Here is a 121,716-nt window from a genome sequence, read left to right as displayed (position 1 = left end):
TTCTAGAGTGTTAAGACACAGATTTTTGATTTCACTTTACAGGATCTTTAAAGGTTGAAGAGCCAGGCTACCTGATTAGAAGCTTGCTACAGCTACAGGTGTGTAGATCTTGATTGCCTGTGATTATCTACAGCTGTGGCAGCTAACGAGCTGCAGCCGTGTCCTTGAAACTTAAACTTAAAGTTTTACTCTGGCAGATCTGTGATTTTACTCCAACTCTGGTTGTAGCTGGTAATAAATACACTAAAAATAGTACATTTTACTATTTTTGAGTAAATATTTCCTACCCTGGAAAAACTACCCCCAAATTTTCCTGTGTAGTGAGCTGGGAGTGCAGGGACAGAATTTGACTGCCAGTTGAGGAGATGTGAGATGATGTAGTTCAGGCCAGTCAATGGATTTAGATGAGGAGGAAAAATGCAAGCTGGGAGAAAAAATAAAGGTTGATGAAACCCCTTAACTCAGTTTCGCATAATCTGTTATTTCCTCTCATAACTCGTGAAAATGAGGGAGTAGGGGCAGGTAGAGCACCAAGCCATGCCAGGTGAGGTGTGGCAGCCCACCCTCACCCTGAGCTCTGCCTCCCTCACCCTACTGCTAAGCTCTTCTCCGTCTCTATCTCTCTTTTTCCAATCTTTCTCATTTTCTCTTTTGCACATTTTTTTGTTAACTGTGTAATGTGTGTTATCTTTCTGTAGCTGCAGTTAGGGAAGTAGTATCAGCATTGTCACTACCTGAAGCTAGCATGTACGGAGCATGGGTCCACTGAAGGTGGCATTCCTGTTTGAGCTGTGTGGGCCAACTGGTAAAGTAGGTGAGATAATGATGTCTCTGTGCCTAACCCTAACCCTGGGGCATAGATTGTAAGGAATTTTGCAAGGAGGTTCAACCACTGGATAAAGGAGTCCCATGCAAATATTGCATCCTCCAGGTATTATCTTTTTAAATTAGATATCAATCTAATGCTGAAACAATGTTTGTATGAACCTAGAGTACATTTGCTTTTAAAGAACAACATGAAATTCCTCTAACATCTACCAGATCCTGTTATAGAATTTTTCAGAATTGATTTTTTTCGTAGCAAATTTGTGTGGGTAGTTCTTTCTCTGTTTACCTCAGAGTAGATCAGCAAAAAAAAACCTTTGCAAGAGCCACAATTGAAGTGGCGAAAAGTGACAACAAAGGTTAAAGTGGCAATAACAATAAACTACAGGTGGTGAAAAGGAGCAAAACAGACACAAAATGGCAAAATCTGGGTGAAAAGTGGCCAAAGTTGGGAGAAACTGGCAAAAAAGGGTGAGATTTGACAAAAATGATCAAAAATCATCGTGTTGCAAAGAATGAGTGAAAAGTGACTAAAATATTCAAAAAGCCACTAAAAGGGAGCAAAATGGAGAAAAATTGCATTTAATGGCAAAAGGCAGCTCAAATGGGTGAAAATGACCAAAAAAGGGAAAAATAGTAAAAAGCATGATAAAAGTGGCAAAATGGGTAAAATGAGATAAAGGGGGCAAATAGGAATGGCAAAAATGGATTGAAAGTGGCAACAAAATTGCAAATAAGGGCAGCAGAAATATACAGAGAAAAAAAATAAAGGTTGACAATGAAGTTTGACAATAAAAGCCTACTGCATAAGTGTGTGAAACAAACTGATAATGTGCCTTACAATGGATAATTTCTGAGGACAATGTTTCCCTTTTTTAAGGTTTTCTGTGAGAATAATATTTCAAATGAAGACATAAATGAGTCACAAATCATCACAGAAGAGCCACACGCTGAGTAGAAGTTTCTAAAATGATGTTGTTTCGTCTTCCTGACACCAGGTGGCGCTGTTGTATAGTTTAAGTTAGCCTGCAGTCACTCATGGTTGTCACTGGACGAAAGGGGGAGTTGCCCGCGGATAAAGATGTAAAATTAAGCTGTTTTTAATTTTGATTTATTGTTATTTTAAAATTATATCTAAATATTGTAAAAACTTTCTATTTTTGGCGTTAATAACCGTTAAGGTGCGTTCAGGATCAACAGGTTGTTGGTTGGTGGGTGAACAGTGAAGTTGCTAGCTAAATAACCGTCTTTAACACACTTTTGCTGTTAAATTAATCACCGCTGAGCTAAAAGGTTTCGCAGCTTAATTCGACTCGTTATTGAAGTTTAATGAGAGAGTTTGACTCTGAAGTTTCCTCATTGGACGGAGCAGCTCGTTCCGCTGTACGTCCGACCGTTTATGCAAATGTGCTCGAGCCGAATATGGACACGGAGGAATGAAACATGGTGGAGGAGGCGAACATGGAGGACCGAGGACCGTGAGAGCTGCGCTGCTGTTTTTCTGACAGTTTTAAGAAGAAGGACCGTGGATGTACCTCCAGTGGGACGTTTTAAGCGGACAACCTCGGTGGAAAGTTTTGTTTTTGCGTCAACTTTGTTTGCGCCGACTTGTGCGTCGAGGTAGAGTTTGTTGTAATGCAGTGAGGAGCGACTTTTTCGGGGGGACAAAACGCAGGGCAGGGGGCTTCAGCCCTCTTACCATCCCGACGCTATGCCGTGGGTCAGCGGCGGAAAGCGGAGAGAGAGCTCGGAGCTGCCGCTGCCCGCGGGCTGGGAGGAAGCCCGGGATTACGATGGCAGAGTGTTCTTTATCGACCACAACACCCGGCAAACTTCATGGATTGACCCCAGAGATAGGTATGCCGAAGGCCCGGGAGCACCGGGAATACATCCATTCACATTTAAAGTCTCTTTAATTCAGTAACAACCCAGCACAGGAGGAGATGGAAGGAAAACACTTTTTGTTTTGTTTACAGGGGCCGGGGCAGTGAATTCCCCCTTCATTCCCTTTAATGTGACACAAAGCTGCGGCTTGGTTTCTAGTAAATACTGGGGGTGGGCAACGTATCACTTTTGGTGGTACATCGATAAATATTCAAACAAGATAGAGAATGAGACAATATCCTCTAAATCAGTGTAGTAATTGATTAAAAACTGCCAGGCTTAATGCTCAGTAAAATGACTGACAGCACAGCTTTTCCACCACAAAACAGTCAATCTGAGCTAAATAGGGAACTGTAATTACATTTATTTTGTTATGTTAGTAAAAATCTAATGTTTTTGGTATCTTCTTAATTCCACATAAGACCTTAACACCTTATATTGGATCATTAATTTCTAATTCTCAATAACTGCAGTCAGACTTTTGCACAGCGTCTGAATTGCACAAAAATGTTGGCAACAGTGGAAAAGTCTCACTCCTCCTTCCAGACACTTCTGAAAATGTTGCCAACATATTAATGCATTAAGGCAACTTTTCCTCTCTCTGCTTTTGTTGAAAATATGTCTGGAGATCATTAAAGTTTCTGTACTTTTTTGCACAAATATGTCGGCAATATTTGGATAAGGAGGAAAGAGAAGCCTCAGTCCTCACCAGTTCCACCCACTCTACCAAACGTTGTCAACATATTTGTGCAATTAAGCAAGGCTGTCTGTTTCCTTTGGTTAAAATATCACTGAAGATTGTACTTTTTGATTTCACAGATCATTAAAATAATGGAGAATTTCATCATTTTAAAATGTATCGTATTTTAAAGCACAGAAACTTTTGACAGCCTCAGTATGTGAATGCTTCCAGTGTTTCCAGTTATACAATTTAGACAGTGGAGACAGATGCAGTGGTTTCAGTATGGTTTGATTATTTGATACAGCCATTTACAGTATAGATATAGAGATGTATACGATGAATTGATTAAAATGAAGCTATAATTCTATGGTCCAAATCCCCCAGCCCTAGTGGACACTGATGGGTCGTACGTGATTCGGCAGCAGTTTTGTGGCCTCAACTCTTTTGGGAAGTTCCCATGCAAACATGGGATGTAACGCCCATCACGGTCCCCTACTGTGCAGCTGCTCACATTGAACCTTAAAAGATTATTAGTCTCTTAAAAGTCTGACTGGTCTGTGACATGGAGCAGCTCAACCTTCACTGCTTGTCTCCTGAAACAGCAGACTACATTGTTAGGCGAGTCACCTGAGTTTATATGAATCTGCCTCCACAAACCTGAATCATCAGACTCATCAGTAAGCTCATTTATGACTCCCACTGACCTGAAACATTCCTGCTTCAGCACAGTGAGCCATTGTTACCCAACTCCTCTTCCTGGCCATGCAGCTCTGCACTCTCTAAAGTTGTACTTCAGCTCTAAACTACCCTTCATCTGCATGTTTCAATTGATTTGAGAATGCAACTTAGCAAAGCGAGGGCTTAAAACTCCAACTCCCAGAAATCTTTGTGAAAAAATGTCAGGAATGCTAGTTGGGCCACTGGGAAAGCTGCAAGGATGTGCTTTTGTGGGGACTGGGATTTCAGCAGCCCAGAAACAGGCTCAATCAGGCATTCAAAGCAGACTTTGTGAGATTACTGGGAATTATAGCAAGTATTTTAACTCTGCTGCATTATGAGGGAAAAGTTCTGACAAAAACAACACTCGTCTCTTTCTGTGCAACGTTTTTTTTCAAAGCAGATTTCTTGCAGCTGATTTCGACAGTGGGAATGTAGTAGCTGCACGTAATCTAGATAAGAAAACCTGATTTCCTTGAAGAACCTCCCTCTCCGTTTGCAAGTTGATTGAGCATTGTTGTGTGCAGCTGATAGCAGTTTCAAAACGTCTCGTAATCGTCAGCGTTTGAGCTCTAGTGGATTTTTTTTTTTTTTTTTTTTTTGCCTTCGCATGACTAAAGAATGTTTTCTGCATTTGTTCTGGTGCTGCCCAGTGATTTATAGGTTATCTTGGCCCGAGGAATGTCTGCTGTCACCACCTGATACTGACTTTCCAATAAATCACATCACTTCACAGCCCTAAAGCGGACTTTCTGCTAACGTGCAACAGATACAAAAAGGTGTCAGCTATTCGGTTAGTGTCAGCCGCTCTTAAAAATGCTGTGCCATCCATCAGCTGCAGCACTGGGAAACATGGTGGAGCTGGAGGAGATGAATGCAGTTTTCCTGTTTGACAGCTGCTCTGTTTAGGTACGACTACAGTCAAAGGTTTAGATATCTGGTATCTACCACGGATCGTTAATACAAGCCTTCATTATCATGAGCGACAGACTCTAACTGTGCATGAGCCTGAGTCTTGGTGTGATTATGATCAGATTATTTAGACATGGAATCAGGAAAATGAACCAAATGCGGAGCGACAGTAAGATGAGAGATTCAGATACCAGAGTATGAAGAGGAAGCAGTCTGACCTCAATTATTCTAGAATCTAACATCCTCAGAGCAATGGTTAGCGTGTCCATAAGCATTTTCCCAGTTGATATTAGCTTGATTTGTCCCATTAGAAAAACATGTTGAGCACTATGTGCTTAACTGTAATTTGAGCATGATTTTTGCATTATTTCACGTTTAATAACTTCAAAGAAATAACTAGAGCTACAATGATTAATTGGGGTTTAAATGCTTAGTTGCTTTGTTTTAAAAGGTAATTTTTAGAGAATATATCCTAATTCAGCATGTTTTTTTTTCTGTTTTCTTTATTATTCCTGCTCAGTTTACTTGATTTTATTGAAATGATAGCTACAATGTTGAATCTTCTAGGGATGCACAGATGCATCAGTTTAACATTGGCATCTGATAGAGTGTTTCACATATTCATGTCGTGGGATACATTTCACATCCATCCAAGCAAGACCACATAGTCTGTTAGACCAAGCAGAAGCCTCCAGTCCTGAAAAATGAAGCCAATGCAGAAGTGCAAAAAATTGCAATACATCGAGTGTCCACTTGAGGCTGGCTGCAGAAGTCCTGTCTGAGCACCTGTTTCTGGTTTTACACCAGAAATAAACTGGTTTACAGCCTGGTTCAAAAAACCAAACGTGTCTCATTAGCTAATGTTTTCATGTGCTCTCACTGTACGGGGGATGAATTTTTTTGTACCACAATGGTTTAGACTATATTTAGGAAAAACCTCACTGCGCACTGATTGATGTGTCTTGTTTGATTGACAGACAGCTCAACAGGCAGAAGCTACGTTTCTGTCAACCAGAATGCTAGCTAGCTAGCTGACAGGAAGTCGCGCTTAGACGTCGGGCCGTTAGGTTGATCCAAAGTTTGGTTGAGACTGTGATTTCAATATGGAAGCCGCCGTGGATTGGCTTCAAGAGCTGTTTGAGTCTGCCTATGTGACAGCTGACGTCACACAGCCTTGTCCAATTCTTTCTACAGTCTGTGTGTTAGACAAAGTCTGTCTTATTCATCACAAGCCAATCAGATTAACAGAACATATGACATAGTAGGCATGTGACGCCTCCATCAGTAAACTAGAGAACGCTAGCTCAGCAGGCAGATGTCAGCCTTATTCACTTTCAGTGGAGCCCATTTATAAATCATCCATCCATTTTCTATACTGCTTATCCTGTTGAGGGTCATGGGGGGCTGGAGCCTATGTCATTGGGCTGGGCTGACACGTAGAGGCAGACAACCAAGCATGCTCACACACACCTGCGGCCAATCTAGAGTCTCCAATTAACCTATTCATTTTGTTGGTGGTGGCATAGAGCACCATGGTCTATGGGAAACCCTGGACACCAGTGTTTGACTTAAAAGTTTTATGTCTCATCGCAGAGTAAGCTTTAATCATGTTGGCACCTATAGGCAGCATCCTGTATTACCTTCACTTAGAGCCAGGCCTGCTGCACTGTAGAGACCATGTTGGATTCTACGAATGTCACTTCAAGCTTGACTTGAAGTTGGTAAACTTTTCAAACCAAAGGGTTACATCCTCACAGATTTTACATCTAGGTGTAGCATGAGTCCAGAGATGGGCCAGATCTAATCTAGTATCAATATCGGGTCTGCTATGAACATTACCAGTGTGTTTGTGCTATAGAGGCATTACTCTCTCTCTTTCATTAGCTGCAGCCTTTAACCTGCTACTATATGATGCCTTTGGATTGCTAAAACTAGGGTTGTCCCAGTCAGCATTTTTGGCCTCCGATCCCAATCTGATTTTTTAATATTGAATATCTGCTGATACTGAGTCCTGATCTGATACTCGTAATTACCTAGATTAGAGTTTCAACTGTTACTACTAGATATCTCAAACTTAATCCATTTAACTCAGTAAAGCCAATATTGTTGGAAAAAAACATAAATTCACATTTCTGCTCAGAATTGTGTTATAGCTCTGTTTCACTTTATCTGTCAAAAAATAAATGTACATATTCACTTAGTGCAGTGTTTAGTATTGAATCGGACAATCAAAATCCACTTAAAGTGGTCAGCTGAATGACCTGAGCAGTCAAAAAAGCGAACTCAGATAACCTCAGATCACTTAGAGGTGGTGTAGCAGAGTCAATAGTCACAATAACATATGAATTCAATAAATGAATTTTAAATATTATAATTCCACTTAGAAGTTAACTTGATTCTATTAGTCACAACAAAAACTGAACTTGAAAAATAAATTCAAAACAGCCTAACTCCACTTTAAAGTGGTGTAAACAGTTTAACTTGAATAGGATCAAAAACAGATGAATCATACAGATTCAAAACAACAATCCCTATTAAAATGTAGCAGCTTAATCTGAGACATAAACCAAAACATTAACACTGCAATAAAAGCCAAATATCAAATACAAGGCTGTCTTATTATTTCCGTGGAATTTCTAAAGTGCAACTGGAGCTGCTACATCACTTTTTCCCCCCTCACTTTTATTTCTCAGAGGTTCAGCAGTGACATGGGGCAAAGATCAGGGGCCTCATTTATAAAGCTTGCTTATGCAAAACATGGGGCTTGAAAGTGGCACGCTACTTTCCACGCAAAGGTTGTGATTTATAAAAATAAAGTGTGTGGGAGGATGTGCGCACCGGTACGTCCACTTTGATCCTTGCGCACAAACATTTTGGAGACGGGGAAACTTGCGGCACAGATGGTGAGGTGGTGAACTGAAGTCAGTTTCATCTTATACATTTAATGCCATCACATATCAGACTTATAGACCCACGTAATCATAAACACCCAAGTCTGCAGTATTATAGATGTGTTCCTTTAGTGAGCCATTACACCTACTCCTGTATGCACAATGTTCATATATCATACTTTCATCTTCAAATGATACAGAGTGGTGGATAGCACTCATTGATTAGTATTAATTGTGACAAGGTGTGTAACAATCAGTCTAATTGCTGAGTAAGCATATAAATAGTGCCATGACACTCGTGCGTAATGCTGCACAAAGGATGCGCTGGCACTGCTGGAAGATCACGCAAATGGTAGGATCAGGATGGAGAGAGGCTTCAGTGACCACGAAGATTTCCTGGCCCATGATGATGACTAGCCAATAAGCCGATTTAGATTCCCTAGAGCAGTGCTCTTGGATCTATGTGCTGAACTGGGCCCAGTATTAGACAGAACTACTGCGCTATCCCGGTGCATAGACAGGTGCTGACCACTCTGGGGTTTCTGGCAACCTTCTCCTACCAGTGGGAATTAGCCAACAGGTATGTGTTTGATATGATTAACAATATATGATTTTACATTTTCTGTCTAAAGCCCCTTTTGGGTCTGATATACAGTTAAATTCTGTCCTTAGGTCTGAGATATCACAGTCGTCCCTCAGCACAATAATGCCAGCTGTTTTGGATGGCATTATAAACATGACCAGTCGATACATCGGGTTTCCTTACACTGTGGGTGAACAGGCCAACATTAAAAGGCAATTTACAGCAAAGTCCGGTTTCCCAAATGTAATCGGTGCAATTGACTGCACTCACGTTGCTTGAAGGGCTCTGAGTGAAAATGAATTTGTCTTTGTGAACCGAAAAAAAATGTGCATACAATAAATGTACAGATTATTTGTACCCCAAATGTGGTTTTGACAAATTTAGTGGCACGACGGCGTGGGTCAACACATGACTCAATCATCCTGATGCACAGCAGTGTAGGGAAGAGACACTCACACTATTTACAGCGGTGATGACGTGCTGCCACTCGCTTGTTATTCTTTTGTTAGTGATGCCACTGTGACCAACAAAAAAAAAATCATTTTTCTGGCCTCCACCTCACCCACAAGCACCTCTATTTCGGTTTCCGTGAAATTCCTTTTCCTTATCGTCTCTGCCGTGATCGAGTGTAAAATGCCGTCGATCAGCAGGCTTATTTATATGCAAAAACATTCATGAGGTACTTAGCATTGACTATTCATGGTAAAATGTAGGTGTGTGTTGGGGGGGTTGTGATTTAAAAGGGAAAAGTGCTTGGAAGTGTGCGCACGCATGGTTTTATAAATCAGATTATTTTTGGTGCACGCCATTTTCAGCTTTTGGGCGCATGTACACTTTAGTATGGATCCTTCGCAATGTTTTATAAATGAGGCCCCAGAGCTCCAAATGTCTGTAGTGAAGCTAATGTCAGTGAAGCTGTGTTTCTCTAGTATGCTATCACATACTTTGTTGTACAGCTCTGGTAAAGCAGTGTCAGTAATGTAATGTCGAGACGGCAGGGCATGAATGATCGTCTTGGCTGATCGGATTAAATTGCCGATCAAATAAAAATGCTTAGAATCAGCTCCGATCCAATACATGTGATCGGGATCGGGACATCCCTGGTTAAAATAACAGATTGTATTTAACTGCATGTATTTTTGCACAAATTCAACATAATGCAGCACAAAGAGCAATCACAGGTTTCCTTTAATCCCACCAATCAACCCCCTGTTGTTTAGATTAGATTTATGTGATAGATCAGATCAGAATGGTTGGTACAGATGGTACAGATGGTACAGATGGTTAGGAGTATCAGATTGGTGCATCCTTGTTTGGTCATGCAGGGAAGACCAGAAAATACTATAATTTGGTGAGAAAAAACTCTTAACTATCTTGTCCAAGCAGACTTTCTGAGGATCTTTACAGATTAAAAAAAATAAATGCATCAACCACTGCCACTGCTTTTGTCAGTATAAATAAGTAAATGAATCATTTAAGGTGTAGAAAGTTTAAAAGACCAGAATAGTCTGTTTGTAGAAAAAAGGAAAGGTGATAGCTGTCCATCGGAGGGGTCAGTATTTATTTTGTGTCTGGGACTGACATGACAGATGGGAGGCTTCAAGGAACTGAGACGTGCTTTATTTGGCAGGGATCAAACATTCCCATATTTTAGTCATAATAACGTCTGTTTCTGGGGCGAAACTAAAGCCTCTGGAGCTCTTTTTTAAGGACAAGATAGAAGATGCTCAAGTTCAGTAAGGACTCAGCAATGCACTGAGTTTAAAGACATATCTGATATATTTTCAAACAAGATGATGACGATATGGTAAATATCAATAGTTAAGTATCAATAGTTGGCTGCCATGCACTGTATTAAAGAAATGGGGCCATAGTTCTGTGAAAAGGTTGTTCACAGTAAAATAGTAACATTCTTATGATTACAAGATCAGCAATTTTCAAGAACATTTATATAATAAGTAGAGCTGCACAATATTATCAGCATGAGATCAGTATCAGCAGTTATTGTCTTTTAAAGTTAAATATTGATATTGGAAAATGTTATGTCAATGTGATTATTAGTACAAATCAAATGAAAATGACATTTTTAATCATGCTCTACATTTAAACAGACTTTTGAAGGTCTAAACATGTTTAAAGTGTGTGAATTTTAGCTTGTGAATGATTCCTGGGGAAAAATGTGAATGTTTATCAGACTTCACCAACAGTTTTCAAAGTTTAAGCCCCCTCCTCCAATTTTATCCTAGATCTTTAAATTTTAAGTGCTGATGCAGTGTGGGGAATGTACTAAAAAGCTTCTTCAGTCCCTCCCTTATCTCCAACAGGAAACTTATTTTGAATAAATTGGTGTAAACTGGGTTATTTTTTTTTCCAAGGGTCATACTTCAACAAACTCCTCCTAGTGTCTGGGTTGCTGCAAGAACAGAACTCAATGATGAAAAAGTTAGCAAAATGTACAAAATAGGGCTGGGCAATTTATCGCAAATTAGATTAAATCACAATATGGCCTGCTGCAATTTACAAATCGCAGAAGTAGCAATATTTCTTTGACTTGAAATGCGTCAAAATACCAGTTTAATAAATCTTATTTTTTGCATTGGCAGAGAGTTTTTGCACATTATGCAAAAGTTCAAGTGTCAAATTTTTAAAAATGGTTTCCAAAAATCCTCCTTTTCGTGTTTTATGTATGTTTTTCTTAATCATAATGAGTGACATAATTAATGACATCAAATTTGCAAAATGAGCAAAATTTATTTGTTCATTTGATCTAAAATTGACGAAGCTCAGCATTAGTTCGTGAAAGTCATACCCCAGCTGTGATCAGCTGATAGCCAGCCTCACCTCCCCCACCCCTGCCGCCTCCTTCATAGCTTGAAGCTTGTTGCACCTTCATTGATTCATGCCATACGGACTAATAAATAATTTCATTGTTTTTAAAACACATTGTCACAAATGCATCTATCCATATGGGGGTTTCTAGCTATGCAATCCCTGGAAAGTCAAAGCACGCTGCTTGACTAACCCAGGGGGCGTCTTTAGAGCAGAACTTTCTCTGCAAAGAAAAACTGCATTTCCATTTTGCAATAAAATGGTTAAATGTATGATGAGAGTGTTCCTGATTGAATGAAGGTTATAATATGGAATGATTTATTGCTTGAATTTGTTGAAAAATACATAAAATGAAGAACCTAATGATAATCGCATATTAAATCACAATATTGGGGGGGAAAATCACAATTACATTATTTTTGCAATCGTTCAATAATCCAGTCTGACTCAAGTTTTCTTTGTAAAATGAAGAACCAACCATGCAAACATTCTCATGGTAATATTTGGTACAGGTCATAGCGCCTCCTTGTGGTAACAGGAAACATCATGTTTTATGCTAGAAACTACTGTTTTTAACAATTTATAATTTTTTTATGTCAAGTTAGTGCCATGTTGGTTCAACATGGTACAAAAATCAGTGAGTTTTGGATGGAGGCATGAGGATTACAGGAGGGCATAGATGTTGAAGAGTCATAACTCAGCTGAATTTCATCATATCTGATTTCATGTGCTCGATGAGAGTACCAACTAGTGGTGGGAGTATCGTTACTACAGTATCGATATATAAACTTAAGACAAAACATAAGGCAGTTTGTGTTGTGGTACATTATTTCTTTGTTGTAACAGTGCTTCTTGGTAATAAATCTTATACTGCTGGAAAGCCTGTTTACTGCCCTTTTAAATGGAGCCACATTTGTAAGGATCATGCATTTGTGGGATGAGCAGCAGAGCTAAGTATGTGGGTTGTGCCAAACAACTGATTCTGCCATTGACTCTTGTTTGGTGTTTGGTGGATTGGATGATTTAAGTTTGAAGAAACAAGATATATTGACAATTTAACTATTTATTTATTTCAACAAACAGGAGCCTCAGTGGCGTGTGGAAGAACCATACACAGCCACAACAGCCTGGCTCCTCCTTCTCATGCTGGTCACCAGCCTGGTCGCACACTGCTGTGGGATGGCATCCCATTCTTCAACCAGCATTTGTCACAAGTCAGCCAACGTGGTTGTGTTGGTCACTCTGGCACGAACAGCACGCCCAAGCCGATCCTACAAGTGTTCAATGGGGTTAAGGTCAGGACTGCTGCAGGTCATTCCATCCACTTTACTCCTAGATTCTGGAGGTAGTCTCTGATTAAACCCTGCTCTGTGGGGGCTAATGTTGTCATCTTGGAGGATAGAGTTCTTGCTGACAGGGTGAAAAAACAGTCTTCTTGGGGTGTTGTCTTGGGACGCCCACTTCACGGCCTGTCTCTGACATTCCCCGTTATATGGAACTTGGCCTTCAGTTTGGAGTTGGTACTAGGGCTCACTCCAAACAATGCTGCAACTTGGTTTTGCTGAATACCAGCTTGAAGTTGCCCAACCGACGGGCCCTATCCAGATCAGTCAAACGTGGCATGCTGATTCTTGAAGCAGACATCTACTGACCACTGTAGCAGGGCCCATGCTCACAGGTGCTGCACCTGGGGGTACCAGACGCTCAGAACGAGTCAATAGCAACAGCAAAATGAGCTGCTTGGCATTTGTTGAGAAGATTTGGCACATTTTTCATGGGCACAACCCACATACTCTGCTGCTCATCCCACAAATGCATGATCCTTACAAATGTGGCATCCTTTAAAAAGGTAATAAACAGGCCTTCCAACAGTATAAGATTTATTACCAAGAAGCACTGTTACAACAAAGAAATAATGTACCAAGCACGAATTGCCTTACTTTTGTTTATATATATATTTCTCTAACAAAGTATTGATGCCAAATGAGTACTATAAACTACGTCTCACCCCCGCTTCTCCACCGAGCACCGCCGAGCACCTCCCTGCCTCCCTGCCTCTCTCCTCTCAAGACTGTTTTGGGTTTACTGCTCATCCATGTCACACAGAAGGTGCAATATTTCCTTAACCTGAAATTTGTGACAAAATACCAGTTTAAAGCTTTTTTTGCAGCAGTGACGCTGTGCATTACATAAGCAATCAATCTAGTAGCATATATTTAGAATGGTGTACAAAAAAAATCATATTTTGTTTTTTTTCTGTCTGTCAGTTGTTGATATACAGGGGATTGCAGGATTTTCCTGCATTACAAGTGTCAGACTAGTTGCGAGAGTTCAATAAATAATGCACAATTGCTGCAATCTCGCGCCAGAATTCAGAGTTCATTTAACTATCTCAGACGTAAAATAAGCGGTACATCAGTTCATACACAACTTTAGAGAATAAATTTGTTGCCTGAGAGAACTCTCAGGAGGAGGCGAGGCTCTGGTTATGAAGTCAGACGGAACAAGCACAACACCAGGACTCAGAACTTTCATGCATTGGTGTAAACTACATGAATAACATAGGGCTATTTAGTTTATTTAGTAAAGGGACTAGGTATAGACCTGCTCTGTATGAAAGGTATCCATAAATGACTTCTGTTGATCTGGCACATTGTACAAAATACAACTAAATGAAAATTAACTCGACCTTCAAGGAGGGCGGGGCACCCCCCCCAATAGAATGGTCAGGGAAACACTGGAGTTGTAACGACACGCTACATTCACAGAGCGAGGGCGATCAGGTAGCGCCAAAATCTATTTATGGTGGGCTTAATGTATTTGTGGCGGTCCACCACAAATAAATGAATGTATGGGAAACACTGAAGTTTGTGCTATGATTATATTTTATTTTGTACCTGCTTGCACAAACATTTTAATTTGATTGAAGTTTCTCTTGAAATAAATTTCTGAATGACCTGCATACACCTTTTTATTTGCCTGAAATGTGTAACTTTTGAAAGTTTGTGAGTCTAATATTTTATTTCTTCAAAAGTATCAGTATCACTATCGATAAAATGACATCAAAAAGTATCGCATCGTATCGTATTGGATTAAAAAACACTGGTATCACCTCTCTCTAGTACCAACTGGAACAAACTGGCATTTTTATTTTTCTAAACATGCACGACCCCACCAAGTGGTGAGAGGAAATCACTGCCTCTGATTGTTTCCTGATCTACTCTGAATGATCAAAGCTAAGAGGTGCAACTTGCTCCAGTTAGAAAAGCAAAAGTTTCCATCTAACTCTGTCGCGATGGCAATTTTTGTTCGCCATGAAACAGGAAGTAGCTTTGTCATGAGCTTATGTACTTACAGACATCAGACATGAGATGACAGAATGTTGATATTTCTGTGTGTAATAGAACATCTCTGAAGCAGCTGTGCTACAAACATGACATGAACATCAGCCCACCGTGTGCAAAGGTGCAGGGTTCATTCACTGCTTCTGGCAGCCCTAGTTTAAACAGTGCTCTCTCTCTCTCTCTCTCTCTCTCTCTCTCTCTCTGCCTGAAGATCACAGAGTTCTTTACATTTGGAAACCATGAATCATTATAATAATGGAAATTTGATCATTTTTAGACATATAGTATTTAAGGTAGAGAAAATTTTACAACCTCAGTAAATGTAGTCATTGCCAATGCTTTTGTCCGTTTTGATGGTGCGTAGGAATTTGTCAGATTTTTGCTCATTGAAAATTAAAAATGGCCTGATATTGAGTGTCCAGGACTTCTGTTTTCTATTAAATGTTTTGTTTTTTACTAGAATGAAATCTGAGTTTATGTTTCTGCTGTTGTGACGTTTGTTTTGGCTTCAAAGAACAAAATATCAGTATAAAAATCCTCATTCAGTTGTAGATTTGTAGATCTGATATGTTTTAAAAGTTTTCCAGCTCTGATGCAGGAACTAAAGGCCTCTAGCCTGAAATAGAAAAGCAGCCCATCATACAGAGATGGCTATTTTATCTCATTGTAATTTAATGCTTCATTAAAATAGTTCCACAAACTTTCAGGCCAGCTCAGTTCAAAGAAATGTAACGGCGTGTTTGGACCCCTCCATACGTACGGTTTGCCTCACTTCTGGGTTTGAGTCAAATATTTGCCCTGCGTCTGCCGACCTCCAGGGAGGCGTTTCAGCTGTGGATTATCGCCTAATCACTGAAACACTGGAGCCATTGAGCTGAAACATAATTATCAATGATGATGGCGATGTGGTGTAACGGAGCAGCGCATCAGCCAGAGTTCACGTTTGCTCACTGCTAAATGAGGAGGAGGCGGAGATGTCTTGGTCAGGTGGCAGCTTGTTGTGAAAAATCCGACCAATGTGTGAAAAAGGTGTTCAGATACCTGACAGGGAATCTCTGAGCAAACAAAACTTCACTCTATCATGACTTTAAAGACAAGGAGGTAGGGCTGGTTCATAACCAGAATTTTAAACTTGGATTAGTTAAAATCAGACAACACTGCTCCACACCACAGCAATAAAGCAAGTAAAACATTCATTTCCTTTTTTCTGCTGCAGTCAAACTCACGCTGTCTGAACTACAGATAAACGTTGGCTTGAAACTCATCACGGCCCTTTAAAGTTCTAAAACTGATAAATCCATGCCGCCAAAATAAAGACTTTTGAAAAGTTTTAAAAATCTTCAATGCAAGACTACGAGGTCTTCAGTTCTGTAGTTTCTTCATTCTCTTTTTCTATTTATCTAGAGACATTGTTTGCTAGTTTTTCTGCTTTTGTTTTTTATATTCAGATTTAATCACACTTGAAAATTATCTGACCTGAATTCTTCCAAGAATTATAGATGAATTATTGAGATGAATAAAACTCTGAGATAAGGCTGATCAGCTGCTGACACATCAATGCTTTAAAATCAGAAATAAAGATTAGAAGAATCCTGATACTGCCGATTTTACCCTGTTTTTTCATTGATACCTTACTGGCTCTTAAGTTTTTTAGTTTAGATGGCCGTGCTAAAATATTACCCTCAGATATAAGGATAGCTACTTTTAGGCCACTTATTTAAAGAATAGGAACTTCCATTTAGCTGCCTTTTGGTATCTGTTTTTTTTCTTAGTTTAACCTCAAAATGATCCAAGAAAGTTCAGTTTACATACTCCAAAAAATACTACAGGCATTTCCTTTTGTTGCGTTGTTGTCCCACCATCTGTACAAAACACATACAAAACTGTGTCATAAATATAACTGGTTAGAAACTGAAGATGCAATAGATCTAAAAACTGTATGTAGAAGGTATGAAAAAGTCTTTAAAAGTATTAAATCAGTGTCAGATTTACTGTTTGCACCCTAAATGTAGCTACTGCTGAAGTGTGGCCTCCATACTTGATGGATTTATTCCTTTCCTCTGCAGTATCTGAATTGTTTTAGGATACTTGGCATCTAAAGACACCCTCCTTTTTCAATGTAAATGTATATGTATAAATACAATGTAAAATGTTCCTAAAAGGAGGAGCTTCATGTGAGAGTTTAACAGCCCACTGACAGACGTTAGTGCAGAAATAAAGTGGTACCTTATAATGGAGCTTAAACTTCACAATTAAAATAAATTCTCCTAATGAAAGAACAGGTTTGAGGGTGAGACAGTCCTGATGAAGTGCTTAGAATTACAAGTGGAACAAATATGTTCAGATCTGAAACTTGAGTCTGTAGAGCGTACTTCAGAGCTGACAGAATGACGATGAAATAAGGACAAACTTTTGAAGAGGAGGGTTCGTCGGTTTCCTCAGCACTCCACGCTGCAGGTTGCTGTTTTTTCTGTGATGTGTGAGGCCGATATACCAGCTGCAGCAGAAATGTTCATATCTGCCATCACTGACTTTGAACTAATAAAGCTAACGTCTGATCAGCAGCATCATGCTAATGATATCCTGCATCTCTTACTATGTGTGTTTTAGTGTAATTGCTCAAGCACCGCTGTCACAATAAAAAAATGTTTCACTTGTCTGCTACTGCTGTAGGCTAAACAGCCCGTTCACATCAGGATTTTGTGCCTACTTTAGGTCAGATTTGCTCCCCTGATGATCGGGACGGGTCAGGGAGGGGGTCCCTATTCAAACAGCTATCTGTCCAAATAATCCAGGAGCATGAGCTGTCAACCTCAAGGATTATTTTTCTGCTCCCAGTCAGGTCAGAGCCTGCCCAAACATGGAATTGTAAATATCATTTTTAATATTGAGATTCTTGGTTGTACCATCTCCTACAGAATGCCCACAACAACCAGAGGAGGCAAGCAGACTGGGCAAGTGGCAACCAGTTGTTAAGCTCACAGAGCTGAACAGAACTTTACCTCTCAACAATGATTTCATCCTTGATATTTTCAATGTTTTTGGATTTTTGCTGCAGCCATACTAACAATCTGACATGTTCTAATGTTTTAATAAATAGATAATTGTCTAGAGTTGTAAAAGCTAACGTTGTCCTCAGCATCCCTTTATTTACAGTTAATCAGGTGAACACAGTGCATAGAAAGTGGTGAGTCATATCTCTCAAAGTACCCACGTTTCCTGAAGGCAACATCATTGGGGTGAGAAGGCCTGAGCCTCTTTGCTATGCTGTCACTCATAGTTCCACACCCCTTTCAGTCGAGGCCACCCCCCCCACACCAGAACAGGGCATGGGGGGCCCTGTTTGAACCTGAGAAAATGAGATCTGAAAGTGAAAAAAAATCTGAAACCAAAAAAAAGAAGATTTGAATGTGAAACCAAAAGATTTGAATCTGAAAACATTAAACCTGGACTGAAAAGTAAAACCTCAAATATGAAAATATATTTAAGAATAAAAATTGAAAATAAATTATTTTATTTAAATAATTACAGAGCTGAATCAAAAGTATATTCAAACAGAAACAAAATTTTGCTTGCACTTATTTTTAGTTTCAGTTCAATGTTTTTTTTTTAATTCAGGATCAAACCATAAACTTTCAGTTTCAAATTTATACTTTATATATTTTTTCATATTAAACATTTTGGCATGGATTTATCTCCATAGAAGTAAAGCTATATTATATGTTCTAGTGATGCTGGTGAATGCTGTGTTCTGACATTTGGCCTGTATTTTCAATGGTGTCCACTTTTTATTTTTTTCACCACAATTTTTGTTTGTGAGTTTATCAAGGATAAAAAAAAGATTTTTTGAACCATCCCCTCACCTGGAGGGGACATTTAAAGGTGTAAAGCAGCTCCTGTTGAATCCTGACGGATAAACTCTGACCTCTTTGTCTCTCTCTCTCTCAGTCGCTGTTTTTAGGCAGTATTGTTCTATTTGAGTGGTATCTGTGTTTTATTAATCTGTAGTCCTCTTTAATGTGAAGAGTCCTCTTTAGAGTGAAGGGAGAAAGAGATGGATGGAGAGAAAGCACCAAAACCAGACTTAAACTGTGAAGTCTGCGGGTGCTCTGTAAAACTCTGGTGACATCTATAAAATCTTCTGTGGACTCAAACTGACCGCTGCAGCATGTGCATAGAAATGTGTGTAGTACTGCCCATGCGCTTCCTTCACTCTCCGTGGAAAACTTTAAAACTTTCTTGCTTCTACCTTTAATCACTGCCCTGCACCGTCGAGTCAGTATAATTCTGGAATTGCCTAACCTGACACACCACATGGATTTGTTTCACACATCCATCTGGAAAACCTTCAATACTAAGCGTTTAAGAAAGGGCAGAGCCTTTGAAAAGAACTCTGAGTGTGATTGGACGAATGTTCTGTCAGTCACATCTTTACGGGCCAATCAGAGCAACAAAACGCATGACGTAGCCGCAACCAAGGTGCGCGTGCGCAGCTATGAGGAATAACACAAACCATGGCGACTGTAGACATGTCAGTACACGACTTTTGTCGTTTTTGAAAAGAAAACAATTCACTGCTGATCTTTGTTCTTTTCACGAAGAAATGTCGTCAAGTTCTCATTAAACTGGCGCTTTAGCAGCATCCACGCTAACCCCTCCCATCATATTCACGCAGACCTCTTGTTGCTGCTTGCTTACATCACGACCCTGCTGCGTCTGAAAGTACTGCTCCTCATCGCTGATTGGTCCTGTTACTTTCTAACCGGGCCCAAACGGTTCAGATGAAAGACCCATCTGCTTTGCAATGTTAGGAACTGCCTCAATGCCACAGACAGTGCGTGCATTAAAGACGAGTACCTTCCAGCACTTAAACATCTCTGCATCATCTTCTCTCTCCTTTAAAACGTTCCTCATTTTTACTGCACATTATGTCATGACAGCTGTGAAAGCAGGTGCATTGTACCACATAAATAATAGCAGTGTACCACATACGAAGCCATACGACAGTGTGACGTCCACGTCTGAACCATTGGGATATATAGGTGTTGACTGATTTTATCGAAGGCAGAGGAATTTTTGTAATCGAGTGACTCGAATACATATATAGGAATCATATCAGTTCTAGTCCTTGTTGTTGGCTTCTTGCTGGATTGCTTCTTGAGAGGTTTTGGTGCTGCTCTGTTCAATGAAGGAAGTAAAAGTATGATGTTGACTGAACAAGGATGAGTTTTGCGCTCATTTAATCAGGTTACACTGCCACCTGTAGGAGGTCCCTGTACACTGCAAGGCTAAATAGACTGACATATCAAAACACAACATTTGATCGGTATTGGTATCAGCTGCAGAAATATGATCGGGCTTCCTTGTTGACAACCATATAAAGAGCAAAAATGTGTCAACTGAGCGTTTTCCAAACCGGCCTCATCCCGGCACACACTTGATAATAATTATGTCTTTAAGGAGGGCGGACACCTCGAGCAGCTCGGGGGCTCCTGCAGATAAGCTGAGCACTTCAGCTGGGCTTTTTTGTGGCTGTGGAATGAGCGTAATGTTAGGCATGCCTACACTAATGCCCAGGGGCTCTGCTTGCTCGCGGCCCCAGACAAAGCAGCAGAACAGAGGCAGTTCCCATGTGTTTGCCTCCTCCTCTCCATCCCGAGCCCTGTAGGCCTCCTTTATTAGCTCTGTTATGCAACAGCCATGGCCGGCCTGCTGCTCAGCAAAGGGAGGCCTTTATGCTTGGTCACAAAGCACACCAAATTCAATTATTCTGGAAAGGATGAGCTGTGTTTCCAGCACCGAAAGGTTATTCACATGCGCTGAACCCCGCTGTTATTTTGCTTCCCCCAGTGTTTTCATTATGATGGCTCTTTTTTGTCTTTTGTGGGGGGAGGATATGAACAAGCAGTTGCTTGATCCAGTGTCATTTTGCTTCGTGTGTTTTCTATGTTTCTTTTTCATTAACAGACAATGTGTTTGTCTCCTGCTTTTACTTTGCTCCTTGTTCACAAAGTTCAGACCTCAGTTGTTCCTGCTGGGAGTCTGACAGGCCCTGTAATACTTGACCTTTGCCTTATAATAATGATATCATAATACTGATGATGAGTACTAGGGCTGAACAGTTACAGAAAATATTGAAAAGCAAATGTTTCTGCAATATTGAATTATTTTTTACATCATTATTCTCTCCATGATTTTTTTCTTCCCATTTCTGCACAAAGATAATTTATTCTTTAGTCTGGAAAAATTTCTGCCAGACAACTCTGCTGCAAAGTATTAGATCTTGGACTCACATTTCATCTTAAGAGACATCACACCTTCTGTGATTTCCTCATTGCAGGTGGCCATATTGCTATTCCAGTAACACCTGAATTAATCATTCAGCCCTAATGAATACCACCACAGAGCAGGTACAAATTCCCCAGATGTATTTATTTATTTGCATTAGTTTTCCTGCCCTGCCGATTCTTCAGCTTCTTTCAGCCGTCGGCCTGTAGGTCGCCTGTGTTCTGTGTGTATATTGTGAAGAATGCTTCCTAAACAGGACATGCCAGTCTCAGTGGACCAACCTCAAGGTCCGGGCCACCATTGTGTTTTTTTCCTTCCCCCCATCTGCACAGTTCCCATTCAGAAAGTAAAAAATAATAATAATAATAATAATAATAATAAACCCAAGGACACTTTACAGGAACACATAGACATGGACAAACTATATGAGGGGTAGGATGAGTGTAACCAGAAATAACCCATTTAGAAAAACTAAACTATCATTTTATTCAGTAATACTGCAGATGTTTTAAACAGGAGGAAATCCAGTTGTAAATTTGGTTGCAGGGAGTGGATAAAAGGTGTTTAAGCGTTATCAGTGCTGGTTCATCGCTGAAGGCCTCACCTGTTCTTAAAACCACGTGCCATCCTCCTTCAAGCAGGATCTCTCTCTGCGAGGTTGTGGCATACTGAGTTTTGTTAGAGCTGAGTAATCTTTATTTATCTCAATATTGACCAAAATATTCTCTTCATGAAAGGGATCTTGTGGCCTAAAAGTTGTCTTTTTGCTGGTGAATATTTTTTTAACCTTCTGACAGAGTGAAGCTAGCCACTGTTTTCTATCCTGTCTGTGCAAACCTAAGCTATCTGTTTGCATGCTGTTGCTTTATATTCACCCTTCAGATGCAACAGCAATATCAGTCTTCTCATTTTAAGCTATGGTATAGTAGGCTAAAGCCTGATTCATACTTGCTTCCATGCCGTAGCACATACAAAGCCCATAACTTTATGCTGAGGCTTGAGAAATTCAGAAATCCTTCAGGGTTCGCTGTTCAAACCCTGTGATGGGTCGGGTGGCTATCACCTTGTAACTCGAGTCTGAGTTTTGTCGACAGGTATATTGTGTGGACTTTAAAGTGAGATCTAAGAATATTAGATGTGCATTTCCTTATCCGTGTCCCTCTCGGTGGCATTTTTTGCACTGATGTGCAAAGTAAGTTTTGCAAAAAGTAAAAAAATGTCTTCAGCCTCAGCTGATTCAATGGCCATACTCTCCATCTCCTGCGATGTCCTCTCTTTCTTACTTAATATCTGTCAGCTCTGATTCCAATGCAGTATGCTCTGTTACATTTGCCTTGGTTTCCCACGTATGTGGGGCGCGACCTCAGCACCAGGCCATCTATACCCAGAATGATCATTTTGAAATGGAACTTGATGGAGATTCTATGGCTTGGAGCGAGGCTCAAGTAGACAGTGGAGAACTGCATTAATATATACTTCAGCTTTAACTTCATCTTTTTACATCGAAGCTCACTGGTTGCTCTCTTTTTCTTTGGAATGAAGAGTGTTGAATTCTAATGAAGCTGAAGCTGGGCATACACTGCAATTTCAAGCTGACTCTGACAGTCGTGGCAGAATGTCGGTTTATACTGTGCAACTAACTCACCAATGATGCACAACCATCGCGTCTGATGTATGAGCTCACACTATAGGGTCTGATGGCCATGTACGGCTTAAGTACTCACACTGTATGAGTGAAGTGGGGACGAACTGTGACAAGAATCTGTAGTTTTCTTTGAAAAAGTCTCACACATTGAGGGTAAAGTCATATCCAGTTATCCCCTTGCTCTCTCTCTCTCACACACACACAAACAGCATGGCCGTCCATGTCAGCTGCAGGTCAGTGGGTATTTCCTTTATTTAAGCGGGTGTGAGGGGCTTTTAATTCCTGCTGTTGTCATGATGCTTTAAGATGCTGTCTGACAATTTTCAAAGAGAAAATACCACAAAATTGAGGAATGTTCTTGCTGTTCTGCTCTCACTGTGGGAGCGTCTGGAGTCATCCCACTAAGATTACAAACATGTCAGAAATCCATCTGACAAGTCTAAAGCAGCTTATTTGGCTGTAGTTGTGCTGTGGCCAGCCGTTGTATTCCACCTGTACACAAACGCGGACACGTGATCTGACTGAAAGCCTCACGACTTCCAAGTGAGGCATTCAGCTCAAAATCTGAGGCTCAATCGGATGAAATTTGCACACCAATGCCCCACTTTAGTCATCTTAAAGAAGACTTCCTTATGAAGAGAAGAGGTGGAGTCAGGAGTTGTACACATTTGACATGCTTTTTGACCAACTGGTGTCTCTGCTTGTATCTTTATTACTTAGATGCTGCTTGTGTCTTTAAGCAGTGCTATGTTAGGAAACTACACTTTTAGTGCAGCCCCGGAGGTTCACATTTGTCCCATTCAGCTCTGTCCCACTCACACCAATGCCAAGTCTTCCAATGTGTCAAGACTGCCTAAACGAGAGCAGAGACAGAGCTGTTAGTCTACTTATAGGAGAACTATTTCTATTAAGATTCAGCACATAATTGGTGGAGTGGGTGTCTCTGCGTCTGTCAGCTGCTTCAGACCTTCTTCTGAAATGCTGCACCAGAGAGGCTTCACATAAATGACATTCCTCCCAAAGTTGTTTTCTTTTTAACACACAAAGGAATTTGTGGAGTGGCCTTTTTTTTCCTCAGAGACTCTGTCTGTTAAAATGGACGCATGGAGGTTTTCTGTTATTGCCTCACAACTGTCGGCATCTTCACACTTGTTGCTTTTTTCGGGTAACATGCAGCACTCGCCATGCAGAGGTCAGGTCTTGATTCTTATTTGTAGACTTTAGCAGCAGCTGTGATGAAAAGTGTTCAGAATTTGGATAGGAATGCCACTAGATGACTCACCATGAAATATGGAGTATTATCCAAAAGAGTAAAATGATTTCAACAGTTTCTGGGTGATGATTTCCATTTCACTCAGCAAAGGCCACAGCAGGCCGTTTCTGTACAGCTCTGTTCTCTTTTAGAACCATTTTTTTTTAGCTTGGTAGGGGATTGGTGCTTCGGTTGTGGGACAAGCGTACAGTACGCTGCCGTCCTCTACTCGTCACTTAAACTGAGGAGTCTTTTCAGTCAGAGTAGCCCTCCAAGAGGTTTCCTTACCCAATAGTGAACCTCTTTAAATGCAGGGTTATGAGGTAGAAAGTAGCTATCAGAGCACATGAGCTATAAAGTTGGATCGAGTTTTCAGTCACATCCGGTTGCATGCAGTGGGGTGATGGTGGCACTTGCAGTCATTGCCCTGCATGTACACATATACTTCATACGGGCATATTGGTTGCATCAGTATAAAGGATGCAGGCAGGTGTATCCAACCTGATTAAAATGCACATTTAGGTTGTATTAACTAGTCTGAAGTAGAGAAATCCCTGCACAGTCTGAACTGAGAAGAGTTTGTCAAACATGTGATAACAGCTACCATAGATGAATGATGTCAAAGGGGTTGGCCAAGTGTGGCTAAAGTTAAAGGTGCAGTGTGTAATATTTAGCCTAGTAGCATTTAGCTGAACAAACTTGATAAAGTAAAGCAAAACATTTCTAAGACGGTCTATCTAAATAAGTGTTTAGTCATCTAAATTCAAAAATAGCTATTTTGAAAAAACAACTCAGAATAAACCTTTAATTCATACATAGGGAGGGTCCCCTCCATGGAAGCCGCCCTTCTTGGATTTTTACATGTTTCCATGGTAACATAGAGGAAAAAAGGAAAAACGAAGTTATTGTATTGTATTGTATTCACATTACAGATACACATTAAATTCAACTGGTTGCCACAGTTTCCAGCAGAGAAATTCAATCTAGAACCCACTTCTAGATGTTGATATTCAGTTTTACACACTGCACCTTTAACGGTGCTTTCACTGCCAGCCTTTGAGCTGATGTGTAGATAACCCGTAGCTTATTGTAGTTCCATGCAGCTTCAGTTGAGTCTAACCTAGACAATCCTGCATATTTTTCTTTGTTTTAGAGATCAATAACCTTGATTGTCTTTGAGATGCCACCAGAGCTATCCGCTTACTGTGCTTGTTTAAATCTGGGGAGTAGAGCAGTATGGCAGCAGCTGTTAACTGGAGCTATATGAGCTACTAGAGGGCAGAATTATTTTCTAAAATAAGATTTATTTTGGATCTTTTTTGCCTTTAATGATGGAGATAGGACAGTGGATGGAGCCAGAAACAAGGATGAGAGCAAGGAGATTGACATGGGGTTTAAGAACGACAGGCTAGAACCCGGGCCGCCCACGAACATGGGGTATAACCAAACCACTAAGCAGTCTTCTCCCCAGTTTTATTAATAATAGGTTTAAGTGACTAGAAATTATGGTGCCAGTTTAAAGGGGGGTGATTTTAATTAGCTGATTGCATACATCCATGGGTTTCCATGAATTTGTTGCAGGGTGGTGAAAATTCCAAATGCTTGAAATGCAATACAACAAGTAAATATTAGGGATGAACATTATTTTATTTCTGCCGATATCCAATAAGAGGATACTGACAAACTTATTTAGCCAATAGTGATACGAGGGAAGCGTCGTTAAAAAAACAAAATCTTTGGACCCATAAACTGTTGCCTCTTACTTTTTTAGATGAGCATTAGATGACAATGAAACAGACAAAATACAAATATGGATCATAAAGAAGGGTTGAAGCTCTATCACTTTACTTGGAAAACCAGGTCAGACGCCCCCCTGCTGTCTTGAGACTCATAGAATGGACTTTAACTAGCAGCGTTTTTCTGGCTTTTGAAAGATGCATGGTGGGGTAGATGCATGACATTCAGGGTCAGAACTGAAGAATTTTCATTCATATCTCAATAAAACAAAGATTAAAAGTCAAGACTTGACTCTCCATCAGATTGGATCTATTTTCTTGATCTGAAGGTCTTTAAAGATGATGTTAGTGACTGATATACATCCGTTTTTATGAAACAGATTGACCATAACATCATTCTGAGAGCAGAAAACCCTACCCTTACCCATCCACCCCGGCTGAGTGATAAAAAAACCTTTTGGTCCATTTCAGAGGGTTAAATGAATCTGTGATTCAGCAGGAAAATGCCCAGGATTCAAGTCACAGATCTGAGAAGAGAGTATGTTCAGAGACGATTGTAGTTTCAACAAAGCAAAAGATCTCCCCACACAGCAGCTACAGCTGCAAAGCAACTCAAAAAATAATTAAAAGAAACTGAGATATAGTAAAAATGGACACATCTGTTCTGATGCTTCTACCAGGACACCAAAGAGCTACAGCTACTTTACAGATTCACAACAGGTCAGAAGATTGGCATCAAGTCTTACAAACGGCAATACTTGTTTTGTAGTTTACAGACTTGAATGTCCTTGTGGGTGTTTGTACGTCAGGAGAAATAAGCATAAACTGAAGGCAAGATTGGCCGAACACAAACACACCATTAAAACAGCTCTACATTACAAAGAGGAGAGTCATGGAGACTGCAGCTCTGAAAATATCAGGCATTGAGCACAACTCTTAAAATGATTTTAAGAACGGTTGTGGTATTATCAAGTACTCGTATATGTACTCTGTACTGGTGAGTACCACAATGTAAGTACTGTACTTGGTCTGAAAAAATGATTGCAATGCATACAATGCAATATAGCACAAAGTTCTTTACGCACAACAGAAAATTAAAAGAAAAATACATTCATTCGCATCCCCCACTCCCCCGTCCCTCTCCTCCCCCACCACCAGCCCAAAGCTAGGATGATAACTAAGTTTTACTTAAAGCCAGACTAAAAAGTTAGGTCTTGAGTTTGCTTTGAAAACATTAACATTAGGTGCGTCCCTCAGGTCTTCAGGTAGGCTGTTCCACAGACGGGGGCCGTAGTAGTTAAACATATTTTAGTTCTGATTTTGGGGACTGTTCACTGAGAACTTCCTGAAGACCTGAGGGCTCTACTGGGCTCATAGGGTAAAAGCAAATCTGATAAATAAGAAGGAGCCAAGACCATTAAGAGCTTTAAAAACCAATAGAGGAACCTTAAAATCTAATCTAAAAGAGACGGGTAGCCAACACAGAGACCTAGAATAGGGGTTCTCAACCTTTTCAGCCAACAACCCCCAAAGAAAAGGTGCCAGAGACTGGGGACCCCCACTGTACTTGAAGGTGGCTGAACACAGCCATGAACATTCCAGAATAGTCATGTGCAGACGGAGGGGGGGGTAAAGGGGAGCGCTTTCTGGGGCCCAGGAAAAACTGGGGTCCAGCAAAATCATGGTCCATGGTAAAGTTAGGCTGTGGTATTTTATATTTAACCTGAATAATAATCAATCTTATCAGAGAAACACATTTTTAATTCATATGTGTAGTAAGTAGCCCTCCTAAAAATGTAAATTCTTTTGTTAAAAACAGAATTAAAATATATTAAAAATTAGCTTAAATGGGTAAATAATGGCAAAAAATGGGGGGAAAGGGGGTGAAATTAGATTTTAAAAGTAGCTAGAAATGGGTTAGAAATTCCAGAAATCAGATAAAGTGGCAAAAAAATTACCGAAAAATGTCAAAATGGGCTGAAGTGGCAAAAATGGGCTTTATAGGTGGTAAAAGGGAATTCAAAAGCGGCTAAAATTGTGTTAAAGTGGTAAAAAATAGGTGGAAATTTGGGGAAATTGGATGAAAATTAATATATACTGGCAAGAGGGTTAGCTGAGGCAAAAAGAGTCAGAAACTGGCAAAAATTGGCATATCAAACTGAGAAATGTGGCTTAAAAAGTGGTAAAAGGGGTTAATAGTGGTAATTATGTGTCAACAGAGCCAACAATAAAACAGCGAGGGTCAAGATTTTGTGTAGAAATCGTAAAAAACAGAAAGTGGTGGACAGGGTTTGAAAAATGGGTTTTTAGTTGCAAAAATGAGTTAAAATTGGCAAAATTGGTGGAAAAGGTGGTAAAAACGGGTTGAAACTAAAAGATGTTCTTAGTTTTATAAGGCATCTGGAGACCCCCTCTCAGTGTTTTGTGACCCCCAATTGGGTCCTAACCCCAACGTTGAGAACCCCTGACCGAGAAGACACTTAATCAGTGAAGATAAATAAAGACTTTAGCTGTTGTTTCTGTCTGCCAATAATGATATGGATCCTAAAATGTTGTGCATTCCTGGAGAATATCAAACAGTACTGATAAAGTCCTGGGCACCAGTGTTCGATAATCACTTGTTTCTAAAGATTAAATGATGCAGGCAAACTTCTGCACACTTTCCTCTTTGCACAAAACTCTGTAACACTCTGTAACAGTTCCAACGTGTGCCGACATCTTCTAGTTTGTTTGTTAGTGATTCTTCATTTTTGGATTTCTTTTAGCCATCTTCTTTTTCAGTCTTCTGTTTAGGTCAACTGTATTTTTTATCACACAAGTGTTCAGTTTATTTATGCTGTCACACCAACATCAGTGTCCAACATGAATCCCATGTGCAGCTGCAGAGGCTTGGTGACAACTTGTCTAAATTCACACATTTGGTGGAGCAGTGATCACCAGGATGAATTGAACATGAACTGAGGGAATAACAGTGTGTGCCTTTGAATATTTTTAGCTGCTGGGTCAAGCTGGAGGAACTCCAACTGGCCTCTTTGGCTCCATAATTGAATGTAAAAAAGAATATAAAGTTTTGTGTGTAGTTTACTGGCAGGCTCATCGTACGCTGTGCACAATAACTGCAGAGGAACAAGAGTTTAGAGAGCATACGATGTCCAGCAGCTCTGACTCCACGCTCACATGCAGAGGCCAGTTGCTGCCTACATGTGTGTTGCTGCTGCAGATAGAAATATCCTCCGGGACAACTCAGAATGGCACAGATTATTCCAGATTTAGCAAAAGTCTTAAACAACTAAATATATATTTTGTTGGGAAGTTGGGAGATGTGAGCAGGCGTTGCACCATTTTATTCCTCCACAGCTGAACATGCTTGTCATTCTGTCAGTCTCCCTTTTTTCTATTTTAGATATCTGTCTCATTTTCTGTTTCCTCTTTGATTGAAAGACGATCCTGAAGAATGTGGACGGTTTTAGAAGAAAACTTTGGTCCTTATTAATAAACTTCCTCTTTTACAGCTGGCAGAGCAGCTGGAGGAAAACATATCACTAAATTTATTCATGCAAAGACATGGAGAACACAAATAGTCTGAGTGCATGTCTCTACACCATTGTATCTTAGATCAAACAAGGATATTGGGAACCTTCCTCTGGGAATAAAGACTGAAAATGGTTTAATGGGGAATTTCGACCAGTGTAATCATGCAACCATTAATATTAACATTAAAATAAACCATGATTAGAACAAAAAGACCAGGAACCAAAGTAGATGCTTGACAGAACTATGTTCATGGAATAATCCCTCTTGTTGTTTCTACTGACTCCAACTTGTGTTTTTTCTGTATGGTGAGTCATAACAGACTGTTTTGTTTTTTTTTTTGCTTTATTCTGAGAATTTTTGCCTGTATTGAGGAAAAATGCGAACAAACTGCTGCGCCAGGGAAAGAATTTTAGTTTTTACAGTGACATCATATAGTGGATGTGACTCTCTGCCCCATATCGGGGCACAATTGCATTCACATCTGATCCTAACCATGCCAGTCCACCTGAATTGACCTATGGTTAAGTCCCACCCTCAAACGTGATGAGCCAATCACAGTGCGTATACCACTCCAATACACTCGGACATCGGCTGCCTGGACGTCCATTGAAATGAATGGGAGAAAGTCAGTTTTCGTCCGGTTTTATGAGTTTTTTTGTTTTTGTTTTTTTTTTAGATTTTAAGTTTAAAAATGGTTAAACGGTGTTCATGGGGTACATGTGACTCCAACACAAGGTATCCTGAGAGGCTGGGCAACGGAGTGTATTTTTTTTACCCTTTCCTGAGCCACATCTAAACTGAGAAAAGTGTCTTTTTTGGATATAAGTTTTGCAGTAGACCACAACATCAACTCAACGTGTATAAAATTAACAACATCTGTTCTAAGGTAAGCCAATATCGTATTTGAGGCAACATATTGTGACTTTGCTGGAAAGAAATATAAAGTTATCTTTAACATCTCTCACATTAGCTGAAGTTAGCCTAACGTTAACTCCTAGCTGCGTTGTTCGTTGTGTTTGTTTGGAGTTCGTTGGCATTTTTTATTCTAGTTTTTGTTCTTTGGTGATCGTACATCATTGTTAGCTGTTGTCCAAAGGGCTCTTGTTAAACTAGCGTTAACTTCAGGAGCTTAGCTTTGTTTACTTATCTGTAATAGCTGAGATAACAAAGGTTGGCAAATGTTATGCTGAATGATTCAATGTAAATACTGTAGCACCAAACTAACGGAGAGACACTCTGGGTAAAGATGGTAAAAAGGCCGTTATACTTTCTCATATTCTGAGCCAAAAACCTTAACTTCAGTGGCACTTTGATGCTGATCCTCTATCTTGTGGTCTGAGACTGTGATGGCAATAAGATGCGGTTTATCACGTTTGCACTGGGACCTGTAAATTTGGGCTTGTAACTGAAGCTTTTTATCGACCTTCTCAACAATAAAATGATTACTATATCCCTCCAGTGCGTAGTTTAGACCCTTTTGGTGACTTCTAGATGATATGTGATCTTTCTGTCTCCAAACGTCATCAATGGCCTCCAGTAAAATGTCTCCTACTGTGACAACTGCCATAGCGCCTGTCACTGAATGTTCATTGTTTGTCCGGGTGAGTGGAGGGGGCGTGGCTTCACCATAGGTCAATTGCGCCTGAGACAAAGGCTGAATCCCAATTCTTCCCTTAACCCTCAGCCTCAAAATGTGCGTTCCCATGAAGTGCGAGGGTTGTCCCAATTCCCCCGTGAGTTGAGGGGCGAGTTTGAGGGCTTTATCTCCCTCAATTTTGAGATGTTCCTGGAGCTCCCTTGGTATTGAGGGTTATCACTCAAAGAAAGATGGTGGCGAATGCGGGGAAGAAATCAGGCTACAAATATAAATTTCTTTGTTAATAAAGATCTAAAAATTACAAAAACCATTCTAATATCTTAGTTTAATGTTATTTTATGGATTATTTGCCTTTTTGTAGAGTGAAATGTACTTTTATTTTTACGATCGTAAGCCGGGAACTGTGCCGTCTTGGACAAGCTTAAGAATTACAACTAGGGTGGCCAAATTTGAATGCCTTGTCCGGCGTCTGGTGCAGCCTCAAGCCAGACGCTTTTTTGTCCTCCTTTTGGAGAACGTAACGCAGCTTATTGTCCATTGCTCTCTTTCTCTGCACATCAGCCAAGTGTTTGTATGTTAAATATAATCCCGGTAATGTATATACAGTGTTGACCAAACATAAACGTTACCTAGCCGTCACACATTACTTATATATTTTTAGAGATGCAGCCATCTGAATAAAGTTCACGTGGTGTCCGCTCGCTCTCCCCCTCTCTCTCTCCTTATACTTGCTGCACAGAAACGTTCATCACATCTGTCCTGTAAATTCACCCGTTATTCTGCAACCTCTCTTGTCAAACGTCACTTTCTATCATTGTTTAGTTTTAGTTTGTGAATTTATGATAAAACTCAGTGAAGTTCCAGCGCTGGTTCTGATCAGGAATTAATTGTCGTAGTCAAACTTCCTCTGGCAGATCAGCTGTTTTAAAATCAGATCGCTGGTGAAAATAAATGAAGACAAAGTATATTTTAAGGTGATGTAACAAAAGATGATAACTCTGAAGCAGAAACAGAGAGGAAGAGAAAGAAGCAAAACAGATGAGCTGCTGTGTGTGAGAGAAGGGGAGATGAGCAGGGGTGTGTGAGGGAGTGTAAGGGGGGCAAGATCAGCTGGTTTATATTAGTTTTATTTTGAGGAGAAGGCCCCAATAAAACAGATAGCTAAAAAAGTGGGCTTAATGTTATGATGACAATAATTAACCCATAGTGACCACTTTTTTTAGACTGATGGAAATTAGAAATATCTGTATCATTGTGAAAGAAACGTCATAACATCAGCGTCTTTTTACAGAGAGAGGCGGTGATGTCTGCAAGGTCCAGACATGGATCATCATTAGAAAATGTTTTAAACCGTAAAATCATTAATATACATGCATTTGGTTGGCCTACATTCACACTGCTGCAGCACGTAATCCTGCCTTTCCTCCTCTTCTCTCCGTCATTGTGAGCAGCAGGCAGGTGCCAGTGTGGAATTTTTCCAGAAAATACACCATTTCTCCCAGAAATTGTTGCATTTACAAATGTTTTTGGTATACATGTGTTTATTGCCTTTATGTGCATTGGAACAACACAAAAAATCCAAAGAAAAAAGACAAAATTGACACAATTTTACAAAAACTCAAAAAATGGGCCGGACAAATGATTGGCACCCTTTTAAAACTGTGGGTAAATCATTTTATTTCCAGCATGTGATGCTCATTTAAACTCACCTGTGGCAGTAACAGGTGCTGGCAATCTAGAAATCACACCTGAAGCCAGTTATAATGTCTAAAAGTTGACTCAACCTTTGTGTTGTGTGCCTGTGTGTGTCACACCAAGCATGGAGAAGAGAAAGAAGAGCCCAGAATTGTCTGAGGACTTAGGAAGCAAAATTGTGGAAAAATATGAACAATCTCAAGGTTTCAAGACCATCTCCAGAGATCTTGAGATTCCTTTGTCCACTGTGTGTAATATAATTGAGAAGTTTATAACCCATGGCACTGTGGCTAACCTCCCTGGACGTGGATGGAAGAGAAAAACTGACAAAAGAATGCAACGGAGGATAGTTGGAATGGTGGATAAACATCCTCAGTCAACTTCCACACAAATTCAGGCTGTCCTGCAGCCTCAAGGTGCAAAAGTGTCAGCTGGGACCATACGTGGTCATCTGAATGAGATGAAGCGCTATGGCAGGAGACCGAAGAGAACCCCACTGCTGACAAAGAGACATAAAAAAGCCAGACTGGAGTTTGCAAAAATGTACCTGAGTAAGTCTCAATCCTTCTGGGAGAACATTTTGAGGACAGATGAGACTAAGGTAGAGCTTTTTGGAAAAGCACATCATTCTACTGTTTACAGAAAACAGAATGAGGTCTACAAAGAAAAGAACACAGTACCTACAGTCAAACATGGTGGAGCCTCAAAGATGTTTTGGGCATGTTTTGCTGCCTCTGGCACTGGGTGCTTTGACTGTCTGCAAGGAATCATAAAATCTGGAGACTTTCAAAAAAATTTTGGGCCACAATGTAGGGCCTAGTGTCAGAAAGCTGAGTCTGGGTCAGAGGTCATGGGTGCTCCAGCAGGACAATGACCCCAAACATACCTCAGAAATCACCAAGAAATGGTTGGAGGCAAAGTTCTGGAGAGTTCTGAAGTGGCCAGCAATGAGTTCAGATCTAAATCCCATTGAACACCTATGAAGAGATTTTAAAACTGCTCTTGCAAGAAGGCACCCTTCAAATCTGAGAGACCTGGAGCAGTTTGCAAAAGAAGAGTGGTCCAAAATTCCAGTTGAGAGGTGTAAGAAGCTTGTTGATGGTTATAGGAAGCCATTGGTTTCAGGGTTTGAAACCAAATATTAAGTTGAGGGTGCTTATAACTTTGTCCAGCCCATTTTTTGAGTTTTGTGTAAAATAATGTCAATTTTTTTTCTTGTTTGTTTTGTGTTGTTCCAGTGCACATAAAGGAAATGAACATACCAAAAATATTTGTAATTGCAACAATTTCTGGGAGAAATGGTGTATTTTCTGGAAAAATTCCAGGGGGGCCAATACTTTCGTCTATGACTGTAGCTGTAGAAAAGCGGCTGTTTTATCAGAATTACGGCACATTGCTTAATTCAAACAAGAGCAAAGAGTCACACTGAAAGCTTTACATGGCAAAGGAGATGTTCTCGCTCTTCTCCTGACAGGCCTAGGTGTATGTTTTATCCACATCATAATCCAATGTTCATGGCAGCGTTTGCCTGGCAGTTTGTTGTGTGTCTACTTTCGGCTTGTTTTCCAGATAATGAATGTGACGGACAGAATGATCATCCAATCACCTCCCAATAATTTATTTTTAAAGTCCTGCCCTTCCCAAGCACTTTCTATCAGAGCTTTCTCAGATGAATGTCAAATATATCCACACAGCGGATATATGCAGCAGTCTATCTGGCGTGTCAGGTTAACCATGTTGGTTCTGTATTTTGTAATCATCCCTGAAACCAGTGCTTCTTGGCTGTGTACCTCTTGTTTTGAATTGAGGAAGAGTGAACCAGCATTTTGGTTTCATGGATGAATTTCTCATAAGGGAGAAAAGCGGTTAAAAGGGGCCTTCCTGGTTAATGCTGCAAGCAACTTGCTATCCTGGGATCATTTGCAGTGTGACCAAGGAAAAGACCTTTTATCAGGTCTTCAAGCCCCTGTTATATTTTACTTTTACTCACAGAGTTAGTTTGTTTTAAAAAGTGTGGATTAATAACATCTATGCATGTGTTTGGAATGTTATGTTCCGACCAGGGCTGTCAAGATTAATAGGGTTAATCGCGATAAATCAAGGTCCACCATTAGTGCACTAATTTTTCTTAATCTGGATTAATCTCATGTAGGGCTGAAAGATTTGCAAAAATAATCAAATTGTGTTTTTCCCCCCAATATTGCGATTGTGATTTAATATACGATTATTATTAGATTACTTATACATTTTTCAACAAATTCAAACAATCGATGTTATAACCTACATTCAGTCAGGAACACTTATCATACATTTTACCATTTCATTGCAAACTTGATATAGCCTACAGTTTTACATGGCAGAGAAGGTTCTGCTCTAAAGATGCTCCCTGGGTTAGTCAAGCAGCTGCTTTAACTTTCCAGGGAGCCCAGCTGAAAACCACCTTATAGATGGACACAGAAAGTAGGGGTGGGCGATATGGAAAAAGAAAAATCACAATTTTTTATGGCCAGATGATGATCTCGATTTTATCACAATTTTTTTCAATAAATTTCTAAGACAAATTTGCAAGTTAGTGACCAGAAAAATAACCTTTTCTCTGATTTTTCTCCTATTTCTTCTGAACCATCCTGTTGGCCAATGTATTATATGTATGTGTGGGGGTGTGTGTGTATGTAGAGGTGTTATCCCACAATATATTAAAGTTCCAAATAGGGGTGCATGGTATATGTGGTAGACGGTATAAATGATATGAATTTGACCTACGGTAGAGATTTGGACTCTACCGACTAATCGCGATAACGCTTGTTAATGACATCATTGTATCTGCCTCAGTGTGAGTTAGCAGGCAAAAACACGTGTTTTTTCCTCTCAAAGTCTGACGGCTGTACCGCAGCTAAGTCAGTGTGCCGTCTCTGTCAGTCTACCTGGGGCTGTAAACACAAGCTAAGTGTTGCTTTGGCTGGTCGCAGAGGCTAGCACTGCAGCACTCCCTCTTACAACAGCATAAACAACCGTTTAAAAGTCTATTTTGACTAATGACTTTCTTTTCTAAGTCCACAGTGAGTCAAAGATCCAGGCTGCGATGTTAAATGAGGAGAAAAGCTGCTGTAAACTAGCTGTATTCTCTGAATGGATGTTAGCCAAAGCTAAGCTAACTCAATGCTACACACAATACTTCCGTCAAGCATTTCAAAATAAAAGTCCGCGGCTGTTATTTTTCTGAAACGCTTTCATTGTGAGCGCCTTCACTAGGAAACATGTTCAAGTCATTAGCACCTTAACCCACCTCATCAGGTTAGACATTAAATGTGAAACTTAGAGTGCAGTTAGACAGAAGTAAACCTAGAGAGACTTAAAAAAAATAATAAAACATGTTTTCTGTGTTCCTATACTTGAAGATAAATTGAGTATGCCATCAAAGGCTTGTTTTAAGGGAAGAAGGGGGTTAATAACACTTGAATTTGGATTAAAAAGCATTATCTCAGATCAGTATCAGTATCAGATTTAGGCAAGAGAATAAATGCTTGGACTAAAAGTAAAGAGGATGTGAGGACTTTTTATGGACTAAAACTAGACTAAAATGTTTTGAGTTATCATGGACTAAACTTGACTAAAACTAAAAGAGGTAGAAATGACTAAAATGTGACTTAAACTAAAATGCATTTCATTTCAAGACTAAAACTAAGACTAAAATTAAAAATATCTGCCAAAATTAACACTGAACTGTAAGTATGTATGCAGAAAGATATTGAAATTAATTAGCTCACTTAATAAGCCGACCTATTCATGCTATGTTCAAGGACAGTAGGATAAAAGGATTGTGAGTGTAAGCTTTATAAAATGTCATGATGTGTTCACATTTAACATCAAGAAAACAAACTTTGAGTGTCTGGTGAGAACCTTAAAAACAGCTGTGTGGATGAGCAATTAATTTGCTTTTTCAGCAATAAGAAAAGATGGAACAGATCGAATCCTGACCTTTCAATCTCATAACTCTAAATCCACTCATCTTCTTCACTTCAGCTAGGAAGCATTGTTGTCGTTGTCCACCAAACAGTAAAGTATCAATAGTGTTATTGATATGATTCAGACTGATAAAGAGCTTTGGACTGAAAAGTGATTGTTTTTCTTTGGTAACTTTAATATTTTTCTGTTCTATCAAATGTAAAACTAGAAAAGCACTCAGAGAGTGCAGACCTCCCTCATTAGCACTATCTATGGAAGCATTGCCTGCCGGTGCCAACAGATGCACTGACAGTCTCACCCATGGTCTCACCGGACGTCTGAAAGTCATGGCAAAGGGTGAATATTCCTCTATTCCTCCCAACATTGTGTGTATTCTCTCTACAATTCGCTGTCTTTCTCTCTGTTACACTCCGACTCGTCTCCTCGACCTGGCGTGCATCTTTCAAACTCTATAAAACCAAAACTTTGAATGGAAACACACCCAAAAATGCTGCTGGGATTGAAGATACTCATGTCCGCCATCTCCTGGTGTAAAGTGGTAACAGCAGTAGAAAAGCACTCGGAGAGCGGAGACCTCTGCCATTAACCCTATCTCCCAATAGTAAAGAATCCTTTAAAAATTTCATGGATCCAGACGGTAATCCAGATCACTCCCAAAAACTAATCAGTTCTTCCTTGTGCAAATTCTGACATCTCCTAACAATTTCATCAAAATCCGTCCATAACTTTTTAAGCTATGTTGCTAAAAAACCAACAAACCCTGCCTATCACATGACCTCCTTGGTGGAGGTAATAATAGATAACTTATCATTTAAAGACCCTGTAAAAGTGAAATCCAAAGTTTCTGTCTTAACACTCTAGAAATGTTGGAATATGGCTGCTATAAACATGTGAAAACACTGAGATCTACATGTGACTGAATTCTGGGTTTAGACTGTTAGAAAGTTTTTCACCTCTTTCCTGGCTGGGTTTAATGTGGGTGGGGTCAATATGTGGACTCATGATGTCACCAGCCCACAGTGGGGAATGACTCTGCCCCTTCAACACTCCAATCTAAAATTACAGAACAGTTCATCTCAGTCCAGCCTGTTGTTAGCTGATGTCTCTGTCTTTATTGAAAGTTAACAGTCAGTTAAATGCTGTTTTTCTGTTCATTGTGAGGTAAATTTACCAAATCTATCAGCCACAGTGGTCTATGGATCATTGAAAGCATCAGAACAGAGATTTCAGCCAGAAAGTGAACATTGTCTCTTCTTCTTGTAGCATTATTTTAATCAGAGAGGATTGTATTTCTCCTGAGTGGGCGTGGCTTCAGCTCATTCAGCAGACACGCCCACACCATCCTGGAGCAGATTTTACTGCCTCATTTTTTTGATTTTGAAGCTTAATTTTATAAACTTAGAGATGTTTTATTTGACTGAAATTTGATGTAAGAGATCATGACACAGTGACCTATAATACAACAAACCTAATTACAGATTTATTTTCACTTTACAGCAGGGGTCTCAAACTCATTTAGGCTAATCAATATTAGTACAATCAACAACTGATACATAGGCTGCTGTAATGTTTATAAAGAGAAATTATCCAATATAAGATGCAGGTATCATTTAATGAGTGATGCATGTTTGCACACTAAAGGGTTAATTTGCTGCTTTAGAGGGAGAATTTATTTGCAAGTAATCTAAACAGGCCAGGAAAAAACATGTTGTCCTTGTAACATATGACAAGTTTAACAGATTTTACAGATTTTTAGAATCCACTGATGATGAATTTACAAGACTGCATTAATCATTAAATATACATTCAACATGGCAACAAAACCTGATCTGAGCCCTATTTCACCTGACCTGGGATCAATGCACAGAGTCCAGAGAGGAGAATGAGGGAGAGAAAGGAGGGAGGGAGAGAGAGAAAGATGGAGAATCATCATACTGCTGCGCTGTTTACAGAGCTGCAAACCGTCACCTGCTGAGTGAAAACTTGACTTTAAACACACGTATGAGCCCTACAGTTGTTCTTCTGCATGTCCACTCTATCTGAATCCCCCTGACATCCATGAACGCGTGATGAACTGGGGCATCTCTGTGCGTATTTTAGCACTGCACCAAGATCAATCATGCCAACCTGTCATGTCATAAAACAGCCTGTGTCCAGATTAGGATTAACTGTTCAATTATAAACTATCGTTATGAGAGGAATTTTTACCAGACCTTTGACAAGACCTTGCATTAAATATGCAACAGGATTTATAAATGATGGCCTGTTTAAACTTAAGTGATCAAGACCACAATTTCCCTTCTTGTTGACATAAAATTAAATTGTATGTAAATAAAATTAGTTGATATTAGTCTGGCATTACAGATTGTAATAATGAGGGATTAAATTAGTCGGGAGATTGAACAGTGTAGCTCACTAAAGCGAGATACAGCGTCTGTGTTTGTGGCTAAGGGACATTTTACACAGGGAAAACGTTTGTCATCCTGAGCACAGCTGTTTTAATTCCACTCAGGAGAAGTTTGGTTTACAAAGCAAAAACCTCTGGATGCCTTTTAAGACTTATTTAAACTCCTATCCATGTCTCTGACTCTTCCTGTCACATCTGTGATGTCTGCATCATTTAAAGAATGAGTTGAGGAACAGCAGCGGAGACTTTCAGACCAGCACCCTGGTACTGCTGGCGCTTAACTCGGATAGAACCCGAGCCCTGGACCAAGCAGAAATCATTGATGCCTTCGGCTTCAACCATAACAACCAGAAGATTGTTTTATTATGAAGACATCAAAAAAAGCAAGTTTTTTCAGCTGCAGTGTGTTCATTAAATGCATTTGGGGAATAAGGCGTCTATGTTAAATTCTTGTTCTTATCTCTTAATGCTTATTCATATTATGGATTTAATATGAATTGAGCCTTTTGTTGGCTTTAAAGTTGCAGTGTTGTTGGTTGGCAGCAGAAACTGGTGGACTTTTGTAACTGAGGCTGGAGTGTGGGTGTGTAAAAGGCCCGGGCCGCACTAACACAACATTTTGATGTCAAGTGGGGAGCCAAAAAATATCTTCCTGCGGCCGCAATTGGCATGCGGGCCGCGAGTTTGAGACCCATGCTTTACAGGGTCTTTAAGGTATGTTGTATCTAAATACTATCAAATTATCAAACACTTTGACAACCTTATTGACGAAGTATCTTTATTAATGAACATAAGTTAAAGTTTCATTTTTCCTTTTTTTTTCTTTTTTGATGAAATGATGAATCTGTACTTTTAAAAAAAATTTCAGCAGATTCTACCAAAGCAGTGATAAACGCTAATTACAATATTTTAATCATGACTATCAGGATATGACACATCTCTTGTTCTGACTATTCTGCTTACAGCTGTCAAATACTGACAGTACAAAGCACACACTTCTGCTTGTCCGCATTCAAAAATATCAACTCTAGATGTATTATCATTTACAACAAGAGCCGGAAATGTACAACACAGGGAATTCAGTTTTTACTGGATGGAGTGTGGGAATGCTGTGAAAGGCAGTGTAAGATCTTATTGGTCAGCATCAGGACTATTTTGTTGTTCTGTCAGGTCTAGGTGTCAGTCTAGACAGACGATGCAGGAAAGATGACATTTCAGTTTTGTTGAATCAGTGGCGTCTACTACAAGAGTGCTGCCATTGAAAGTTCAGATTCAGGCTCAGTGTTGGATGATGTGCCGCATTCTGATCTTCCTCAGGGACTTAAGAAGATCACAGAAGTCCTGAGGGTCCAATATTTAGAACTCACTTTCTGAGAAATTGAATGCAGTCGATTTGTTCATGGTTAAGATATTTGGATTTTATCTGACAGATTCTGTGAAGCATCAAGTCATGCTTTTATCTCTGCCAACACCTGCTGTAGAGTGTAAGTCTTCCTATATGAGCTCTACTATAATCCTAAAGGACTATAGCTGTGATGTTTCTCCCTGCGTATGAGTGCAGAGTAGTGGCAGAGCTTCGTTTAACTGTTAGGTAATGTTACTGACAGATTCACAGCAAACAGGAGTTTACACCGGGTCACTGTGTCAGGCTGACAGAGGAGTGACACACTTTCTCTCACTGATGGAAATGGTCATAAAAGTGTGTCGCTGTTAGCTTCACCATCCTGTTTCCAAACTCCAGTACCGTATAAGTCTGCTGTAAGTTTTATGATGTTCTCCCCTGAGTGTACTGTCATCAGATCGCTGCTCTCCGGCTCTGTGCTGCTGTGGTTACAGACTCACTCAAGACCGAGACATGACTTGGAAAAAGTGAGGCTGCTGCGCTGTCACAAGACTGTGTAACAAACCAAACATTCAGACGTTCAGATCCAGATCAGTGAGTAGACATGTTTCTCCCTCCGGCTCTGTCTCTCTGGGAGGTCAAAGAGCAGTTCAGGACTAAAGTCTTTCTGACGTCACATGACTTTTTATGAATTTTTATGAAACACAAGCTTTTATTTAAACATTTAGTTTTGGCAGCTATTTTTAATTTTAGTCTTAGTTTTAGTCTTTAAATGAAATGCATTTTAGTTTTAGTCACGTTTTAGTCATTTCTACCCTTTTAAGTTTTAGTCTAGTTTTAGTCGACAAAAACTCAAAACATTTTAGTTTAGTTTTAGTTCATAAAAAGTCCTCACATTTTGGTCTTTACTTTTAGTCCAAGTATTTATTCTCTTGCCTAAATCTGGAACCAAATCATGGTAGTGTGTTCTCTGCACTCTGCCAAACCTGGGGTCCCTGCTTTCTACAGCTGAGAGGCAGAATAGATACAGATGCGTTGTTTTTGGACAGATTTACCAACAGTGGAGAAATATCACAGATTTAGAATGTCCGACGAAAACTACATGACATTTGAGTCTAGTTTTAGTCATTTTGACGAAAACTTAACTTAGTTTTTGTCAGTTTTAGTCATCACAGATCTATTTTTGTTAGTCTTAGTCTAGTTTTTGTCATAGGAAAATAAGGCTGTCGACGAACATTTTTACTCAGAGTTCTCGTCGATGAAATGAAAACTGGCAGCTAGGGCTAAGTTTGTGGGTAAAGGGAAATCATGATTGTCTTTGCTTACTTGGTCTTGTAGAATAAAGCCAATGCATGACTGCTTGTGTGCATTTCATGTTTTGTTTGTTTTCTTTTTAAAAGATAAAAATTTTTGATGACTGATGCAAAAATCTAATTTAAAGAGAACAAATAGCGAAGCATGATGCTATGACTCCTAATGTAGGACATTTAAGTAAATTTGTCCAGGACAGGGTGTGACGGTGTCAAATTTTTAATACTTCATTCAAATGTTAGTGTTTTTACTGCCATCTGATTAAAGAATTGAGCTGCACCTAACAGTTCTTACTTTACTGATTTATCTATTGATTAATATATACGGTGAATAGCTTGCTATGTTGTTGGAATCTGTTTAAGGTGTTCCCAGACTTTAGAGGAGTAGGTCCTCTCCCTTCATCTTCTGCAGAGCCAAATCTCTGACAGGCCGCAGTCGTGGTGTTCTGACACGCAGCTCATAAATCAGCGTATTTATGTATCAGTGATGATGAATATGTTCATGCACTGCCCCAGCTCTTGCACAGATGCATTAGTTTAAAATTTACTGACGGCCAAAGCCCTGTCAATAAAGATGGGACATCTGCAGATCATGTGAGCATGGACAGGTATTGGTGGTCAGTGTTCCTCTGTTGTATCAGGTCTATTGATGCTGGCATGTAGTTCCCCCAACTGATGATTCAAAGACCAGTTTTACAGAGCAAAGGGGTCAACTGTAGGTCAAACTCTGATCTGTTTTCATAGTCAAAGATGAGGATCATTGAGGTTTCCCTCATTTACAATGATGTCGAGTTACAGGATAATAATAAAAATAATAATAAAAATTAAAACACTACTACTAGTAATAATACATTTAGATAGTAATAATAATAATAATAATAATAATAATAATAATAATAATAATGACTTAAGTACAGATTATTAGCAAAGTTAAGAAGATTTTACTCAGAAAAACAATCACGAACTGTGGCTAAATGATTTGAAATAATCGACTCAAATTGTCTCAGGGAAATGAGAGTGTCAATCAAGTGTGTGTTGTAAAAGATTCCACATGTTTGGAGCACAAAAGCTAAAAGTGAATTTTCCCAGTTCAGAGTAAACATGTGGAATTTGAAGCATAAGACGGTCAGTCGAGCGAGTTTGGTAAGGTCCAGATGACCAGTTTAGCATTGATGTTATGTAAGATGGTGTACATCCAATAAGGGATTTATAAATAAATAGATACAGGTGTTCATCACGCCTCTGTGCCAGAGAAAGCCAACTAACTTTGTTATACAGAACACAGTGATGAGTGTTATAAGGGTCTCCTGTTAGAAATCTAAGAGCAGAGTGATAAACTCAGTCCAGAGATTTAAGAGTGTAAGCAGCAGCATGTCTATAGACAATATTGCTGTAGTCTAGCACTGACATAGAGACCGCTTCAATAAGACTTTTCCTACAGTTAAAGTGGAAGTTGGACCTATCTCTGTACAAGAAACCCAGTTTCTGACAAAGTTTGCTAATAAGGACTCTAAGCGTCTACTGTAGGGATACTGGGAATGATTTTAGTCACAGTGTTCTTCACACACTTCACCAGAGGTGGAAAAAGTACACGTTTATTCTCAAGTAAAAGTACAGTTACTTGGGTTCAAATGTACTTTAAAGGAACCTGACATGATCAGACAAAACCAACTTATTGGAGAGATACACTATATTGCCAGAAGTATTTGCTCACCTACATATGAACTTAAGTGACATCCCATTCTTAATCCATAGGGTTTAATATGACGTCGGTCCACCCTTTGCAGCTATAACAGCTTCAACTCTTCTGGGAAGACTTTCCACAAGGTTCAGGAGTGTGTTTATGGGAATTTTTGACCATTCTCCCAGAAGCACATTTGTGAGGTCACACTGATGTTGGACGAGAAGGCCTGGCTCTCAGTCTCCGTTCTAATTCATCCCAAAGGTGTTCTATGGGGTTGAGGTCAGGACTCTGTGCAGGCCAGTCAAGTTGATCCACACCAAACTCTCTCATCCATGTCTTTATGGACCTTGCTTTGTGCACTGGTACACAGTCATGTTGGAACAGGAAGGGGTCTTCCCCAAACTGTTCCCACAAAGTTGGGAGCATGGAATTGTCCAAAACCTCTTGGTATGCTGAAGCATTCAGAGTTCCCTCCACTGGAACTAAGGGGCCAAGCCCAGCTCCTGAAAAACAAGCCCACACCATAATCCCCCCTCCACCAAACTTTACACTTGGCACAAGTACCGTTCTCCTGGCAACCGCCAAACACAGACTCGACCATCAGATTGCCAGATGGAGAAGCGTGATTCTTCATTTCAGAGAACGCGTCTCAACTGCTCTAGAGTCCAGTGGCGGCGTGCTTCACAACACTGCATCTAATGCTTTGCATTGCACTTGGTGATGTATGGCCTGGATGCAGCTGCTTGGCCATGGAAACCCGTTCAATGAAGCTCTCTACCACTGTTCTTGAGCTAATCTGAAGGCCACATGAAGTTTGGAGGTCTGTAGAGATTGACTCTGTAGAAAGGTGGTGACCTCTGCGCACCATGCGCCCAAGCATCCGCTGACCCCGCTCCGTCATTTTACATGGCCTACCACTTGGTGACTGAGTTGCTGTCGTTCCCAATGGCTTCCACTTTGTTATAATACCACTGACAGTTGACTGTGGAATATTTAGGAGCCAGGAAATTTCACCACTGGACTTGTTGCACAGGTGGCATCCTATCACAGTACCACGCTGGAATTCACTGAGCTCCTGAGAGCGAGCCATTCTTTCACAAATGTTTGTAGAAACAGTCTGCATGCCTAGGTGCTTGATTTTATACGCCTGTGGCCATGGAAGTGACTGGAACACCTGATTTACATTATTTGGATGGGTGAGTGAATACTTTTGGGATATACAGAGTATGAGTGTGCCTAAATAAAGAGTCCTCTCGAGACTTGTTTTTCATTAACAGTTCTGCCTTCACCTTTAGGGCATCTTTAACACAGACAGTGCCACCGCTGCTGGAAATGGACACACACGCTGAATGAATATGCACCCAGTACACAGCTAGTGTTCCATGTCATTGAGGAGATGTGCTGACTGTTTTTAAATATCCTGGAAAATAGTATTACTGTATTGCTGTCTGACTAAGCGCTGATACAGACTCAGATTTTTACAAACCAAAGTCCTTGCATTTGAACTATGGCATCGTTTTCTCAATTACAAATCTTTCATGTCCATCTTTAAATTGGAAGTAATATTTGCCAAGTAGAGACATAATGGGCTGAAAAAGTGTGTCAGAGAAGGGTATTAAGGCCCATTTTTGATGAGACTGGGTAACAGTAGGTGTGACTTCTGTGTCTGAGGGTCTGTGAGGACTTCCAGGTGAAGTTGGCCTCGGTTTTTGACATGTTGTGGCTTTTGTTTGTCTTGTCCCTTTTGTTTTTACTAAATTGCTTGGGAGTATTTTGGACTTAATTGTTGACTTCTTGCTGCTGTTGTGAGCATGGATGGGCGATGAAGAGCTCTGGTGAAGAGTCAAGTATTGGATTTGTTCACTGGATCCTGAACTGAGCTCCCAGAACAGATAACACAGGGTTAGAGGTGATCATTGCATTCTGAAGTCAAACTTCTGTGCACGTTTTACATTTCTGGTAAAAATAAAGACAGAGATCCTCATCAGGCCTATCTTGTGATAGAAACCTTATCTCTTACACCTAAAGTCCAGATTGGATTGATCAACACTACTTTTAACATACATGTTAAACTGTTTGTCTGATGTCTAGCTTGAAGAATTTCCCAAAAATGTGTAAAATGCAGAGGGAGTTTACTGAATTGAAGGTGTTATTGAAGGTCTCAGACAGGTCTGTGTGATAGATCGTCACCTAAAACTGCTTTCATGTCATGCAAATGTGCCAAAATCAACAGATCTCAGCAATAGACCACACTAAAGGTGCCTGGGGTTAAGTGAACAGCTGTGTATGCAGAAAATGTCTCTTTAAATGTTGCTGGTATGCAACACGACAAAGGCTTTATTGAGAGTTATGAGAAAGCTGGAGTACCTCTGAGTTTCCAGCTAATTTGAATCATCAGCATCTGTCTCCACGCTGGTGGCTTTCGGCCCAAAAACCAGGTCTTTGCTGGCAAAAAGGACTTTAATTCATATTGAGGGGAGTTTGTGTGCAAAGAGGAGAGCTGCTGCTGCATTTGTCTCCTGAGGAATGTGGGGCAGGATGCCTGGGCTACTCTCTCCAGGGCCGTCCCTTCATTGTGCGCATACCTCCGCAAGATCAGGCCTCGTGCACCGTCTGCATTGTGAGCATTCTGCGGTCGAAGGGGTCACTGCCACCGAACCCCCTTTTGTCTGCACCGAGTGAAGGTAATCAGACAGTTACTATATTAGCTGCTGTCACCAGAGTTCACAGTTTGCTGATGTGTGTAGATTAAAAGAGTCAGTCATATCATTAGCTCCATACACATTCCTCCATTAATCATTACAGTTGGCACTCATTTATTCTTGTCATTTGATCACTATATTAATGACATGTAGTTGTAGTACAACTTTTTATCTCTCATGTTAACAGAGCTTAGAAAAAATATTTACCCCCTTTGATTTTTTATGCTTTCATTGACTTTATAAAAAAAACATAATAGATAATAGATATATATAATAGATATATATATATATATAATAGACCAGGGTTAATCATAAATATTATAATAAAGACTATACCCTATTATTATAGGCCAGTGTTAATCATTAATATTATAATAAAGACTATACCCTATTATAATAGACCAGTGTTAATCATAAATATTATAATAGACTATATCCTATTATAATAGACCAGTCTTCATCATTAATATTATAATAAAGAATATACCCTATTATAATAGACCAGTGTTAATCATTAATATTATAATAAAGACTATACCCTATTTAATAGACCAGTGTTAATCATTAATATTATAATAAAGACTATACCCTATTATAATAGACCAGTGTTAATCATTAATATTATATTAGACTATATCCTATTATAATAGACCAGTGTTAATCATAAATATTATAATGGACTATATCCTATTATAATAGACCAGTGTTAATCATAAATATTATAATGGACTATATCCTATTATAATAGACCAGTGTTAATCATAAATATTATAATAAAGACTATACCCTATTATAATAGACCAGTGTTAATCATAAATATTATAATAAAGACTATACCCTATTATAATAGACCAGTGTTAATCATAAATATTATAATAAAGACTATACTCTATTATAATAGACCAGTGTTAATCATAAATATTATAATAAAGACTATACCCTATTATAATAGACCAGTGTTAATCATTAATATTATAATAAAGACTATACCCTATTATAATAGACCAGTGTTAATCATAAATATTATAATAGACTATACCCTATTATAATAGACCAGTGTTAATCATTAATATTATAATAAAGACTCTACCCTATTATAATAGACCAGTGTTAATCATTAATATTATAATAAAGACTATACCCTATTATAATAGACCAGTGTTAATCATTAATATTATAATAAAGACTATACCCTATTATAATAGACCAGTGTTAATCATTAATATTATAATAGACTATACCCTATTATAATAGACCAGTGTTAATCATTAATATTATAATAAAGACTCTACCCTATTATAATAGACCAGTGTTAATCATTAATATTATAATGAAGAATTTTCCCTGTTATAATAGACCAGTGTTAATCATAAATATTATAATAAAGACTCTACCCTATTATAATAGACCAGTGTTAATCATTAATATTATAATGAAGAATTTTCCCTGTTATAATAGACCAGTGTTAATCATTAATATTATAATGAAGAATTTTCCCTATTATAATAGACCAGTGTTAATCATTAATATTATAATAAAGACTCTACCCTATTATAATAGACCAGTGTTAATCATTAATATTATAATAAAGACTATACCCTATTATAATAGACCAGTGTTAATCATTAATATTATAATAAAGACTATACCCTATTATAATAGACCAGTGTTAATCATTAATATTATAATAAAGACTATACCCTAATATAATAGACCAGTGTTAATCATTAATATTATAATAAAGACTATACCCTATTTAATAGACTAGTGTTAATCATTAATATTATAATAAAGACTATACCCTATTATAATAGACCAGTGTTAATCATTAATATTATAATAAAGACTATACCCTATTATAATAGACCAGTGTTAATCATAAATATTATAATAGACTATACCCTATTATAATGGACCAGTGTTAATCATTAATATTATAATAAAGACTATACCCTATTATAATAGACCAGTGTTAATCATTAATATTATAATAAAGACTATACCCTATTATAATAGACCAGTGTTAATCATTAATATTATAATAGACTATATCCTATTATAATAGACCAGTGTTAATCATAAATATTATAATGGACTATATCCTATTATAATAGACCAGTGTTAATCATAAATATTATAATAGACTATACCCTATTATAATAGACCAGTGTTAATCATAAATATTATAATAGACTATACCCTATTATAATAGACCAGTGTTAATCATAAATATTATAATAGACTATATCCTATTATAATAGACCAGTGTTAATCATAAATATTATAATAAAGACTATACCCTATTATAATAGACCAGTGTTAATCATAAATATTATAATAGACTATACCCTATTATAATAGACCAGTGTTAATCATTAATATTATAATAGACTATATCCTATTATAATAGACCAGTGTTAATCATAAATATTATAATGGACTATATCCTATTATAATAGACCAGTGTTAATCATAAATAGTATAATAGACTATATCCTATTATAATAGACCAGTGTGAATCATAAATATTATAATGGACTATATCCTATTATAATAGACCAGTGTTAATCATAAATATTATAATAAAGACTATACCCTATTATAATAGACCAGTGTTAATCATTAATATTATAATAAAGAATATACCCTATTATAATAGACCAGTGTTAATCATTAATATTATAATAAAGACTATACCCTATTATAATAGACCAGTGTTAATCATTAATATTATAATAAAGACTATACCCTATTATAATAGACCAGTGTTAATCATTAATATTATAATAAAGAATATACCCTATTATAATAGACCAGTGTTAATCATTAATATTATAATAAAGACTATATCCTATTATAATAGACCAGTGTTAATCATTAATATTATAATAAAGACTATACCCTATTATAATAGACCAGTGTTAATCATTAATATTATAATAAAGACTATATCCTATTATAATAGACCAGTGTTAATCATAAATATTATAATGGACTATATCCTATTATAATAGACCAGTGTTAATCATAAATATTATAATGGACTATATCCTATTATAATAGACCAGTGTTAATCATAAATATTATAATGGACTATATCCTATTATAATAGACCAGTGTTAATCATAAATATTATAATGGACTATATCCTATTATAATAGACCAGTGTTAATCATAAATAGTATAATAGACTATATCCTATTATAATAGACCAGTGTTAATCATAAATAGTATAATAGACTATATCCTATTATAATAGACCAGTGTTAATCATTAATATTATAATAAAGACTATACCCTATTATAATAGACCAGTGTTAATCATTAATATTATAATAAAGACTATACCCTATTATAATAGACCAGTGTTAATCATTAATATTATAATAAAGACTATATCCTATTATAATAGACCAGTGTTAATCATAAATATTATAATGGACTATATCCTATTATAATAGACCAGTGTTAATCATTAATATTATAATAAAGACTATACCCTATTATAATAGACCAGTGTTAATCATTAATATTATAATGAATAATTTTCCCTGTTATAATAGACCAGTGTTAATCATTAATATTATAATAAAGAATTTTCCCTATTATAATAGACCAGTGTTAATCATTAATATTATAATAAAGAATTTTCCCTATTATAATAGACCAGTGTTAATCATTAATATTATAATAAAGAATTTTCCCTATTATAATAGACCAGTGTTAATCATTAATATTATAATAAAGAATTTTCCCTATTATAATAGACCAGTGTTAATCATTAATATTATAATAAAGAATTTTCCCTATTATAATAGACCAGTGTTAATCATTAATATTATAATAAAGAATTTTCCCTATTATAATAGACCAGTGTTAATCATTAATATTATAATGAAGAATTTTCCCTGTTATAATAGACCAGTGTTAATCATTAATATTATAATAAAGACTATACCCTATTATAATAGACCAGTGTTAATCATTAATATTATAATGAAGAATTTTCCCTGTTATAATAGACCAGTGTTAATCATTAATATTATAATAAAGAATTTTCCCTATTATAATAGACCAGTGTTAATCATTAATATTATAATAAAGAATTTTCCCTATTATAATAGACCAGTGTTAATCATTAATATTATAATAAAGAATTTTCCCTATTATAATAGACCAGTGTTAATCATTAATATTATAATAAAGACTATACCCTATTATAATAGACCAGTGTTAATCATTAATATTATAATAAAGACTATACCCTATTATAATAGACCAGTGTTAATCATTAATATTATAATAGACTATATTCTATTACAATAGACCAGTGTTAATCATTAATATTATAACAAAGACTATACCCTATTATAATAGACCAGTGTTAATCATTAATATTATAATAAAGACTATTCCCTATTAAAGTAGACCAGTGTTAATCATTAATATTATTATAAAGACTATACCCTATTATAATAGACCAGTGTTAATCATTAATATTATAATAAAGACTATACCCTATTATAATAGACCAGTGTTAATCATTAATATTATAATAAAGACTATACCCTATTATAATAGACCAGTGTTAACCATTAATATTATAATAGACTATACCCTCTTATAATAGACCAGTGTTTATCATTAATATTATAATAAACACTATACCTTATACTATACCTATACTATTTTGTGATATTCAAGTACTAAAGTCTTTTGAGATCGCGGATTTTTCATTTTTGTGAGCTGTAATCTGTCATCATCTAGATTAAAACAAAACAGTTTTGAACTATTTCACTTCATAATGTTGAATCTAAAACATGAAGAATTTTCACTTCTTGAATTAATTGACGGGAGAAGGAAATAAAGTTTTCATGATATTCATCCTGCAGCTGATGTTCACAGCTGTTCTTGGCAGGTATATTAGCTGTAAATATCTGCTGAAATTCAGATGTCTGCTGAAGAGATAATTACCTTTATCAGTTACTATCTGATGATACCAAAGTCACACCATTAATGTTCATCCTTAGAAAACATCCCAACTATTCTCAGTGTAACAGAAGTGACAGACGAAGAGTGTGAAACCATGGTTTAGCCTGACCTGGATGTCCCTTTTACTGTATTTATAGCCCAAGCACAATTTATTCTGAATAATTCTCGATAAGTTGGCTGTTATATTAAAGTTTAAACCACAAAATTGACCACGTGCGCTGATGTGTTCCTTCCTTGAGGACTACTAAACTGAGCACCCCTGTGTCCTTGTAAATCACACATGCTTGTAAATCACAGAACAGATGAAAGGATAAATCTGTTTTGTGGTGGCGTTGATATTCTCCTCAGGTCAAATTAGAACAGCAAACTGAATCATTTAAAACCCATGACAACACCTGAGGACAGAGTGAACACAAATTAACATGTGGCACAGAGATCATTTGGTCTCAATCTCTGGGGAGCCAAAATATATTTAGAGTAGAAGCTTGAGGAGTTTCCCATCACTGCCAAAACATTGCCAACATGTTTTTGCAACTTAGAAAGAAAGCAGAAGTTTGCTACAGATTTACTCCTCTACTGAGAAACTTCCTTATGAAACTGATGCAGTTTTTCAAAGTGCTGGCAATTTTAAACTCTCGTCATACATTTTAACATTTTATAGCAATATTGATCTCAGTTTTACGTAACGGAGAAGGCTCTGCTCACAAGACACTCCTTGGGTTAATCAAGCAGCAGGCTTTGCTAGAAACTTCTATATGGATAGATACATTAATGATTATGTGTACTGAATATAGTAAATTCCAAAGCTATTACTGCAAAGCAGCATAAATCTCACTAATGGTTCAACAAGCTTTATGGAGGAGGCTGGGGTGGAGGTGAAGCTTTATGCTATAAAGGAGGAGGCTGGGGTGGAGGAGGAGAAGCTTTATGCTATAAAGGAGGAGGCTGGAGGTGGAGGAGGTGAAGTTTTAAGCTATAAAGGAGGAGGCTGGGGTGGAGGTGAAGCTTTAAGCTATAAAGGAGGAGGCTGAGGGAGGAGGTGAAGCTTTATGCTATAAAGTAGGGCTGGGCGATATATCAAGTATACTTAATGTTTCCTGGCTTTTGTTACCCACAATGTATAAAATGACTATATCGCGAATATCCGAGTGTAAATTATGTGGAACTTTGTTTTTTGTTTCTTAGACTAATATTGAGGTGAATTATGAGGTATAACTGTTGCACTGAATGTCATTTCCTTCCAATGTTATTTCAGGATCACCAAACCGCTGACGTTTGCTGACTGTGTTGGAGATGAACTTCCTCTGGGGTGGGAAGAAGTTTATGACCAGCAAGTGGGAGTTTACTACATTGACCACATCAACAGTGAGTACATAACTTTGACCTTAGATCACCAAAATAAGTAAAAAAATAAAGATATATAACTGAGAATGATCTTGGACTCAGATTTTACTACAGAGACATATACACATGGACAAAATAGTTGGAACCCTTCCACCCTTTCAGTGGTCACTGCAAAAAACTGGAAACTGACTAAAGTAATAATGAATACAAACTTACAGAATTAACTAATAATACCAGACATTGTTTTTGAATTGTGCTTCAGCAGAATCATTCTAGAAAACAAACTAATGAAACTGGACTAAAATGATAGCACCCTTAACTTTATATTTTGTTGACAACCTATTAAAGGGGAATCGCTGCAATCAAGTGATTTCTGTAGCTCTCAATCAGGCTTCTGCACCTGTCCCAGGTATTTTGGCCCTCTTCTGGTGATCAAACTACTCCAACTGTCTCAGGTTTGAAGGGTTCCTTCTTCAGACTGTTTCAGCTCCTTCCACAGATGTTCACTGGGGTTTAGATCAGGACTAATAGAAGGCCACTTCAGAATAGTCCAGTGTTTGGTTCTTAGCCGTTCTTGGCTGTTTTTAGCTCTGTGTTTGGGCTCATTATGCTGTTGGTGGACCCATGACCTGAGACTGAGACCAAGCTTCCTGACACCGGGCAGCACATGTGGCTCCAGAATGCATTGATAGTTTTGAGATTTCATTGGACCCTGCACAGATTCAAGACCCCCTGTGCCAGATGCAGCAAAGCAGCCCCAGAACATAACAGAGCCTTCTCCATGTTCCACAGTAGCTACAGTCTGCTTTCCTTGGATGCTTCATCTCTGCGTCTGTGAACATCGAGCTGATGTGACTGTCCAAAAAGCTCCAGTATTGTCTCGTCCATCCAGAGGACATTCTCTCAGAATCTTTGTGGATTGTTAGTATGCATTTTGCCAAATTCCAGTCTGGCTTTTTTATGATTTGCTTTCAACAGTGGAGTCTACCTTGGTCGTCTTCCATTAAGTCGACTTTAGCTCAAACAGTGATGATGGTGCGTTCTGACTCTGATGGACTTTAACCTTGGAGTTGGCCTCTAATCTGTTTGGAAGTTGTTCTGGGCTCTTTGGTTCTCGTTCTTATTATCTGTCTCTTTGTCCAGGGAGGTTGGCTACAGTCCCGGGGACCTTAAACATCTGAATAGTCTGGTCAGCTGTAGTCACAGGAACATGGAGGTGCTTGGAGATGGTCTTAGCCTTTACCTTTAACATGCCGGTCTATCATTGTCTCTAATCTCCTGGGACAACTGTCTCCTTAGCTTTCTGTGCCCCACGTTCAGTGTGGTCCACACCATGATACCAAATTGCACAAGTAGGACTTTCAGCCTTTAACAGGCAGACTGACTGATTACAGGTTTGAAGACATCTGTGATGCTAATTACAGGACACACCTGAGTTTAAAATTTCCCTTTTGTCACATTATTTTACATCTTTTCTAGGGCTGCTGGTGTCTGATTTTCATTTGTTAATTTTCAGTCATTATTGCCTTTGTCATTTTCTAGTTATTTCAGTGACCATTGTTGGTTTTTCTTTCTTAGGTATCAGGTGCATGGCTTTCTAATTAGCACTTAAGATAACTTGATTTGTATCAGAGTTGTAAATTTTGAGGTGATAAACTTTGTTTGAAAGTTTTTGCTTCGTTTTTTCTTTCCTGTTTTAACGTTTTTTCACAGAGATGTAAAAAGTTCATGACTGTTGTAGTGGAGCAAAAGTACAGTTACTCTGGTTAAAATGTACTAAAGTCAAAGCTCTGGTCGATAAATCTACTCAAGTAAATAGTATTTGATTTAAAGTTTACTTTAAGTACTGAGTGTTAAGTAGCTACTGGGTGGCTGGAAAGTCAAATATGATCCTTCCTTACTGGTAAGAACAACATGATAATCGATCCCAAACCTGGTGGTTCAGGTAAAGTATAATACCCAGCACAATTGACCGTGTCAATTACATTCATATATATATATATGAATATATAATATATTTAAATGTAACACTTTAAAGTTGTCTATATTGGTCCACACTGTATATAATAAACAACACTTTTGACTTAAATATTTTACATTATGATAGGAGTTGCTGTAACTCTTGAAAATTTGTGGCAAGGTGTGTTTCCTGAGAAAGAACAAGGCGGAGAGTTATCCTCATGGTGAGGCAATGAATCCTGATGAAGAATGCTCTGTATGTCCTTTAGGAACACCTGTAGTCAGGTGGGAACTCCAACCCAGTAGATAACTTCCCTCATAGTGCAACAATAATTAAACCCCCAGATTTGAAATTGCCGTGGCGATACTTAGATCAGGGGACTCTTTACAGAGTTTTACTAACACTGGTGGATCAAGACTGTGAAATAACAGTAAAACCATTTCACTCAGAATGGAGTAAAAATCAACCCTGAAATGTTGAACCCTGGAGGTCAACACTCCAGTCTTTGCTGTGTCCAGCAGCTGTTTAGAGATGTGATGTGGAATTATTCTCTCCATGTGCTACTGTATTGTCAGCAAAGGTGGAAAAAGTATCAGAGTATAATACTCATGTAAAAGTACCCTTAGTCTGGTTAAAACTCACTTAAGTTGAAGTTAAAGTACCGATTTCAAAATGTTCACAAAGTACAGGTACCCCCAAAACGTCTCCATTACAGTCATTTGAGTGCATGTAATAAGTTAATGTGTCATGTAATAAGCTGTGAGACTGATGACTTGAGTAGATATAGCCTTTCCAGATTTATTTTCTAAATGTGTGAAAATGTTTTCTTGTACAATGCTTTCAAATCTGGGTACGCACTAAAGCCAGAGACGTGCTTGTTGTTTTCAGCTTGTATGTGTCCTGTGGTGTCATGAGCATAACTGTTAATAAACCTGCCTGCATGTTACTGAAGCATTGTAAACATCTGACAGTAGTTAAGTAAGATAAACTCAGACTGATGAGGGGGGTCAGAATCCTTCATCAGCGTTCCGTCTCGCCGACATTTTCCTCCATATACGGTAGTGATGTTCCTAGGTGTATAATTTCTCATTCCATAAAACGTGAAATATAATTGCATTGAGCTGCCTAGTATAAAATTAAGTGAATAGATTCTGTAAGCCAACTTCTGAACGCCGTAACTCTGCAGAGTAGGTTTACAGGATGTGGCTAAGGTTAGCAGTGCTAGCACCACCAGCATTCAGTCCTTTTTGTTAACGTCTACATTCCCAAGTGAAGTGAACCAGTTATGAATAAGTATAACCTGACACAGCCTTTGAAAAAACTTGATCCCCATTTTATAGTGCAAAATAGTGCTTAACAACACTGTCCCTTCCTAGTGAGGAGGATATAGGTGCTAAGACAGTTAGCGGAGGATTATTTTGGATTAAAGAGCAGTGTTTCACTCTGACTAGGGATGCACGATATTATAGACATGATATTAGTATCAGTATGTTGGCTTTAAAAGCTAATTTTTAGCGTGATATTGGCAGATTTGAAGATTTCTGCTGATATTTGCATCAGCTGTGAATATTGGCCTATACCGGCTGTAAATATCAGCCTGCAGTGGCTGTGGGTGTATGTGAATTTGTGGAGTTGTAGGTAGGATCACCAGCCCTACATTGACTGAAGACTTTAACCCTGTTCATCTTTATTTCCTATATTTAATCCTCAGGCATCACTTTAATTTACTACCCTTTAGAGTCATTAAGGACAAAAATGTCATTAGCGATGCCTGAGGGTTAAAATGTGTTCTTAGGGCTGAAGTTTGTTTCTTTGCTCATTCTTAAATGTCTGCATTGATATTTGTATTGGCTAGAATGAATTTATAATTTTTAGTATATCAGACAAATTTGTGCATCTCCCAATTTATTTAGTGACAGTATTAACTGGTAGCTTTCAGCTGAATGCACCCGTAGATGTCATCGTTAACAGCAGCTAATGAAAACAGAGGCCTTGTGAATGCCTTTCATGGTTTTCATCGTATCTTCCAAATACTCTCATCTGATCTGTTGTGAATGAATTTAAAAATTAATGCAGGCAGCTCTGGATGCACCCTGCTAAAAGTCACCAGTTCACACGGTAGCTCACTGGACCAAAACACTTTTTTTCAGGTATTTAAAAGTCATCCTCTAAGCCAAGTTTATCTGTTCCTGCTGGTTTGACAGGCATATTTTTCTCAGTGCATAATGATATAATGTACCAAACATCTGTGCGGCATCTCCCATCCGCTTTGTCTTCATTTCTGAGGATCTGTACAGCCAACATGAGGAACTAGTGCTGGGGACAAATGTAAGCCATCATGTATTTGGACACACCTAGCAGGTACAGCAAGTACTAGCTAGTATTCTCTGGACTAGGATGCACCTCACCAGAACAGGTCAGTGAAGGTGGCAGCTGTCATTGAAGGCGTTTTCAGATTAAATGCGAACTCAAGGTTTGTGTCAGCAGAGATGATGATAACACATAAAGAGCAATCTGCAAACTGTGCAGTTTAAAAACCAAAATAAAACCTGGCTTCTTCTGTCATTCAAACCCAACAACTGTTTATTGGGGCAAACATGATGGTGGCTAAAGCCATGACGCTTTTCTTAATCCTAAAATCAGTACCATCCACTCCCACATGCGGCAACAGTTCTGTCCAGTTCTGCCTCCATCGAGCACGGATTCTGACGGTCTATATTTGCTATCCAGAATAACAGACAGTGTGTTTATTAAAGGAATAGCAGTACTGATGTTCACTGATGCACACCTTGACAAAGTTAAGTTAAAGCTAAGAATAAATGAACAGTCACATCCTTGTCATGCATAACGGTGCATAAAAATGTGACTGCATGGAAAAGCAGCAGGGAGTCTCAGGATGATCTTTCTCCTTGATATGGCTTAGTAATTGCAGTGATTACATAATATTTATCGACCTTATTTATTCATCATTTGTCATCATTTATTTAAAGTCATGCAGAGGTGGAACTTTCCCCTGATTTCTGAAAAGTTCCTGCTTCATAAAAACCAGCACACTTCCATCAGCTCTCTCAGACAGGAGGCTGATCTTTACTCAGAGTAAAGTAACTGCATTTGAGCTCAGTATCTCTGCGCACCAGTGCATATTTGTGGTGATGGCCTACAACATAATAAGGGGACTGTGAAGAAGTGCCTTTTGACTTATTTATAAAGTTTTAGTGCACACACTTTATCGTGGAGCTTTGACAAAGCTTCACAGCGTTCAGCTGAGCGAAGACGCAATTTAAAATGTTAGGGTGTAACAAGTCTGCAAGAGCTTTCATGAATGTAGACAATAGAATTCAGCTAGTCTTTTAACTATTTGTAAGTCTAATTGATAATAATTAGGATTTTAATTTGCATGGTGAGTCATTAACAGGTGAAAGTGCACAAATATAAACAGACCGTTTGCATACAAACACATCCAGGCATAAATCAGCTCCTTCAACTGGGCTAGATGATCAAAATAAAGTAGGATCCCACTTCTAACTTACCTGAATTTTCACTTGACTTTATTTGTTTATCACTAAAATACTAAATTAGGGCTGAACGATTTGCAAAAATAATCTAATAGCAATTTTTTTTCCCCAATATCGCAATTGCGATTTAATATGCGATTATTTTTAGATCACTCAGGTTATGCATTTTTCAGTAAATCAATATTATTACCTACTTCCAGTCAGGAACACTTAGACATTTTGTCATTTCATTGCAAAATGGATATAGCCTACAGTTTAACGTGGCAGTGAAGGCTCTGCTCTAAAGATGCTACCTGGTTTAGTCAAGCAGCTGCTTTAACTTTCCAGGGACCACAACTAGAAACCTCCATATGGATGGACACATAAAGGACAATGTGTATTGAAAAAAAATGAAATAATTTCAGAATCATTTAATCCATAGAAGCATGAATCTGAAAATGAGGATGCAACCAGCTTTAAGCTATAAAGAAGGTGGCTGGGGTGGAGGAGGTGAAGCTAGTAAAGCTGCATAAAATGAATGAATTAAACTTCTGTTTTGACATATTTCAAGTTTAAAAAATATTACAACTTCTGCAATTTGTAAATTGCAGTAGGCCATGTTGCAGTTTAATCTAATTTGCGATTAATTGCCCAGCCCTATACTAAATCACTGAAGGATATTTGTTTGAGACTTGTCATTTTGACTCCATGTTGTGTCTTTGTGTCAGAAACCACCCAGATCGAGAACCCGCGGACTCAATGGCGGCAGGAGCAGGAGCGGATGCTAAAAGAGTACCTGGTTGTGGCCCAGGAGGCCCTCAAAGCCAAGAAGGAGATGTACATGATCAAGCAGCAGCGCCTGGAGCTGGCTCAGCAGGAAATGTTGCTCTTCCACGAGCTCTCAGAGGATAACCGCTCCATCACCAGCAGTAAGACACGCTGACATTCAGCTCACCTTTCAACCAATCAGATCAGCACTCTCTGAAGCAGGCAGGTGGAAGGGGAGGAGGTAAAACTGTCAGATAAAATGCAACTTTAAAAAAGTGTAAGATATTAAAGGTTTGCTGACTGTCTGGAAAAGGAAAGAAAATGAGAAACTGTTTCTCTCTTAAATTTATTGGAAACATTAAAAATATTGAAATTGTACAGCCTGTTACACAGCTGAAAGGCTAAAAGAAAGCCTGTCTGCAAATGTGAATGCTGTTGTACATGCTTTATAATCACTGATTGAGCTCCTGGTCAAACCTGGTACACAGTAAGTTTTTAGCTTGATTCCCCATGATGGTATTAAGGCTCTTATCTTGATGCGTGTGGAGAGTGATGCGACTAGCTCAAAGGCATTCAAATCCTAAAAATCTAACATGGTTGATATTTGAGGTCTGATCTCCTGTATTTTTGGGGAATCCTGTCAGCAAAGCAAACTCTTGGTGGGTTGTTGAGAAATGATATCCAACCTGGAATCAGGCTGACTAAAGAAGGTAACACGACATTATTACTTACCTCCATCTTACTCTTTAATATATATAGCCCATGGTCATTACTCTACATTAAAAACTCCACTTACCTCAACCTTAACATCAGCACCAAAGGTAATGTTAATAAAGCTGTGACCAACCTGAGGGACAAGGTATAAAGGGCTTTTTACTCAGTCAAATTAGAAATTCACGTTCAAATCTCACTTAAATGTTCGACTCAGTTGTAGCACCCATTGCTCTCTATGGTTGCGAGGTCTGGTGTTGGGAATGGGACAAACGTCAGACTGAGACTCTGCATGCAGAGTTCTGTAAATCTATCCTCTGTGATCAACAGAAGTCACCAAATAATGCATGCAGAGCAGATCTAGGGCAATATTCTTTACTCATTAAAATACAGAAGAGAGCGTTTAAATTTCAGACTCATCTAAAGGAAAGCGAGCCCGACATGCTGCATAACAAAGCCCTGACCTCCAGAGAGACTGCTGAGAGCGCCCCCCTCTGGTACAGAGACTCTGTTCACCTGCAGAGTCCTCAGACACAAACCAGATGAAACCAGAATATTCAGCAACAAAAGGAAAACTATTTCACTGGTTGGCAAAAAACAACCAAAAAAACAAAGTGGAATGCTATGTATCCATTAAAAGGGAATGTGCAGTTTCAGACTGTATAAGGCTGCAACAACGAATCAATAAAAATCGATAATTAAATGTGTTGGAAACAAATTTATGTATCGATTCGTTGTGTCACGCGATTATGGCGTTACTTGGTGTGGCACAGAGCTGTTTACGTCACACACAGACCGCTGATAAACTTTATTTTCGCTTAGTTTGGTACTTCTCTACTCTGATGATTAGCAGAAAAATTGAGTAGATACAGTGCTTAACAAATGTATTAGACCACCCTAACCCTAACCAAAGTAAGGTTTATGCCACAGCTGCCCTAAATTAACAGCATTGGTAATTACCAAAATCATTTTTGATGTTTCTGCAATGGTTAATACACCAATATGTAGAAGCTCTTTAACCCAAATGATATTTTTAATGCTAAAATAGAATTATTATTGTTATCCATGAATTTTTAAATTGACTGATTTACAAAAAACCTGAAATAATAGTAAAGCACATCATTATTTCTTGATTAATATGTCAAATTATAGTTATTTACTTGCATTCCTGAACAGAAAAATGAGTTTTAGTGGTTGAATGTTATGCTTGATTCATTTCGGACTTCTCAGAGAAGCCCAGTGAGCCGGCTCAAATTTGGGTGAATTCAGTTTGAAATTCCTCATTTCTGTTCAAAATGGTAAAACGTGGAGAGCTGACTGAAAATGAAAGAGTCCGCATTAAAGCACTTCATGATGCTGGATGGTCTTTGAGACAAATATGACAGATGGTCTACTACATTTGTTAAGCACTGTATATTGATCATCAACCGTGTCTCATGATGGGGACAAGACGCTAAGCGATCTAAAAATTAGGGCTGTAGTCCACCAAAGAAAAACTTGGTCGACCAAAATCGCACCCAGGCATCAATTAATCGATTGGTCGTTCAGGTAAAAAATTTCATTCATTATAAAAAGTTACCTCGTAGGGGACTAATTCAATCCATCCAGGCTCCTCACTGCACCTGCTTGGTACTCTAAATAATCCTAAAATGAACGTAACTAGTCTTTGGAAGCATTAATACATCTTTTCGGCTCATCATGTCTTACTATATAATTAATTGAGAGATGATCAGTGCGCACCTGCCATTGATCTCCGTGATCCCGGCGCAGTAACTCTTCAAACTCATACAGCCTACAAAATAACCTCAGATCCTCGTTTTTCATTCGTTTGTAATGGTAACTAATAACATGATCACTTGATCCAGCCCGTGCTGTGTCATTTACGAGCATAAAGCAGGCAGCATGCAACGTTTATTTACGGAGGTGAGAGGAAAAAAGTTCGCTCGTCTGGACTTAATGACCAGCTGACATCGCCTTTTATCACCTCTCCTTTCTGTGTGACTGTAAGAGAAGCTAAAGCTAACGTGAACACTTATACATTATACTACACAGCCTATTTGCTGACAGGTAAATTACACTGACCGCGGGAGTTGATGCACTGAGGGAGGGCAGAGCAGAGAGACTCAGCAGCGCCACTTCAATACAAACAGCCTGCAACTTTGTGTTGATGTGTTGTTTCTGAGCGTTAGTACTGTAAAATATCAGAAAATATCCCACTCTGGTAGCTTTGTGTGCTTCTCTACCTGTAATTCCAGGAGCTGCATTGCTCCTGTTCCCAGCAGCACGTCTCTCTCTCTCAGCTGCTCACAGGCTTTTGCCCCCAGCCCAGCGTCTAGGGGTGGGGGGGGGCGATTCGCCGACCAGGGTGATCTTGGTCGACCTAAAGCTTTCCGATCAATTAATCGACCAATCGACTTGAAGCTGTCAGCCCTACTAAAAATAGCAGGTGTTCATGTAATCCATGATATTTGCCTCACTTTGTTCTAAATGTCCACCTAAACTTCAACAGCAGAGAGGAAGGACAAGCGTGAGCTGCAGTCATAGGGCGAGAGGACTAGTTGTGTGCGTGTGGGGTGTGTGTGTGTGTGTGGGGGTGTGTGTGTGTGTGTGTGTGACAGAGAGGAGAGATAGTGTGTGTGTCCGTCTGTGAGTGCGGGTCAGTCTGACAACAAGCATCAATGAACTAACGTTAGCTTGTTGAATGAGTGAATGACAAATGCTTTTAAGTAATCATTATATTGATAACTTTAAGGAGCTGAGGCTTACCTGTGGCCTCCTTCATCCTCTGGGATGACATAACTACAAGAGGACGTAATAAAAAACAATACCCACTATAAGAGTCTTTTAAATAATATCCCCAGGCTGTTGTCATTAGTATGATCCTAAAGTATTTGATTTAACAGAACTAAAAAATAGTTTTCTTTTAATGTTAAGAATATATTAACTCTAATATGAATTTTATAGCTTTGAAATATCCATGTTCAATTTTTGATTAAGGGACCCCACCATCATCACTGAATTGAGAAAATAATCATCCGATGAATCGATGATTGAAATCAAGCCCTACTTAAGTACCCTGACTGATCCACAGCTGAGGGAATGTTTGACCAGGTATAGACTCGGTCAGCACAACCTGGCCATGGAGACAGGACGCCACAGACAAAGCTGGATCCTAAAGAGGACAGGCTATGCACCCGTGGAAACAGTGCTGCACTTTCAGGTTCCTCCCCCTTTTCACCAGCAAACAAAAACAATTCACCGGGATGAACGGCAAACAGAAGCTTCCATGTCTGCTGGCTGAAGATCAACACTAGACGAATGTTGCAGGAGATGTAATTCATTCCTGTGCTGCTTTTATCTCACTTCATTTTATTTAGTTAGTTATCTAAGTGTTAAACTGAACAGGTCATTCTAGCTATCAGAGGTAATTTTAGGTGGCTTTCACACTAGGGGCCCATTCCCAGATCCGAGTACACTTGAAGCCAAAGTCTGGTTCGTTTGGGTAGTGTGAATGCAAACGAACCACACCCGGGCACTGGGCCTGGGCCCACTTGGGGTGGTGGTCAAGGGCGCGATTCAAGTTGACTCTGGCACAGTTCGGATGAGATGTGAATGCAACTGTGCTCGGATACGGAACAGAGCGTTGAATCAGCTTTATGACATCATCGTAAAACTAAACTCCTTTAAAGAGCGCGGCAGTTTGTTCACATTTTTTCTCAATAAAGGGCGAAAATCATCAGAATCCAGTCAATAAATGGTCTGCTGTGACTCACCTTACAGATGAACACAAGTTGGAGTGAGTGAGAGGAGATGCAAAGGCAGTAAAAAGTCTCCTGTCATCTGTGCAGCGCGAGCCCATTTATCCTCTGAGCTGTAGTAAATGCACAGATAAAAAGAGCGAGGTTGCCGGTATCTGAAAAGTGATTTTAATCATCCGTGGGTGCAGGATGGATTTTTTGCCGGGTCAAAACAAAAACAATCTTCTTCTTCTTTCTCCTCCTTTGCGGGGTTATAAACCAGCTACGTGCATACCGCCACCTGCTGTTCCAGACTGAGTAAATACGCAAGTTCGCCCAGGCACGGTTGGATATTACTAGTGTGAAAGCAAGCCTGCGGGGGAAAGGGGGGGAATCACGCCGTGGCACCCCTAGATAAAACCAGATGGAACAATCTGGAGCCTAGAAATATGCGCCCCGTACTTGATGGGGTTTTTTCCCCATTGGACCAAATCATGACATCAAAAGTAGGGTATGAGCCAAACTGTTAGATCCCTATTTTTCCTTAACGTTATTTTTTAAGATTTTGAAAATATTTCGTGCGGGCCAGGCTTAAGACGGTGGATAATTTCTGTGTAAGAACCAAAAAAATGATCAGTATGCCACAGCATTGGCGTAGTGAACTCCCCTGAACTGCAAAAGATGTGAACGTTAGTGTCAGAAATGATGATACTGTTAGCTAGTGTAAATTTCATCAACTGACGACATGACTAAAAATGTTTGTCAACAGCCTTTTTTTCCATGACAAAAACTAGACTAAAACTAACAAAAATAGATCTGTGATGATTAAAACTGACAAAAAGTAAGTTACGTTTTCGTAAAGATGACTAAAACTAGACTAAAATGTAATGTAGTTTTTGTCGGACATTCAAAGTCCATTATATTTCTCTACCTGTGGTAAATCTGTCAAAATACAATATATCTTTATCTATTCTGTCTGTCTGGCTGTAGAAAGCAGGGACCTCAGGTTTGGCAGGGTGCAGAGAACACACTACCATGATTTGGTACCAGATTTAGGCAAGAGAATAAATGCTTGGACTACAAGTAAAGACTAAAATGTGAGGACTTTTTATGAACTAAAACTAGACTAAAACTAAAAAGGTTAGAAATGACTAAAATGGGACTAAAGCTAAAAGACATTTTGTCTAAAGACTAAAACTAAGACTAAAATTAAAAACAGCTGCCAAAATTAACACTGCTGTTAGCAAGCTGTGGAGTAGAGCAACTGTTGAGGTTGCGCAATCTCTGGCTGCTTTACCAGACTCTATTGTCAAGCTCTTATCTTAAAAATCTGGTTGATTCCTATCGTCTGCCTGAATCCATGTAAATGCAGCATCTCTCTCAGCTTGGACTGTGTGTTAGGATGTGTGTCATAATATCAGCCCTTTTTTAATAACTGATTGATAAAACGTATTAGTCTGCATGTGAAAGTATAATAAAAAGGATGAGAGAAGTGTGAATTTGACGGTTTTATGAGAACCAAAAAGTGTTGTGGGTGCTGATCTCAGATGTTTTATCCACCTCCACCCAGTTTACCCCCTGACCTCAGCCAGCTGTCACCAGAAACTGTCCAGGGGGCATCCACAAAGAGCAGAGGCCGGGGGACGACACCAGATCCCCCCTGAACTCTCTCAGAAGTATGAATTAACCTTAAAATCATCATGGACTGACTGCTAATCCCCCTGTTCTTTGTTTTTGTGTGTTCACAGCTCTCTCTGGCTCGTCTTCAAACGCGAAATATGACCCTGACCAAATTAAAGTGGAAATAGCTTGTAGAAGAGAGCGGGTAAGTCATTATTTGAGTAGAACAATGGGCTGCAGTGAGGGGCCCTCTTTGGGCAGAAAGAAGAGGGGGTAGGGTGTGGCTCCTACAGGATACTGTGGAGCTGGCCCAGGGCCTCCAGAGGATGAGGATGAGATCATCAAAGGGTCAGGCTGAGGCTAGGTCACTGACTCATGGGGACAAACTGGACATTTCTCTGAGATCAGTCACAGCGAGAGGGTGTTTCCTCCATCAGGGACGTTTTAAACCAAAAGATGAGTGGGACTTTTTTAATGCCCCTATAGATTAACAAAGATTATTTCTATTCAGAACTGAAATTTTAGAGCCAGAATTGTGTCAGATGTACTGATGGATAGGTTTGGTTGCTTAATTCTGTATGACACAGTATATTATTAATGTCCCTTATTATCTCTTATGTCCTGTTTCTGCCTGTTATTCAAAGACAACACCCAAATTAGCACAGATCATTTAAACTGATCAGTGAAGATTGTAGCTGAAGTTATTTATAGCCACCAGAAGTCACTCCTTTTCCCTCTTATTTCTGTAAATGTATTTGTGCCTTTTAAGGCTGGGTGATAAATAAATGGGATAAACATAAACCTGCAGACAACAACTGTTGGCTGGGTTCTTCCCCAGTCAAAGCTTTATGGGAGAGTGGCAAAGAGAAAGACACTGCTGAAGAAAACTCAGATTCAATATGGACTAGAGTTCCCCAAAAGGCATGTGGGAGACTCCAAGATCAAACACTGACATCACCACAAACACACCATCCTTACTGTGGAGCACAGTGGAGGCAGCATCATGCTGTGGGGATGCTTTTCAGCAGCCATCCCTGAGAGGCTTGTAATGGTAGAGGGTGAATGTGGGCGAATATAGGAAAATTCTGAGGGCAATCTTATTCAGTCTGACGGAGAACTGTGGCTAGGGAGAAGATGTATTTTCCAGTAAGACAATGAGCCAAAGCATTTAGAGAAAACTACACAGAAATGGTTTAACGACAACAAGGGAAGGTCCTGGAGTGGCCGAGTCAAAGCCCAGACCTCAATCCAAAAGAGAATTTGTGGTTGGACTTGAAAAGGACAGAACTTGACCAGATGAAAGACTGATTAAGACCACTGATTTAGTCAAAGGTGCATCTACTAAATACTAACTTTAAGGAGGAGAATATTTATGCAGTCACTTATTTTACCTTACATATTTTATTTAATTGATGGCTGATGTCTGAACTCTTCTCCCTCCTGTTATATTTAATCCCATATATTCCCCTGGACACACACACACACACACACACACACACCCACCTTAAACTTAAACTTACAACACAGCAGTATGGGGTTAGGTCTTGTTTGTTTCCACTCTCTTTATTCTTTGCACCAAGTTTTGTTGTATCTTTCTGCAAAGTTAATCTGTGTGATGTCCCTCACTTGAAATGTTTTGCATTATTAAAAAAAGATTTCTCCCCTTATCAGAAATCTTTTCATGGCATTAAAGCCTCAGCATGTGAACTAGTGTGCATGTGTGTCCCTGTACAAACACAGCATTGCATTCCTGTATGTGAATAGTCATGACTAAGCACTTCTGTCAGCCATTGGTGGTGAGTGAAGCCCATTGTACGCCATGGTAACTGGGGGGTTCGGCCTTGTGTGTCCACAGCTCTCCAGACTGAAGCAGGAGCTGGCCCAGGTGAAGCAGGAGCTGCAGTACAAGGAAATGGGAGTGGAGACCCTGCAGGAGTGAGTGTTCCTCTGCCTCAGTGTTCCAGGCCCACCCTTCCTCCCACAGCCAGCCCTCTCCTTCCTACAACAGACGCCTTTTCCCTTCTTTATTCCCGCTTGGCCTCCATCTGCAAACTTTTCTGTCTCTGCTAGCTCTCTCTTTCTGTCTTTCCTAAAATATTTTATGAAGTTAAGTAGCTTCTCATGTTTAAAATTCGCCTGTTCTCTCCCAGAATAACTTTATATATGGCCCAAAACACAATTTAAGATATACAATTTAACATTTCTTAAGCAGGAAGGACTGAGATCGTAAAAATTTAGGGGGAAACTGTAGAAAATGTAAGGATTATGTGAAGAGTACCACTTTCCCATAGTTTGTGGCTGAGGCACAGCTACCAGGAAATTTAGAAAGATTCTTTCATAACATCATTGACTGGTAGGGGAAAAAAATGCCCACTCAGGCCTTCATGCTCATCATCAGTCACATTATCATAAAGTCTGCTGAGTTTCTGGTTTTGATTGGTAGCCCTGATGTCAAGCCTGTTCAAGCCATGACCAGGAGCTATGTGTGTGTAAATGCTAGGGATGCACGATATTAGATTTATGCCAATATCCAATATTTAATTACATTTTTTCCACTGTAAAAAACACCAATTTCATCGATTTTTACCAGAAATGAAGGATGTATTTTTTTTCAAATACAGCCATACACTAATGAAAAACTTACAGTAATGTCTTTGGGTTACATGTGTATTACATGCTACATGTATTTTTAACAGTACAGCCAGAGTCATCTGCATCTTTGAGGGCAATAAGCAGCAGCAATAACCTGCTGACACTGAACTCCACAGTGCAAAAAAGAAATAGCTTATACATTTGATTGATTCTCCTTATTACTCAGCCAGTTTGCAGGATGGCTCCCTGACATTCTCCTGACAAAGTGCAGCTCTTTCAAGACACGTTAGATCATTTCTGTTGGCAAATTGTGTTTCTGAAGTCAGGTCAGACCCCTACTTATTTTGTTGGTGAGGGAAAGTGATATTGTTGAGCATGACATTGTTCCGGCTCTGTGTACAAGGCGTACTCTGGCTTCCTCCTACAGACCATAGACGTGCTTGTTAGGTTAACTGGTGACTCTAGATCAGTGGTTCTCAGATGGTGTGGTGAGGTACGCTGGTGTGCCTTGCTCTGGGTCTCTGGAAAACCGGAGAACAACTCACTGTCACACTGTCCTGGCAACCACACAACCACAGCAAATGACAATAACAGCCTGAATATTCCCAGATAAAAGTGTCCTATTTACACTTTGTTTCCCAGTAAAATACAACAGTGGAAAAAGACAACAACAGTAGCGCTGACATTATTCAGCAGCTGTGTCACTGACAGCACATCGTCCAGTGGACCAATTGAAGTATTTTAAAAGGCACCACTCAAACAAGAACGTCACTGTAAGGAGAAACAACAAAAAGTCTCACCAGCCAGTTATGAATTTCCCTTGATTTAAGATCTTTTTATTATAACAATGGTGCTCTGGTTTTGTAAATCAAATGAATTCTAATGGATTTTAACTGTGATTGTCTTTCAGTCATCATTTTTATAGTAACAGATCCACCCTTCACAGACTCTGAATTGTAATAGTGGAATAGATCCTGGATTGATGGATTGAGAAAATAGAAGATGTCAAGGGAGTTTTTGTGCTGAGTGCTAAAAAAAGCTTGACTGGGTCAGATTCATATTCAAATAAGCACTACCAAAAACAGGCCACAGTGGACATGGGCCTTCACTGTCAGATTTTTTTGTTACAGAGAATTTCTGTTGGGAAGCCACTGAAAGAGTGGGCGGTCACTGTTCAGCTTCATGGTGGCGATTTCTGGCTTTATATGTGTGACCTTCCTCCAGATGAAAATGTGAAAACTTAAGTTGCAGTAGCCTGTTTCCACCTGTAAAGGGCAGATGCTCTGCATATTTCTAACACAGTATATAGAGTTAAAATACTTTGCTCTCAAAGTGGACAGGAAATGGTTACCAGCAGTACTAAATACTCATATCAGTAAGTCTTCAGGTGAAAAGAGAAGTTGGGGGTTTATTTCCTCTTTAAAGATCCAGATGGAGATACTCCTGATCTCTTTTCGGCCTGTATTTGAGAGGCTTTCTCCCATTTTCCTTCAGTCTTTGCTGGTTTTTAAAGGCACTCACATAGCGCCTCTCGAGCTGGAAACATTTCCGAGCTGCTCCAAATTTCATGTTAGAATAAGAAGCTCCACCTCTCAGAGGAAAAGAGAGCGTTTGAGAAAAGGCAAATGGAGGGAGTTTTCTGATGGAAAAGGGGACTCCACCTCAGGAAGAGGATGCACCAGTGGAGTGCAGGGAGCCAAAGCTTAGCCTGGAGAGGAAGTTGGAGGGGAGGAGGAGGAGGGAGGGAGGGGGAGGTGTGGAGCTGAGAGCAGTTTAAAAAACACAGAGATATCTGGCAGCAAATTCCTCTGCACTTCCTGAGCCCTGGCAAAGAGTCGCTTATCTCTCAGATAATACACAACTCGAGTGACTCCCAGAATAAACAGAGAATACACAGCTTGCAGAAAACATAGCCATATCCTCCTCTTACCTTTGTGTATGCGTGCTCTTGTGTGTGTTTGTGTCTTTGTTTGTCCGTGTGTGTTTGTGTCCTATTGTTTCTCCGGGGTTTTGCCCAGGCCAGTCAGGAGAGACCCTACAGCCGTTGTTTTTCCAATCTCAGCTGCTGTCAGCAATATATCTAATTGTTCTCTTCACTGTGTCGCCTCAGATAAAACAAACAAACAGCTTCTGACGTACAGATGCTTTCGTCACTGTGACACTGGTTCAGGGGTTTATCAGGGTTTGACGCCATCTTTACTGCTCATCTGTGTTCCACTGAAGGCCGACTAAACACTGATGATTTTAGGCCAGATTTCTCGCCTGGTTAGTTAGCCTCTCCCCTGCCCTTGATCATGAGGTTGTGACCAGATTTGAGGCTTTTGTCCACATGAAGTGTGTGGTCTCAATAGGATTATTCTACCACACCAAACTGAGGTTGAGCCTCTCAAATCCTAACCATCAACCATATTTGATATTTATAAGTCTAGGTTGGGCTGCCTCTGATGGAGTGTCTGCAAAAGTCAGTAGCCAGTGAGAGCAGTCGGAGCTCACCAGCCAGAAATCGCACTTTGTTGCAATTTCGATGCTTCGGTACTTTTTTATGAAATGTGTTCAACAGTACAACAGTGCTACTTAACCCTGCTCAACCAAAGAGCCAAACCATTGAAAAATACCTTTGCAAGAGCCACAATCTAAGTGGTGAAAAGTGGCAAAAATGGGTTAAAATGGCACTAAGAATACATTAAAGGTGGCAAAATTGGTCAAAAAACGAAAAAATGGGCAAAAATAGGTGCAAAGTAGACATCGAGTGGCAAATTCTGCTAGAAAAGTGTTAAAAATGGGTAAGATGTGACAAATAATGAGTTGCACGTGGCAAACATGGTCAAAAAGTGGCAGAAACATGGCAAAAATGAGGGAAAAGTGACTAAAACAAGCAAAAAGCAGCAAAAAGGTGAGAAAATTGGCAAAGAGTGCCAAAACAAAAGGGGGGGGGGCAGTGGCATTTAATGGCAAAAGGCAGATTGAATTGGCGAAAAGTGACAAAAAAGGGGGAAATATTGGAAATAGCTAAAAGCGGGATAAAATGTAAAAACTGTTGAAAAAGGGCAAAATCAGGTAAAAGTGGCAAAAGTGGGCTTAAGGCAGTAAAAATTGATTAAAAGTGGCACAAAATTGAAAAAAGGGCAAAAAATTGCAGTAAGGGCAATGGAAATATACAGACAAAAAAATAAAGGGTGACAATTAAAGCCAACTGTATAAGTATGGGAAACAAACTGATTAATGTGACTTAACAATAGATAATTTCTAAGGTCAAAGTTTCCCTTTTTTAAGTTTTCTGGGGGAATAATATTTCAAATTTAGACATAGAAGAGCCACAAATCATCACAAAACAGCCACATGTCTTATCCGTTTCTTGTTGTCTTATCCGTTTCTTGTAAAGCGTCCTTGGGTTTCTTGAAAGGTGCTATATAAATTGAAGATATTATTATTATTATTATTATTATTATTATTATGTGGCTCAAGAGTCACACGCTGAGTATCACTGTGATACAATATCCATTATTTGTATGTCTTAGAGAACCAAAAATACCAACATTTTTAAGAAAAACACATGCATGCACCTCTAAACATCTCCTTTCTCCAGTGATATGGAGAGAGGGGATCTTTAGGGATGCATGATGTTGGATTTTTGCCAACATCCAGCATGCTGATATCGATACTGATATTTTAATGTAGTTCAGGCCTAAAACTTAAGTCCTGTGAATAAACTTAAAGTTTAACCGTCCTTTAAACGTGATTTTTTTTTTAAGATGTGTGTTTCGGATTTTTATGCCTTTATTTAGAGAAGAGAGTGGAGAGCGTCAGGTAGGGATGAGGGACAGAGGCTGCAGACTGGACTTGAAACCACACCACCTGCACTTAAAGCACCATTTAAAACTTAAAGACCCTGTAAAGTGAAATCCAAAGTTTGTCTTAACACTCTAGATATGTTGGAATCTGGTTGCTATAAACATGTGAAAACACTGAGATCTACATGTGACTGAATTCTTGATTTAGACTGTTAGAAAGTTTTTCACCTCTTTCCTGGCTGGTGAAATGTGGGCGGGGCCAATATGTACAGTGGGGAATGACTCCGCCCCTCTAACACTCCAATCTAAAATTACAGAGCAGTTCATCTCAGTCCAGTCTGTTGTTAGCTGATGTAACTGCCTATATTGAAAGTTAACGGTCAGTTCTTTTTTTTTTTTGTTCATTGTGAGGTAAATTGACCAAATCTATCAGCCACAGTGGTCTATGGATCATTAGCATCATAACAGAGATTTGAACCAGAAAACACATTTTGTCTCTTCTTCTAAGGTCAACTAAAGGTCAAGAGCAGGATAATGTCGTGAGAGCTTTCCTCCATTCAGGTTGTAGTATTTTTTTTTTAATTTGAGAGGATTGTATTTAACCTGAGTGGGTGTGGCTTAGCTCATTCAACAGACACGCCCACACCATCCTGAAGCAGATTCTACTGCCTCCTTTTTCATGATTTCAATCTCAATTTCATAAACTTAAAGATGTTATATTTGACTGAAATTTGACCTGGTGGTTCATAACACAGTGACATTTCATACAACAAACTTAAATACAGATTCATTTTCACTTTACAGGTTCTTTAAGGAATGATGGTGAACAAAAATAAAAGACTTCAGTCTGTACATCCCCGGCTCCAAACTCCACAAACTTAGCTGGAAATATGGCTGATACCGTCATGGACAAAAGTATTGGCACCCCTGGAATTTTTCCAGAAAATACATTCTTCTGCTGGCATTGGGACTGCTGTCGGCTATTGGTATGGCGTGTTTGGTTACATTAACTTGTGATACAAGTCGTACAAATCCATGCCATGATTAACGTCACAACCCTTACATGTTCACAGAATTCTAAATTATAACCCAATAATCTTGTACGCAGTGATTCTCTCTGTTTCTGTCTTGGATGAGGGAGATGGGCAAGTGTTTCATACTAACAATTTGGTTTCATATCAGATGGAGTCCCTACTTCACTTATTCCTGCCACACTGTGTGGACAATGTATCCACAAACAGTCTTGAATTTTGACAGTGTTATGCTGCCATATTTGATCTTTGAAGAAAAATTTGATTTCTGTTGTCAAATTTGGTAGATGTTCACTTTTAGTGAACCTTTCTTAGGTGCTGATTGAAAAAAGGCTAAATGAAGGAACTAAGGGTTTCCTGCAGATGATGTGGTCTTCAAACAGGAATCAATATGATTTGATTTAAACTTGTCTGGTATCAAAAAGCTTAGCTAATTCAACCCTACAAACATGGTAGCAAACAAAAACACAGCTGAGCCCTGAGCCAAGTGGAATATTGTAAAAGAAAAGCAGCTTGTGGATTAATGATAACACGGACACCTTTTAAGTTTCTGATCACTTTGTCATGTTTGATGGCACGTTTCTGTGACATCTGGTGACTGTGGACTCTCCACTGTGATGTTATTATGCAAGGGTGTTTGGTCTGTCAGTCTACTGTGTGCATTTAGAGCAATAGTTTTCAACATGGGGGTCAGGACCAAGGTTATAATAGTTTTGGATTTTCATTAGTTTTAATTTTTCATTAGTTTTGATTAGTTTGTACTGCTGTTTTTTTTTTTAGTTTAGTTTAGTTTTTATTTTGCAAAAATGCTTCTTTTTAGTTTAGTTTTTTATTAGTTTTAGTGTTAGTTTTAGTTTTTGTCTACAATATAGGATGCCTGTCAGGGTTGAGACCCAAAAGAGCTCTTTACTTTTCACTTTAATTATTCAGTTTTAATGTTTGTATGCAACTCAGTACCTAAAATTATCATTGTGTGAAGAAGTCTTCAATCAAATTAGGCGATTTTACTTTCTCCAGGCTTGGGTGTTCATGTCAGTAAGTATGCTAGTGACAAAGACTAAAACTAAGGAGATTTTGTTCCTAATTCTGTTTTGTTTTAGTTAATTTTGTAAACACACATGCAGTTTTAGTTAGTTTTCATTTTCTTTGTAAAGCGTAGTTTTTATTTAGTTGTCAGTTCACTGAAATTATTTTTACATTTCAGTTTTATTTAACTATAATAACCTTGGTCAGGACCCTCTTGGGGGTCATCAGACAGTGAGTGGGGGTTGCCAGATAATTTCCAAGAAAACAAAGAATATTTTTGAATTTTTGAAGTTGTATATTTTACCCATTCTAATAAGAAAATATGCATAAAATGAGTTTTATGTATACTAAAATCATTTTGATTTATGCTGAAATCAAAGCCATGTTTAAGAAATCCTTAAACTATGAGTCTGCACACAACTATTCCTGAATGTGCATGGCTGTGTTCTATGCTTTAACCATCTCCAGCTACAGTGGGGGTCCCCGGTCTCTGGCACCTTCATTTTGGCAGCTGTAGGCTGAAAAGTTTGAGAACTCCTGGTTTAGAAGATTATAATGTTAAAAATCTGTTCCTTATGTCTGTGGTCTCTCATATTATGAAAATCTGCCATGTTTAAAGATTGTTTCATGTATGAATAGTCTAATATTTAAACACTTCATGACTCAATCACAAGTTTTCAGGACAAAGTCTCTGAGCTTGTTGTAGAACTTCTTGAGCATATTTCCTTCTAGGGTGGAGGGTTCCTTAGAGCCAGGCACTGAGGGTGGGTACTGCCTTTTTTTAAGTGTATAAACTTTGCCCCCCCCCCTCCGTGAGGCAGGGGAAACAAAGTAGAGCTTGTTTTGGGAGGAAGAGGCAGGGTCGGGTGGATGAACAGTACCTGCTGTTGAAGGAGAGTGAAGGAAGCGGGCTGCGGTGAGAGCAGGGCGGGGGCCACGTGCCAACAAGGCTCAGTGATGGAGGAGGCAGCATGCCACTCTCCCCCAACTCCGAACCAGCAAACCCACCAACCCCCCCCCCCCCCCCCCATGCTTTAAAACCCTGAGGAATATAAGGGGGTTCATTTTAGCTCTGACTATTTTTTAAAAACTGCAGAGACAAATCACTTTCCTCATTTATTTCTCTTTTTTTACACAGAATGGTCTCATGTTCATGTAACGATTTCATAGAGCAAACATAGCTCAAAGCTCTTTACAACCAAATATCGAAACTCTTTAGAGTGTAAAAAGCTCTGTAGCAGAGACACCAAGAAGGCAGTCTTTAAAACAACACAATAAAGGTGATCCACGTTTTAAAAAGTGGAACCGACAACAGATAATAACACGCCATCATAGTATTGGTCTATTTCTGACCACAGGCTGAAAGTCACTCAGTTTGACCTCCTTCAGACGCTCACCTGATGATTACCTGTGACTAATTATTTCCTATGAAGCAAGCAGCCACAGGCTCTCTGTCTCAAAGACAACATCCCTTAGGGATGCACAATAACACATTTTTGCTGATATGTCAATATGCAAATTGATTTTAGCCAATATCGATACTGATACAATACTTAAATGTAGTTCAGACCTGAAGCTTCTGTCCTTAAAATACAAATGTCAGTCCTTAAGATGTACTTAAAAATGTAAGGAATGATGATGAATGGAGAAAAGACTTCAGCTGATCTAGGTCTACTAACTCATTTGTTCTAAAGGTTACATATTTTACCCCTTTAAGACAAGTTTATATTGGTCTCAGAAGTTTGTTAAAAAAACAAAAACAACTCCAGTATTGGATTTCTGCATGTCTATAAGCCCCTCTGTTTCAGCCCTTTTCAGAACGAGCTGTTTCTGTGCCTGTGGCTTTAAATGTTACTGAGCTGTCTGACTCCGCCCCTCTTAGGGAATGGATGTGCCTCTCTCAAGGATCAGGAGAGGAGAGCTTTCTTCCTTGCAGGGAGGGCCAACCGATCCTGGGGGCGGGGCTAACTCCCCACATGACATCATGAGGGGAAATCTGAGATCGGCTTGTTCCAGCACACATTTTTTGAAAGGTGGAGAAAGAGAGGGAGGGAATGGATTTTTCTCGTTCTTGGGGGGATTGTGAACAGGCCAGGGGCTCATATTTTTGTTAGAGAACCCTGAAAATGTGTAGTCTGCATTAGGGATGGGCGATATGGACTAAAAAATTTATCACGATGTTTTGCTGTATTTGTTGCGATGACGATATAAATCACGATAAAAAAATAGCACCATTCAACACAACCTTTTTGGCTAGGTAAAATATGTCAAATTGGCTGCTTAACTACGACAGCTACATATAAATATAGATATAGAAATATATCTATATTTATATAAATAGATATCTATTCATGTAGGGATATTTTAGTTAAAAAAAAAAAACTATGTTGCTTCTACATCGAAGAGATTCAAAGAGAAATTTAGTTGGAAATAGTAAAAAGAATGTTCCAACTTGGCACATTATTAAAAACTTGAGTGTTAGCATTAAGAATTGACCCTAAACTAGAAGTATTTACATCACCATTTTACCTCCATATGGCACATCCTGGATATGGTCTTTTTTGTCCAGTTTGCTTCTGTCTTTGTACTGTTTAAATCCAAAATACAGTCTGATATCCTCCTTTAAGTCTGGAGGTTCCTTAAGTGGAGCAGAGCTGCCAGGCCCCACCATGTTTGTTTTTACAGAAATAAGTCACTTACTGCAAGTCCAAGTTGAAACTCTTGTTGTTAAATTAATAAAAATAAAAATAAGTAAATTTGATACATTATTTTTAACTAAGTTTGATATATAATAACACTGGAGCTTATAATGTGGTAGTATTAGTAATAGTCACATTTTCAGATATAGTACATACAGTGTGGTGCTTTAATGTTTATCTGTCCCTCCATCATACAGTTCTGTCTGTCTGCTGTCTGTGAGGTGTCTAAAATAGACAATACAATATAATACAAGAACTTTATTTATCCCAGAAGGGAAATTCAATAGACAGACACCTATGCACCCAAAAGAACCCACAGCGCTGATAAAAATAAACATGCATCATGTTATCTATCATATTATGTACATTCTATGTTGTAAATGTTATATTATGCTAACCTTATAGAAAATCTACATGAGATGTGAGTGTATTACTCATACCTTTCTTAATATTAGACTAAGCACTCTGTTATTTCCTTGTATAATTGATGGGACTGTGCGTAATTTCCGCGGCTGTAAAACGGAGGAATAGGGGATCTTAAAATAAAGCACACTGTGCAAATTACCGTTGTCTGCTCCACGTCTGAGTTCCTCTAACCAAACCATTTCCAAGTAATGCCAAGAGGGTCTGGCTGTTCAGCAACAAACTCATCCTCTGTTTCACCTTCAGGGCCCGTATCCTCAGCGACCGTGCTGGCATTGCCACAGCCTCAGTTTCTAGCCCTTCTCATCAGCGTTTATTGTTGCAGGTTGCAATGTGGATTTCTGCTGTCCTTTGTACTGTCTGTAAAGCTGCTTTTTGATAGATCCGTATGCGTCATGTTTTCCTTTATTCAAGTGAATATCACAAAGATAACAGAAAGTGTAGCAGCTGTAGACTTTCACCCTTAAAAAGATGAGTCTGATTGGCTCCTCCTCTCCACCATTTCTGATGACACAGCTGGTATCATAAATCCCGTCCCTACTTGATTTTGATTGGCCAGTGAAGCAGTGGTCTCCCAAACACTGTCTAACAGGTAAAAAATGAGTTACAACTTTTTGTAATTATTCTCATACATATAGGCAATGTCAAAAAAATAGAATATGATGAAATTGTTCCTTTTTTCTGTGATTTAATTCACAAAGTCAATCCTCCACAATCTAGATTGAATCGAATCATTCTACGTTAATCTTAGACAAAATGAAATATTTCAATATATTTTTTGTTTTAATCTTTATGATTACAGCTCACAAAAAATCAAAAATTGTCAATTGAAATATTAGACTATCTCAAAACATCAGTCTAATAAATGATTTATAATGCTGAAATTTTTACCCTCTGTAAAATTTGGCTAAATTATGCACCAAGTATTTGGTTGTAGCTCCTTTTAGACAAATTCTTCCATCTCTGCTCGTGTCATGGAGGCGATCAGTCTGTTGCCCTGCTGGGGTGTTGAAGCCCAGGTTGCTCTGATAGCAGCCTTCAGCTGGTCTGGATTGTTGATTCTGGAGTCTCTCATCTTTCCCAGAGATTCTCTACTGGGTTCAGGTCAGACCAGTTTGCTGGTGATTTTGGCTTTACTGTGGGAAGGTGCCAAGTTCTGTTGGAAAAGGAAATCAGCAGACAGATGCATTAAAACAGGACTCTGAACCACTGAGCAGTCCAGTTCTTTTTCTCCTAGAGACAATTATGGCAGCCGTGGTTCAAGCCAGACACTAAGAACACCACACTTGTAGTTCATGTCCCAGACCAGTCTGTGTGGTGGCTCCTGATCCATTGACTCTAATCTCAGTCCTTGTGAAGCTCCCCTGAGTTCTTGAATCTGCTTTGTTTGACAGTCTTCTGAAGGCTGAGCTCATCCATGTTGGTTGGTCTCCTCGTCTTTCAACACTTTTCTCTTCCAGTCAACTGTCAATAATCATGCTTTGATACAACCTCTGAGAACAGCCTGGCCTTTCTGCAGTGACCTTCTGTGGCTTACCCTCCTCATGGAGGGTGTCAGTGATGGTATTCTGGACATTTGTCAGGTCTGCAGTCTTCCCCATGACTGTGGTTGTGTAGTTGACTTGCACATGATAGTCTATATTTTTAGCTGCGCCTATATATGTTTTTGTTTTTTTTTTTTTTCTTTTTTTTCAGATAGTGTTTCAGACTTTCCTTTGAATTTTTCAGAGAGGGAGACGTGGCATTGATGAGCGTGGCTGAGGGGACTGTTAGTGGGTCAACAAAAAACTCATACAACAAAGCTGCTTTTCTGCTGAGTGCAAGAAACGCTGGACTACACTGGCTTTGTAATGGAAGTTAGCACTGCAAATAAAAACCAGCGGCTTCAGATAGAGTACCTAAATGCAGGATCAAGCCTGGGCGAGTAGACTCTCCACAAAAAGGTTAACAATGATGTGTCTGCCTGCTCCAAAACTACAGTTCAAAACTACAGTAACACATAAGTGTATCACCTTTCAGATAAGGGTTAAATCCAAGTAAAATATGTGTGAAAGGCTAAAGGGAAGTATTTTAAAGTTAAGCAACACAGTCAGATAAGTGTGACAGTAATGCTAGGAAATGGATTTTTGCTTCATTGTAGCCATGAGTTGCATTCTGTATCTTATGTTTTTTAAACATGAGCTAGAGCTGAAAGTTCTGCATTTAAAGCCAATTAAATAAAAAATGAAAATAGAGGCATGAAGACAACAAGGACAGTGTTGTAATAGAAACAAGGGAAATAAGTCTCCATTAACAATCAAGGAACACATTAAAAAAGTCAGTGTAGATCAACAAGAACGCTTATTTTTACAGGCAAATCAACATATCGATAGCATTGAACGAATCCGGGTGAATGCAGGACCTCATCCAGGTACCTGATCTCTGTTTTTACCTAATGAGCATGTTTTTGTGCTGCAGGATTGACAGGAAGATGTCCTGCAGTCAGACTAACTACAAGCTGGACGAGGCTCAGGCCATCTTCAGCGAGCTGCGGAGCATCAAGAAGGCCATCAGCACTGGCGAGAAGGAGAGGCAGGACCTCATCCAGGTAGCTGATCTGTGTTTTTAGAGGGATTTCCTATCCATCCTGCTGGCTACAGCTGTGCTGGTTGTTGTTGGGGTATTCTCTGCTGACCTCTAGTGTCTGATAACCTCCACTGTACTGCTACTCGTCTTTGTCTTTTAAGGAAACACAGTTTCAGACGTCTGAATCATCAACCATGTCTGTAAATTTTGTAAGCAAAGCAGGAAATACAACAGAGTGTGAAGAATACACTGAAAAATAGACAATGATTCAAGCTTAAATGCCAGACCATGTTTGCAGAAGCATTTCCTGGCAGTGTCACATTCTTTTTATGATTGCATAATGAAGGGAAGTCAGTGGTTCTCAGCCTTGAGGTCAGGACCCCCTTGGGGGTCGCGAGACACTGAGAGGGGGTCATCAGATGCCTCAAAATAACTAAGAATATTATTTTTAAATTACACTGTTGCCACTTTACACCAATTTTACCTAAGCCCTTTTTCGTTTTTTTTTTTTGTTTTGTTTTAACACCAATTTTTTTTCACATTTTTGCCATTTAAAACCCGTTTTTGTCAATTTAAACCCTTTCCACCACTTTTTTCTGCCTGTTTTTGCCACTTCTAAACCAATTCTTGCCGCTTTCTCACATTTGTGCTTCTGTTGACCCATTATTGCCACTGTTAACCACTTTTTACAACGCTTTTTGCCAATTTTAACCACAGTTAACCCATTTTTGTCAGTTTATATCACTTTTTCCATCCCATTCCACCTAATTTCCACCAAGTTTTTGCTCTTTAAAGCCATTTCAGATGCTTTCTAATCCCCTTGACTACTTTTGTGCCTGTTTTGCATACTTTAACCCATTAATGTTTGTTAAAAATTCAATTTCGCCCCCTTTTCCACTGTTTTTTGCCATTATTAACCAATATTAGCAATGTTTAACCCATTTGATATATTTTTGAACAAAAGTTTTTATTTTTTTCATTTTTAAAAAGGCTATTTAGTACAGAAATGAATAATTAAAGATATTTGTTTCTTTTGTTAGAGTGGCCAAAGATAAAGTATGGTTTTAAACCATGGTTTTGTTGACCTCCATTGCCCCCAGTTTGGCTGGGTCCCAGAAATCTTCCCCTTTATCCCCTGTTTTGGACAGCCTTGTCTGCACATGACTATTCTTGATTGTGCATGGCTGTTCAACCACCTTCAGGTACAGTTGGGGTCCCCGGTCTCTGGCACCTGAAAAGCTGAAAAGGTTGAGAACCCCTGTTCTACATGAGCAGTTAGGGCTAAGTCACCAAAGAAGTCACCTCTGATAGTTGATTTTGACGTATGGCGGCCTTGTTTGTAGCTTTTTTATCTTTTCCTTCTATCTAAATAATGTTTGATTCTGCAGCTATAATTCACTCTCTCTGATCCTCAGAGTCTGGTCAAGCTGACGGTGAACTTCCAGAGCAGTTTGTCCATCAGCGACTCGTCCAGCGAGGCGGTGAACAGCAGTGGGCCAGTGGGTGACTCATGCAGTCTGCAGCAGTACTGTGACACCGGCTGTCAGACTGACATCATGGGAGAGGTACGAGCAGCTCCTCCCTCACTCCCACTCGTTTAACATTACACACACATGGTAAAGGGGAAGTTGATGGACTTCTTCTCCAACTCAGAGTTGAATCAAATCTGTATTTTTAGATCCAGCGTGACCCACATTTGGTCACAGGCGCTTTTCTTTCTTGACTTAATCCAGAATCAGAGTAATCCAGCCGTGGCTGACTGAACGTCCACAGGAAGATTGCAAAGAGAATTCTGTACTGTCTAATGCAATGAATTTCCTATGGTGTTCCAAAAAGAAAAAATGTTGGACTTCAGAGGTGACCAGCTTGTTTCAGAGGGTGACGTAGAGGGGTAGCGGGATCAGACTTTAAAGGAGATGCAAAGACTATAAAGATAAAACTCATAAAAGGTCTTTATGGAGCAGAATCTGTGCTGCAGAGGAAGAAAAATAAATAAATCAGCTGATAAACTGTCAGATTTTTAAGGAAAAGTTTGATTAAGTATGCACTAAAATAGTTAAAGGCAAACATTATAAGAATACAGAAACAGATTTCATCACTTAGGAGGAAAACTGGCCTGTTTTTCTGACATGCTTACTAATATTGATCAGAAGAAAGCGGTCAAGTCAAAAAGCGGCAAAATGTGGCTAAAAATGGTTGACCGGGGTAAAACAGGCAAAAAGAATAAAATGGCAAAAACTGGGTGAAAAGTTACAAAAATGGAGAGACAAGTGGGATAAATAAGTGAAAGTGACAAAAAAATATGTCATAAATGGTCATAAAGTGGCAAATAAGGGGCCAAAAAAATAGGTGAAAGTGTTTAAAATGGGCAAAAAGCAGCAAAAAGATGGGGAAATGGGCAAACATGGGAAAGTGACATTTAATGGCAAGAGGCAGCTTAAATGGGAGAAAAGGGGAAAAAATGTAAATTGCAAAAAGCAGGATAGAAGAGGCAAAAAGAGGCGAAAATGGGCTAAAAGCAGCAAAAAATGACTTAAAAGTGGCAAGAATTGCAAAGGCAATGGAGACAGACAAAAAAATAAAGGTTGACAATTAAATCTGACAGTTAAAGCCAACTGTATAAGTGTGGGAAACAAACTGATTAATGCAACTTGCGATGGATAATTTCTGAGGTCAAAATTTCCCTCTTCAAAGGTTTCCTGGGGGAAAAATATTTAAAATTAAAAGAGCCCCAAATCAAAACAAAAGAGCCAAATATGGCTCCAGAACCACACGTTGAGTATCACTGCTTTAATCATTTGCAAGTCCTTAGGCTCGTATTCAGATTCAATAATCAAACCAAAATGCCATCCAGACGCATTTATCTCCTCTTAAAATCAAACCAAAATTAAACAGAATAAGAGCTTAGGCGATGTTGCTTCCTTTGGTTGCCTTAAGGCTTTTTATACTTGGTTGTTTCTTGGATCTGTAATCCAGTAAAACCATCTTGCTATCAAACCTTGCACACTCAGTGTGATTTATGCATTTTGCTATTTATGGCAAAAATTCATACCCATCCATCTTCATCATTATCCACTTAGCAGTCTGCACAAGTCAACCCAGACATCCTTCTCCCCCTGGACACTTTCAAACTCCTTCTGGGGGTGTTCCCAGAGACAGACTATTTAATCTCTCTAGCACATTCTTGGCCTCCCAGAAGTCTACTCCCAGCTGGATGTGCCCAGAAGACCTCCACAGGGAGGAACCCAGGAAGAACCTGATCAGACCAAACCACATCAATTGGCTGATTTTGATGCAAAGGACCAGTGAATTTGATTCCCTCTGGATGTCTGAACTCATCATCCTAACTCTAAGGCTGAGCCCAGACTCCCTCCAGAGAAAACTCATTTCAGCACTTGTATCTGAGAACCCATTACCCAGAATTCATGACCATAGGTGAGGGTTGGGAGTTAGATCGCCCGGTAAATCGGGAGCTTTGCCTTTTGCCTCAGCTCCTTCTTCACTACAGCAGTCTGGCACAATGAAGCTGTACCAATCTGCCTACTGATCTCATGAACAAGTCCCTGAGAAACTCGAACTCCTTCACCTAAGGCAGAGACTCACTCCCCATCCAGAGGAGTAATCCACCGTTTTCTGGCAGAGAACCATGGTCTCTGACTTGGAGGAGCTTACCCTCATCCTGACTGCTTCACGTTCAGCTGAAATTGTTCCAGTTCCTGCTGGAGGTTCCCAGCAGGAACTGGAACATATATGATTAACATGTTAATAGATATTTATTTTATTAATGTACGGCAATTTTATAGGGTGTGTTTATTTCTGTTGGGATTTTGAGGTATCACTATCAGGTTGAAGGGCTCATTCATGCTCCTCTTAAGCACTGAAACAGACCTATTCATTTTACATGAAGAATTCAGACATTCGTCCCAGAGAGAGCACATTGTCACTTCTTCTTCGCTCGAGTCGTTTCTCCCAGCTTTTTTATTGACTTCTTTGTCACACTGCCCATTTAGCATCACACAATTCTTTATGCAGTTTCACACAGATTACCCTCAAAAAGTTCTAAAATTTTCCAAATTATTCCTCTTTGTTTCTGTGGTCTGTCTTAAGCTGTTGGCTGCTCATCTTCTGTTTATTTCTGTTTAGTTTGCCTCGGTGGTCTTTCAGAGAAACATGGACAAAATGAACAGAGAGTTCCGTCTGCATCCCTGATCAGGATAAAGAAGTGAAGGAGAAGTGACTTTAGATTATTTAAGCTCACATGAATTATAAAAAAGTTAAAGTTTACTACTTAAAGAAAAAACTGCAGATGCCGTAGGTAAAATAAATGCTTAAAACAGAAAACTCATAGAAGCTCCAGCTGTGTTGTTTTGTTTCCTGTAGTTAATATTAAGAACCATTTGAAACTCTACATCTGTATGTAAAAGAGAATGATGCTCTGCACCATTTCCAGCCTTTAGCTTCTTTTAGTCTTTGCAGGTGAATTTTAAAGTAAATTTAAAAATGAAGTCAGATCAAGTATTTCTCTCTAATCAGAGTTTTTCGTCAGACTTGGAAAGGATTGCTCCAAAACAATCATTTCTCTCTGGACCAGACACCGTTATCTCCCTTTATTCTGATCAGATGTGTGTCCATCACTGTTTGTTATTGTTATTAAAGAGTTTTAACCCTTGTAATGTCTTCTGTTCCAGTATGTCTCCCAGGATTCCTCCCATTTAGTGGACAAAGTGAAACTCAACTGGCAATACGAGGAAGCCAAGAAAAGGTGCGTATGGTTTGTTGTTTTTTAGACGTAGTACACAGATTCAGAGCCCCTCCTTCAGCCTCCTCGTTCCACAGCTCGGTGTGTCGTCCAGTGGGAGGGCATGTTATGAATAGTATTTGCGCCCGGTGGCCATGGCTGCTGAGCGATGTCTGGCCAGAGGAATGAGCTGGGTGGTCACATTCTTCCTTAGCTGCTGCTGACTGTGTGCTGTCTTTGTGTTTGCAGCCAGAGAGAGTGCTGCCCGCTCCTCTGTAAGGTGGTTTAATACACACACTTTTCAGTGAAATATATCACCACTCACACTGGAGAGCAGGATAAATTATATGATTGAAAAATCCACACTGAAAAAAAAAACAAATGTCACACATCTTTCTTATTTTTTAGTCTTTAAGTTTTTGAGAGTGTGAGAAAAGGAATGAAAGACGAGCAGAGCAAAGCACAGAGAAAAAGAAATAAACCTGTTAAACCTGTGATGGTTTTTGCTTTTGTGTCATTTTGTGGATATGGAGGTACCTCATTTCAGTTTTCTGATTTTGTCTTTTACACATTTTAGTTTTTTAAGGACAAAAATCCTCTGCTATTTTAACCAGGGCTGTCAGCATTGAACACACAAGGGGGACTGTCATACTAAACCAGTAGTTCCCAGTGTTTTTTCGCTAGGAACCATTTGGCCGATGAAAATATTTCAAGCCAAGAAATGTGGTTAAATGACGGGGTTTTGCTTGCTCTTTATACCTATCATTGTGCAGGTGAAGCAAAGGCAGAGATACGGGGCCTATGAAAAATACCCTCCCTTCAATGGTTAACCAAAAATGAATGCATTTGATTTTTAAAATCACATTAATCCAGATGCTGTCATCAAGGTGACACAGTTTCGTTCTTTAGTCCAACCTTGAAAAAAAACGTAAGAAAAAAATGAGGAAGGAAATATTTAAAAACCTTTATAATAATGGCAGAATCATTTAAAAAGCCAACATGTTTCCACCAAGTCATTCCTCATCAGGGCTAACAGACAAACATTTGTACAGTCAATGACAGGCAGTCACATGATCAGAGAGAAGAAGCCAGGGGAGAGACTTCAACCAGAGATCAATAATCAATCATCATGGTGCGGCCTCTCCCTATATCAGTAACAACCGATCAGAGTCAGCAACACAACTCAGAGAAGGACACGGCAGGTTAGACCAGCTGCAAAGCAATCAACAGCAAATGAAGACACAAAATGCACCAAAATAATTCACAAAAGGGGGAACATACGCAAAAATCCAATTTATAGGCTTGAAAAAAACAGGAAAACACACCAAAGACATGGAAAATACATCACAAAAACATGATAGGTCCAAATCCTCATTCAAACCAGGATATATCTTAGAGCAGTGTTGCTCAACCCTTCTCAACCAAAGAGCTATACTGTTAAAAATACTTTTTGCGAGAGCTGCAAAATAGGCAAAATGGGTTCAAATGGCAATAAAGATAAGTTGAAGGTTGCAAAAATGGTCAGAAAACAGCACAAACTGGGAGAAAGGTGACAAAAATGGGGAGAAAAGGTGCCAAAAAGGGGTAGAAAGTGGCAAAAGTGGGTGAGAAGTGACAGAAAATGAGTTAGGGGTGGCAGAAATGGTCAAAAAGCAGTAAAGAGTGCTCAAAATGGGAAAAAAGTGGCAGCTTAAAAGGGTGGAAAAATGACAAATAGCAAAAAGCAGGATAAAAGAGGCCAAAACTAGTGACAAGCAGCAAAAACTGGATAAAAGTGGCAAAAAGAAATGGCAAAAGTGGGCTTAAAGCTGTAAAATGGATTAAAAGTGGCAAAAATTGAAATATACAGACAAAAATAAAGGTTGTCAATTAAAGCCAACTGTAGAAGTGTGGGAAACAAACTGATTAATTTCTGAGGTCAAATTTTCCTTTTTTAAGGTTTTCTGGGGGAATGATATTTCATATTAAGGCATAAAAGAGCCCCAAACCATCACAAAGGAGCCACACGTTAAGTACCACTGTCTTGGACCATCCAGATGATGAATCCAGAAAGCTTCCCTTTCTTTTTCTGGATTCTTTCACCTCCTTTGACCAAAGCTTTACATGTGCAGTACAGACTCATTGGCATTGTGGGGTTCATTGAAGTGATGGTCATTGGGTAATCCTGATTACTGATTCATATTGCTAAGACTAATTGAGAGTGGAGGTTTTCCCTGAACCTCCCATTGTTTCTTTCAGACGTCCACCTATAGGGACAGGTAAATGCATTCATGTGTTCCATCAGACAAGAAAAGGACTTGAAATCAATCAGCTGGTACGTTTAAATTAAGGGAGCAGAAGCTCATTCAAAGTGAAGCTTTCTGGTTCCATCGTCTGGATGCTCTAAGAAATCCTGGTTTGATTGAGGATTTGGGCCTACCATGTTTTTGTGATGTATTTTCCATGTCTTTGGTGTTTTTCCTGTTTTTTTTTTACAAACCTATGCATTGGATGTTTTTGTGTATGTTTATTACATCTGGAGTGTTGTTTGATATGTGTGTTCCCCTTTTGTGAATTATTTTGGTGCATTTTGTGTCTTCATTTGTTGTTGACTACTTTGCAGCTGGTCTCACCTGCCGTGTCTTTCTCTGAGATGAGTTGCTGCCTCTGATTGGTTGTCACTAATGTCGGGAGAGGCTGCACCATAATGACTGATTAGTGATTTCTGGTTGAAGTCTCTCCCCTGGCTTCTTCTCTCTGATCATGTGACTGCCTGTCATTGGCTGTAGTATATATAGAGATGTGACCACACCACAAATGTTTGTCTGTAAAGCTGCATTCCAGAAAAGTGGGAAGTCGAAGTTTTCCAACCTCTGACCAGGAAAAGTGCACTGGAACGCCACTCAAACTGGGAGGTCCTAGTTGCGAAGTTGGAGAAAAAATATCTACCCCGACTTCACGGAGTTGCTTCAATCTGACGCCACTGAATCTGACGTTCAGCTAGAATGTAACTGAAGACGGCCGTTTACAGTGTGTTTATATACCTCATCCGTCGTTTTTCCTCCTCTATTTGACTGATTGCGAGAAGGCAGGTTTGCTGGAGGTCAAAATGTCTTTTGAGAAACAAAACAAAAAACAGCTTATCGTGATCAGTCATCTTTGGTGTTTACATTCATCTGGAACGTTTTGAGGATGCAACTGGTACAATCCAAGTGGGATAAGTCAGACTTACTTTTCTGGAATGCAGCATTAGCCCTGATGGCGACTGACTTGGTTGAAACGTGTTGGCTTTTTAAATGATTCTGCCATGATTCTGCCTCTTTTTTTTATTTTTATTTTTTACATTTTTTCATGTTTGGAGGGTTTTCCCTCCTCATATTGGACATTATTTCCCCCTGTTCTCCAAGAGACCCAGACTTTCTTTTAAAATTCTTTCACTTAAGCCAGACTGAGCAGCCAGTCACCCCCTCTAAATTATCTAGAAAACATTTTTACCCCTACATTTGCACCAAATAATCTGAAGATAGCTGTCTCAAACTTCATCTGACTACATCAAATGGTGTGAAGAAATAACGATTATACACAGGCCTCCACCAAAAAGGTCAAATGCGCACATTCTAAGGGAGAAAGCATTGCTGGTTTACATTTATTGTTATAAAGTCAGTTATTTGCCGGATGTTGTCTTAAATTGATTTACAGGTTATGTTATCACTGATGGTGCATCCCTGGCAGAGATGTCAGAAGATTGTATGTTGTCACATTTGGAGTACGGTGCAGCGGTGTGTCAATAACAGCATCATCGCTGGTTTCCTTGTTTTTACATTACAAGACTCCTATTGCTGCGGTGACCCTGCAGCAGTGCTAACACTGACATCAGAGAGAGAGAGAGAGGGGGGAGACCTGTGGAAACTTGCATGCTCTGTCACTGAGTCACTCTGTCTGAATCCAGCATGCATAAACACAGTTATTTCATCAGGGCTCTGAGATCCCTGTGTATGCATAAATGCCCTGCTGATACACACACCTGGGAGCAGCTTAGGTAGAAATTATGGCATTAAATGTTATTTCAGATGCAGCAAGAAGTGTCTGCTTGGCTCAACCAGCTGAAGCTGCTCTTTTACCATACACAAATACTCTGCAGTTTACTCAGAGGCTGTGATTAATGACAATTTGAATTAACTCTGAAAACTCACGTAGGCATACCTGTAAGCTATCCCCAACAGAAACCTCTGCTGCTGAAAACACAAGCCGGTAAAGTGTAAAAACCTTGAGTGTCCACTGGAGGCTGACTGCAGAAGCCCCTGGAGTCACATACATACGTCATGTTGAAACGCCAGTTTTACTACAGGAGCAAATAGGGATGTACACATTTATCCGTCACAGGAAGTCATGTCCCTCAGATTAAAGACCCTGTAAAGTGAAAAAAAAAGTCTAAATTTAAGTTTGTGGTATGACAGACCGCTTTGTTATGGACTCCCAGGACAAATTTCAGTCAGATAAAACATCTCCAAGTTTATAAATTAAGCTTCAAATCATGAAAAAGGAAAAAAGGAACTTAGTCAACTTTACGTTGACCTTATGATCAGAGTGCAGCTGCCTGGCTCTGTGCCAGAGAAGAGACAAAGTCTGTTTTCTGTCTCAAATCTCTGTTCTGATGCTTTCAATGATTCATAGACCTCTGTGACTGACAGGTTTGGTAAATTTACCTCACAATGAACAAAAAACTAACCTGACACGCCAGATGGATGTGTTTCACACATCCATCTGGGAAAGCTTCAATGGGAAAGGTTTGAGAAAAGGCAGAGGCTTTGAAAAAAACTCAGAGTATGATTGGATGAACGTTCTGTCTGTGACATCTCTATGGGCCAATCAGAGCAACAAAACACAGGACGTAGCAGCTTTCGAGCTGTGTGTGCGCAGCTACGGAGAAATAACGCGAAATATGGTGACTATAGACATGCAAATTTTTGTCGTTTTTGAAAAGAAAACAACTCACTGCTGTTCTTTGTTTGTCTTTTAATGAAGAAACACATCAAGTTCTGATAAAACTGGCGCTTTAGCAGCATCCACACTAATCTCTTCCGCCATAATTGCACCGGCCTCTTGCTGCTTGTTGTTTACGTCACGACTCTACCATGCCTGAAAGTTCTGCCCCTCGTCACTGATTGGTCCTGTCACTTTCTAACCGGGCCAAACGGGACGAATGGGAGCTTTGTTAGATGGATTTGCCAGTGAGAAACAAGGAAACGGGCATATCCATCTGCTTTGCAAGGTTACAAAAAAACAGCATTTAACTGACTGTTAACTTTCAATAAAGGCAGTGACATCAGCTGGACTGAGATGAACGGCTCTGTGATTTTAGATTGTAGTGTTAGAGGGGAGGGGTCATTCCCTACTGTGGGCTGGTGACATCACCAGTCCACATATTAGCCCCGCCCACATTAAACCCAGCCAGGAAGAGGTACAAAACTTTCTAACAGTCTAAATCCTGAATTCAGTCACATGTCGATCTCAGTTTTTTCACATGTTTACAGTAACCATATTCCGGCATATCTAGAGTGGTTAAGCATCTTTAAGCACCAGAATTACAAGCCAGTTACTTACAGTTTTTATCAGTTCAGGCTGCAATCCTGGTCAAATGTGGCTTCTCGGTTGTAACACAGCTGCACTTTACCAGTCACCACTTTGCTGGAGTTTATGTGTCCTGCCTGCTGCCGTGATGCTCTATTACAGCGGTTTTCAGAGAGTGAGCCTCCCTAAGAGGAGAAAATTTATTCCGTGGACACCCATCCCCATAAAGATAAGATTAAAAACATTTTAAAAACACATTTATGTCTTATCTTTTAATGTTTTATATTGTTTTGGTCTGCATAATGTCTTTAGAAGGAACCCGACATGATCAGACAAATTCACCTAATTGGACAGATATTTGTATCGCTTCTATGACCACTGAACAAGAAACCCTTACTAGATATCTGCAGTTTGAGTACATTTGAGCTGATAAACTGACCAGGAGGCCTCCATGTTTTGGTCTGTATTGGTGGGTTGACGTCATTACTGCTGAGCAAAGCAGAAGCTAATCTGGAGAATGGGTGCAATATTGGAGTAATAACCTGGCACACCAGATGGATTAGTTTCACACATCCATCTGGTAAACCTTCGATATACAACGTTTGGAAAAGGGCAGAGCCTTTTAAAAAAACTCGGAGGGTGACCGGATGAACGTTCTGTCTGTCACATCTTTATGGGCCAATCAGAGCAACAAAACACGTCACACCGTCGCTGCTAACGAGGTGCACATTTGCAGCTACGGAGAAGTAAACTCCATAGAGAACTGCATAACGCGAACCATGGCAACTGTAGACATGTAAGTACACGACTTTTGTCGTTTTTGAAAAGAAAACAACTCACTGCTGTTCTTTGTTCTTCTTTTAACAAAGAAATGTCTTCAAGTTCTGATAAAACTTGCGCTTCAGCAGCATCCACACTAATGTCTCTTGCCATACCTGCACCGGCCTCTTCTCGCTGCTTGTTTACCTCACAACACTGCCACACCGAGAGTACTGCCCCTCGTCGCTGATTGGTCCTGTCACTTTCTCTCCTATCTGACTGGTTCAGACGGGAGCTTTGCAAGATGGATTCGCCAGTGAGAAACAAGGAAACGGGCTGTTACGTGGGCCTGGCTCTGCATGTTTCCTCTCTCCCTGCTCTCTCTGATCTCCCTCCTCCCCCTACCTGTGGGCTGCAGCACACCTGTGTGCTGTTAGCACTCAGGGTGGGGGAGGGGGAGTATTAGAGCGGCAGGGGAGAGGAACATGGCAGAGCAGAGTGAGCAGAGCTGGGTCAGGCACCCGTGACACTCTCATGGAGAAGCGCACGAGGAGGTTTGTTTTCTTGGTATTTGAGTAACTCTTTTTTTCATTTAGTATTAATTCTTTCGGTTTAACTAAGCGTTTTGTTTCTCGTTCTCCTTTTCCTCCCTCCCCAGGCATGTTTAGTTTGCTGGGTTTTGTTGTTTTAGTTTGGCTGTAGTCGTCGGTAGTCCTGTTTTCTCGTTAAGTTCTTTTCTTGATTAAATAGTTAGTTCTTTTGGTTAGGTAGTTTTAGTTAGGGGTGGTGGCTGGTCCAATGGCCCATTGCGAGGTTAGCCACGTCCACCACCCCTCTTTTGTTCTTTTTGGCTGGCGGCTGCAGCCCTTTTTGATTTCGTTGATTTCATTAATGTTTAATTGATTCATTGACCTGTTGGTTAAAATAAAGCTTGGATTATTTTTGGAACTCAAACCATTTGTCTCTGTCCTTTTATATATGTTATGGTCTCTTTTGATACGAGCCTTATTTTTCCCAGTTTAAATGAATAATTTTTAAGAGGCCGTTACACAGGCGTATCCATCTGTTTTGCAAGGTTATTAGAGCGATGTGTCAGGAAACACCTGGAATGCTCGGGGTTCAGTCCCCAGCTCCTGCAGTCACATGTTGATGCATCCTTGGGAAAGACACCTTAGTTTGCTCCCACTGCCTCATCTGGGACGTTTAAATGTGTGTGGATAGAACTGGCCAGTACTGATGGCTGATCTCTATAGCAAACCTCTGCCGTCAGTGAATGGGTGTGAGCAGGAAAAGATAACATTTACCACATAAATATACCATGTCTCTTTCATTACAAAGATCAACAGTGATGTAACAGACCAATAGTGATTTTTTTTAATCACACATCTCAATAACCTGGTTGATTGCTGGGATAAGAGAATTTCTGTCTGTGTGGCTGCATATTTTTGCGTACATGCTGCAGAAACTGAGAATGTATTTATCAAAGTGTTCACATTTCTTTACAACAGTTAGTTCCTTATTACAAATGATATTCCGTACTTGAAAGCTCAGATTTGTCAAAATTATGCCGTTAATCTGGATTTAGGGTAATGGTTGTCACCTAATCTTCAGGAAATGAGTTTACTTTGTAATTTTTATCATTTTTGGATCATGGGAACCTGGAGCCCTTGGTACTTTCTAACGTTAAACACTTTTGGCTCCTGCGGAGCTTATGTAAACTAATGTTTGCAGCCAGCTAGTTAGAGCTTGCCCTGCCTGGAGTGTCTCTGTGTCGGAGATTGTGCCAGGTGTTATATCATACAAGTACACATAGCATACACACAACATTCACTTTCACATTTGGTTTGTGTAAAATGTCCAGAATGATGGCCTTGCAGTTAGGGCACATTCCACCTGTCCAGTTCCTCTCCCTTCTCTCTCCAGCCTTGTCTGCTCTATCCACTGTCCTATGGAATGAAGGCTAAAAGCCCACAGATACATATTTAAAGGTGTCCCATCTTTTCTTCCTCTAGGGTGCAGAGTATTCAGCACCAGCTCGCACAGCTGGACAGTGAGAGCTGGTCCGGTCGGGCCGAGGCGGACAGAGATCGAGACTTCATGCAGCTCCTGCGGGAGAAGGAGGCCCTCCTGCAGGAGATCATCCTGGTCAGCAAACAGCAGCATTCTCCAGAGACGCTGCTGCAGCTGGAGGAGGAGCGCTGCAGGCTAGAGGAGGAGGTGCAGAGAGCCCACAACTCCCAGAGCCAGGGAGCCAATCAGAGGTGAGAAAGATTAGGATGATGACAGTGGAAATAATCACTAAAAAAGTTTTAGCATCAATCAAACAATTCTGAAACCCCACCATCAAAATATTGATATTATCAAGATAAACATTTACATCGCAGGGTGGCTTGTTGCATACATTTATTGACAGTTTTTGTCATACTTGGTAGGTGTTTAAGTGTTTGTTAGATTTTGGTCACCCAAAAAAACATAGCTGCTTTATTTGTTTTTATTTTTAACTTATTTGTTTTCAGTGGTTGCTTGTTTTGAAGTGGTTGGAATGCTAATGCTCAGACTGTTTAAAGGGGACATATTTTACCCTTTCAAGACAAGTTTATATTGGTCTCAGAGGTCCCCAAAACATGCATGTGAAGTTTGTTGCTGAAAAAACACTCCAGTATTGGATTTTTGTATGTCTAAAAACCCCTCTGTTTCAGCCCTGCTCAGAATGAGCTGTTTCTGTGTCCGTGGCTTTAAATGCTAATGAGCTGTCTGACTCAGCACCTCTCAGGAAATGGATGTGGCTCTCCTGATCCTCCTTTCTGCTGGCAGTTGAGAGGAGGATCAGGAGAGGAGGGCAGAACTCTCTTCAAAGCGGGGAGGGCCAACCGAACTTGGGGGCGGGGCTAACTCCCCATTTGAGAAAGGGGGGGGGGGGTTCTGGTTCTTGAGGGGATTGTGTACAGACCAGGGGCAGAGTTCTTTATTAGAAAAGCCTGAAAAAGGGATTTATGCATAATATGTCACTTAAGTTCATTTAACGCATCTAAATCGTTGCACAATCAGTGAGTAATGGTGCTCGATAGAAGTGATCAGTATTAATCAATATCAATGTGATAGTTTAGTTTTTATTTCTAATGAATTTGCAGAAATTTGTAACATTCTGTTTCCTCTTTGTCATGAAGGGTACTGAGATTAGATTAATGAGAATAAAAACATTCTTTTGATGGTGGCATCAGGCTGCAATATAACAAACCTGAAAAGTGAAGTGGATGTGAATACTTTCTGAATGCTCTGTATTTGGATAGTATTAAGGCCGGCTCAGACTACACTATTTAAGCATAATTATGGCCTTACAGGACATCTTTAGAGGTTCGGGATTCATCAGCCTCAAAAATCTGTTATCAGAATGACAGCCAAGACCACATCTGAGACACCTCCTGCCATCCTGACAGAAAGCCTAGCATGTTTGATTTTTGTCCTGCCCAATGAGAGCTCAGAGCGTCCTCACGTTTAACAAAAATATAACCAAACAAAGCCAACCAAGAGAAATGAAGTTGGTGCCGTGAGATGGAACAGTGAGATATAGGAAAAGGTTGTCGAGCTCTCACAACACCTCTGCATTTATGCTTTTTTTATGGGACTTCCAGGCAGAATAAATGTTTTAATGCAGCATTACTCAACCCTGCTCAACAAAAAAGCCACGTTGTTGAAAAATACCTTTGCAAGAGCCACAATCTAAGTGGTGAAAAGTGGCAAAAATAGGTTAAAGTGGCAATAAAATAAGTTAAAGGGGGCAAAATGGTCATAAATTGGCAAAAAAGGGGGAAAAGGGGCAAAATAGGCATTAAATGTCAAAAACTGGGTGACAAAATGTGACAAAAATGTGGAGAAAAAGTTCCAAAAAAGGGCAGAAAGTGGCAAAATTTGGGTGAGAAGTGACACAAAAATGAATCACAGGTGGCAAAAAGTGGCAAAAACATGACAAAAAGTTTAAATTAGTTTATTAAGTTTATTTGTTTCAGGGACAATGTACAAAATTACATTAGTCTCAAAAAAAAAAAGATGCTTTGTACCAGATTCAGCTTGCTAGCTAATTTCCACCTGTAGTCCCGAAGCAGGTTAACAACGACAGTGGAATACAGAATCAATCAGTCATCTACACACAAGCATGCAATCACACATCTGCATTCATTCAGCCAGAATACATATTTCATGGTAAAGGAGATCAAATTACATATATTAAAATCCAAATATGATATTCTTCATAGTTAGACAGTGATTTAGATGTAAGATCAATGCCAACAAGACTGATTCCTTAAGATCAACTTTTTCACTTCTGAGAAAATGTAGAAGTCTGTGCAAAGTTTAAGATTGGTTGGAAGATTATTCCATGCTTTGATAGCTTTAAAAGAAAAAAACAGACTGAGTGAAAAGTGACTTAAATGGGCAACATGCAGCAAAAGGTGGGAGAATGGGCAAAAAATGGGAAAAAAGTGGCAAAAACTGGGGAAAAAAGGGACAAAACCTGGATAATAGTGGTAAAAAGAAGTGACAAAAGTGGGCTTAAAGCAGTAAAAATGGATTAAACATGGCAAAAAAACTGCAAATAAAGGCAATGAAAATATACAGACCAAAAATAGGTTGACAATTGACTAATTGTAAGAAAGAAACTGATTAATGGGACTTGCAATGAATAGTTTCTGAGGTCAAAGTTTCCCTTTTTAAGGTTTTCTGGGGGAATAATATTTCAAATTAAGATATGAAAGAGCCAATGTTCTTCACAAAGGAGCCACATGTGGCTCCAGAGCCACATGTTGAGTATCACTGTTCCAATTAGTGTCATTCATGATAATGTGAGAATGGACAAATCCAGGACAGTAAATGTTCTTTCGGGGTGTTGTCTCTTCCTCCTGAAGGGGTTGGGGTCAAACCCTGCAGTCTGACATCCCTCATGGTCAAAATTGACCAAATGCAGCATGCTCCAAACTCCACGTGTAATTCTCCACTGCTCTTTCTTGGCATTTTTTCAGCAATGTTTCTTTTGTGTCTATCTGACTATAGGATGTTGCAGCAGGAGAAGAGAAACGTTCTACTGAGGCAGCTGGAGGAAGCAACACGCATTACCACCTACCTTCACTCCCAGCTGAAGAGGTGAAGTTCTCTCACTCCCTCCTCAAACGTCGCCTCCTCAGTGCTCTTCTGCATTTTTGTTACAGGATCTCTTGTCTTCTTTCCTGTAGCTTGTCGGCAAGCTCTCTGACGGTGTCGTCCAGCAGCAGCCGCGGCTCTCTGGCCTCCAGTCGAGGCTCGCTGGCATCCAGCAGAGGCTCCCTCAGCTCTATCAGCTTCAGCGACATCTATGGCGTCCCACAGTATGAGCGCCACGACGGCTCTGGGGAGCTGCTTGACCCTCACCTGCGCTACCTGCTGCCTCCAGAGGCCGTGTCCAGAGACTGCTCCATGTTCACACCTGATCCCCTGATCCAGAGCAAACCCAAACGCTCCCACGACACGCCGCAGTCCCTCGCCTCGCTCTCGTCTCGTTCCTCGCTCTCTTCTCTGTCACCACCCAGCTCCCCCATGGACACTCCCTACCACTCGGCTCCTCAGGACTGCCCTCTCACACAGATGACGGAGGAGTACATGGAGCAGGCAGGCCGCGGGCTGTTAGAGGGTCTGCGGGCTCAGTCCCAGCCGCTCTCACACACCGCCATGTTGAGCAGCGAAGACACGAGCAGCAGTGTCGCCGTGGGTCACAGAGATAGCACTGCTCAGGGGGCTTTTACTTCAACAGGTACGTGAATAAGATCTGTCCTCCCTACAGAATAAAGACCACCTGATAATAATGTGGATGTGTTTCTTTCCTGCAGGAGTGACTCTGAGAGGAAACAGCGCTAACAGAAGCAGCAGGAGAGCAAGGAGAGTCTCTGCAGGCGTTTCTGAGGACGCTCTGGCCACAGACAGTGGCGTGTTTGAGGCCTGGGGCAGAAGGTGAGACCAGGTTCACCCTCACAATCCCAACACCCTAACCCAGCAATGTGGAGCAATGGCACCTCCCTGTGACAGCTAAGAAAACAGCACTCACTGTAATTCAACCAGAAAAGGATGTTTAAGCCGTGTTTCCATCAGGGGGTCCGTTTTGATTCAGTTTGGTTTGGTATGGTTTGGTACGCTAAACCCCAAAATAGTTTGCATTTCCAAGATACCCGTGCTCTCACTTGGGTGGGCGGGGCTGTAAAAGCATGCATGTGAAGTCACAGACAGCGTGAGTCTGCTGTTCCAGCTGCAGAGTTATAGAAAGGATGAGTGACGGAAATCAGTTGGGAATAAGCAGTCAACAGCTTTATTTCAGCTGAAAGTGCTTTTTAAAGAAATAACTACATCTTAATGATGTTAACATCTGTCAGTACAGATCCTCAGCTGATGGAATACGTGTACAGAGACGGTTTGAGTTGTAACGCTACGTTAACATATAAATATATGTAGTCTATAACAGTTTATACAACAAAATATGAAAGTTTAGAGCTGTACTGTGAGAGTTCACCGCATTAAAAATAAAGTAAAAGTTTAGCTGTTAAAATCAAACTAGATTAAGTCAGAAATCTGGGGTGCGTTGATCTCGTTTTAAAATAGTCTGCAGCCTGAAGTTTTAATGAGCCTGTTAAACAACCACAGAGCGATGTTTTCACAGGTTACCTAAAGTAAGAAGTAGATTAATAACTATGAGAATGAGATGAGAGATGAGAATGAACTGTTCTAAGGCTTCATATTCACAAAACTTCTGCATTAATTTAGTTTCTCATCCATCGTGGATGGATCAGGCTGATCTGAGCCTTTGGGCTCTGCTTTGTGTTCTTAAAATCATCCAACTAAACATCAGGAAACTTGATTTGTGGCCAGATACCAATATCCATAGACTAGGAAACAGTTTGGATCTCCGTCGAGTCCAAATATTTCCCATTTAGGCAGATATTGGTCCATTTTTCTCCCGTTTTCGCCTGCTTCTCACAGCGCAGACTTCCGTGTTTGAAGCCCAGAGGCGAGCAGCTGAGTCGCGCGCTGACGTGACGTCAGTGCAGCCCCTATTGTTGTGTTTGTAGCTCCACCTTTTTGGTACGGTTAGGTAAGATTGGCACCTCTACGGAAGGGTGCTGAAAAGTGGGACCATACGGGTCGGTTTTTTGGGCCCTTTTCTCTATGGAAACGCCAAAAAAAGCGTGCCGTACCGCACCGAACTGAGCTAGATCGCTTGGTGGAAACGTCCTATTAGACAACACTCTCACTCAGTGCCAGCCCCGATCAGATGATGTGATCAGTTGTTTGCACATCACAGTAGAGAACTCCACACAGGGGTGCTCTTTACGACCGTGACCGCCGGTCAAACTGAAGCTACCAAAAGTATTGACTCATTCAGGTATCAAGTTTAAATAGCTCATGGTGAAACACGGGTTAAAAACCTTAGCCCAAACCTGGTCAGTTTGTCAGACAGCGTTTATGTTTGGTCTGTTTCAGACCAGCGGTGGTTCTGTTTGGTTCTGTTAAGTCTTTCACGGTTTGGTAAGATAAACCCTGACCCTGCTTGTGTTAGCATAGCCGATGTGCTACTGCAGTGATCGTCAACTGGCGGCCATATCAGACCCCCTGTAGCTTCCCATCTGGTCCCTAAAAGATGACTAAAATTCAGAAAATATTGAGAGAATAAAAGATTTTGTGGTTTTTAGGGTATATTTTGTATTCTGTTGCCACAAATCAACCCCAAAAACAGATCAATAATTCTGATCATTTTAGCAAGAATGACTCAACATTTGATCCATTTGATAGAAATTCACCCTCCAGCCATTCTCAGGAAATATAATGCATGATAAAAACATACTCATACAACCCAGACCCGGTTAAATCAGCTTCCCACTTAAAGGGATATTTCAGGATTTTTGGAGTTGGGTGGTATGAGGTGCTTGGCTATAGTAGTGGCGTTAGCCTCCAGTGATTTCCGTGAAAGTTGATCCTGTGGTTATTACGAGTTCAGAGAGATCCGCAGCATAATGGCTGTAGATGGGAACGTTTTATCCGCATAGTTTAACAAGTTTTACGTAAAAATGGGCCAATAAAATATGTTGGCTCGCCTGTATGCTGTGTCCAAAACTTACAGGTACTAATTTACGATACAGCTTTCAGCATTTTGTCTCAGTCCACTGTGCACTGATCCTCCGATCAGCTGTGTGGGTCTGCGGCTTCTATAGGGATAATAACATCACAACAAGCTAAAACAAAGATATGAGCAACATGAGCGATTTCCAGTCGAGTGCTGAGGACGTGCCTTTTACTGTGGATATGAGAGGTTATTTGTATGAACCGGAGTACACCCATGAAGAACCTGTACAGATGGAGAGTCTGCAGGCTGAAAGAGAAGCAGAAAAAACTTCATTTGAACATTTTGAGCAGGAGAGAGCCGGAGAGTGGGTTCGCTTTTTCCATACCTACACCACCAGGTGAGTCAAAATCGCCTATATTATCTTTGTTCTAGCTTGTTGTGGTGTTATTATCCCTGTAGAAGCCTGCAGACCTACACAGCTGATCAGAGGATATCAGTGCGCGGCGGATGGAGATGAAATGCTGAAAGCTCTATCATAAATTAGTGTCTGACACAGAGTGGGTTTTTTTGGGAGAAATGAAGTGCCTTGTATGTTTTGGACACAGCGTACAGGCGAGCCAACAAATTTTATTGGCCAATTCTTATGTAATACTCGTTAAACTACGCTGATTAAACATTCCCATCTACAGCCGCTATGCCCCGGATCTCTGAGAGCTCATAATAACCACAGGATCAGCTTTCACAGAAATTACTGGAGGTTAACGCCACTATTATAGCCAAGCACCTCATACCACCCAACCTCAAAAATTCTGAAATATCCCTTTAAAATGCATTTTTCCTGCCTGATAATCAACATAGAAGACCTGTTTCCTGCATGTGTTTTTAACCAATCACAACACAGCATACTGGTATCAAACCCAGCGATAGACACCACAATGGGGCCTATATGTGTGGCTGCAGTATGGGCAGTAGGAACTCATTTCACTTAAAGTACAAACTCTTAAAAAAGAGAACTAGTACAGTAATATGTTCATTAGAGTGAAATGTTGTACATTCATTTAGTGTATCTGAAGGTTTGGCCCCCACATCTTCCATCAAGCCAAAGCTGGCCTTTGTACAGATGTAGTTGAGGACCCCTGTGCTACAGCCTTGCTCACTACTAGTCTCAGCTCAGTCATACAAGTCGGTCTCTTCTTTTGGTTCCAGCTCTTTAAATTCAGATTACATAACAAAACTGGTTGAAGGAAAACTGTCTCTCAAACAGTAGTCAGCTCCGCATTAGAAAGCTGCTTCATAGTACTGATCGTCAAAGACAAATCATCTCTGTCACTTACCCCCTTAGCTTTATCTGCTTGATGGTACATTTCCATTAAAAATGTGTTTATGACAAATTGAGGTAGAAAAGCTGTCAAAGGGGCTCAGCTAGCCTCCTAGCTCAGCACAAGACTTTTGTCTCCCTTCATCTGTTTAGATGTACAGTAGGAGGTCTAAAGGACTGAGTTATTTGTGATACGATCCCTGCCATGCCAGGTACATAAAGGTACATTCAGTAAGTAAAGTGGGAAAATCACTTATGTAAGGTGCAAGGATCATACCTGTTGTATGTGGAAATGTTCTAATGGTAATTGCAGTGTGTAATTCCATTTAGAGCTTCAGTGCACTAACTTTTCTATGTTCCAAATGATTCCAAACCAGGGTTTTTCTTTTCCTGCCCCCCATCTGACACTAATCAGTATCACCCGACCGCGTTCAGTTCAACCTATGAGATTGGAAAGTCTGAAGCTGCTCAAAGAGTACAGGGCATTCAGAGGCTGAATCCCAATGTCCACACTCACACACCCACTGACTTTGAGGCGCACTCCCGCTAAGTCGAAGAGGGCTTAGGGCTGTCCCACTGTCGAATCATAAAGTGTGTGAGGGATCTCTGGCAGACTTTTTGAGCCCTTCATGCACCCTTTCCGTAAGTGGTCATCTCTGCAGACTTAGCGTGGGGGAATTACCCATAGTTCATTGTATTGTGATATGTGACAGGGATTCTCGGGGGATGCCCGCTGGTAAACGCTACAAAAGTGAAGTGAAAAGTACGAAATTGTAAACAAAAAACATGGAAGGTGCAAAAAGGGGTGGACGATGCAAAAAATAAGTATTATTCCTATAAGTATATTGTATAAAATAGCCTTCACCCACTGAGAAAGCAGGTCTATAGGTGAGGCATGCTTGTTTTATCTTTGTTTTAAGCTCTGCAAGATGACGACTGTCAACAAAAACAAAGGGCTGTCCCATTTCTGTTTCTACCACTTCAAGCCCTCGCCGCCTCATGCACTCAATCACTTTCCAGGTGCAGTCAGTTAAGTCAGTGAGGGCTCAGGGCTCAGGGTTTAGGGAGGAGATTGAGATTCAGCCAGAGGACCCCCTTCACTTTTTCAACTTTATCTTGCAGCCTGATGCTACAGTCTGAAAAATGTCATTTTTGTTCTAATTGTTCTACACTCAGAACCCATCATGACAACATGAAAACAGAACTTAAGATTTTTTGGCAAATAAATTAAAAATTAAAAAATGAAATATGACATTGACATAAGTATTCAGACCTTTTGCAAAAACCTTTGCTGAGATGTTCCTACACCTTGATTGGAGTCCACCTGTGTTAAATGAACCTGATTGGACATGTTTTTAAAGACACACACCTCTCTATAGAAGGCCTCTCAGCTGACAATGATATCAGAGCAGAAACCAAGCCATGAGGTCAAAGGAGCTGCAGAGCTCAAAGACAGGATTGTTGACAGGCACAGATCTAGGGAAGGCTACAGAAAAGTTCTGGTGACTGAAGGTTCTCAGAGGCACTGCAGCCTCTATGATTCTCAAATGAAAGAAGTTTGGACCAACCAGGACTCTTTAAAGAACTGGTCATCCAGTCAAACTGAGCAATGGGGGGAAGGGCTTTAGTAAGAGAGTAGACAAAGAACCTGATGGTCACTCTGACTGAGCTTGTTGTTGAATTGAATTTGCTGTTTGGCTGGATGACCAGTTCTTTAAAGATTCCTGGTTGGTCACAACTTCTTCCATCTGAGAATTCTGGAGGCGGCTGTTCTCTTGTGAACCTTCAGAGCAGCAGAAATGTTACTGTGGTCTTCCTCAGATCTGTGACTGTCAACAATCCTGTCTCTGATCTCTGCAGCTCCTCTGACCTCATGGCTTGGTTTCTGCTCTGATATCACTGTCAGCTGTGAGGCCTTCTACAGAGAGGTGTGAACCTTTAGAATCATGTCCAATCAGGTTCATTTAGCACAGGTGGACTCCAATCAAGGTGTAGAAACATCTCAGCAAAGATCAGGAGAAACGGAGAAACCTGTGATAAATATAGGAGGGTTTTTGCAAAGGGTCTGAATACTGATGTCAATGTCATATTTTATTTTTTAGCTTTAAATTTATTTGCCAAATATCTTAAGTTCTAGTTTCACTTTGCCATGATGGGGTACCGAGTTTAGATTAATGAGAATAAAAATGTTCTTTAGACTGTAGCATCAGACTGCAACATAAGTAAATTGAAAAAGTGAAGGGGGTCTAAATACTTTCTTACTGTGCTTAACCCCAATAATTGTTATCATAGTGCTGTGAGAAATGAGACACAAAGCCTTACAGTCTTCAGTATCATTGCCACAGCAACAATTTCTGCACATGATGAGAGTTTCTGAAAATATGTTGTCACACACCAACGTAGAAATCACCTGACGACTTTCTGGTTGAAATGTAAACTTTGTTTTAAACTTTTGCAGCATTGAGTAAGTATGATGGCATGTTTTACTGTTTCTGCTGTAGTCCAGTGTTAATTTCATCGACTTAAACTTTGACAGAAAATGTTTTTCGACAGCCTTTTTTTCCATGACAAAAATTAGACTAAGACTAACAAAAATAGATCTGTGATGACTAAAACTGACGGTTTAGTTTTCGTCAAGATGACTAAAACTAGACTAAAATGTCATGTAGTTTTCATCGGACATTCAAAATCCTTGATATTTCTCCACTGTGGGTAAATCTGTCAAAAAACAATGCAGCTGTAACTATTCTACCTCTCAGCTGTAGAAAGCAGGGACCCCAGCTTTGGCAGGGTGCAGAGGACACACTACCATGATTTGGTTTTAGATTTTGGCAAGAAAATAAATGCTTGGACTCAAAGTAAAGACAAAAATGTGAGGACTTTTATGGACTAAAACTAGACTAGAACTAAAAAGGATGGAAATGACTAAAATATGACTAAAACTAAAATACATTTCACTTAAAGACTAAGATTAGAAATAGTTGTCAAAATTAACACTGCTGCGGTCTTTAAATTCACCCCTTCATGCAGCACTAATAATCCAAACAACTGTCATAGTTTACATCCTTTAATGCTGCCAAACTCAGCCAGATTTGAGCCTTAGAATTAACCCTCGACTCTGGGAGAACTTACATGAAATCCATGAAGGACGACTTTAAACAGCCAAAACTTTTTCAGGTCCTTTGTACCCAGTTAAGTTCTGGCAGGCTCATGGTGTTATTATGAGTGTTTTGACACAGGGATGCATGCAAAGATATTTTTTGTGTGCAAGAAATCTGCCTTTTCTCTGGGGAAACAGTCTCTGCAGAGCTGGAGGGTTGCTGGTTAGTATGATATGACTCAGTTGTGTTTTCCTTTGGGTTTTTTATCCATTTATAGATGGCAATGTTGTTCTTTTAGCTGTAAGGTGCTTAAAAAACCTGGAAAATCACCCTTGAAAGTGCTTAAAAAGTACTTGAATCTGTCCTTTATTCTGTTAAGAACACACAAAATCAACCCACCACAAGTTCAGCACTAAGTTCCAGTTAGCAAGAGTCAGAGTGGCCAAGAAAAACTTCCTTTTAACATGAAAAACTTCTGGCCAGGATCAGACTCTTGTTCTGCAGCCATATGCTGAAGATATGAAATAGAAAGAAGACAAACCAACAGAAACAGCCACAAATACAAGTAAATAGATTCCTGGTTAAAATGCCATAATAAAATAAAAGTATGGTTGCATCAGTCAGTAAAGCAGACATCCATACAGTCCTCAGGTTGCAGGAATCCTGACCCTGGCACTCTTTTGTGCACTCTCTCTGCCCGTATTACCCGCCCCTTTTTTCAGCTCTCCTATCAAAATAAAGGCTAAAGCCGCCCACATAAAATCTTTAAAAAACAGTAAAGCATGCAATGTAAGGGCAGCAACAACATGAAAATAGATCAAACTTTTCAGTAGATTGAAAAACTGAAATGACAATGAAATAGGTAAGTCTGCTAATTGTAATCAGCGCATTTAAGGCAGAGCAGCAGTTTCTCCTTTACGATGACAATGATAGAGACTAGAGCCTTTTAAAGAGTGGTGTAACTAACAGTCCATCCATTCATTCATAAAAAAGGATGGGTAATGCATGGTTAAATTGTTCCACGTTGTGTCCACAGATAGAATAAGAGCTTCTTTTGTCCTTGTACAGGGCAGAGGAGTCTGATGAGATGTCGTACATGAAAGAGTTGACGAGTTTGAGCGAACCCACCCAGATCCAGCTGGGGCTGCTGTGAGTAATGTGTTCATTCAGACTTTATTGACTGAATTGTGACTTAGTTTATATTAATTCCACGTTCTTCTGCTGTTCTTCTCCTAGGTGGGAGTCCAGTTCTCAGTCTCTCCGTCTGCATCTGCTGCAGCTCAAGAATCTGAACAGATCAATTGTTAGAGATGGCTATAAAGTGTGAGTATCTATTAAGCTTGATGTGAAAAGATGAGTGAGCACAGAGCTGTTTTTCTTGTTGTGCAAACATTTAATACTTATGCATGTCAATAAATTTGAAAATAATGAGAAAGTTTATTTTTTCCTGTGATATAATTCAAAAGTGAAAATTCTGCTCATGTATTAACTCAGTAATTGGTGGAGCTCATCTCCATCTTGACATTTCTCCAGAGATTCTCTTTGGGGTTCAGGTCAGACCAGTTGGCTGGCCAATCAAACACAGTAATACCAGTTTCTGGTTATAATGTAATATGAGCTTTCAGGATTGACTGGACACAAGGACTGTTTCCTTGCCTCCATTTCCTGATCCTGTCTGTGTGGTGGATCTTGATCCTCTGACTAGTGTCTCATTCCAGTCCTTGTGAAGCTCCCCTAAGTTCTTGAATCTGCTTTGTTTTGACAGTCCTCTGAAGGCTGAGCTCATCCCTGTTGCTTGTGCTCCTTTTCTCACCACACTTTTCTGGTGGAGCCTCTAAGAACAGCCTGGCCTATCAGCAGTGACCTTCTGTGGCTTACCCTCCTCACAGAGGGTGTCAGTGATTGCTTGGACAAGGCAGCGGTCTTCCCTGTGATTCTAGATTTTTGCTGTAACCATCAAGATCAAGACAAAAAAGTCTTGAAATATATTACGTTTATAAGATGAATCTAGACTATATGGAAGTCTGACTTTTAGAATTAAACCAGATAAAAATGACTTTATTGATGTTGTATTTTTTTAGATGACAACAAACTTTGTTGTCATTATAAATCAAATGTTGTTTTGCTCATTTTCAGATATGTGAAGGTGCACCTGATTCCACTTGACGCCAGCAGGGCCTGTGCATTTTACTGTTGTACAGCGCTGGAGCCGCAGTCTCAGATGAGCTTCAATGAAGGCTTCCGCATTCCTGTCCCATCAAACGCCCTGGCGGTGTGCGCGCTGCAGCTGTCCGTCTGCTCGCTGGGACCTCAGGCTCAGGAAGAACTGCTGGTGGGTCTTAAAGCCTGACTGCCCCTCAGAGACATGGGTTTATAAATATAAATAATGCTGTTTTCTGTGTGTTCCTGCAGGGTACGGCCCAGCTGAGCCTGGCTGAGTGTGAGGGGAGTGCAGAGATGGTTTATCACTGGCTGAGATTGAAGGTGCTGAGTGGGATGGAGTTACCCCGGCCTGAACAGAAGAGCTTCAGTCAGCGCAGACATCAGGACAGCCAGGAGGATGAGCAACGGCCCAGAGCCACAGTAAGAACACATGCATTTGTTTCATGAATGAATGAATGAATGAAGAGCATGACTGCACAGGAAATCTAGTCTTAACAGGTATGTAGAGATGAAGATTTCCATTTTAATGATAACAGCCTCGGCCTGTAGGCTGTACACTGCATTCCACATTATTATGCAAACGACATTTTTCTCTGATTTTCTAAATATCAATGCAAATGACAGTCATAATATTTTTCAAGTCATCAACAGTGAGAGTATAATTCAAATGTTTTTGAACAAACTTCATAATGATAACTATTATTTTTTCAAAAATAAAAACCTCAAAATGCACTTTTCCACATGTTCCACATTATTAAGCAGGCCACAGGTTTCAGCAATATGGGAAAGAAAAAGGATCTCTCTGCTGAAAAGTGTCAAATAGTGTAATGCCTTGGACAAGGAATGAAAACATTCGATATTTCAGGAAAAATTAAGCATGATCATCATACTGTGAAGAAATTTGTGGCTGATTCAGAGCACAGACAGGTTTGTACAGATAAAGGCATAATGAGGAAGATTTCTGACGGACAAATACATCAGATTAAGAGAGCAGATGCTAAAATGCCATTACATAGCAGCAAACAAGTGTATAAACCTACTATTCAGCCCCCCCTAACCAATGCTCACAAGCAGAAATGGTTGCAGTGGGCCCAGAAATACATGAAGACTCATTTTCAAACAGTCTTGTTGACTGATGAGTGCCGTGCAACCCTGGATGGTCCAGATGGAGGAGTAGTGGATGGTTGGTGGGTGGCCACCATGTCCCATTGAGGCCGGGACGTCAACAAGGAGGGGGTGAAGTCATGTTTAGGCCGGAATCATGAGGAGAGAGCTGATAGGCCCCTTTAGGGTCCCTGAAGGTGTGAAAATGACCTCGGCAAAGTATCTAGAGTTTCTGACTGACCACTTTCTTCCATGGTACAAAAAGAAGAACCATGCCTTTCATGGTAAAACTATCTTCATGCATGACAATGAACCATCTCATGCTGCAAAGAATCCCTCTGTGTCATTGGCTGCTATGGGCATAAAAGGAAAGAAATTCATGGTGTGACCCCCATCCCCCCCTGACCTCAACACTATTGAGAACCTTTGGAGCTAAAGATCTATGAGGGTGGGAGGCAGTCCACATCAAAACAGCAGCTCTGGGTGGATATTCTGACATCCTGCAAAGAAATTCAAGCAGAAACTCTCCAAAAACTCACAAGTTCAATGGATGCAAGAATAGTGAAGGTGATATCAAAGAAGGGCTCCTATGTTAACATGGAACTTGTCCTGTTAAGATGTTTTTGATTGAAATAGTTTTGATTTCAGTAAATATGACCCCCTGATGCTGCAATTTCTACAAATGACCATTTTCAGTTCTTTACAACCTATAAAATGTTTTAAAAAGCTGTTGTGCTTAATAATGTGGAACAGTGCATTTTGAGGTTTTTATTTAAAAAAAAAAAAAATTGTTGTCATTATGAAGTTTGTTCAAAAACATTTGAATTATGCCTTAATGACTGATGACTTGAAAAATATTCAGTCATTTGCATTAATATTTAGGAAAATCTGAGAAAAATATCATTTGCATAATAATGTGGAACGCGGTGTAAACACCATTGAGTCTCCTCTGCTCTTCTTATTAGCAGAGGAAACAAACAGGACAGTGACAACGCCAGGAATAATTTTCCTCCCAGCTACCTTTGATAGTGTATCAAAGTTTAAGACTAGAATCTATTAAAAGAGGGGCAACCTCAAAACACAGCTTATTGGCACTGAAAATCCTTCTGAAAGCTGAGTTTTGGTGTAGTGAGCTCGATGTTAACCCTACATTGAGTATATTTAACACAAATCAATAACCTGTGGACCCTTCCTCTGAAATAATCTTGCCCAAGTCTTTCCTCCAAATAGCTTTAAGGCTGACCAGAGATTGTGAATGTTAGAATAAATCATAGAAATTGATCTCTTCATTGAGGAGAGAGGCTAGGCTTGGTTGTTCACAGATGGTAGAATGGCCAATGGTTGCATCCCCAGCCAAAGCTGTATATGCACGTCATAATTAGATCACTTCATTAAGCATCTGTGTAAACAATGCTTTTAAAATTCCTCATGAGATTGATTGTAAAGATTTTGGCCTGACTACATTGTTGCAGCTCATCATCAAACATTGAGACCGATTATACCCGTTAGGAGCGACAACTGGTTTTGTAGTGTGACATAATACCACAAAGTCTAACATATCTGAATTTGTCTTGCATCATTGTCTTGTTTGCACCCTGACCAGAAGTCATCGACGTGAATCCTTACACCTGCCAGTAGGAGAGCATTTCCTTCTCATCCTTGTATCATTGTATACCAGAGTGACATTAAAGGGACATTATTAAAGGGACAAATTTATATCAGTCCCAGAGGTCCCCAAAACATGCCTGTGAAGTTTGTTTCTGAAAAAACACTCCAGTATTGAATTTTTGCATGTCTAAAAACCCCTCTGTTTCAGCCCTGCTCAGAACGAGCTGTTTCTGTGTCCGCGGCTTTAAACTTTAATTAGCTCTCTGACTCCAACCCTCTCAGGAAATGGATGTGGCTCTCTGGAGATTTATGTGTACATACATGTTATCCCACACATTCCTCAAGTTCTATCTGAAGGATAGTCAGTCCACATTGATGAATCAGGGTAAGATCTATTAAATTTTTTAATTACCTTTGAAATATGTTTAGCCATTAGCAGTGAATTCAGTCCCTCTTGCCTATACTGCAGCCAGCCACAAGGATGCAATTGAGATATTTTGGCCACATATTTTAGGACTTATCACTGGGTTTGAGTCATACAGTTGAAACCAGAAGCTTACATACACTATATAAAAAGGCACATAAACTTTTTTTTTTCTCACCGTCTAACATTAAATCAGATTAAACTTTTCCTGTTTTTGGTCAATTAGGATTACCAAAATTATTTCTATTTGCTAAATGCCAGAATAATGAGAGAGATCATTTTTTAGACATTTTTTTATTATTTTCTTGAGTGTCAGAAGTTTACATACACTAAGATTACTATGCCTTTAAACAATTTGGGAAAGCCCAGATGATGATGTCACGTCTTTGGAAGCCTCTGATAGGTTTATTGACAACATTTGAGTTAATTAGAGGCACACCTGTGGATGTATTTTAAGGCACACCTGAAACACACTGCTTCTTTGTGTAACATCATGGAAAAATCAAAAGAAATCAGCCAAGACATCAGGAAGAGAATTGTGGACTTGCACAAGTCTGGTTCATCCTTGGGTGCAATTTCCAGATGCCTGAAGGTGCCACGTTCATCTGCTCAAACAATTATACGCAAGTATAAACACCATGGGAATGTCCAGCCATCATACCGCTCAGGAAGGAGACGGGTTCTGTGTCCCAGAGATGAACGTGCTTTGGTCTGAAAAGTGCATCTCAACCCAAGAACAAAAGCAAAAGACCTAGTGAAGATGCTAGCTGAAGCTGGTAAGAGTGTGTCACTATCAACAGTCAAACGAGTCCTGTACCGACATGGGCTGAAAGGCCACTCTCCCAGGAAGAAGCCATTACTCCAATAGAAACATAAAAAAGCCAGATTACAGTTTACAAATGCACACAGGGACAAAGACCTTAATTTTTGGAGACATGTTCTGTGGTCTGACGAAACTAAAATTGAACTTTTTGGCCATAATGATCATTGTTACATTTGGAGAAAAAAGGGGGAAGCTTGCAAGCCTGAGAACACCATCCCAACTGTGAAACATGGGGGTGGCAGCATCATGTTGTGGGGTTGTTTTGCTGCAGGAGGGACTGGTGCACTTCACAAAATAGATGGCATCATTAGGAAAGAACATTATGTGGAAATACTGAAGCAACATCTCAAGACATCAGCCAGGAAGTTCAAGCTTAGGCGCAAATGGGTTTTCCAAATGGACAATGACCCTAAGCATACTGCCAAACTGGTTACAAAGTGGCTTAAGGATAACAAAGTCAATGTTTTGGAGTGGCCATCACAAAGCCCTGATCTCAACCCCACTGAAAATTTATGGGCAGAGCTGAAAAGGCATGTGCGAGCAAGGTGGCCTAAAAACTTGGCTCAGTTACACCAGTTCTGCCAGGAGGAATGGGCCAAAATTCCTGCAAACTATTGTGAGAAGCTTGTGGAAGCATATCCAAAACATTTGCCCCAAGTCATACAGTTTAAAGGCAATGCTACCAAATACTAATGACATGTATGTAAACTTCTGACTCTCAAGAAAATAATAAAAAATGGTCTAAAAAATGATCTCTCTCATTATTCTGGCATTTAGCAAATAGAAATAATTTTGGTAATCCTAATTGACCAAAAACAGGAAAAGTTTAATCTGATTTAATGTTAGACGGTGAGAAAAAAAGTTTATGTGCTTTTTTATATAGTGTATGTAAACTTCTGGTTTCAACTGTATATGTCAAACCCTGATTGGTGAAAAACACATGCATGAAACAGGTCTTTTGTTTTTGATATCCAGGCAGGGAAAATATATTCTCAAAGCCCCTGAATTTTTAGGTTGATACTGTAACCAGCAGCTTAACCAAGAATGGACTGATGAATATGAATCTTATTTACTTATAATGGCTGATGGGGGATTTTTGTACAACTACACAAGCATCCAGAAAAAAAGTTTTAATTTTGGGGTTCCTTCAGTAGCTGCAGGGATTTTTGAATATCAAAATACACTGTAAATACAGAACACTTTTTTCACACGTTTCTGAGTTTATAATCTTATGGGGGCCAGATGGGGAGCAGTGGGGGGCCTGATTTGGCCCCCAGGCCTCCAGTTAAGGATCAGTGACTTAGAGCGGGTCTTTATTGGGCTGAAGAGATACTGCACATGTAAACGTTAGCTTACTAGTCAATTATAGTTTGAAAACTAGCAGAATATTCTGTGAAACCGTTTTTTTTTCTGTGACAGCTCAGAGAGTAATGAAAACAGTGCTGATGGCTCAACTGATAGGAGATAAAGTGGACCCGAGTTAGGACGTGTCAGGACTAGAGAGAGTCTGCTGGACCGGCGGTACAGAGACGAGGAGTCTGACCCTTAAACACTGGGTCTAACCCCTACCTCCTTCGTGCTGCTGCAGAGCGTTTGTCAGTGTTTCAGCTCCTTGATGACACTGTTCAACAGGAATGTGTCACATGACAAACTGGCCGTGGAGGGAGGAGGAATGTTGACTCTGAGAGGGAGGACGATGTCTGATAGTTTGCTCTGTGACGTTTCAGGACACTGTATGCACTCTGCTGTCCCGCACCAACACCACATCCACACACTTGGAGGAGCAAGAGGCCGAACTGAAGAAGGAGGAGGAGCCTGTGGAGGTGGCATCTGAGAGGTGGCCATCTTTAAATTCCTACTAAAATTCTCTTACTTTGCATCCAGCTTGCATTAAAGTGTTTTTGTGTTCTTTGTAGGAGTTGGCAGGCGGAGTCGGTGGACAGTGGTTGCAGTAACAGCACAGCGTTCACAGCTGCAGGTTCAGAGGGGCTGTGTGCAGAGGGCATCTGTAACACCACTGGGGGGCGCTGTGATCAAACAACAAGCAAAATCTCCTCAGTAAAGGTACATAATGTAATCTCGGCTCAGTCCTTCTTAAGACCACATCATCTGTATCATTTGGCATGTGCATCTGAAAATGCCTCATTTACAGGTAGAGGGTGAGAGGAGCTGCAGAGCCCGATTCTGAAAAGAATCCAAAAACAGAGAGTTATTTAGAAGCTGTTTTAAGGTATAAGTCTGTTCATATACAATCCAACATGAGAGGCAGCATTAAAAACACTGCAGTCAAAATTCTTTTCACTGATTGGCCCAATGAAACGTCACATTCATGACAGTATTACTTTGGATGTTACCCACTAATCAGGTCTGTTGCTAGGCAAACAATGAGACAACTAAGTTTAATTAGCTTCAACTTTGGGTTCAGAGTTGACTTTACACAAGAACTGCAGAAAAAAACTTTATTGCATCAGGCCACAGGAGTGTGTTTGTCAAAAAGGTCTAGTCAGATGTTGGTTCTGTGCTCCTTCATTTTGTGTTTGGTTGTTTTTTAAATTTTAGTTGTGAATTCTTGGTTTTCCCTCTCTTTCTTCTTATAGTTTAGAAGACAAGGAAAATGTTTTTGATTTGTTTAGTTTTGTGTCGGTTTTTCTTTTGGAGTAAAGCGTTAAACGCAGACTAATATAAATGCACAGTGAAAAATGGCCATAAGAGTGGATGTACAGGTGAATCTGAAAAACTAAGACTATCTAGTGAAAATTCAGTTTTCCTGTGATGTACTTCAGAGAGTTAAACTTTTATATTTTCTAGATTCATCACATAAAAAGTGAAATATTTCAAGACTTTTCTTGTTTTAATCTTGATGATTACAGCTCATAAAAGAATCACAATTCCACTACCTCGAAATATCACAATATTGTGGAAAAGTCTGACTCACAAAGCCTTCATTCTATCACTCTGGTTCAGTTCACACAACCACAGTCATGGGGAAGACTTCTGACCTGACAAATGTCCAGAAGACAATCACTGAAACCCTCCATGTGGAGGGTAAGCCACAGAAGGTCACTGCTAAAGGTCAGACTGTTCTCAGAGGAAAGTTGACTGAAAGGAAAAGTGCAGAAGAAAAAGGAGTGCAAGCAACAGGGATGAGCTCAGCTTTCAGAGGATTGTCACACAAACAGATACAAGAACTCAGGGGAGCTTCACAAGGACTGGACTGAGACTGAAGTCAGTGGATCTAGAGCCACCCCACAGATGGATCCAGGAGATGGACTACAAGTGTGGTGTTCCTAGTATTAAGACAATCCAGATGTTTTCAGCTTCTGTCCTGGGCTAGAAGACAAAGAACACGACTGCTGCTCAGTGTTCCAAAGTCTCAAGGTGCTTATGGTCCAGTGTTTCTTGTCTCCACAGTCATTGATGGTTTGGGGTCCATGTCATCTGCTGCTGCTGGTCCACTGGTCTTTATCAAGTCTAGAGTCAACATTGTCAGTGGTCTACCAGGAGATTTCAGAGCCCTGCATGCTTCCCTCTGCTTAGGAGCTTTATGGAGATACTGATTTCATTTTCCACAGAGAAACCAAAACCAGCCGAAACTGGTATTACTGTCTTTGATTGGCCAGCCAGCTGGTCTGACCTGAACCCCGTAGAGAATCTCTCGGGAAATGTGAAGATGAAGATGAGAGACACCAGACTTTACAATCCAGATGAGATGAAGGCTGCTATCAGAGCAACCTGGGCTTCATAACACCCAGCAGGGTCACGGACTGATCTCCTCCATAACACAAGCAGAGATGCAGGAATTTGTGTAGAAGGAGCTCCAAGCAATTACTGAGGGCACAAATGAGCAGAATGTTGCAGAAGGTCAACATTTCTGTTTTATAAATCCTTTATTAGACTGGTGTTTTTTAATATTCAGATATTTTGAGATAGTGGATTTTTATTTTTGTAAGTTGTAATTATCAAGATTAAAACAAAAAAAAAATCTTTAAGTGTTTCATTTTGTAGAAGATGAATCTAGAAAATATGGAAGTTTCACCTCTTGAATTGAATGAAAGGGATTAAAGAACTTTTTCATGCTGTTCTTATTTTTTGAGATGCATATTTTTGTCATTTTTTTTGGCCCTCATGATGTACACACCAGTATAATTAAAGTCTGTAATGCTCTAGAAGCAGACTCGCCAGGTTATACTCTGAAACCGACCCTACCTGCCATGCTGCCCATTTCCACTCTGCAGGACATTTATTTCCCCCTTTTGCCTTCTGGTATTTGACACTTTTTCAAGCATGTATTCCTGCAGTACTGTCTCATCCTATGACCATTTTTGTTCAGCATTACCTCAGGAGGAATATAAATCCTAATCAACCTCCCATCTCACCCGCCTGAAACAGAAGGAGCAGGCTCCACCCTCACATGCTGGGTGGGTGAGCGACATAATGGCACATTTAAATAGGAAGAGCTAAGATACCTCACCAAGGATTCTATTACACAAACCCTTCATGGATTATTCCAATAGCTCTTCTAGTGCCAGCGAATTATTTTAAGGTCCCCATTCAAGCTGTTCATAAGTGTTTATTTTACTGTTGATATTGGTTTCTAATACTGCCTTAAATACCCACGATGCACTTCATATCTCATGGCCAGCTTCTAGGATGCTGGTGTTCCAATATTTGTACATGAACAGATGTGATAAGAGATCCGTTTGATTTAATAAAAAGGAGATCCAAAGCCCCATTCCTCTGTTTTTAGATAGTTTTTGCAACATAAGAGGCAAAAATGTAAGGAGATATGCAGAGGTTGTCATAGTATGAAGTTTAACCTGTTGTGTCTGTGATGCAGTGGATGCTCAGTCTTTTGCTTCTGATTTGTTGTTGCAGGTGGAGAAGGCCACCATGACTGAAGGCTTGTTTCCAGAGCCAGTGCGAGTCCGGGCCAAAGAGAGGGGGGGTCGCTGGGGTCACGCCTCACCGTTCATGCGGGGCAGCACTATTGTTCGCTCCCAGACGTTCTCTCCTGGAGCTCGCAGTCAGTATGTCTGCAGGGTGAGTCTTTGTTAAAAAGAACCCGACATGATCAGAGAAGCTGACCTTGTCTCTCATATGTATGTGTGCCAGAGCAGACCAGAACATGGCGGCCTGGTGAGTTTATCACTTCAAATGACTCAAAATGTGAGTTTTTTTGGTCAAAACAGATATGAGAGAGATAAATATCCAATAAGGTGAAGGTCTGATCATACAGGTTTTTTAAAAAATACTTCACATCTGAAATATTTTTGTTATTGAGCTTCCTGTTTTAAATTATTGCTTTTCAGTTGTATCGCAGTGACAGCGACAGCTCCACCCTACCAAAGAAAACGCCCTTTGTCAGAAACACATTGGAAAGAAGAACGCTGCGGTATAAACAGGTAAAATCTCTTTCTTCTGGTTTAGAGCTGTGTTCGTAGCAGTATTATCTGCATAGATTCTGAGTTGTTTGTCTGTGTCTGTGGGTGAGCAGCAGTCTTACCGTTCTTCCCTGGCCGAGCAGCCGACTCGTACCTCTCTGGACCTGGAGCTGGATCTCCAGGCCTGCAGGACGCGTCAGAGGCAGCTGATGGAGGAGCTGAGCGCCCTGCGGGAGCTGAAGCTACGACTGGAGGAGCCACAGGTCAGAGAGGACATGGAGCTCCCTCACTGGGCCCTGAGGGACGAGCGCTTCTGCTGCTTGCTCAGAGAGGCTCAGAGACAGGTGAGCACTGTGGCCACTTCAGACGTATGTGCACACAACAGAGATGGATGTAGTGGAAAATGGGAATGGCAGCTTCCTTTACAGCTTCAGCAGATGGTTGTCCAACATGAGTCTGGTTCTGAGTTCTTGACATCTCTTACGTTGAGCCTGGTTTGCTTAACAGCAGCTTGATTTTCTCTATAACAGCATAACTACTATGTGACAGCAGGTATCAGTATGATAGACTCGAAGGATCTCACTCAGAGATAGAGCTAAAACATGGCTGTTAGAAAAAGATTTTATCACTTAAAGCTCCAAAATCATTCAGGTAAGGCATAGTCTGTCAAAATAAATCCAACTTTCTCGTGGCTCTAACGTGTTTTTGTGCTGCAGGCTGGTCAGAGCAAGCAGGAGCAGCGTCAGGAGGAGGCAGCAGAGAGGAGGCTGAGGAAAGCCTCCAAAGAGGTTCTGAAGATGAGGGGGCAGAGCCAGAAGGAGCCACTGCCGGTGCAGACCTTCAGGTGAAGATGAAGTTGACTGAGGATCAGCTTTCACACTTTAACGCCACTTCCAATGTTACCTTTGCACTGATTAAAAATCACTGGCTCAATCCCAATAGGAAGTTTTGCCATCTACATCTAGAGGTAGGACGTCCTGGTCTTTGTTGGAGCAGAGGGAAGGGGGAAGGGAAAGGGCTTTACAAGAGAGATTTTCCAGGATGACACTCACAATCATGGGAAATCTCCCAGAACTTTGTGAATCAACGGCAAGATAAGAAAATTACGACAATCTGATATCCTTATTGAGGTCTGGTATGTGAGAGCCCTGTTGGAGTTCTTTCCACCTCTTATGGGGCATTAGACATGCACCAATATGGGCGCACACCTAAAACTCTGCAAAATGTGTAAAGGCTGTAAAAACGAACAGAGTGAATTTGTGCTACAGCGCCACCTTTCTGGCTTTGATGGAACAGATCTACAAAATGGAAATCTGTTTTCACTTTGACTTTAAAGAGTTTTTGGTATTTTTTTGTCAAAAAAAGCCAAATGACCATGATTGATTTATAAATCAATAAAAGGATAAAATATCTAAATGGGTGAATACTTTTCTGCTCTGTAGCACTCCCAGGGGATGGTCTTCTCTGTGTCCCTAACATCTGTAAACAGACTGTTCAGTTTGTTTTCGTGCACCACTGTGGAACAGTCTACCTATTAGGCAGGAGGCTGAGGAAAGGCTGATTACTTATGCATGAGAGTCTAATGGTTTTTGACTGACAGCTGAGGTCAGCCCTACAGGTGTCCCTGTATGTCCCTGAGTGACTGAGTAACACTACTTTCAGAGTCATACCAGAGTTTGGTTTAGTTGTACTAAAAGCCGTCGGTATTGGCTGCCTCCACTGCTTTAAATACCTCTGATGTAGCTTTAACACTGCATCTGTTTTACTAGAGCTGGACCATGTTTCTGTATGAAATGAGGAATAAAAACAACCCTAAAAGCATTTCATGTTGGGAAAGATGTTGTCACTCTTCTATCGACTTGCTTCGTCAGAAGGGCGACTATGTGATAGTAACAGGGAAAGGGTTCGTTGTTGTGAGTGGTTATATACAATGGCTGCCGGTAGGGTGTTTAGCTCAGACTTAGCCATGGCATAGGTTTTGTCTGAACTGGACAACATCTCTTTATTAAAACAAAGGCAGAGCAACACTGAAAGCTTTCCATGACAGAAAAGACATTTTTGCTGTACTCCTGGTCTGCTTCAGCATGGGTTTGCAATCATTATTGGTGGTTTTGTCCGGTTTATCCAGGGCCTGCTGCTGCAGTAGCCGTTAGCTCGGATGTCACTGGAAGGAAAGGCAGTTTAATCAGAACTGGCCCACATTTCTTTTGAAAACCAGAGCAGAGAGTCACACTGAAAGCTTGTCTTGGCAGGGAAGTTATTCTTGCACGTCTCCTGAGTGGCCTTGACATCAGTTTTACATGAAGCTCTGCCATTGAAGGAGGCAGTGGCCTCTGAAAAGTCCCGCCCTTCCCAAACACTTTCTATGGGAGCTTTCCCAGAAAATTGTCAAATATATTCAGTCGATCTGGCCTGCCAGGTTAGCTGTTTCCTGCCAACAGAGATTTTATGTTTTTAACTTTAAGGATGCAATTCTCAACTCGCAGACTAATGTGACACTAATCACTCTGCCAGAACACACACTCCAGTCAGACATTTCAGCAGCTGTATTCTAGGTTTTAACTTCGTCTTGTTTTGTTTCTCTGATGTCCTTTAATAGTTTTAGTGTTTTTAAATATTTCTACATTTTTGAGTGTTTTTTAAACTTGTTTACTTCTGTTCCAGGGGTGTCAAACTCAGTCACAGAAGGGGCCTGATTCTGACTTCAGGTCTAACCTGAGGGCCTAACAGGGTCCACATTTAGCAAACTCTTAACCTAATTTTCCCCGGTAATAAATTATCGGATAAGAGTTAAAAGGCTGATAATCTGAGATTAAAAAAAAGGCCAAACTTAATAGTTCAAAAGGTCAAAACACAAAATTAAATATTAAAATAATGCTTCAAAAAGGCAAATACAGCTTAACAAATTTATTAGACCACCACCCAAAGTCAGGTTTATGCCACAGCTGCCCTAAATTAACAGCATTGGTAATTACCAGAATCATTTTTGATGTTTCTGCAATGGTTAATACACCAATATGTAGAAGCTCTTTAACCCAAATGATATTTTTAATGCTAAAATAGAATTATTATTGTTATCCATGAATTTTCAAATTGACTGATTTACAAAAACACAGAAAAAATAGTAAAGCACATTAATATTTCTTGATTAATATGTCAAATGATAGTTATTTACTTGCATTCCTGAACAGAAAAATGAGTTTTAGTGGTTGAATGTTATGCTTGATTCATTTCTGACTTCTCAGAGAAGCCCAGTGAGCCGGCTCAAATTTGGGTGAATTCAGTTTGAAATTCCTCATTCCTGTTACAAATGGTAAAACATGGAGAGCTGACTGAAAATGCAAGAGTCCGCATTAAAGCACTTCATGACACTGGATGGTCTCTGAGACAAATATGACAGGTGGTCTAATAAATTTGTTTAGCATTGTATATTAAAAAGAAAGTCACAATTATGTTTTGAAGGTGAAAATATTACTTAAAATTCAAAATGGTGCACCTAAAAGGTCAAAATTTGAGATAAAGGTCAAAATAATAAATTGAAAAGTTTAAATGATTAGATAAAAAGTCAAAATAATAAATGTAAAAGGTCAAAATATGTGATAAAAGTACAAATAATAGACTGAAGTCATAATTATGCAATGCAAAATTGAAAATATGAAATGAAAACACAAATTAATTTCTTTTCCCGTATTTCCTTTTATTAAATTATTTTTACTCTTTATCTTTTTCACATTTTTATGACTTATGGATGTTTGATATCATCATCGTTAAGTTTACATTTTTATACTGGAGGAAATCTGCAGACCTCAGTTAAAATAAGAATATGATAAGTTCTTGCGGGCTGGATTTGGCCCCCGGGCCTTGAGTTTTACACCCCTGTTCTATTCTTTTAAATCTATTTGATTGAAAGCACTTAATAAATAATTGTTAAGATAAGTGATCATCCATAAAGAGTCGGAGTTCTTATTTGTTTTATAAATGTCGATGTTTCAGTGATAAAACGAGTGTATTGCACCTTTAATCTCTTGGTTTTCATCATTGTCTGTGATAGATCAGATGTGTTAATTTCAGAGAGCTTTTCTGTGTTCTGCAGAGAGAAGATGGCTTTTTTCACCAGACCAAGGTTCAACATACCTCCTCTGCCGGCTGACGACGTATGAGAGCTGCCCTCTGTGTTTGAGACTAAACATGAAGTATTTGTGGATAATCTGAGCTCATGAAGTACAAAGTTCTTTCTACCACGGACGCAGGCAGAGCGGCGTGCAGATCATGTTGAAGAGAAGAAGGTTCCAGAAGAAGTTTGTGTGACTTTTCTAAACACAGCAGAAACTTTTGTGGACAGCAGTACGGCTTTGTTTCTCCTCCCAGGATCTCTCCTCCTGTCCCTTCTGTTGTTTGTGCTTACAAAGCTGGAAGATGGGAACAAAAGTTGGACAAATTCACTGTACTGTAACTTATTTTATAGTACTTTTTCCTTGAAGGAAATGATGAAAACGCTTCCTGCTTTTTAAGTGTATTTTGTAGCTTTGAACAAATAGCACTTCAGTGTTTTTACTACAGTTAAATGAACTGATTTGTTTTCTCTTACCTAATTCTTGAGGTTATTTACATCAAATGTCACTTTGTAATCCACTTTTATTACAGATGTTGTCCTTTTGTTGTTATGTTATTAAAATTAATATTATTTCATGTACTTTTCAATATAAGGATGAATATATGAACACTGTATTCAGATTGTTTTTTATCATGTCTGTATGAACACCTGCAGTGTTACCTCTTGTGAAGATAAACCATTAAACCGCAACTCTGCCTTTTCAGCCTTACTGCTGTTATTCTGCGTTCTGCACACGCTCAGCTTTTCTCCAAGTATGTCACATGTGATCACCGTCTAACCACATAGGGCGAGTCGTCCCATTTCAGGTCAAGAAGCCGGCAGGCAGCTGCATCAGCAACTTACCTTGATACGACTTCCTGTTTGAGCTTTCCACATAAGCCACCAGACAGTCAGCTGACTGAAACTGCTTTAACACTCTTGTTATCTGAGAATGATAAAATCTACCCTAGATACTACTCAGTATAGTACGCCCCTGCCCATCGCTCCTGTACGCAGACCACACAGCCCGCCGGGCCCTCTCATGAATCAGGGCCTCACTCAGAGCTCTGCCTCTCCTCACATTAGGCCAAACATGAAATTAACCAGGGTGTAAATCAACCCTAAAGATATCCATTTTATGAGATCAGTGCCATATGTGGTCAGTTAATACCAGATGGCTTGTTGCTGTTCATCTCTTGTCTGCTTTTCTTCTGGGTTTAGTGCATTGAGGCACTCCTGACAAACGCTGCAAAGAAACTCTGATCGTGAATTTATTAACACCAAACTTCCTGTTTTAAAATCACGTATTACGTAAAAACAAATAAGTTTAATTTTGAGGAAAAAACAAAACAGATATGATTCTTGTTTTTCTTTTTTTCAGACCATTAATTGTAGATGTTTTTATACCCTGACATGTTTGGACTGCCATCTGCAGTCTTCCTCAGAAGTGTCAGCTGACCACTGTGACGTGTTGTTGCGTGGTCAGCCTGACAGGTCTATCAGGCTGACCACACCCCCCACCACCCGATGGTCTCTGGAGGAGAGAGTCCCAGCTGTGGGAGAGTATGAATGCTCTTCGTCCCGGTTTTAGGGGTTGTCCCCAACTTCCTTCCGGGTGCAGGGACTTGAATAATATTCAGAATAAGAAGACAAAATGAATTTGCTGGATCCAGTAAAACAGCTAATAAATTGGGATTAATATTATGATGAAAAAAATTAACCCAAAGACTTTTATTAAAAAAAAAAAGACACAGATGCAAATTCAAAAAACATTTCTTATTGCAACAAGTAATAAGAACATTACAGCGATGTTAATTTTGTGCTGTGGTAGTATTTGATATTTTATGCTTGCTTCTATGAAGCCAGCTCAGGCTAAATTACTTTGTATTTGTATTCATTATTGTAATGTGAGTATATAGTAGGGCAAAGATAGTGGGGGGGTGGTCTATGAGTCTTGCTAGCTGTCTTGGGAGTGGATGGAGTCGGGGTAGTATAATGTCTAGACTGGGGCTGTGACATGATTTGGGGGCTCAGCCTCTGATTGAGATTGTTTCGCTGCCGTCACATTTCTACAGAGGATGATTAGGGCCACTGAAAAAAAACAAAAAATTTTGAGACGCAATTATTTTTTAACTTGTGGAAAAAGTCAGAATCTTGAGATTAAAGTCAGAATTCTGACTTTTTTTCAAAAGTAAAAACAAATAATTGCGCCTACATTTTTTTTTCTCTGGCCCTAATCCTCTTCCTTACATTTCCAGTTTGGTGAGTATTTTTGTCTTTTTCTCTGTGATCATCTTGTTGGCTGTTTTTTTCTCTGTTGGTGGTAGAGATGGAGTTTGGATGATTTTACTGCTCGCCTCACAAGAAAAAAAAAAGAATGCAAAAAAAGAAAAAGCTGATGTAGTATTCAGTACCTTTGTTAATTTTTCCAAAAAGGGGAAATAAGGGCCGTTTGTCACCAGATGGCCTCGCAAGCATTTCTTCTCTGATCAGCCTCTGAAAACTATCACCTCTACGGAGGATCTAAGCTTACACTGCAGACTAAAGAGGCTGAGATCAAATAGGGAGTTGGGGGTAAAAGCTGTGCACCTAAGGGTGAAGGCCTTCTGACTGAAGCAGGGAGCCGCTGCTACCACAATAACCTACCTCTAGCCCTGAGGGAAATTTAGATGTGAGCCTTAATTCCACCTCTCAGAGAGAAAGATTCACACTTCAATGCCTTTGAACGTATCGCTGCATCACTAAGAGTGTGTGTCACTTTTATATGTAAAGCTAAAGAAATGTGTAGCTCTGAAGGAAAACCTCAGTTCTGATGCTGTTGATGAAAATGACAGTGTAAATGTAAACTATGTTGACATTTGCTCATCTGTGGTATACTGAAGAGATGAAACTCGACTGTCACGTTCTCTGTCCTTGTCCCCAAACAGAAAAATGAAGGTGAAAAATGTTTCTCAGCCCTGCAGACAAACCGCACTCAGGTCTCTGCGTGTCTCAGACGGCAGGCTGCTTCAGAAACATGGATGGATGTTTTTCCTAGAGGAGACGCCAGCGTCTTTCCTGCTTTTTAATTCAGCTAAAAACAATATTTCACATGAAAATTATTTTTGATTTTAATTTGATCACTTTAAAAGGAGACAACTGAGCATCAGGGGTTAATAATTTCTACTCTTTTTGTGAAATAATTGTGTTTCTGTGTGCAAAGTGAAAAATGTTAGCATTCAAAATAAAACGAGGATGTCTGGACAAGCTGACTTAGAAATCTTTTGATCTGCTAAAGAGCGCTGGGAAAATACTTACATAAATAAATAAATAAATACACTTCCATAGGGGGGCTTATACTTTTGTCCTCATCATAGTCATCTTAAACTGCTGGGTCAAGTGCATAAATCTCTGATTTGTTTCTATTAATTTAGTGCATTACTGCATTTGTTAATAAAGTTTTAAGTGTCTATTTCTCATCTCACAGCAAAACAGAAAACAACACCTGAAGTTTTTTCTGTACTGCTTTTGAAATACCTGAATAATTAAAAAATGAAATAAACCATTTTTCCTCAGAGAGCCCTGACTCATATTTAAGAAAAGCCAAATCCCCCAGGACCCGCTTGGTCCTGGGGGATTTGGGGGTCTGGGTCCTGGGATTTTCCATTTAACATCAATTTTAACTGTTTCCATTGACTAAATCTGACATTACAGGCCTTTTTTACTGAATAAACTATCCATTATAACAGCTTTTCTAAATAATTAAAAAACAGAGGATCTGTTGATTTTCAAGTTAACATCTACCAGAACAAAAGAAATGTATTTATTTTTTTACTCTAAAAGACGTAGACTACTAAAAGATCAGACTAAATTGGAAGTTGAATTCTGTTAGAATTTTAACATGGAACATTCGTGGGATTGGTGCACAAGCAAAACAACTCAATATTTATTCATAGAAATAAACTACAAGCAGATAAATGCCTCTTAGAGGAAACTCACACATCTGAATCAGAATCAAAC

At 39.7% G+C, this 121,716-nt stretch overlaps 1 protein-coding gene across 1 annotated transcript; it reads left to right on the top strand.

Moving 5' to 3' along the window:
* The first annotated feature begins 2,258 nt into the window (after positions 1 to 2,258).
* Positions 2,259 to 118,441, top strand: wwc3 (WWC family member 3). The gene is made up of 23 exons (XM_041791128.1): positions 2,259 to 2,682; positions 52,073 to 52,182; positions 58,344 to 58,544; positions 64,580 to 64,656; positions 66,307 to 66,386; positions 78,471 to 78,600; positions 79,994 to 80,143; positions 83,267 to 83,340; positions 91,638 to 91,886; positions 94,672 to 94,761; positions 94,851 to 95,404; positions 95,481 to 95,601; positions 103,190 to 103,270; positions 103,358 to 103,444; positions 104,258 to 104,453; positions 104,534 to 104,704; positions 109,971 to 110,080; positions 110,160 to 110,307; positions 113,119 to 113,283; positions 113,553 to 113,645; positions 113,738 to 113,968; positions 114,341 to 114,468; positions 117,718 to 118,441. The coding sequence occupies exons 1-23, from the start codon at positions 2,537 to 2,539 to the stop codon at positions 117,782 to 117,784; spliced, it is 3,459 nt and encodes a 1,152-aa protein (XP_041647062.1). The 5' UTR covers positions 2,259 to 2,536; the 3' UTR covers positions 117,785 to 118,441.
* The last annotated feature ends 3,275 nt before the right edge of the window (positions 118,442 to 121,716 follow it).

Source organism: Cheilinus undulatus, linkage group 7, assembly GCF_018320785.1.
Source record: "Cheilinus undulatus linkage group 7, ASM1832078v1, whole genome shotgun sequence".
NCBI lineage: Eukaryota > Metazoa > Chordata > Actinopteri > Labriformes > Labridae > Cheilinus > Cheilinus undulatus.
Note: the sequence above shows the minus strand (reverse complement) of the source record. Positions and strands in the feature narration are given on the sequence as shown.

Bases quoted from the DNA above. Each gene is read 5' to 3' on its own strand.
- wwc3 (XM_041791128.1), top strand. From the start codon at position 2,537: ATGCCGTGGGTCAGCGGCGGAAAGCGGAGAGAGAGCTCGGAGCTGCCG. The intron at 103,271-103,357 runs GTGAGTAATGTG...TTCTTCTCCTAG, and splicing joins CAGATCCAGCTGGGGCTGCT to GTGGGAGTCCAGTTCTCAGT. The intron at 104,705-109,970 runs GTAAGAACACAT...GTGACGTTTCAG, and splicing joins AGCAACGGCCCAGAGCCACA to GACACTGTATGCACTCTGCT.